This window comes from Mytilus galloprovincialis, chromosome 2, assembly GCF_965363235.1.
Source record: "Mytilus galloprovincialis chromosome 2, xbMytGall1.hap1.1, whole genome shotgun sequence".
In the NCBI taxonomy this organism is placed as follows: Eukaryota; Metazoa; Mollusca; class Bivalvia; order Mytilida; family Mytilidae; genus Mytilus; species Mytilus galloprovincialis.
The window spans coordinates 30,364,444-30,486,803 of NC_134839.1; the positions used below are offsets into that span (position 1 = coordinate 30,364,444).

The window sequence follows — 122,360 nt, forward strand, 5'->3', positions numbered from 1 at the left end:
AGTGTAGCAGATTTACCAGGTTTTGGAATCCATGAACTCTTCTTTTTAAAATGCGGAATTATGATTTCTTCCTCCGAGTCAGACGTGTCTGAGTCTTCCTCATTACCCACCTCTTTATCCTTGTTACCAAAATATTCTTTGATTCTCAGGGTTCTGGCAAAGTTATCAAGGTCATCTCCCAGTTTCATATTATCTATGTTATTGGGAGTAGGGCAAAAATTCAAACCCTTAGACAAGACTTTAGTTTCGTCCTCAGATAAAGAGACTGAGGATAAATTGACAACCGTGTTGTTGGGATTGGTCGGAACTCGAATTTTTCTTTTAAATCTACGATTTCGAGGCTTTTTATTAGATTTTTTAGAGGGTCTGATTAAAGGGTGGTTAATTTGCACACCACCACGTTTAAATTTGTTAATCTGTTTGACGTGGAGCTTATGTGATTCCATATAGTTGATATCACCAAGACGTACTTGAATTTCGTCTAGTTCAGGATCAGACAATTGTTCACGAGATCGGCAGTGCAAATTATCACGTAGTTTATATAAATAATGATGAATTGCTTCTTGGCGTAAAAGATACATCAGACTAAAAGAACTGTGGTATAGAATGTTGTTCCATCTGTGAAAAAATCTGTTTGACTTTTCTTCTGTTGTAAGTGGGGAGGCTTTTAAAACGAATCCTTTCGGAATAATTCCTTGATCAATTTAGGTTTCTAAATTTGAAATGTGATGTTCTGTTTTGATAATTTTGATAGTAGAAGATCTTAATTTCTTAAAATAAAATTGAAAATGCATGATGGAATATATATATAAAGAATTACTACCAGTAGCATAACTAATTGTCTATACGTGTATATACTACCAACTCTTGTGAATATCTGCCTTATTAACAATCGTGCTACATCTCCTCTTTCTTTTGTAAAATACAACCACCTTACAGTCAACTATGAGAGGCTACTATGAGAGTTCTTTTTGTACATGACGACGGGTGCCACATGTAGAGCAGGATCTGCTTACCCTTCCGGAGCACCCGAGATCACCCCTAGTCTTTGGTGGGTTTCGTAATGCTTATTTTTGTAGTTTTCTATGTTGTGTCATGTGTACTATTCTTTGTCTGTTTGTCTTTTTCATATTTTTGCAATGGCGTTGTCAGTTTAGTTTCGATTTATGAGTTTGACAGTCCCTCTGGTATCTTTCGCCCCTCTTTTATGCTACTGTAATACAAGTTTACTCTGAATTCAGTAATTCTGTTGAGGTTAAAAAAATAACAATATCTTCAATAGTCAGCCGTAAACAATGGTCGTGAATTAAAAACAACTGGAGCAGTCGAATTTTTAAGACAATCATGCATTCGTTCAGTATTAAATATTTGCTTCTATATGTGAACTGATAATTCCTAATGATATGGTTCACCCGCTATTAAGCCTGCAGATAGACTGTTTATTTCTATGAATATCCAACATCCACCATTAACTTGATGTTTTTGCATGTAGGTCGCTTATGTACATGGGTATCATTAACCCAGTATTGGGTGGATGCTTAAATTGTTGGACTGCTTATTCCTAAGGGTATAATTATTCACCCAGCATTAAGATAAATCAACTATATATTGACTACTAATTGCATTAATTGGTCCTATGCAAACTTTAATATCAATATTTAGATTTAAAAATATCAGAAATCATATATAACTTGTAATTACTGGTAGCTTCTTGTCATTAATAAATACATTATGACGTCATATTTTACGTATTTATATAGTAGTCATATGTACGTGTGTTTATTTATAGTGCTGGTCGATATGTTGCCTGGACGATATTAAAAGAATGTCAATGACATCAAATTTTACAATAAAGAAAACAAAATCTGTAACTAAGAAGAAATAACAAATAATTAACTGCCAGGTTACTTAGAAATACCGATAAAATCAGTTATAATTGATAATACAAAACTTAGACGCAAAATATAAAATACAACTAATAAAACAACAGAGACATGCAAACAAACAACATTAAAAACTAAAGGTATACAAACGGAATTTCCATCTTATGCTCCTAAGAGTTTTAACAAATCACATTATGGAGAAATAAATGTATCTTGGTTTAACACATAAGCATGTAGTATTCAGCAACGCATTGTACGGTGAGCTATTATATATGCAAAATGGAAGTTTATGTTCAACACAAATTTCTATAAGCATCTAGTGAAAAATAATCAGAATAACTCACATAATCAGTTATTTTGAAGAATTAAAAAGATTGATTTTTTTTTAATTTTCAGTTTTAGTTCATCGAGCCAAAATTTTACAAAAATAAGTGATATAGCACATTTGCTGTAACTTGATGGATCTAAAACATTATAAGTATAAACGACAAACGTGAGTAGCAAGACAGTTTCTAAAAATTATTGGCAAAATAGTACACATATTCTTTTGCTTTTTAAATTAGATCCTTGTCTTCTGCAACCATTTAAACACAAAAAGAAGCAATACAAGAACCGATCACCATAGTTGGTAATCATAATTTATCAAAACACTAGGTCAAGAGCTGAAAGTTAATCGTGTTCCTAACTGGATAAAACGGGTTTTTACCACGACTATGCAACACCTGTAACTGTCCGTACACTGAGTATATACCTATCTGCATATCTGTAATTAAAAAGATTGGTTGAGTCCATATAAACATACAGATGTCTTTACAACTATATAGAACTTGTAATGCGATTGTATAATTATTTTCATTGAAAAATTGAACCATAAAAGAGTCAATCAATAACACATGAAATACATGAAAACAAGAATACAAGAATACAACAAATGTACAAGTCTATCAGACTGATGGCAAAACTGAAATACTAGTTTTTTTATGTTGTTATATCATAGTAAAATACATAACTATTAACATTTACAATTAAGTATAAAGTAAAAAGTAAAATCACAAAAATACTGAACTTAGAGGGAAATCAAGTCGGAAATTCCTTTATCCCATGACAAAAGCAAATGACAAAATACATCATAAACGAATGGACACTAACTGTCATATTTCTGACTTGGTACAGGCATTTTCAAATGTAGAAAATTGTGGGTTAAACCTGGTTTTAAAGCGCTTATCCTCTATTTTTGTACGACAGTCTCATCAAATTCCGTTATATTTACAATGATGCGTGAACTAAACAGACATAATAAATAAAATGTTCAACTGGTAGATATTATTCCTGATGGACTGTTAATCACATGACAAAATCAAATGACAAAATACATCAAAAACGAATGGACAACAACTGTCATATTTCTGACTTGGTACAGGCATTTTCAAATGTAGAAAATGGTGGGTCAAACCTGATTTTAAAGCACTTACCCTCTATTTTTGTACGACAGTCTCATCAAATTCCGTTATATTTACAATGATGCATGAACTAAACAGACATAATAAATAAAATGTTCAACTGGTAGATATTATTCCTGCTGGACTGTTAATCACCAATGATATCATTCCTACTGGATTGTTAATCACCAATGATATCATTCTTGCTGGACTGTTAATCACCTTTGATATCATTGCTGCTGGCCTGTTAATCCCCAATGATATCATTCCTGCTGGACTGTTAATCGCCAATGATATCATTCCTGCTGGACTGTTAATCACCAATGATATCATTCCTGCTGGACTGTTAATCACCAATGATATCATTCCTGCTGGACTGTTAATCGCCAATGATATTATTCCTGCTTTACTGTTAATCACCAATGATACAAATCATGCTGAACTGTTAATCACCATTGACATCATGCCTGCTGGACTGTTAATCCCCAATGATATCATTCCTGCTGGACTGTTAATCGCCATTGATATCATTCCTGCTGGACTGTTAATCGCCAATGATATCATTCCTGCTGGACTGTTAATCGCCAATGATATTATTCCTACTGGACTGTTAATCGCCAATGATATTATTCCTGCTAGACTGTTAATCACCAATGGTATCATTTCTGCTGGACTGTTAATCACCATTGATATCATTCCTGCTGGACTTAATCGCCGATGATATCATTCCTGCTGGACTGTTAATCCCCAATGATATCATTCCTGTTGAACTATAAATCACCATAGGTATCATTCCTGCTGGACTGTTAATCACCGATGCTTGCATTCCTGCTGGACTGTTAATCGCCAATGATATCATTCCTGCTGGACTGTTAATCACCAATGATACCATTCCTGCTGGACTGTTAATCACTATTGATATCATTCCTGCTGGACTGTTAATCGCCAATGATATCATTCCTGCTGGACTGTTAATCCCCAATGATATCATTCCTGTTGAACTATAAATCACCATTGGTATCATTCCTGCTGGACTGTTAATCACTGATGCTTGCATTCCTGCTGGACTGTTAATCGTTAATGATATCATTCCTGCTGGACTGTTAATCATTAATGATATCATTCCTGCTGGACTGTTAATCACCATTGATATCATTCCTGCTGGACTATTCATCACCGATGCTTGCATTCCTGCTGGACTGTTAATCACCAATGATACCATTCCTGCTGGACTGTTAATCGCCAATGATATCATTAATGTTGAACTATAAATCACCATTGGTATCATTCCTGCTGGACTGTTAATCACCGATGCTTGCATTCCTGCTGGACTGTTAATCGCCAATGATATCATTCCTGCTGGACTGTTAATCGCCAATGATATCATTCCTGCTGGACTGTTAATCACCAATGATACCATTCCTGCTGGACTGTTAATCACCATTGATATCATTCCTGCTGGACTTAATCACCATTGACATCATTCCTGCTGGACTTAATCGCCGATGATATCATTCCTGCTGGACTGTTAATCCCCAATGATATCATTGCTGCTGGACTGTTAATCGTTAATGATATCATTCCTGCTGGACTGTTAATCATCATTGATATCATTCCTGCTGGACTTAACCGCCGATGATATCATTCCTGCTAGACTGTTAATCGCCAATGACATCATTCCTGCTGGACTGTTAATCGCCAATGATATCATTCCTGCTGGACTGTTAATCGTTAATGATATCATTCCTGCTGGACTGTTAATCACCATTGATATCATTCATGTTGGACTGTTAATCAGCGATGCTTGCATTCCTGCTGGACTGTTAATCACCAATGATACCATTCCTGCTGGACTGTTAATCGCCAATGATATCATTCCTGCTGGACTGTTAATCGCCAATGATATCATTCCTGCTGGACTGTTAATCGCCAATGATATCATTCCTGCTGGACTGTCAATCGCCAATGATATTATTCCTGCTGGACTGTTAATCACCAATGGTATCATTTCTGCTGGACTGTTAATCACCATTGATATCATTCCTGCTGGACTTAACCGCCGATGATATCATTCCTGCTGGACTGTTAATCCCCAATGATATCAATCCTAATGAACTATAAATCACCATTGGTATCATTCCTGCTGGACTGTTAATCACCGATGCTTGCATTCCTGCTGGACTGTTAATCCCCAATGATATCATTCCTGCTGGACTGTTAATCACCAATGATACCATTCCTGCTGGACTGTTAATCACTATTGATATCATTCCTGCTGGACTTAATCGCCGATGATATCATTCCTGCTGGACTGTTAATCCCCAATGATATCATTCCTGTTGAACTATAAATGACCATTGTATCATTCCTGCTGGACTGTTAATCACCGATGCTTGCATTCCTGCTGGACTGTTATTCGCCAATGATATCATTCCTGCTGGACTGTTAATCACCATTGATATCATTCCTGCTGGACTTAATCGCCGATGATATCATTCCTGCTGGACTGTTAATCCCCAATGATATCATTCCTGCTAGACTGTTAATCACCGATGCTTGCATTCCTGCTAGACTGTTAATCACCGATGCTTGCATTCCTGCTGGACTGTTTATCGCCAATGATATCATTCCTGCTGGACTGTTAATCGCCAATGATATCATTCCTGCTGGACTGTTAATCGCCAATGATATCATTCCTGCTGGACTGTTAATCACCATTGATATCATTCCTGCTGGACTGTTTATCACCGATGCTTGCATTCCTGCTGGACTGTTAATCACCAATGATATCATTCCTGCTGGACTGTTAATCGCCAATGATATCATTCCTGCTGGACTGTTAATCGCCAATGATATCATTCCTGCTGGACTGTTAATCGCCAATGATATAATATATCCTGCTGGACTGTTAATCGCCAATGATATCATTCGATCGTAGTAAATGTCGTTGTATATGTCGTATATGGTAAAAAGTGAAATCACAAAAAATACTGAACTCCGAAGAAAATTCATAAAAAATGTGGTGCACGGAAAGTCTCTAATCAAATGGCAAAATCAAATGATATAACACATCAAACGAATGGACAACAACTGTCTATTCCTGCCTTGGTACAGACATTTTCAAATGTAGAAAATGGTGGATTCAATCATTTTACAATGATGCGTGAACAAAACAGACATAATAGGTAAAACTGTCAAAATAAGGATACAGCAATCATCATCGTGTCAAAATCTCAGTTATCGGCTCTGTTCTATGCATAGGCTTTGTTCTGTGCATAGAACAAAGGTAGCAAATCGCGTAGACAAAGCCGATATCGGAAATTTCTACTATTATTTTGGCCCATGTTGTTGTAATAATATTACTTCAGATGTATGCATGGTAATCAACTAAGACGACCACGAGTCACTCCGAGATATGTGTTCTCTCTATGTAGGTCATACAGACCAATTAAGCACAAAGGGAGATAACTTTTATATTTTATATAGATCTGTATTATCTAAGCTGTTGCAAAAGTATTTTGTAATCTAGCCTACATAACAAACAGTGGCGGATCCAGAGGGGGGGTTCCGGGGGTCCGCACCCCCCCCCCCCCCTTTATTTTGGCCGATCAATGCATTTGAATCGGGACATATGTTTGCACCCCCCTGCACCCCCCCTTTGCCCTGGGCTAGCACCCCCCCTTTCGAAAATTCCTGCATCCGCCACTGACAAATATCCAACTTTTCGGAACACTAAACATACATTATGTATACAATCATAGATAATGACTTATTAGTAATACGTATCACAAGATGTCTCCATATTACATAGACTTACTGAACTTTATCGTCGATATTAATATCGGGTTTCACTCAATACCACATGGCTGCCATCATAATCATCATATCCCTTAACTAAATCTCAATAGATACATTTCAGGGGCGGATCCAAAAGGAGGCGATAAATGCTAATGAATGGGAACGTATGGTTGGAAACCTTCTTTTAAAATTGACTGGATCCGCCCCAGCATTTTACTGTATTGCCATACAAAACTTTCAAGTGAATAACTTTGTTGGAAGTTTTAAGAATCAAAACTGTGGAAAGACAAAAAAAGGGGGGCAACAAACTTTAAGAGGTGATATAGTTGATATGTGGGGTGAGGGGCGGGAGGGGATCGAATGTGTTGAAAAATACAAAACAAACAACTTAACAAATAATCTTCCCCAGAGCCTGCTTGAAATAATATGCTGATCCATAAAATGATGGAAATAGTTGTGCAGGAAAAAAGGAAAATAAAAAAAAATGTTCGTGCATTATTGTCTCAATTAGGCAATAGTTCCTCGAAATGATTGAAAATTAATAAAACGATAATATGACATGGTCCTCCCTTATGTCAGTTTTCCTTTTACATTGTATTATGACAAAAGGAAAGTAAACATAACTGTGATATCAATATGTCATCTGATGATACGGTTTAAAAAGGGTCACAAGATACGTTCCAAACCCTCAGTCCAAACCCTAACGATTTCCATCACAATATATACGTTATAACCCCCAATGATTTCCGTCAAGATGTTGCATATTCTCAACTCAACCACTGAACATTGACATTTCGAAATGATTGATTTAAATAACGTGTGGTTGGTAAATAATATCAAGTCATACAACAAACAATTCTAATCTCTGTTTTCAAATTACCTGAATGGAAAAACAATTTCTAATAATTAGCATATGTATGTGTTTTTAGCTGAAGGGAATTCCCCAGATTACTAGAACAAAGAAATATAGTACTTCCTTGTATCCATAACGACAAACGAGCGGTTTAATTACAAGAAAAAATATATCTTAGTTAGTAAAGCCAAGATCAATATAGGTTAAATGTTGACATATATCGGCTAACTCCTCGATGTTTTATCCATGTTTATATGTATATCTTATTATTTACCAAACACTGAAGAACATTTGAATTGATTTAATTTCTTTGTAATAATTTATTATGATAGAGAGGCAGAAGTAACAAAAGGAGGTATTCTAATTCATGAGAGAGGTTATAGAGAGGCAGAAGTTACAAAAGGAGGTATTCTAACTCATGAGAGAGGTCATAAGAGGTCATAGGAGAGGTCATGAGAGAGGTCATAAGACGAAACGAACTGACGATGTCATGGCAAAATACGAAAAACAACCAAAAGATTATCAAGTTTACAAAACAACATTTACAACAAAAACTAAAAGATTATCAAGTTTACAAAACACAACATTTACAACAAAAACCAAAAGATTATCAAGTTTACAAAACACAACATTTACAACAAAAAAACTAACGATTATCAAGTTTACAAAACACAACATTTACAACAAAAACCAAAAGATTATCAAGTTTACAAATCACAACATTTACAACAAAAACCAAAAGATTATCAAGTTTACAAAACACAACATTTACAACAAAAAAACAAAAGATTATCAAGTTTACAAAACACAACATTTACAACAAAAAACTAAAGATTATCAAGTTAACAAAACACAACATTTACAACAAAAACCAAAAGATTAACAAGTTTACAAAACACAACATTTACAACAAAAATAAAAAAATTATCAAGTTTACAAAACACAACATTTACAACAAAAAACCAAAAGATTATCAAGTTTACAAAACACAACATTTACAACAAAAAACTAAAGATTATCAAGTTAACAAAACACAACATTTACAACAAAAACCAAAAGATTATCAAGTTTACAAAACACAACATTTACAACAAAAACCAAAAGATTATCAAGTTTACAAAACACAACATTTACAACAAAAAACCAAAAGATTATCAAGTTTACAAAACACAACATTTACAACAAAAAACTAAAGATTATCAAGTTAACAAAACACAACATTTACAACAAAAACCAAAAGATTAACAAGTTTACAAAACACAACATTTACAACAAAAATAAAAAAATTATCAAGTTTACAAAACACAACATTTACAACAAAAACCTAAATAAAATTGAGAATGGAAATGGGGAATGTGCCAAAGAGACTAAAGATTATCAAGTTTACAAAACACAACATTTACAACAAAAAACTAAAGATTATCAAGTTTACAAAACACAACATTTACAACAAAAAACTAAAGATTATCTAGTTTACAAAACACAACATTTACAACAAAAAACTAAAGATTATCTAATTTACAAAACACAACATTTACAACATAAACCAAAAGATTATCAAGTTTACAAAACACATTTACAAAAAAAAACAAAAGATTATCAAGTTTACAAAACACAACATTTACAACAAAAACCAAAAGATTATCAAGTTTACAAAACACAACATTTACAACAAAAAACTAAAGATTATCTAATTTACAAAACACAACATTTACAACAAAAAACTAAAGATTATCAAGTTTACAAAACACAACATTTACAAAAAAAACCAAAAGATTATCAAGTTTACAAAACACAACATTTACAACAAAAACCAAAAGATTATCAAGTTTACAAAACACAACATTTACAACAGAAACCTAAAGACAAAGCATCATAAAACCCAATTATAATTAAAACTTTGGTTGATCTCCGGTCCTCTGGTAGCATTTATTATTTCATTTTATGAAATTTAATTTACTTCAAAAAGTGTCTGTCAGAAGCAATTGAGGTTATATGTTAAATAAAGAAAAAGATCAAAACAATAAAAACAGAAATGCGGAGGCAAACCAGTGACAATAAGAAAAGAACAATGGCAAACAAAGGACAAATAAATCCTTTAATACAACCAAGTTATAAGACTTAGTCCTAACATCCTATATATGGGGTAAATGATATCATGTATACACATTTTCTTATTTTCATATGTGTACGACTTTATCATATACTTAGCATTACTATGATAGTTTTTGCATACGAGTAACGAGCGGAGGAAAAGTAGCCATAAATTCACACCTATCATTGAGTACCTCTTGCAAAAAGAAACTTCTACAAAAAGGTGGAAGTGTGGGTAAGGGGGAGAAGCCAATTGATTTGGAGGTCTGGATGTCAAAGTTCATGATCACTGCTTCTTTAAATAGATTGCTAATTGGAGAAATGGTTTCTGGATAGTAACTGCATGAGTTTCCATTATCTCATTGTAATGAAATTCAAACATAAGAATTGGTTTTGGGGAACCACATATCAAATTTCAAGGTCACTGTAACTAGAATAGATTTTTTTTTACAAAAATGGTAACAAATGCGGATAGTACTTGAGTTTCTCTATACTTGATTGTAATGAAAAAAAAGTGTTCCTTGCTTCGTCGGAATACAATTGATTACGATCTATTACATGATCTTACATACTACGATATTGGGAAGGCGAAAGCCTAATGAGCTTGTGGTCAACAGGTTAAATGTCTAGGTCACTACTATTCTGTAAAATAAGTTTTTTTAAAAGTTTTTTTTGTGAAGGTTTATCTCTATGAATTATGTTTTCTCCTAATAGATGTGCAGGTTCCATTATAGTCCATTAGAAGGTACAACATGACACGGTAAAGTATTGATGACTGCTATAGGTGGATTGTATCTGGCTTAGAAAACTATAGCCCATAAGCGGTACAAACCAGGTTATAATAGTGACATGACACGGTAAAGTATTACTGACTGCTTTAGGTGGATAGTATCTGGCTTAGAAAACTATAGCCCATAAGCGGTACAAACCAGGTTATAGTGAAAAAAGACGTGACATACTTATTTCTGTGAGCATGATGGCACGTTTTCAAGTTCTAAAGAAAGATGGGGAACATAATTTCTCACTACAATTTTTCTACACCTCATATTTTATGTCGGGTCTGTATCGTTTTATGCAAAATGTCTCAGAAGGGAATTTTAAACCCCTTTATTATTAGGAAGTCGGCCGGGTCCATACGACAATTATTTAACCAACAATACGCAAGCACGGCCTAAACTTTTTTTTATCTTGGATATTGATATTTCATTTTGTACCTGCTTACCAATTATTGTACAATAAGTATCAAATACTTCAACGCTTGAACAAATGGAAAGTCTAATTTGTCCAAGCTGTTGCTACCGTTACAAACCCACCTGCTATAACGAAAGATAAATATATATTTATCAAGGAGAAAGTAGAATTGTAACCTTTTCAGACAGGTATAGCTTTCATTTATTTGTATTTAAACTTGTTACAGTTTTTTATCATTTTTATTTCAGAAATATTTATTCGGACATTAAAACAAACTGTGTGGTCTTTTTAATGGTAAAAGTGGTTTGTTTTTGGTGTTTTTTCTTTCTTTTCTCATGTGAAAGTTTGGCCACGTTTATATATAGCAAGCATCGAAGTGCATGAATCGTCTAGAATAACAAATATCTGGAAAATGTATATTTGTTTAATTTCTGCATCATCTTCGTTTAAAAATATGTATTTTATATTCTTGTTCACCATATTAAAAGAGTGAAGTTGTAACGGCAAATTCAAATAACCAAAATATTAGGCTCAGTAAAATCTTATATACAAAATCTTTTAAGCAAAGTTATAAATCAATTAAACTTAGGAAACGAACCATGATTACACTTCAAAAAGGGGTCCTAAAATATATTCTGATCCCCATTTTAGATGAGAAAAACAATCATGAGTGTGTGTAACATAAAATATTGTCCCCCATGAAATATTGTCTGTCGGACAAAATTTGTATATAGAATATTGTCCACTGACAGTATTTCATAATAAAATATTGTCCCTGACAATATTTCATTATGAAATAGTGTCCTTGTCCATGAAATTTTGTCACTTCCTTCTGGACAATATTTCACAATGAAATTCTGTTCATGACAATATTTCCCTATGAAATACTGGCTTTGAAAATACTTTTTAATCGAATTATTACACAATAAGAAATAGTACACAAGCATGCAGCATGCACATTTTTAGATTTATAACTGAAAATGTTTTGAATAGTAAGGAATTTATATTATTACTAATAGTGAGTTTCAAATTTTTATATAGATACATTACAAATGGTTTATTATAGATTAAAGAATTGTCTAACGTATGTTTCATTTTATTACAGTATACGTATACTGTACAAATATAACTGACAATCACTTATTTTGTAAATATATACACAGGCACTTGTCGCAGGAAAAACATCCTATATACCTTCTCTAACATGAATATATGTTGATAACCTCCCCTTCATGAGACAAAGTTCCACATCAATCTGTCTATGAAATATTGTCTCAATACTCACGAAATATAACCAAAGACATAAGACATAAGACATAAAGCTTTATTTAGAGTCGGTATAAGCAAGCAATTACAAACATAAGCTCTGAAGAGCTTTTAAAAACGACATAACAACAAGTAAAACAAAACATACATATCGAGTCATGCACACAACATTAAACATATAAAGCAAGAGTTCATATCAGTATATAACCATGCAGCACAAAAGTTCTTTAAACATCGTATAAGTTAAACACATACTGATACATGCAATTATGAGATAAAAACAAAAGCACAAATAAAATGGTTTGCACATAGAAAGCACATTAAAAGCACATAAAGTTTCTAAAATTAGCACAAAGCAGCAGAAGCACTATAGTAAAGATAATAAAATAAATTTGCCATGCTGAAAATAAAGCAACAAACCATAAAATAATGAACATAGATTAAGTGGTTTTGCAGGCAAAGCATTGGCATGAGCTGCCAGACCAAGAATTTATTAAGTTCTTGAATTGGTTTAAAGATGATTGCTTTCGAGGCTCATCTGGCAGCTCATTCCAAAGCCTAGCACCCGCATACCTGAAGGATTGTAGGCCATATGCAGTTGTTCTTACATGTGGTAGATCTGCTGTATTCTGGTATCTGAAACAGTAAGTGTTTTCCTTTAAGTGAATCAAATCATGGAGATATACAGGACAATCTTTATTTATAATTTTGAAAACTTCAATCGCCAAAGATCGCATTCTTCTTATTTTTAAAGATGGTAATTTTGATTTGCAGAGTAGGTCTTCATAACTTGCTGAATGGTCTTCATAGATGAACCTTAGTGCTCTCTCTTGAATTTTCTCTATCTTTTTTTGCATTTACCTCCCCACAAAAGTGCCAAACTAGTGGGCAGTAGTTAAAGTTGGACATTACGAAAGAATAATAAATTGTTAATTTTCCGAGTTTAGCCAGGTGTTTACCTATTCTTTTTAATACATTTAATTGTTTGGATGCTTTTTTACGTTTATATAGAGACATGTTCATTGAAATTTAGTTTAAAACTATTGTTACACCTAGAAGTTTAACGTTATCTTCACACTCTATTTCATTACCTTCTAATTTAAATTTCAGGTTTTTGTCTTTAGTTTTTTTACCTACAGCTATTGCTTGAAATTTTTCTGGATTTGCTTTCATTTTATTTATTGAGAACCAGTTTATCAAAATTTTACTTTCATCTTCTAAAGTTTTAATTATTTATCTAAATCGTTATCTGCATACCAAAATATAACCTCCCTTTAATAGGACATAATTTCATAGTATTTATCTGTGAAATATTGCCTCAATTCACATAAAATATAATCTCCCTTTAACAAGACAAAATTCCATCACATTCATCTGTGAAATATTGTCTTTATACAGACAAAATTTTGCTATGAAAATTTGTCCTTCTCTGGACATTTTTCCATAGACGAGGACAATATTTCATGCTACATAGCCATGAAATATTGTCTTGTGGTACAATATTTCATAGGACAATATTTTGCTTTACATGTGGTCAAGCAGATAAAGAAAAGAAAATTGAGAATCCAAATTTTCAACATACTTTATAGTGTTGAATTTTGAAAAACAATAATTTGATCAAAAGTAAGTAAGTAATGACTTTATTTAAAGAGGGTGACTCAATTAGCTTTCGCTAATCTACCTTGAGTAAAATGATTTTTATTGCGGTTAGCGTCAAAAAACTAAGACGTGCGATTTTTTTTTTCAAAAGCAAGAATTGGTATAGTGGATCAAAAGTAATACTTATTGCTTCTGAACCAATATAGCTGCCACTGGTCTTTAAGCATGCAAAAATCAATTAAACAATTTCACGAATAACAAAATCTCCGATCGGATAAAAGTAACAGGTTTTAGTAAATTTCTAAATAAAGGGACAAAGAGGGCGCTGTTTATACCGGAAGTTTTTAATTAGAGCAGGAAGACGACGTGTGTTTTTGTAAATAAATGAATAATTTAAGAATTGAAGACCAAATAAGTCCATGAAGACATATGTAGGTCACTTCACAGATGATTAAAAGAAAGTTTATGTCTATATTCAAAATCATTAAAAATGTATCTCTTATAGGCAGGAAACCATTAACTTTCCTTTATATCTTCCTTAAGGGGAAACTGGTTCAACTTCAATTAGGTTAATTCAAATACTTAACAACATCATCAAGCAGACATATCACCAAGGACTATTCACATACATATATACATTCCGCAAGCAGACATTTCACTAAGGAATATTCACCTACATGCACATTAGAGTCATTTTTTTAAAAAGAATAAAGGTCATTATCTGTGTCATTTGGTCTTTTGTGGATAGTTGTCTCATTGGCAATCATACCACATCTTCTTTTTTAGAGTATTTACACTATAATACACCTTATCGCAATGCATGACGCTATTTGGAAATTTTGACATTTTGGCGTCTTACAACAATCACTTTCCATCGTGGCATCATATATTTTCTATTATGACGTCAAAGTTGTGATGATCAGTAATGGCAGACAAATAGCTATAAGGTGTATTATGTGGAAGCTTGATTAGTATACTGCCACCTTTAAGGCTTAAATGCGGCGAATTCTGCGAGGGCTGTCACAGGTGGTTGTAGTTGGTTCCATAAGATGGAGGTTTGTGGAAAGAATGAGCATTTATATACATTGACATTTATCCAAATTGTGTGAAGTTTCCATGCATGACTGTGGTTGAGTTGATTTTATTTCTGCCAAGCAGGGTGATGTTGAATAGGCACAGCAATAAGGTGGTGGGCTACTGTATACAAAAGGATGAAGAGAGATGTTTTTGCCTCTGGTCTAATGACATGAATAATAATTCACAGATTACCTGTCATGCCTGTAAAAGAATTTCTTAGTTTCTATATTCATCTGAATCTAGTGCTCAATTTAGGAGTTTGGTGAAACTATTTGCTAGGTCTTCTGTAGATTACCACCCTATATACAGGGTCACCACATTAAAAATTAAATTTGTGTTTATTATTAAAATAAATGATCATGTTAAAATATAGTTACCTTCAACATGTTCAATGATCTACAATGTACATGTATGTTCAACTAAAATACAAGTAAAAAAAGAATGGGATGTTTTCCATAATGAACGGTTTCATGTTTCTTTATAAGATGAAGAAAATAACAATATAACCATGTGTTTGCTTCTTTTTTTTTGGGGGGGGGGGGGGGGAGCAAATTCATGTACAGGGGATTTGGATTGAAAATGTTAGTGTCATGATATGATTAAAGTAATTAATATCATAAGTATAAAGATGAAAATATTTTGCTGTAGTGATTATAATTTTTCTCCTAAACCATGTTAAACAAGTAGTGGGTAATTGATGATTACACTTAAAATAATAATTTAGGACATATACAAATGTACCTTATATATTAATGTTTGCATTGCAATGCATGGTTACTGCTAGTTGCTTTGATTTTTTTAGAAGAATATTTTTTTCTCTTTTCAGATATCTGTACTACAAGATGAAGAATTTAATACTGGTTTGGTATCTATCATGTCTATTGCATACAGTGAAATCAACCCTTGTAGATCCTAAAGGATACATCATGTATTGTCCCTGTATGGGTTAGTTGTAAGCTCAATCAATTATTTCAATATTTATCTTTTTCATGAATAAGTAAATATTTATCTTGTGCAAAACCAAAAATAATATCAGTAATGTATGCATCATTTACAATCTGTTCTAAGTATTTTTTTAAGATAAGATCTACAATGTATCATTATACTAATTTCTGTAATATTTTTAGTCATCATCTGTTTCAAGGGGAAAACATAATTGTATTGTTTTGTCATTATTATGCACACCCCGGTATACATGTAGATCATGTATATAATATACCATTATCAACTGGAAATTATGTAAATATATGAATATAAAGGATAAATGAATATACATGAATCTTATTCATATTTAAGCTTCTCTTAGCTTCTCATGAAAGTTGTAAAACTAGTTGCAATGATAATTTCAAAGTAAACCAACCACCATTATCATTCAATGTGAAAATATTCCACTGAGACACACTGTACATGTTGTATATGTGTTCCTTTTAAAAACAAACATTAGACCGTTGGTTTTCCCGTTTGAATGGTTTTACACTAGTAATTTTGTGGCCCTTTATAGCTTGTTGTTCGGTGTGAGCCAAGGCTCTGTGTTGAAGACCGTACATTGACCTATAATGGTTTACTTTTTTAAAATTGTTATTTGGATGGAGAGTTGTCTCATTGGCACTCACACCACATCTTCCTATATCTATATGTGAATTTTGTGGTGATGTACTTTTTATTTTTTAGGAAGATTTGGAAATCAGGCAGACCAGTTTCTTGGTGCCTTAGCTTTTGCCAAATCCTTGGACAGAACACTTATACTACCACCATGGGTTGAATACCACTGGCCAAATCCTAAATCAGTATGTATTTGTTTACAGAATATCAAACACACCTCATTTCTTAAAAAATAATTGAAAAAAATCACACCTCATTTCTTAAAAATAATTGAAAAAAAATCACACCTCATTCATATTATTGAGTATAAATAAGAGATAACTGTATTGTATTTGAAGCTTTAAGGACGTCCATCGGTAGTTCTACTGTCACAAATTTAGTTTACCTGGCGACACGTAGCGGAGACAGGTAAAAGGGTATTTGCGACAGTAAAACTACTGATGGACGTCCGCAACGCTTCAAATACAATACAGTTATCTCTATTTGAATGCAAAACAATTTCATAATTAAATTTCAATCATTATTTGAGTGTAAAATCTTTTTTAAAGAAAATTCCGTGAAAAGATGTTATCTTCTTTGGTCCCTACACTAGGTGACATTATGCATGTACATGTAGGTTAGGTATGCTTCCGGCGTCAAACATAAACACTGGGCGTTTTCTGGCTTCTGTGCCGCTTCAGAATGTAATAAAATTTGATAATTGGCACATACTGAAATGTATAGGGTCAAGAATTATAAATGATAAACATAAAGATTTTTATCTGCTGACATCACAATTACGTCATGATATGTACTGTTTTCACAAAATTTTATAAAATATGCAAATTAAGTCATGATTTGTTGCAATGGTAACTTGTCCAATGTCAAATTTGTTTTGTTTTTCTGAATACCTTGTCAAGTTTTCAGTAATTTAAAAATATGTATGATAATTTTTAAATTTGCAGTAATTTTTAGGCCAAGTATGGGCCTTATTGCCCCTACTTTGTTGCTAAGGGGAAATAATTAAACAGAAATAGGGCACTGTTTCAACTGGAAGATATATATTAAAAACACACATTATTTTCTTTATATAAGACTTCAATAGCTCACTTAAGGTCAATTATCAAATTTAAGCAGATCCTAGAGTTCTTTTCTTTTTATTTGAGTCCCATGCAAATGATAAAATGATTTATTTTTTATTTCACCTAATTACATTCTTATATACATTTGTGTCATAGTTATTACTATATTTTATGATAGGTGTAAAAAAAAAAAAGAACTGCATTTCTATCACATGTTTATTACACTAGGAAATTATTTTTTAAGTCCCTTACATTTCATTACAAATACAAACAGTGTGTGTTCCTGCTCATTGTTGAAGGTACTAATAAATTATTGACCTCTTGGTTGCCTTATATTTTTATTTTGCTGTTTTTATGAAAATAAGAAGGTATTAAATAACACCCGCTTTTCTTTACACTTCTTGATAAACATATTTATTAAAAATGTTTGTTTTTTCTTATCAACAGATTGTAATATTGTATTATTCTATCACAAATAATGTATATAATTCCATTGAAGGTCCAAGTGCCGTTTGACAAATACTTTAAAGTTCATTCTCTAGCAGAGTTTCACAAGGTGATGACGATGGAATTATTTATGGAGCACTTAGCACCAACTGTGTGGCCTCCAGGAGAAAGAATAGGTAGGTTCCCATGTTCCCCCACTAAATCTGAATGGAAAGACTGTGAAAATGTCATCCAGAGACTTGGGAGAGTTTCAAGGGGTTAAAATAGAGAGAATTTCGTATTTTCATGATCATTAATTTCCATGTTTTTGTTTTTCTTGAAAGCTGTGAAAATAACAGTTCACTTTAGTATTTATTGTTAGAACATCCTTATCTTGTCACATGGATATATATATTCTTCTATTGTGAATACCCTACTTGGTTAACGTTAAACAATATTCAAAACATTGTTGTCCAAGTGTAGAACTATAGAAACTTATTCCTGGTATTTCAATCCTCCTTTTCAGAATCAACAGGACTACTGGGTAATCTCATTGTTCCTACACCAAAATAAAAATAACATAACGTCATTGGCTCAATTTCCATTCTTTAGAACATTTAAACCAATCACCATGTTTTGGTGTACGCTTTTGAAAATATTACCCAGAATGCATTAGATTCCAAAACAGCATATTATGAAGTATAATGAAAACTTTCATTGCAGCTTCATCTTAATTTATTTTCAAATGACAAAAATAAAAATCCTCCTCAAATCATCTATTGATTGTATAATTTGTTATGCTGAAGAGCTGACTGTGTTTGTTATAAAACACTTTTAAGAAATCATGAAAAAACTCAATTTCACATTTTTATATAACCTATATATATTTATATATCATATCTCTCAAGAAGGCTGTTAGGAATGAGTAGTTTGTGGTATTCACATTCATTATATTCAAATGTCATGTATTATTATTAGCTCACCTGGCCTAAAAGGCCAAGTGAGCTTTTCTCATCACTTGGCGTCCGTCATCGTCCGTCGTCGGTGTCGTTAACTTTTACAAAAATCTTCTCCTCTGAAACTACTGGGCCAAATTAAACCAAACTTGGCCACAATCATCATTGGGGTATCTTATTTAAAAAATGTGTCCGGTGACCCGGCCAACCATCCCAGATGGCCGCCATGGCTAAAAATAGAACATAGGGGTAAAATGCAGTTTTTGGCTTATAACTCAAAAACAAAAGCATTTAGAGCAAATCTGACAGTGATAGAATTGTTAAACAGGTGAAGATCTATCTGCCCTGAAATTTTCAGATGAATCGGATAACCCGTTGTTGGGTTGCTGCCCCTGAATTAGTAATTTTAAGGAAATTTTGCTGTTTTTGGTTATTATCTTGAATTTTATTATAGATGGAGATAAACAGTAAGCAGCAATAATGTTCAGCAAAGTAAGATCTACAAATAAGTCAACATGACTGAAATGGTCAGTTGACCCCTTTAGGAGTTATTGCCCTTTATAGTCAATTTTTAACCATTTTTCGTAAATCTTAGTAATATTTTACAAAAATCTTCTCCTCTGAAACTACTAGGCCAAATTAATCCAAACTTGGCCACAATCATCTTTTGGGTTAGTAGTTTGAAAAATGTGTACCGTGACCCGGCCATCAAACCAAGATGGCCGCCATGGCTAAAAATAGAACATGGGGTAAAATGCAGTTTTTGGCTTATAACTCAAAACCCAAAGCATTTAGAGCAAATCTGACATGTGGTAAAATTGTTTATCAGTTCAAGATCTATCTGCCCTGAAATTTTCAGATGAATCGGACAACCCGTTGTTGGTTGCTGGCCCTGAATTAGTAATTTTTAGGAAATTTTGCTCTTTTTTGGTTATTATCTTGAATATTATTATAGATATAGATAAACTATAAACAGCAATAATGTTCAGCAAAGTAAGATTTACAAATAAGTCAACGTGACTGAAATGGTCAGTTGACCCCTTTAGGAGTTATTGCCCTTTATAGTCAATTTTTAACCATTTTTCATAAATCTTAGAAATCTTTTACAAAAATCTTCTCCTCTGAAACTACTTGGCCAAATTAATCCAAACTTGGCCACAATCATCTTTTGGTTTAGTAGTTTGAAAAATGTGTCCGGTGACCCAGCCATCCAACCAAGATGGCCGCCATGGCTAAAAATAGAACATGGGGTAAAATGCAGTTTTTGGCTTATAACTCAAATCCCAAAGCATTTAGAGCAAATCTGACATGTGGTAAAATTGTTTATCAGGTCAACATTTATCTGCTCTGAAATTTTTAGATGAATTGGACAACCCGTTGTTGGGTTGCTGACCTTGAATTGTTAGTTTTAAGGAAATTTTGCTGTTTTTGGTCATTATCTTGAATATTATTATTGATAGAGATAAACTATAAACAACAATAATGTTCAGCAAAGTAAGATTTACAAATAAGTCAACATGACCGAAATGGTCAATTGACCCCCTTAGGAGTTATTGTTCTTTATAGTCAATTTTTAACAATTTTCATAAAATTTTTAAATTTTTACTAACATTTTCCACTGAAACTAATGGGCCAAGTTCATTATAGATAGAGATAATTTTAAGCAGCAAGAATGTTCAGTAAAGTAAGATGTACAAACACATCACCATCACCAAAACACAATTTTGTCATGAATCCATCTGCTTCCTTTAATATTCACATAGACCAAGGTGAGCGACACAGGCTCTTTAGAGCCTCTAGTTGTTATTATTATGAAATATAAAAGTTTTGAGTAAAACAAAAAAGGCAGGATGAGCAACTTTGCCAAAAAAAGGAGGTTGACAATTGATGTAAAAAAGTCAGGATGAACAAATAACAAAAAGGCAGCACAGAAAATAGGGAAAAATAAAAAGGAAGGACAAGAGATTACAAAAAAAAAGGCAAGACAATATTTTTCACCATTTTTTTCAAAATAAAAAGCTTTTTGTAAGATTTTTATTAATTGATAGCATTTGAATAAAGGAACTAAAATATTAAAAAAATGAAGGGTCCATGAGCATGTTTTACAGATATAAGCTCTAGAAAATTTGGCAGGAAATGATTCTCTAGATTTTTCTTACATTAATCATTGGCATATTTTTTTCTTTTAAAAAAAGTATTAAAAATAACAAGAATTTTATAAGATTTTTAACCTTAGCTTTTTAAACTATTTGCAATAAAGTTATGAGAAGAAAAGTAGAAGTTAGCAGGCAATATTTTTTATGGCACTTTAATGGATAAAACCAGAGGATTCTGAATATGTGAAAAAAATTAAGAAACAAGAGAATACCCTTAAATCTGATTAGCACGAAAAAGCAAATCATTTGTTCAATAGAAATGATATGCGACCAGTATATAAGTATACTTTCATTTGGTATAATAAGAAATTTATTGTCTACAAGTGAGAAATATGAAAGAAAAACAGAAATGTGAAATACATTTTTAACACCTAATTATATTATCAAGTAGCATAAAAGAGAAAAATGATAGAAACAAGTGCATAAAGACCCAGCCTCTTCTAAAAAGGTTAAAATTGCAAACTGCTGCTGGCCAAACTATTAAGGACATTTACCTGCACATACATTTACAATGATATTGACATTATAATATAAGTAGGTTGAAAAAACAACATCTGACTGATAAACAGCTGCCTACATGGGAACTTTAGGTATATTGTTGACATCACAATACCTATAGCGCTAAAAACAAAATTGTAATTAGTGATCAACCTTTTTAATGATTTCCACATGTGTTTCTGACATTACTGTAGGTGTACATTGCTGACATCATTGTAGATGTCGAGTGTATACAACACAACAATCTGTCAAATGAACTTTAAATGTTTACAATATAGGTCATGTAGATCAAACCAAATTAAGGATTAATCTCTCTCTATAAAGGGATCTGTGTTGTGGATGACTCAAACTTGTTGTCAAACTCAAGTTTATTTGAATCACTGAGATAATGTTTGCCCCAAAAAAAATGAAATTCAATTTTGAAGTATAGTTCAACCTTAAAAATTGAAATAATGTTTGCCAAAAAAAAATAAATGAAATTCAATTTTGAAGTATAGTTCAACCTTAAAACTAAGACAATGTTTGCCAAAAAAACTGAAATCTGATTTTGAAGTCTAGTTCAACCTTAAAACTGAGACAATATTTGCCAAAAAAAGTGAAATCCGATTTTGAAGTATAGTTCAACCATAAAAACTGAGATTATGTTTGCCAAAAAAACTGAAATCCAATTTTGAAGTATAGTTCAACCTTAAAACTGAGACAATGTAACCCCAAAAAAACTGAAATCCAATTCTTGGGTATAGTTCAACCTTAAAAACTGAGATAAAGTTTGCCAAAAAAACTGAAATCCAATTCTTCAGTAAAGTTCAACCTTAAAAACTGAGATAATATTTTCCAAAAAAAACTGATATCCAATTTTGTTTTAGCATTGTTCAACCTTAAAATCTCTCAAAATATCAGGTGAGGAACTGATCTCAAAATCAATAGCACAAAAAATGCTAAAATGAAATAACCAAAATTCTCCCTCTAGATAAAATGAGCTCACATATATGGCAATATATAAAAATTAAAGTGCTGGTATTATAAAATACAATACGGTTGTACATCTCTGTAAACTGTCCATGGCTATCTGTGATGAACATCCTCACCATCATGTTGCTCTCTGTGATGAATTGTGTATACAGAAAAAGTTGTTAATCATTTGCACGTTATTTATTTACCTCAACATGACAAGATTTAATTACCATGTTTAGGGAATTAAAAATCTCCGATGAGGTAGTGACATGTTAATGTGGGTAGATGATGATATTGATTTGACTTCTGTAAGTCATGACATTTTGCCCTATTATTATATGATAAATTTGAATACCACCTCAGTGTCACCAACCCTAATTTTTATGACAAAGGAAAGTTGTTTGTTAGCATTATTAGTAATTGACGTGATATAGGTCTGAAAAATAAGTGGGATAAGATTTTTGTATTTCCAACAATTCTCTGGAATTTTTTAATCAGGAATATTTTATTCTGAAAAAAATACAGGTCCCATGTATATGCTTAGAATCTGGATACACTCTGTACCTTCTTTAAGGTATTGTTATTATTAAATCAGCCAATGAAAGTTTATGTGTCAAAAAATGTTTAAGATATGCATTATTGTGTCTGACAGTTAAAACAAAACCCATGCCATACAGTCAGCTACAATGTACATATTATCAAACAATTCAAAACAACAAAAAACAGCAGCCTGATAGAGTGATATTGGTATTTAATTTAGTTAGGCCAAATAAAAAAAGTATGTGTGGTTCCAGTTACATCTGAAAAAAAGTTAGGGTAGGTAGGTAGGGATTTTTTTTTATTTTATGGGTTTTTTTTACATTGAGTCTATGGGAGCAACATTCTGACTTTAACAGTGCTTAATGAAAAATGACAATAAAATCTTTAGGGTAGGCTATTTTTAAGCCGAAAAAGTAGGGACAGTAAGGTTACTGGAACCACACATACATTTTTATTTGGCCTTATATAGTGATGCTTATAACTAACAAGCAAGTTTTTGAAATATCTACCATTTAAAATCAAAACTTTGGCATGTCTTCCAGAATCTAATAAAAAAAATTGGAAACATTTGAAGGTTGTTATGATATAAACTAGGTATGAACAAAGCTAAAACCATTATTTGGAATTAACTTGAAAACTTATTTAGATTTTGTCTATTATTTCAGTGTTTTGTTATTCTGCCAGAACCCACTATGTTGACAAAAAGACTTCAGACGAGCCAACCTGTGCAGCAAAAGATGGCAATCCATTTGGTCCATTCTGGGATACGTTTGAAGTAGAATTCGATAAAAATGTCTTTTATGGACCTCTTACTTATGATTCTTATAATCCTCATGAAATTCAAAGATGGCTGAAAAGGTATATTCAACTTACTAGTAATATTAGTTTTAATATGAATTCTGAATTTGATAGAGACGTCCAGAGATGCCAGTAACTTATACATTGATTGCATTTACTAACCTTATTAAGTTGAGGTCAACATGGAAAGAAGTAACGAGGAAAATTTCTACAAAATATGGTTTTGAAAAATAAAAACTTCATTAAATCTATTATAAGGTGTTTTAAATATGCAACACATTGGAAATTTGTTATATTTGTTCTTACCTATAGCTGTTATAAAGTGTTAATGAACTTATGTTAATTGTAATAAACTGTTATTGATCTTATGTTAATTGTAATAAACTGTTATTGATCTTATGTTAATTGTAATAAACTGTTATTGATCTTATGTTAATTGTAATAAACTGTTATTGATCTTATGTTAAACTCATTCATTTTTGATGCGTTTTGTTATTTGATTTTGCCATGTGATTATGGACTTTCCGAATTGATTTTCCTCTGAGTTCAGTATTTTTGTGATTTTACTTTTCACTTATTTGACAATATGTGTCAAACAAAATTTGTTGTGGATATTATATGTTAACCAGCTCTTATAATATGTCCTTGCTTGCTAAAAAACATTGTCACTCATGTATCCTTATCATTTATAAATCTGCTAATAAACTGGAAAAGACAGTCCCAGAAAAAAAAAACAGTTTAGCCTGAAAACAAACCCAAATAGAGAAATGATTAACAACTTTTCTTTATGTAAAGCTGTTTGATTAACACTATAAGACAACTTTAATTGTATCAACACTAAAACTGTGAACAAGTTAAATGTAACTTCCTATGTGACAGATCAGTCTGTACTATTGAATCAACCAATAGTTCAAGGCTGTAACAACATAAACACATTTTAATTTATGATAATAATATGTTAATTTTAAAATACTGATATATTTTCAAATGGAATTTCTGTAGTTTTGCAGAGGAAACAAAAGATATTTCCAAATTAAAATCTGTCAATAAAGGGGAGATAACTCTGGGAAAAAAATATCCAGTGAGTTGATGAAATACAATCAATGATTTTTGGTATATTTCAGATGGGTTGTTAAATATAAACCATTCCAATACATATTTTATACCATTTGATTGTCAGGCAGCCATGCTTAGAAATTCCTTGTATATGATTGACTGTGGTGTACATGTGTTACATCTAAACAGTATATAGTGTAAACAGTCATCTTTGGCTGTATCAATCTGATTTTGCTGCAGTTTTCCTTTGAACTGCATTTTAAACATTCAAATTATTGATTGATGTTGGTGTGTATGTGAATAGAATACAGTGATTTATAATATTGAAGCTGAAATTAAAATACAGGAGTTGTAGTTTGGATCTTAAGACACAAACTACAGTTTCTTTCTCTTATTTATGGTGATGTATAATTATTTTAGGTACCCAGCAGACAAGTATCCAGTCCTAGCATTTACTGGTGCCCCAGGGGCATTCCCTGTTTCAGAGGGAAATGTTCGTCTCCATAAACACCTACAGTGGTCTGATGGTATCAACAAAAAAGCAGAAAGATTTATAAAAAAGAATCTGCCTGATGGACCATTCGTATCAATACATTTAAGACTTGGATCAGATTTTGTAAGTTAACTAACATAAAAATTGTAAGTGACACACATTTCTATTTATGATGTGAAAATTATTGATACAAGAATACTAACATTGCAGGTGGTTCGTTTTTTAGTTTTTTTGTAGAGAGATGAAAAAAAGATTGCCTTGTAGTATTTTCCATGTGTACTTACTCAAAACAGAAAATGACAGTGTTATAAAAAAATATATAAAAAGTTCTAAACTCCAAAACACTATTCAAAACAGGAAGTCCATAAAAAGTGACAAAATCAAATGCTATATATGAATTGAACAGTATACCATTACTCAGTATTGTGTTTGAAGGTTTGCTGGTAAATAAATTGTCAATCTGATAGTAGCAAATCAAGTTTCTTTATCATAAGTTAGCTGAGGCAGTGAACACATATTGTACAATGAAATATATTTTTTAGCAAAATGCTTGTGACCATTTATCGAGCTCACCAATGATGTTTGCAGCTCCCCAGTGTTTTGGGTACAGACAAGAGCATGGAACACCCGATAAAGAGATGTGTTACCCCTCAGATGATGCTATCATCAAACAAGTAAAGAAAGCTGTTAAAAAAGTCGGAGCTAAATCTGTCTTTATTGGAACAGACAGTAGAGACTTAATAGATAAAATGTCTAAAGTCATCAAAGATGTAAGTCGGATACTAGTTTACATGTCATAGCGTTTACTTAATTCTTCATTTACTGTAGATTAATTCATTTATATGTTTTTCATTGAAATCAGGCTGTTGGTTTTCTCTTTTGAATTGATTTACATTATTTTGTCATTATTTTGGTCTTACTATATGGAATAGATTTGGCAGATTGTTGAGTGCTTTATGTTTTCTCCTGTTTAAAAAAGGAATAGAAAATGTGTTGGATCAAATTTATTACATATTTGTTTGCCATATTGAATGATTATGAATAGATGACCAACAAACATTGATATCAAATGGTCATGACCACTTGTTTAATTTTTTGTATTTGATGTTCAAGATTTAACAAAATTTTATGATTTTCTTTCCTCCTTTTTTAGGTGAAGTTTATAAAGTCAAAGAAAGATAACCCACATCTAGATCTAGCTTTAATGGCTAGAGGTGACATCTTTATAGGAAATTGTTTCTCAACATTTACAGCTTTTGTTAAAAGAGAAAGAGACGTTAAAAAATTACCATCAGAGTTTTGGGCATTTAAACAGAAAACTATTCATGATGAATTGTAGTAAAAATAGATCAGAAAAAAACAGAAAGGTCACACCATTTTTGTTTTCATTTCTTTGGATATAAAAAGGTTGGTCCAATGGAGATTTACTTTATTGTTCATTTTGCTATAAATTCAATAGCCTACTAAAAAATCTTTTTTCAATCAATATAGAAATATATCATCAAGCTTTTTTGTCAAGTACATGTACTAAATAAAATTTGAAAATGAAAAATTAGATTTAGTCGAGAAATTTTTGTAAACATTGAATGTTAAGATCTAGAATTAAGATGGTGTGACCAATGTTTATACATGTAGTGCAATAATTAATAAAGGAAGGTTGCATAAGTATTGAGGAAAATTGTTCCCACCATACATGGATTTGATTCTGTATGGTGTATTACCTTCAATACATGTGCAAGTATCCTTAATTAAAATAGAACCAAATATTTATTTCCTTTCAAAACTTGTGAAATAGTATTTTGATATTCCAAAATTTATAGCTACGTTAGGGCAAATGTATGAATGCATGTATGTATATGATGAAAAAAATTCTGTCAGATTGCCTATCTATGTTGTTATAACCTTAAAGCAAACAGATTATTTGAGATTTATTTCACTTCATTGTTTAATGGATATATTAACTGTGGATAGAGGATTAGCCATTTAGAATTGTTTCATTCATGCTTGTTTGATCAGTGTAGGTTTTGGATATTGGTTATTCACTCTTTTTTATAAATAGGTTAAGGGTGAAAATTATTTTTTTATTTCCTAGATAAGTAATATGTCCACTTTTTGATACCATTTGACTCTTTGTTTCGGAATATGGAATATTTTTCTGTTTATTCTCTATTTTTAAGGTGTTTTTTTTAAGTTTAAGTGTAGTGATATGGGACATCCTGAACATGGTTCAGTTATAAAATTCATTCAAAATATCTTATTTTAAAATGGATTTAAATGATTTTTAATATGCTTGCAAAATAAAAATCTGAAACTTCAGTAATGATATTAAACACATGATTTTCAATTTTGAAATATTATTAGTTATCAATATGATGTATAATCTAGTATGAGACTCAAAATACCACTGTGATTTGAAATGTTGGACAGGAAATGTTAAAGCTAGTGACATATGGTCATCCCAATAGAACTTTTATTGATGTCAATAGAAATAAATACTCTGTTTTGTCATGTGATACATATATACCGGTATATATAATAATATATATGATACAATTTTTATATTGATATTTTTTAATATAATAGTGACTTAGGGTTGTTAAGGTGGTATGATAGTCTAAAATAAAAATGATAGAATTTGTTCATACTTTGCCAAAACGTAGTATCTATTGCTATATGTTCAAAAATATAATAAAAAAGATAGGTCACCGCACATTTTCTCAAGCTACAGGTTGTGACAAAATGACACATTTTGTATGGATTATTCAGGAAAAAACACCATTTTGTGATTAGAATCTAAACAAAATGATAGAATTGTAAAATGAATTAGGAAAAGATAGCTTTCAGACAATTCTTTGAGAATATCAAAAGAAAAGATAGGGTCCCCATACGTTTTTTCGAGCTAAAATACAAAATAGGAAAATTCCATGTAGATTCCTTCAGAAAATGCACTGTTTAAGAGTTGCCTCCCCTTAAAAATGCCAATTAAAAATATATATAAGAACAACCAAAAATAATGTACACTTGTAAAAATATTATTATTTTTAATTTAGTAAAAATATTAATATTTTTAAGTTATATTCTTATGTTTTTTTTAAATGAAAATTCACATTAAATATCTGCATTCCTGCATCAAATTTTGCTAACTTGATAGAAAATCTGGACCTTAGGTTCTCTGTTTTTTACAATCCAAGATGGTGTAAGACACCCATACCACCTTAATTTTTTTTTTTTTAAATCTGCATGATTACTCATAAATTTCTTAGTATATAAAAAGAAGCTAGAAAGTTAGATACAAGTTTCTTAACTAAAAGCCTAGTACAATTCATATTTTCTTTTTCATTTATGTTTATCAACTATAATGTTTCATTTTGCAAGAATTATGTCACAGCAGTTCTCCCTATGAAAAAAATGTTGATAACGAAATTTGGCCAAACATGGGAGACAACTCTTGATCAACCTATGAGGTGATGGCATTATTAAAAATTTTATATATTCAAATGTAAAATAAAGTGATGGTTTTGTTGTAATTATTAATGTGTTTTATAAAATTGATAATATAGCATTTATAGTATTGTTTGTGCCCTACTCTTGAAAACAGGTGCCTTCTTTGTAAAATAAATTTTAAACTGTGGTTTAACTTAAAAATTTATTAGCTGTAACTGTTAATAAAACAACAGTGTTAAAGTATAAAAGTCTGCATAGCTTTTTTACACTTCTGATGCATGACATTTCTTGGATTATTTCATAAAATACTGTTTTAATTTTTGTTTAAACTTTATTTTGGTAGCAAATTTCCATTTTAATCAAAATCGAAACAAATACTATACTGCACTTAGATATGTGATACTGTGTACCCTACTACTCAGATTTCTTTTGGTCAAAAGTAAGAAAAAACACTATATATAAATTATTATATAAAGAAAACATTTTGTAGTAGTGTGTTTTTAACAGGATCCCTCCCTATATATACAAAGAATAAACATAAGAGAATGATGATAAAAATAAAGAATGAAATTAAATGGCCTGAAAAATTAAAAGTATTTAATATTATTTGTAGAAAAGCAGAATTACATAAAGGAAAACTTATATTTGCTAAACTTATATGTTCATATCAGATACTGTGCTCAAATTGGGACCAAATTGTGCTATTTTCTTTGTTAAATTTTTTGTATAATGATAGAATTTTGTATATGTTTTGATGTTTTAAACATAAATGGTAAATGGTGCTTTAAGCCTAATTATTTGTTGTATTGTTCATTATTATTTTTTACTTGAATGTCTTGATATATCTGGTATATGTTGTATTTGTGACATGTCCAATCAACAAGCAGGTTGTTTCCCTTGGTTGAAATCAGAAGGAATGACAACTATCAAATTAAATTTTTATCTAGAGTTGAGACATATGTTACTTTTTATATAGTATATAGATGTTAGAAAATATTGACACAGTTGAATAACATTACTGGTTTCACTTGTAATATTTATCAAATTTATTCAGCTTTTTCCTCCAGAGTTGCTTCCCTTTCAAACATGCTGTAAATTTAGAAATTTTAGTTAAGTTTCCATTTATGTAAATAATGGGACTATGTGAGTATCCCAATGATAAGAATTTGCATTCTAATATCTATTACTTTAATCTGTATGCAAATTTTCTTGAAATGAATAATTAATTACAAATTTTTGTCTATTCTTAAAGAATAGCAATAATTATGTACGAAACAATTTCTGAATTTACGGTAAATGAATTGCAGACATATTTATAATGAATTCAAAAATTTATGATACAAAAGGTCATATGTAATTAGTTATACGCCATGTGATGCAGTATATAAAAGTCATTCAGTAAAGTATGATATTTAATTTCACTTTCAGATATATTGATGATGTTCTTTCCATTAACAATCCTAACTTTTCTGATTGGGTTCCATTAATATATCCACCAGAACTAGAAATTAAAGAGACAACAGACACGGCTTCATCCGCCTCATTTTTAGACTTATACCTCGAATTTGACATACACAGTCATCTTAGTACCAGAATTTATGACAAACGAGACGATTTTGATTTTGAAATTATCAATTTCCCCCACCTTAGTAGCAACATACCAACTTCACCTGCATATGGAATATACATTTCCCAACTTATTCGGTATTCAAGAGCTTGCAGCTCCTACTCAGACTTTGTAAAACGTCACCAGTGTCTGAGCAGAAAGTTGATGAACCAGGGGTATGTCAAAGAACGTCTCGTCCTTTTTCTAAAAAAGTTCATCGGAAGGTACCCAGAACTTGTTGATAAATATTCCGTATCAACTTCACAAATAATACACGATGGTCTTGAAGTATAGATTTTGCGTACTGACGTTGTTTATCATCTTAATTACGTGTTATATTATTTATTATTCCCTTTTTTTTTTTTTTTTTTTTTTTTTTTTTTTGTCTTTATTAATATTACTTTTACTGTTGTCTGTTTTTTTGAGATATCCTTTTGACGTAACTCTGTGCTTATGCATCCCATCATACTTTGAACGACAAAATTATTTTATGATGTGACTCTGTACCTATGTATCTTGTCATACTTTGAATGACAAAATTATTTTATGATGTGAATCTGTACCTATGTATCTTGTCATACTTTGAATGACAAAATTATTTTATTCATTAATATTACTTTTACTGTTAACCAACTTTTTTTGTGATATACATTTTACGTGACTCTGTACTTATGTATCAAGTCATACTTTGAACCACACTATTATTTTATATTTATTATTATTACTTTAACTGCTAAGTCAGTGTTTGTTATATCTATTTTGCGTGACTGTATTTGTGCATCCCGTCATACTTTGAACGACAAAATTATTTCATGTCTACCTGTGCGAATTTCAAACGCGCAATTTTACACCAGTACCCATACCCTCCTTCCTTGATGGGTGCATTTTACATAGACAAATATAATCATATAATATAATCAAAATGAGGATGTTAATTTGATGTATGCCTTTTTGTGCTTCTTCGTTACATTTGTTGTTTTTATAGTGATTAAGATGATAACACAATGTTGACTGCTGTACCCCTATTTTTGACATTTTTACCTATTATGTCTGTTTGTTTTGTTCACGCATCGGTGACTATATAATGGAATTTGATGCGACTGTCATACAAGTGAGAGGTTTAGCTAGCTATAAAACCAGGTTCAATCCACCATTTTCTACATTTGAAAATGCCTGTACCAAGTCAGGAATATGACAGTTCTTGTCCATTCGTTTTTGATGCGTTTTGTTATTTGATTTTGCCATGTGATTATGGACTTTCCGAATTGATTTTCCTCTGAGTTCAGTATTTTTGTGATTTTACTTTTTATTATACACAACTCCCTTAAAGCCTAATGTGTATATAGGACAAAGTTTGAAGATCAGGGCAGTAGTAAAGTTAAATGGAGTTGAATAGTTTGACAATATCAGCATGACAAAAGATTAACTCAGCAAAGTCTGAATCTTTGACCCATATTACAGTCAGCTTTAAAAATAAGAACATTTTAGTTCAGATCAAGAAAATCTCAAATTAAATTAGTAGACAAAAACCAATTTTCTATATAATATGGATATCATAAAATGTGTGTTTCAAGTCACATTTTGAAGCTTTGATTTTATCTGTATTTTGCAAGTCTGGTAATTTGTACATGTATTACATAACATTTTATTGCAAATATTGCTAAGAAGTACTATTATTTTATGACATTCCATTGAAAATAACTGGACAATTATTAAATAATTGTGAATTTGTCTTTTTGGCAGCAAGGTTTTATTTAATAAAAGATTTACCATATTTAACTTTGTTGTCAGTGCTTTTATTAGTCGTATTTTACAGAACATGCCAAGAGAATATATTCAAATGTTCCTGGAAAAGTTATTGTCATCATTAAATGCTGTTTCTTTATATTCCTTTATATTAAACAGAAAATAACAAGCGCATGCCAGGACTCGTGACAAAATGTTAAACAGTTATAATAATAAACAACAGCCTGATTTATGTAAAAAAACAACAAATGTTCTAATTTTAGCCAGTCGGCCATTTTGTTTGGTAGGCGGGCCAAGTGATGAGAAAAGCTCACCTGACCTGACCTAAAAAGAGCAAAACTCAAAAACTTAACTTTGACCACTGAACTATGAAAATAAGGTCAAGGTCAGATGACACCTGCCAGTTGGACACCTTGTACACCTTTCAATCATTTCATACACAAAATATAGTAGACCTATTGCATACAGTACAAGAAAAACAGACCAAATTACAATAAACTGCTTCACTGAGCGCAGCTTGATACACCCGTAGAGGTCCAACCCTGATTATGGTTTGGGCAAAAATGGACACAATATTCAAGCTTGATATAGGTCTGAATTTGGATTGTAATTAAATATTTGACATATAGGTTTCTGAATAATTGTAGTCAAAGAACTTGATATTGATTATATGAATTGAATTTATATTCAGTTCAAGATTTCTTGCTGTTGAGCAATACACTGTGATGTTGAGCAATACACTGTGATGTTGTGCAATACACTGTGATGTTGTGCAATACACTGTGATGTTGTGCAATACACTGTGCTGTTGTGCAATACTAAGTAAATCTGTTGTCAGACTATAAACAAATAAAATTTATAAAATTCTAGAGAAGCTTACATCAGAATATAAACATAAACCATTCACCAAAGTTCACCATAAGCATTTGCTAAAAGAATTTTTATACGCCCGTCAAAATTTTGACGGGACGTATTATGGTATACAAATGTCCGGTGTCCGTCCGTCTGTCCGTCTGTCCGTCTGTCCGTCTGTCCGTCTGTCCGGCGTAAACATGTCGCACCGTAACTTGAGAACGACTTATCCAAATTTCATGAAACTTAATATAGTTGTTTCTTATGATGGTCAAATGATCTGTATACTTTTTGGTGAAAATAAGATTTAAACTTTTTGAGTTACGGCACTTTGTAACTAAAACAGGGGTGTGTTTTTTTTCACATGTCGCACCGTATCTCAAAAACGTTTCTTGATTATTGCTTAAAACTTTACACACTTCTTAGTTATATTAATCTTAATATCTGTATACTTTTTGGTGATGATTCAAAATTTCATTTTTGAGTTTTTGAGTATTTTGTAAAAAAGGGGGAGGGTTTTTTTACATGTCGCACCGTATCTCAAAAACGATTCTTGATTATTGCTTAAAACTTTACACACTTCTTAGTTATATTAATCTAAAGATCTGTATACTTTTTGGTGATGATTCAAAATTTCATTTTTGAGTTGTTGAGTATTTTGTAAAAAAGGGGGAGGGTTTTTTTACATGTCGTGCCGTATCTCAAAAACGATTTATGATTATTGCTTAAAACTTTACACACTTCTTTGTTATCTTAATCTAAAGATCTGTATTCTTTTTGGTGATGACTCAAAATTTTATTTTTGAGTTATTGAGTATTTTGTAAAAAAGGGGAGTTTTTTTTTTACATGTCGCGCCGTATCTCAAAAACAATTTATGATTATTGCTTGAAACTGTACACACTTCTTTGTTATACTAATTTAAAGATCTGTATACTTTTTGGTTTGATTCAAAATTTTATTTTAGTGATATTTGTAAAAAAAAAAAAACCAGGGTGGGGGGTTTCACATGTCCCGCCGTGTCTCAAAAACAATAAATGCTTATTGCTTAAAACTTCCTCAGAAACTATTTATGATTATTGCATAAAACTTCCACACAAGACGTCGGGCGTATCATGCGCTCATGGCGCAGCTGTTTATTAAGTTTATGTCTGATATGTTGACGACGGACAGACATTCAGATGGACAATGGTATACCATAACACAGGCATATAAAAACCGTGGCATGACACGGGTTATGTTCTTCTCATATATGTTATGATGGTATGATACTAAACCCCTTACGGGAAGGATTGTGCCTGATGTTCATATGATGAAATCATAATCTTTCAGTCAGTTTAATTGAAGTCTGGAGCTGGCATGTTAGTTAACTGCTAGTAGTCTGTTGTTATTTATGTATTATTGTCATTTTGTTTATTTTCTTTGGTTACATCTTCTGACATCAGACTCGGACTTCTCTTGAACTGAATTTTAATGTGCGTATTGTTATGCTTTTACTTTTCTACACTGGTTAGAGGTATAGGGGGAGGGTTGAGATCTCACAAACATGTTTAACCCCGCCGCATTTTTGCACCTGTCCCAAGTCAGTAGCCTCTGGCCTTTGTTAGTCTTGTATTATTTAAATTTTAGTTTCTTGTGTACAATTTGGAAATTAGTATGGCGTTCATTATCACTGAACTAGTATATATTTGTTTAGGGGCCAGCTGAAGGACGCCTCCGGGTGCGGGAATTTCTCGCTACATTGAAGACCTGTTGGTGACCTTCTGCTGTTGTTTTTTTATTTTGGTCGGGTTGTTGTCTCTTTGACACATTCCCCATTTCCATTCTCAATTTTATTAACTATAACCACTGAACCATGAAAATGAAGTCAACTATAACCACTGAACCATGAAAATGAAGTCAAGATCAAAAGACACCTGCCAGTTGAACATGTACACTTTACAATCCAGGGTCAAGTGAAAATTGTTTGACAGCCATGCACCTTGGAAGGTACCCACATACCAAATAAAATTATCCTGTTACTCATAAGAGAGAAATAAACATTACAAAAAAACTTAACTTATGTTGCCTGATCTCTTGTTTTCTATACATTAGTTTGTGGACTTGGTTGTCTTTTTGTTAATTTTTGTTTGGTCAAATCTACCTCTCATTAGAATATTAAAACATTGAATGTTTATGCAATTTTGATAACTATTTAATTTATCAATTTGTAATTGCAAAATCTTAAAATTTCATTTGTTGTTAGATTTTCACTTTCAATCAGTCTTTTGCTTTCTATAATTTTGATAGATACTCATAGATAGGCAGTGCATTAACAAATACTGATGCAGGATACAAATTAAATCAGTTTGTTACTTCAAGGTTCCACAGGGTCACTGTAATATTTGCCACTGGATGTTTAACATCCCTGAATTAACAATCATGACTTAGTATATGTACAACTTGCTAAATGTAGTTTAGTGTGGTATCTGTATCATATGTTACAGGTTCATTGCTTTTTTTGCTAAATTTGTCAAGACAAATGAAACTGTTGAGAAAAATAGAGATCAAAAATTTTATTAGACATACAATATATGTAAAATTGAAAATATGCAGTGAACAAAAGACTATGCTAAGATTCAGATAAAATATTTTATGCAATTTTAAGTGAAATAATATATAGAAATCCATCTAGGTTTATATCAGAAACTTGAGGGTGAGATATGATTCATATATTGAAAGCATACATAAAATATACACAAACTCAAAGTTTTTCAACTTTCTATCTTATTGTTATCCTCATTGACAGATATGTACTAAATAAAAAAATTCTGAAAGATTTTTAAGTTTAATTAAAAAATATCTGAACTTAACTACTTTTTTTATGAATTGTTCTTGAAAAAAATTCTTACCCATAAATGTCAAAGGAAAAATTATTCTTTGGTGAGAAAAACAACAAAAACTTATTGAAAATATTTTTGAGGTGTTAATTTTGATGACCTTCAGAAAAAATCAGAAAAATTGGGCCATTCATTTTTTTTTATATTTCACAAAAAGCTTTTAATTTGTATTAACTTTTCTTTTCCCCTGAATGGCCCAACTGTGTAAAATATATCCTCTCTGGTCAATTATACTATACTTTATAATAATGAATCTTATACAAAATCTACAAAAGTTATCTACAATGTCAAGTTTCCAAGAAAACAATAAATTCTCAGATCTTCCTCCTTGCCAATATTTAAACTAATAAATTAAGCATTTGACCTATAATGATTTACTTTTACAAATTGTGACTTGGATGGAGAGTTGTCTCATTGGCACTCTTCTAAATCTTCTTATATTTATGATCATTTATATATGCTATCAAAGATGGCAATTTTGATATATTTCAGCAGTGAACATCTATCTGAAGATTGGATAACTTTTTTTTATTTATAAAACAGTTAAATGTACTAAAGTATGAATTTTGCATATTTCACACTTCACACAAGACCAGTGAACTTATATTAATAACAGATCTAATTTATTTCCATATTTTATACAATCTATGCAAATTAAAGAACCAGACATGGTACAATCAATCTTAGATGATAATGAGTCTTCAATACAGAGAGAAAATCCTGCACTCAGAAGTGGACTTAAGCTGGCTCTAAACAAAAATGTGTACTAGGTCAGTAAATTTTTTAATTATAAAGCACACAAGACTAACCCATAAGAATCAAATAAGCAGATGTGCTAGAGTCATATGTTTATTAGATGTGCATGAGTCAGGTGTTCAATAGATGTGCACGAGCTAGGTGTTCTATAGATGTGCATGAGTTAGGTGTTTGTTAAATAGATGTGCATGAGTTAGGTGTACAATAGATGTGCATGAGTTAGGTGTTTAATAGGTGTGCATGAGTTAGGTGTTCAATAGATGTTAGGAGTCAGGTGTTCAATAGATGTACATGAGCTAGGTGTTCTATAGATGTGCATGAGTTAGGTGTTTGTTAAATAGATGTGCATGAGTTAGGTAATCAATAGTTGTGTATGAATCAAGTGTTAAGATGTTTATGTGTTAGGTGTAAATAGATATACATGAGTTGTGTTTGGTAGAGGTGCATGAGTCAGGTGTTCAATAGATAAGCATTAGTCAAATAGATATAAAAATATATGTGTTTAATAGACATGCATGAGTTACATGTCCAATAGATGTGCATGCATCATGTGTTCAATAGATGTACACTAGTCAGGTGTTCAATAGATGTGCATAAGTTAGGTCTTCATTAGGTGTGCAAGAGTTAGGTGTTTTATAGACGTAAAAGAGTTAGGTGTTTTTTATAGATGTGCACGAGTTAGGTGTTTAATAGGTGTGCATGAGTTAGGTGTTCAATAGGTGTGCATGAGTTACGTGTTTTTTATAGATGTGCATGAGTTAGGTGTTCAATAGGTGTGCATGAGTTGGGTGTTTTTATAGATGTGCATGAGTTAGGTGTTCAATAGGTGTGCATGAGTTAGGTGTTCAATAGGTATGCATGAGTTAGGTGTTTTTTACAGATGTGCATGAGTTAGGTGTTCTCTAGATGGACATGAGTTAGGTGTTCAATAGGTGTGCATGAGTTAGGTGTTTTTTTATAGATGTGCATGAGTTAGGCGTTCAATAGGTGTGCAACAGTTAGGTGTTTTATAGATGTGCATGAGTTAGGTGTTTTTTATAGATGTGCATGCGTTAGGTGTTTAATAGGTGTGCATGAGATAGGTATTCAATAGGTGTGCATGAGTTAGGTGTTTTTTATAGATGTGCATGAGTTAGGTGTTCAATAGGTGTGCATGAGTTAGGTGTTTTATAGATGTGCATGAGTTAGGTGTTCAATAGGTTTGCATGAGTTAGGTGTTCTATAGATGGACATGAGTTAGGTGTTCAATAGATGTGAATGATTTTAATAGGTGTTAACCAGGTGCTCTGTAGGGCGCAGCTTTATACGACCACAGAGGTCGAACCCTGAACAGTTGGGGCAAGTATGGACAAAACATTCAAGCGTGATACAGCTCTGAATTTGGATTGTGATCAAATTTTTGACATTACATGTTTTTTTTTTACACAAAACAAATGTCAAGATTTTACAAATCAATTAAAGATTTCTTCTTCAAACTTTTTAAATCTAAAATTAAATAGTTGACACAGCATAGGTTTCTGACACAGAATGAATGTGGTCTAATGGACTTAAAAAATTTTTTTTTTGCCTTTGAGCATTTCACTATGCTGTTGAATATTAATCCTCTCAAAAAAATGTTTGAAGAAATTTTCTTTTTATTTATGAAATCTGAAATGAGAAAAATTTAAACACCCCCCTTTTTTTCACATCCCTGTTTCCCTTTTTCCAAAACTGATATCAATTTAAATTTCTAATGGAGTTTGCAACAATAACTACTCTTTTAAATACATCATAAAATATTACAATGTAAAATAAAGTGCTTGTTATCACTGAATGGTAAAGATTGGTTGGTAGTAAAAGTGAATATACATTGTTTATTGTATAAAACAATAAAAAAAACTTCATCAGCAACATTTTATATTGGCAAATTTCCAATGAAGTTATTTACATAAAGTTATTGGGAAATAAAAATAGAAAATGACATCATAGTCATGTCTGGCAAATGTCCAACATACATTATCTAAAAACATTTTAGATAAGATAAGGAAAAAAAGCTTCATCAGCAACATTTTATATTGGCAAATTTCCAAGTTATTTACATAAAGTTATTGGCAAATAAAAAGAGAAAATGACATCATATTCTATACAAAGAAAGATAACTCCAATTGAAAATTAATTGCTATTGCACAATATTGTGCAATTAGATATTTCTTGCTATTGTGCAATACTGTGTAATTGAAAATTTCTTGCTATTGCACAATACTTGATATGGAATCCTGATTTGGACCAACTTGAAAACTGGGCCCATAATCAAAAATCAAAGTACATATTTAGATAAAGCATATCAAATAAGCCCAAGAATTTAATTTTTGTTAAAATCAAACTTAGTTTAATTTTGGACCCTTTGGACCTTAATGTAGACCAATTTGAAAACTGGACCAAAAATTAAGAATCTACATACACAGTTAGATTTGGAATATCAAAGAACCCATTTATTCAATTTTTGATGAAATCAAACAAAGTTTAATTTTGGACCCCCATTTGGACCAACTTGAAAACTACGCCAATAATTAAAAATCTAAGTACATTTTAAAATTCAGCATATCAAAGAACCCCAAGGATTCAATTTTTGTTAAAATCAAACTAAGTTTAATTTTGGACCCTTTGGACCTTAATGTAGACCAATTTGAAAACAGGACCAAAAATTAAGAATCTACATACATAGTTAGATTCGGCATATCAAAGAACCCCAATTATTCAATTTTTGATGAAATCACACAAAGTTCAATTTTGGACCCTTTGGGCCCTTTATTCCTAAACTGTTAGGACCAAAACTCCCAAAATCAAACCCAACCTTCCTTTTATGGTCATAAACCTTGTGTTTAAATTTCATAGATTTCTATTTACTTATACCAAAGTTATGGTGCAAAAACCAAAAATAATGCTTATTTGGGCCCCTTTTTGACCCCTAATTCATAAACTGTTGTGACCTCAATTCCAAAAATCAATCCCAACCTTCCTTTTGTGGTCATAAACCTTGTGTTAAAATTTCATTGATTTCTATTTGTTTATACTAAAGTTATTGTGCGAAAACCAAGAATAATGCTTATTTGGGCCCTTTTTTGGCCCTTAATTCCTAAACTGTTGGAACCAATACTCCCAAAATCATTCCCAACCTTCCTTTTCTGGTCATAAACCTTGTGTCAAAATTTCATAGATTTCTATTCACTTAAACTAAAGTTATAGTGCGAAAACCAAGAAAATGCTTATTTGGGCCCTTTTTGGCCCCTAATTCCTAAAATGTTGGGACCAAAACTCCCAAAATCAATCCCAACCTTCCTTTTGTGGTCATAAACCTTGTGTTAAAATTTCATTGATTTCCATTCACTTTTACTAAAGTTAGAGTGCGAAAACTAAAAGTATTCGGACGACGACGACGACGACGCCAACGTGATAGCAATATATGACCAAAAAATTAAAATTTATGCGGTCGTATAAAAAGTTGTGAATGAGTCACATGTTTAATAGATATGTATGTGTCAGGTGTTTAAGAGAAGTGAAAGAGTATGAGCATAAACAGGTGGACAGTACTAAATGAAGACAAGACCAAAGAAATTTGATGTAACCATATTTTTATCATATAACATAGCTGTACTATTTACTAGACTGGAAGCCATTTTACAATAGTAAAATGATGAAGCAAACTTTACCATGACAACACAAAACTTTCTCCATTTTACATCCCTGGTGAAACAGCAGTTTTATAGCATAAAAAATAATCAACAATACATTTCTGTTTATCTTAATAAAACCTCATGTCTTTGACAGCAAGCTTCCAAAAAGATCAACATCAATTCTCTATGTGCTGCATTTAATGTCTGCAAAAATATCTTATGTCTGAAGAAAATTCAAGCTGATGCTCTGAAGAGTGAGCATAATAACTCTAATGGCAACTCTTTGTTATCTGTGAGGAGCTGATAAAGCTTCAACTATCCAAGGATCAGATTTAGAACCTTCTCTAAACTCATCTTTAGTTAATCTACCATCTTTATTCTGAAAGGCAAAACAAACAAGTTTGGTTATATATCTTCTTGTAGTTGTCCCTCTTTATTCTGAAAGGCAAAACAAACAAGTTTGGTTATATATCTTCTTGTAGTTGTCCCCCCTTGCATATACTTAAATTCTCCAATTAATTCATACTTAAACAAGAATCTGTCCCCAGTACAAGGTTGCCCCCTCTAAACTATCATTTTCTATGTTCAGTGGAACGTGAAAATGGGGTAAAAACTCTAATTTGACATTAAAATTAAAAAGATCATATCATAAGGAACATGTGTACTAAGTTTCAAGTTGATTGGACTCTAACTTCATCAAAAACTACCTTGACCACAAACTTTAACCTGAAGCGGGGCGAACGGTATGACGGACGAACAGACAGACGAACAGACACACAGACCAGATAACATAATGCCCATAAATGGGGCATAAAAATGGGGCTTAATGAAAAAACAATGAAAAATAAAATACAGGAAAACAATAACCTTAAAGTTCTGGCATGCATTTTCAAATTTTAAAAGTGATAAATTGTGATTAAATTAAAAAATTTCAGTGTGAATTCACATGATCATATAACCAGTGTATGTAATATTAATCTTTGCTTTTTGAGAGCTATTTTTTTATTAACATGATAGAAGTCCTCAAACAGACATTATAATAATTCCTTTCCTGAACAAAAGTGGTTTTTGTATGGACCACATCATATGATTTAAACTTAAGGGCATACCATACAGTTTTGATCCCGTATTTACATGTTGATAAAAATTTCCATATAGACTATTTTTTACCTGATAAAATCAAATATGTAATAAAAAAAATACCTTCATGTGCTTCTTTTTGAGTAAAGCAAGGTCAAAATTTTGCATATTTGCTCAAAATTCAGATTTGTGGCCTTCTTTTCCCTTTCGAAACTTTTTTGCTTTAAAAGATAAACAAATTGTTTTTTGTTAAATAATTTGTAATTTCTGTATTCTATAAGCATATCCTAAAAATTCTTATATTTTCTATTCACAAATAACTCATATTTATCAAATGTTCATGAATGTAGAAAAAAACAGCATTTTTTGCTGTATATTTATCAAATTTTAAAAAATTGCCCTATTTACGTTTTCATGAAAATTGGTACAAATAATCTCTCGCGTAATCAAACCAAATAGCATTTTAAAAAAGTGGGGTCCATAAACTTGTTTTCAAGTTAAATAAGTTTGAATGATAAAAATCTGAAAACTGAATCTCATCCAGATAAGTCATAGTTTGAAATTGCGAAAATAACAATTTATGTTAGCAACGTCATTACCTCCCCTGTAACTGTATCGTATGCCCTTATTTAGTTAGAGGGCCACAGACCACAATTAATTCCTCTATCAGTTCTTTAAAACATTTTGTATCATTAAAAAAATTGCACCATGCACCTTTGTCAAAATTTTTATGTGTGTAATGTATAGTACTAGTCCAAATATATATAAAAAATTCAGAAAGATTGAAGCAATCACTTTTACAAATTTAGCCAATACACATCCATACCCCTATTGACAAGTCAAGAGATGTTCCAAAATCTGTAAATATTACCTTTTTGTACTTGGCCTAATCACTCATTCCATATCAAAATCAGTTTAAATACGACATCCAAAAATTTATTTCACCTCCCTTCTTTCATTTCCACCCAAAACAATCTAAGAAATGAGTGAGGAAGGGAATGAAAAAAAAAAGGAAAAATACACTCTAATTAAAGGAACTATATTGGCGGACAACGAAAAGTGGGGTCATTAATTGGGGTCTTGGGCCAGAGAAAGGTAACAACAAATTGAGCATTGTTTTCCATTTGTAAAGGAGCATAACCACCGTGTAGAACGCCACATGCGGGGTGTCGGCTATGTTTGACATGGGGTGGCAATTTTGAAGCGACAAAAAAGTAACAAGGTAAGTTCAAGCATCAAAATTTCTTATTTCTAGAACTCTCAGTACCATATAATGTATTGCACGGAAGGAACCGCAACATAATTTATTTCCTGAAAGCAGAAGCAGTCGTTTTCAGTGCTCAGTTTTCTCAAACACCTCGCCCTAGTTTTCCGTGTTGCAGATTCTGAGGCTTTATATGCAAATTTCGGTATAAAAAACTACTTTACACAGCCATCCCCCGTATCATTTATATAGAATTGTATTCCTCTCATTGACTTATACCAAATACCAGTTTCTTAGTTAAAATTAATTGGTTTTAAAACTGTTATTCGTCAAAATATAAAGTGTCGCTCAGGGTCTCAGATTTTGCGTCGCAAGGGGTAGAGGCTTGTCATAAAAAATAATATTAGTCTTCATATGATACATTTTATTTCAAACACATCTACTTTACCATGACAAAACAAGGATTTTTCATTTTGCCTGTTTTTGGTCTTATAAAATCTATGCTTTTGATTTCATTCACATCTACTTTACCATGACAAAATAAGGGTTTTTCATTTTGCCTGTTTTTGGTCTTATAATAGTTATCAAAGGTACCAGGATTATAATTTAGTACGCCAGACGCGCGTTTCGTCTACATAAGACTCATCAGTGACGCTCATATCAAAATATTTATAAAGCCAAACAAGTACAAAGTTGAAGAGCATTGAGGATCCAAAATTCCAAAAAGTTGTGCCAAATATATCTAAGGTAATCTATGCCTGGGTTAAGAAAATCCTTAGTTTTTCGAAAACATGTGCTTTTGATTTCATTCATAGTAAAACAATGGCTTAAAATATTTAGTTTTCAAGCTGGTAAACGATTTCTTTTCCTTTTCAGTCACTATCATGGTAAAAAAGTCAAGGCTATGGCTCAATAAACCAAAACATCACAAAATAGTCCTCAATATAAGATATGCCCGAAGCCTCCACCAGCCAAAATGCATCATAGTTCATCACCAGGTTCATCTAAAAAGCACTCGTGCACGCCGCAAAAATCAATTACTCTTAAAAGAATTAGAACACTCTCTTCAATGAAACACTCACCGGCATCTTTTTCAGCGAATGACAACACAACTTCAAGTAATCCTGAAGACGATGATACTACAATTGTCAATGAGAAAACAACGACTTGTACACAAATATACAAGGGAACAGGTTTACAAGAAAAAATGATTTAAGACAGTTATTTCGTTCGTAATCGCCAAGCTAGAACTATCCGTTTTCTGTTACACATCTATCATCTCATATCTACTTTGAAGGTCTACTCTGACTATATACATATCTCTAAATGAACCGGAAATGAATAAAATTTGAAGAATTTGATGTAACCTGTGTTTTTCTAGGTTAAATTTCTGTTACATTTATGTTCATATTTGTGTAGGTGTGTTTGAATTTAAAAAGTATCAGATAGAGATCGATTTATAAGAAAATGTATTCTTTTTTTATGACAAGCCTCTACCCCTTGCGACGCAAAATCTGACACCCAGAGCGACACTTTATATTTTGATGAATAACAGTTTTAAAACCAATTAATTTTAACTAAGAAACTGGTATTTGGTATAAGTCAATGACAGGAATACAATTCTATATAAACGATACGGGGGATGGCTGTGTAAAGTAGTTTTTTATACCGAAATTTGCATATAAAGCCTCAAAATCTGCAACACGGAAAACTAGGGCGAGGTGTTTGAGAAAACTGAGCACTGAAAACGACTGCTTCTGCTTTCAGGAAATATATTATGTTGCGGTTCCTTCCGTGCAATACATTATATGGTACTGAGAGTTCTAGAAATAAGAAATTTTGATGCTTGAACTTACCTTGTTACTTTTTCGTCGCTTCAAAATTGCCACCCCATGTCAAACATAGCCGACACCCCGCAAGTGGCGTTCTACACGGTGATAACTCCAATCAGTAAAAAATGACTTCTCCAAAATTCAAATTCGATCTGAGTTTAAGGTGGATCCCTACAGATATAGCAATATTTTTTACCAATGAATTTTTCTTAAAATTTGCATACATATACTATGCAATGGCCTCTATAAAAATTTGAGTTAAAAATAGTATGTCACCAGACTTGTTTCCATGGTAACGGTCACCAAAGTTGGTACATCACGTGTAGGCATAAATACATACCTGATGTATTAACTCTGGATTTTTTTCAAGGCTTTGAAAGTATTTTGAAAGGTTTAATTGTTCTTCATTTATTACAAAATTATTATTAAAAATATAAATAAAACCCAAATAATGGCAGTTTTATTCATATTTATTAAATTTTGTCAACACTGCTCCACACAAAAAACACAGATTTCTATTTTTAAATTTCCCCAAAAATGGTCCAATGAATATTTTTTTTAATTTGACATAAGATGGTCAAAACAATGAGCTTTGAAACAAAAATAAAAAAAATATGGGTCACCAGACTATTTTTTGATGGAAAAACGTTTTTATGACTCCTAACACCACAGTGACCAACAGCAGTTCTTTGTATATCTTTAAAAAATCAGTGTACAGAGTGAGACACATATTGTCATATTCTTTGTTAAATTTTCACAGAATAATAAAGTTTCACAAGACAATCAAATGAAAGCATTTTTTTGTTTCTATGAACAATGGTTACCATGGCAACAGGACATGAAATTGGAAAATTCAAGTTTTTGCATTGTTCTGATGTGCAAGAGTATCAAACTTGATCTGTGTTGAGTGGTAATTAGCACTGAGTACAAGTTTAAAAGCGTTTGGTTGAGTCAAACTAATAAAGTTATGATGGCTCTGGTGTCTTCTTCCATCTTGGATTTTGAAGAAGCAAATAATTTTGGTCACGATATTTGATGAAATGTGCAAATTTTGAGAGTTGTATATAATTTATGTAAAAGACTTTTGATATAAATATAGAAAATTGTGTGTTTTATCATAGTTACAGCTGTAACTTCTCAAAAACACCTTGTTTGTGTTTAATTAGATTTTTTTCAACTTTGCCAAATAAGGGGAGATAACTCAGATATAGTAATTTTTATAACAGAAAGTGTTATGAATTTACTTATTTTGATATGTAGCAAGAAAACAAGTTGGGTGACCCTATTTTTTCTTTTTCTAATCTGAAAGCATATTATAAGAGCAATCTTCTCACATTTTATCTTAAAGTTCTGATAGTATGTTTTCTTTTTATCACACAAAATTTGATTTTCCATGGATATATATAATTTATACAAAATCTGACAATTTTGCATAACCTGTAGCGTGAAAAAAAGTCCGGTAACTCATACTTTTTAATATATATTTTTGAAAAAAGCCTGACAAAAACTTCATTTTCACAAGTTATCAAAAAATTCTATCAACTTTAATTAAGACGCCCTAGCCATCTTAAAGAATTGGGGAAAAATTGGGAAGTACGTGTGAACAGAAAGTATGACTTAATGCCTCACCCAAGGGGATGAGGGCATAACATTTTTTTAGCAAAAAAGTAAAAGAAATGCATGTGCAATCATAGTGCATAGATATTTAAAGCTTGTCAAAAAATAACCATTTTCCATTTTGTTGCAAGTACAGACATTAATAAAAAGAAAAAAAAACTTGAAAGATGACCTTAATTGTTTACATCTTTGTCCCTTGGTTGATCGGTCTCTAGTCTAAGGATAGTTGTCTCAGAGGCAATCATACAATATCTCTTTATTTTGATATCTTAGGAGAATAAGTGAAACACAACACGTTAAAAAAATATTGTGAAATTGCAACTGTCTATAATTGATAACTGGAACTAGTTTATGATAAATATATAATACAGAACTTATAGATGTCCCCTTACGGTAATAACATCGATTACACAGAGGACGTTATTGGTGACAACGATAATTCTAACTGTATAGAAATCATCTAATGGTCTGTACATCATTAGACAACTTAATGTAATGGATCATTAGTAATTTAACCTTGTCAGGGATATACCATAATCAATCAAAGACCAGACTTGAGAATGGAATTATGTCAGATTTATTGAAAATTTGGCAACATTATTGATATAGGCTTTTAGAGCTACACTTATTTTGCCATCACATTACTATTTATAAATAATAAACTTTCAATGGAGAGATACATCTCCTCTGTGTAACATGCAACACCAAACTTAACATAAGACAGCGCCACCAAAGCAGGGAAATAATTCAGATAAGTCTTGCTTCCGCATCTCTTATCTTGAAGTAGACTAAAAACAATGTTTACTATATTTAACATAGTATTTTGTCACTAAATGTGGTTTTCAAAACAAAAAAAAAGATATCAAAAAGTTCTAGATATATAAATTTATTGCACCGCAGGTAAATTATCATGTTGTGATTGGTTCAACGCCGTCATGTGGTGACTCTATGAGACCGTAGGTGGTTAGTAAATTTCATAGGAGGTTCATGACATCACATCTATTGTTAATGGTGACGTTAATTGTAAATGGTGTTGTGTTTCATGGTTTATTTTTTTATACAAAACGCAGCAGGAAAAGTCCTGTGTGTGATAAATTCTTTATACGGTTCGCTACTGACCACCTATGGATCAATAGAGGGTGAATAAAATCCATAGCCGATTTGGCCTTCCGCCTCACCCCTATGGATTTTACTTACCCTCTATGGATCCATAGGGGGTCAGTAGCGAACCATATAACTTATATTATTGCATAGCAATATATCTTCAAAATTCATGAAGTCATCAACGACAAAATCTTAGCTAAAACCAGTTTTTCTTTCAAATATTATATTGCTATACAATAAAAGGGTTATTGCATGAATATTGGGGACTATTGTCCCTCATAGAACATATATTGCAATCGCAAGCTCGTGCAATATAAAATTCTACTCGTGACAATATTCCCCAATATTTATGCAATAACCCTATAGTGTTGTCTTTTTAAAAACTTATTGGAAGTCTAAAATAAAATTTAATTTGATAAATCAATTCTTTGACCGAAAAATATCATGATAAAATAAAAACAAGTTTAACTTTGATGAAAGTTGTCTATATTTGGTACAGCATCTTTTTTGAATGACACAAGGGGTATGCCCTTCCCATTTCCTCCACTTTCATACATTGCCCAAGTTGGCGTCTTGATTTTCATAAAATGACCAAAGCAGGTTTTATTTCTATTCTATACATACCACATCCATCTGAGCAAAAATCTTCTCCACACGTTTTAGTGGTGTGTCCTCCTCTTCTGGAAGATCTATCAAATTACCAACCATACTATATATAGCATCAACAATGTTCACCATCTCGTCCTTCGTAATATAACCATCATTGTCAAGGTCATACAAACTGAAAGCCCCTGCAAAATACACAATTTCTTTCTCAACTTTTATAGACATAACTGTCATAAAACATCTTAAATGTTGAAGGCTGTATTGTTGCCCCTTAGATCTTTTTGAGTTATTTTGTTGTTGGCTGTCTCATATACATATACTCCACATCTTTTTGATTCATAACCATCTCAGGTCTCATGGTAGCATGTTTGCCTCAGTTTAAGTCAAACCAAAGACTATAAAATTGGTATTTGCTGCTTCTCTCAGCAAGCAGAATATTGAGATAAGGACAAAAACTGGTCAGTTCAGAGTCACAATAATGTGTCTGGGTAGAATGACATGTCTTCTTTAACAGACTGTTATCTTGTGGACTTAATAAATTAAAAATTAAGCTCCCTGTGTCAGTCTAGTACAAAGCAGAGTTCATACCAAACTAACTTGTTCTTGTCCTAGTGAAAATGCATTTTTTTTTGGCACTGGTCTTTAAGACAGCCATCCATAATGTATTATTTCTTTTTTTGTAATTAAATCTATGTCACTCTATTATATGTTTGCATTTTGTTCTTTTTACTTTGCTTAAGAATAGAAACACTTAAAACCATGTTAAACATATTTCATAGAAAAATACGCCCAAATTCATCTCACTGAAAAATAATGATGTCTATTTTCTTGAGAAAAAAACCCTGAGAAATCTGTAGAACAAAGCATACAGAGTATTAGGCTGAAAATCTCTGTTGCAGTCCTGAGGCGGTCAATTACATTTTCTGTTTGAATTGGAAGAAAAATCTATTATGAAATGTCTGTACTTATTTGTATTTTAAGATGTACATAATTTTACCAGTGGCTAAATATCTGTTATAATGACATAGTCAATATAAACATATTAATAGAATCTTTTGAGATTTCAAACATAGTGCAATTGGTAATATAAAAAACAAGACCGAAGTATAGTGCTGTGTAATTCATTGGATACAAACAACATTGGTTTTGTTTTATATTTATTTTTGAATTCATATTTGAAAAGAGAGAAATTGCAAACTAATTGTTTGTGTCAAAGTTTTTGTTTTGAATTCATGTCTCTGATTTTTTTTATGCAATAAAGAAAATTAAATGAAGTGAAAACTGAAAATTCCTTATGATCAAATTTATAGTGATTTTCTAGAAATTTTGCCTTAAATTTTGTGATTTTTTTCTCCCAGAGTGAATCTGATGATAACGTGACATAAGCCAACATTATTGAAACTGCTCAAGGAAAATAGCCATTAAAACAAAAAGAGAACAGAAACAAAAAAAAAAGCAAATTTTCCATTTGTAAAGGGGCATAACTCTAAAACAGTTATAGTGACACCACCAATATGCACACTTGATATGTTTTTTGTGGAAATAAGCACTTTGAATAAGTTTCATAGCATTTGGATGAGGCAAACGTAAAGTTACAGAAAGGAAAAACACTTGGGATATACATATGTACGCACAAGGGTAAAACTTTATCCCCCCTCTACTACGGCGATAAAAATATCACTGATAAAAATTTAATAGGAGTCAGACAACACTTAAAACAAAAAGTTTGGTCCATTCCATCTGCCATTAAAAGTGAATAAAGGGCTGCGATTTAGCGCATGAAACGCCCGTTGCTCTTTTAACTCGTCTTTTATGCTTTAAAAGAATTTATATGATCAACAAGAAATATATATACAAATGAAAAGGGATGTTACATTAATATATTCACCAAAGTTTCATAAAATCCCCCTTTTTTAAGTATAAAAATTCATTACTTAAGAAAACGTAAAATCTAAAATTTATAAAAATGGAAAGGGAGCTTATGTCAATAGATATAAACAATTTATCAAAGTTGCATAAAATTTTGTGAAAGTGTTAGTTATTGTCCCAAAATTGGAAAATCCCCCCTTTTTCAAGCATAAAATTTCATAACACGGAAATGTAAAATCTGAAATTTATAAAAATTGAAAGGGAGCTTACATCAATAGATATAAACAATTCACCAAAGTTTCATGGACATTGGTGAAAGCCTTTTTGAGTTATTGTCCGAAGTGTTGAAAATCCCCCTTTTTTTATGAATAAAGCCCCATAAATCCAAAACTTAAAATCTGAAATTTATAAAAATTGAAAGGGAGCTTACATCAATAGATGTAAACAATTCACCAAAGTTTCATGGACATTGGTGAAAGCCTTTTTGAGTTATTGTCCGAAGTGTTGAAAATCCCCCCTTTTTTATGAATAAAGCCCCATAAATCCAAAACTTAAAATCTGAAATTAAAAAAAAACGAAAGGGAGCTTACGTCAATAGACATAAACAATTCACTTAAGCTTCATGGAAATTGGTAAAAGTGTTTTTGAGTTATTGTCCGAAGTGTGGACAATGGACAGACAGACGGACGGACGGACAGACGGACGACGGGTGTATAAAAATTGAAGGCTCTTTAAAGACAATCCTGCTGAAAACTTCTAATGATGCACATTATAAAGCAATAGAACAAAGTCTTCATGCTGAAACAACATCATATACAAGACACTCAAACATTTAAACTAAGATGTCACCATTAGGATTGACAAGAAATGAATGGTGATCATTCTGTAAGATAATATCACTATCAGGGTTATATATCAAACCTTCTTGATTTTAGTATATTCCTTAAATTTTAACTTCATAAATTCGTAAAAGCTTTGTCCACAAATTTCAATTTACAAACTATAAAATGAGAAGTTTAATGCATGCAAAAAAAGCACAACCTTCTGTTGTTTGTATAATTCTTTGTATACCAATCATTAAAATACAGCAAATAAGTGTAATACATCTTATAAGAATTTAATCCTTTGGCAACAAATATTTATTATCTGTAAGCTGACGTAGAAAATATCAAGATAAAAACAAATTCCTTCAAGAAATCAACTAGTTTTACAAAGTTATTGATTGACTTTTAATTTTTTCTGATTAAAGCTGGAATTATCTTCCACGCTATGCAAGGATTATGGGGAGAAACATTGGTGATAATGATGTTTTATTATATTGATGAGGTTGCTGAAACGAACAAGGACAACGTTATCAGGTGTAAATAGAAGATTTTATGACACTTCGTCATCACGATCTCGTCAATACTCATCTTCGCAACAAATTAAATGGTTAAAAGCAAGATTATATTTTTATGTAAGTTTTTATGATGATCAAAAACAACAAAAACAAAATGTTTTGATTTCTTCTGGGAATGTTAATTTTTCATTATTATATTTTCGTTATGTTCTTCTATACTTAAATTTTATTTCTTCCTGTTAATGCCACAGAAAAAAAAATCACTTTTTTCTCATTTTTCTCTCCCAAAGATGTAAAAAAATTCTTTTAACCATACATTTACTTGACTTTGTAAAAGTTTATTTCATCATATTTATATATACATTTTTTTTAAAAGCATAAGTTCTAAATATGCTAAAGGTGTCTTATTGATATAAAGAGCCACCTCTATAAAATGTCTAAAACCATCAACACTTAAATCTATTACCGTGAGTATACAGACAGTTTTTGCCTGGGCTTGGAAGTTATATTAGTGTCCTAATCTAATTTTCTGACCAATAATGGATCCAGGAAATGAAATTTCCACACTCCATTCTATGAAATATGTAGTAATGGGAACAGTTGTTAGTTTCTATAGAGTCGGCAATCAGATCGTGTTAGACAACTAATTTTGTGGTCATATACAAAATGGTCGGCTACGATTTTTACTTGTATAATCACAGTATAATAACTAATCTAAAAGAGCAAGCTGCAAATAAATGAAGTTTTAACATGGAAAATGATTCATGTCGATTATCTAATGAAAATGATGTAATATTTCATTGTATATGCCCTTTTTTAATTCATTCTTGTGCTAGCATGTGTTTTGCCTCTTTTATATTGTACTGTTTTCAGTTATAATTATAACTTAAAACTATAGATTTTATTCTATAAGGTTTTTCTTGGCAAATGTTATAAATGAAGGTAATTATTTGTTTTTTTGCAAATGAACCATTTTCACCTCCATTCATTAAAACATTGATCTTTTGGCATTATAAGTTTAGTTGATTAAATCAAGTCCTTTTTTTGAAAGTTTAATAAAAATATAATTTCCTCCAATTTACAATTTATGATGTCAAGAGTTGTCTACAAGGGGAAAAGGTGAAGGGTTAAGATCTCAAAAACATGTTTAACCCCAGTGTCACATATTTTAGCCTGTCCCAAGTCAGGAGCCTCTGTTAGTCTTGTATGATTTTGTATTATAGTTTCTTTTACATATTTCAGAGTTTAGTATGACATCCATTATCACTGAACTTTAAACATTTTTGTTTTAGGGGCCAGCTGAAGAAAGCCTTGGAGTGTGGGATTTTCTCGCTGCATTGAAGACCCATTTGTGGCCTTTGGCTGTTATCTGCTCTATGGTCGGGTTGATGTCTCTTTGACATGTTCCCCATTTCTGTTCTCAATTTTACAAAACTGATAGATCACATAAGTCTATAACAAGGGCAATTCCAGGTCTGGTCTACCCCTGGCCATTTAATTGTACTCCCATCTTTATCCTGATTTTTACAGTGGTGGAAAGTAATACTAAAAGAATTAAGGTGCTAGTAATTTACTTCAGATCAACTTATCAACCATCAAGATTATAATTGTTTATATGTCTCACAAATAACAAAGGAGGACGTAAGACGAGACTGCTATAGATACAGAACATAAAAAGATTTTAAAAGGCTATTTAGTGGATTGCTTCCTAAAGCGATGACTTTCCTATATTTATGTTTTGTTTCATTAACATATGCCTCAGACATCTCCTTTAAAGTATAATATACAAGTATTCATTTTGCATCTATTATTTAAATTTTAAAAAACTTATTGTATTTAATCCCATTGTATATTATACAATTAGGTTCTTTAGATTCTAAAAGTCTGATGAAATCCTGTGGCTGTTTTAGGAATAGTTATTCAGAGTCAGTCCAGATGGACAAAAGAACCAATGAATGTGATGGCGTCGACTAATGGACGGATGGACAAATGAATGAGATTACACAATAAATTGTGACTCATGAAGCAGAATTATTTTGCATTAAATCCACAATGGCATGGTGTAAATCAAATATAGCCCATCTGACTAGTGCCATGATTTCCTCTAACAAACCTGTGGCAAATGACCTCAAGAGTATATCTAACCCTTATAGTCTGTTTTTCCTCTAATGAACCTCTGACTAACACCCTCAGGGGTATATCTAATACTTAGTCAAGTTTCTCCTCTAATGAACCTCTGACTAATACCCTCAGAAGTATATCTAATACTTACAGTCAAGTTTCTCCTCTAATGAACCTCTGACTAATGCCCTCAGAAGTATCTCTTATACTTAGTCAAGTTTCTCCTCTAATGGACCTCTGACTAACGCCCTCAGGAGTATATCTGATACTTACAGTCAAGTTTCTCCTCTAATGAACCCCTGACTAACACCCTCAGGAGTATATCTAATACTTACAGTCAAGTTTCTCCTCTAAAGAACCCCTGGATGTGATGGACAAAGCAGTAATAAATTCTCTGAATGATATATAACCATCCTGAAAAGTAAATAAATAAGGAGTATATTCTGTTTTTGTTTAATCAGTTTATACCCGTCAATGATGAATGAGTATAATTGGTTATGCTATACTAATGTCCGAATAATCAGTTGTTTTTTTACCATGGGAAAAATTAGATTCTTTTTTACTTCAAATTTGCCGAAAAATTATACAATCATGATAATTCAAGAAAAATGTAGTCAAAGACTAAAAGACACTTTTACTTAAGCCATTTTTTTTTAAGAAAAAGGAAAGTTCTAGATCTGTTGAAAAGAGAAAAATTAGGTAAGGGAACAGGTGCTTGGTTGAATTTAAAAATATGAATAGAATCAACAAATGAAATGAAATACTTTTAAGGCTGTACTGAATATAAATTCTACTTTAACTGTTAATGACATCTTTTATTACACTAAATTCATTGGAAGTTGGATGTGAAATGATTGATATTTGATCTTTCGCACAGTGGTAATTGGCCTTGAACTTTTTGTTATTTATGTAAACCAATATGGAGTTATTTTCTATCAGAACAATAGGTAATTCTTTTGAAGAAACAAACCAGACAATACCAAGTTTCAACCCACTAGTCCAATCATTTTCCTCTGATTTTTATTATTTTTTCTCAAGTTTGCCCAAGGTGACATACCCAAACACATTTAACTGTGCCACATTATGTTATGCCGAAGCCAGGAGCCTGTAATTCAGTGGTTGTCCTTTACTGTTGTTGATCATATTTGTTTTTTGTTTATTATTTTGCAAGTATCAGGCTGTTAGTTTTTTTGTTTGAATTGTTTTACATTTATCATTTTTGGGAGCATGCTATTTGGTATGGATTTTGTTGGTTGTAGAAGGCTGTGTAGTTGCTTCCCATCTAATTATATGATATCAAGACATACCTTGTTTGCATCAAAAACATTGAATACAAAGTTTGCAAATTTGCTTGGGTCACCATTTGGAAAGAACTGTTTGTAAATTGTCTGAAACTCCTGTAATAAAAAATTAGGTAATCTATTAAACAAAGAATTACTCTTCCGCTTCTTCCACCACTTTTTTTTTACAGGATTCTGCAGTTTTTTTATCAGAATCCTGAATTTTGCTATTTGAAAAAAATATCAAGGGACATAACTGTTGTCAAGAACAAGTTTTAAATTTAAATTTACCTAGTGTTTCAAGGTTTCTAGTGTTGTGTAATAGTGTCAAAAGATTTTGTTGGAGCAAACACTATCAAAAACAATAAAAATTAATTTTCAACTTTTAAAAATTGGTAATAAAAATACTCATTTCCTTCAAAATATCTGGGTCAAAAGCTTTTTAAACCCTTTTTTGGCATAAACTTCATCAATTCTCCTTATTATCTATATCTAAGTCAAAAACGACCACAATTCCAATTTATTTAATAGAATATTTTGAATGAGATTGATTTGCATGGTTATAGGTAGGTAATTGGCACACATTCAACATTTGAATTTAAATCTATATTGCTGGGACCTTGTTTAAAAAATGCTGTTAGTTCTGGTAAATCAAAAGCCAATAATCCTGCAGTTTACAAACGCAAGTCTAATTTACCTTTTGACAAATGAAAATATGAAAATTGATTAAGCCAACCTTTTTTGAAATATCTGTATACCTTCTTATATGTTCAAGGCCGTAACTACCCTTGAGGCAAGTGAGGCAATTGCCTCACTAAAATTTCGACACTGATCTTTTTTTTTTATACATATATATAAATATAATAGTCATTTGTTGTTCTGTCTCAACCTTAAATTTCTATAACTTGTCATCATTCCTTTTAAACTATTCTTCCTTGATATAACTCAGCATCTCAACCGGTGATGTTTCTCGATTACATTAACGTAGTAACAATAATCATCATGGATCTTTAGTTATAACAGGCTCTTGCAGAAAAAGGAAAAGCGACACTGAAGGTAAAGAAGGAATAATTCTAGTAAACTAGTTTTTTAAAGCAATTGCTTTTATGCCGTCGCGTATGGCCATCTTTGTGACCCAGATCAGAGACTCCGCCCAGATCAAGCCATAGTATTTTGTTAAACAGGCTCCTGGTCAGTCATTCTTTAACACCTATGTATGTTTTCTAATGCAATACATAGCTTGAAACTTTAAGAAAACGTTAGTGGATTTAAGAAGTTTCAGAATATGTTCTTGTAGATGTATTTTTGTATTTAAAGGGTCAACCGTTTGACTATCAAATAACATAGAAGTCCGAGTGAAAAAAAGTACATTTTTATAAATGCGATTCCGTTTTCCGCCGTTCGTACGATGTTTCAACAAAATATGGATTCATTTCAGTTGTTGATTTAGTATTGAAAATTTAACTGAATTATCTCCTAATAAATACGGTTTTTTTATGTTTAATTTGTGTTTCTTTAAGAGGTCAGGTGCTCTTGTTCATTCATAAAATTATCGTTCATTCATACATTTATCGTAAAATCAAAATCACTACACAGGTTAATGCGTAGTGTCAAATTATTACCTGTAATCTAAAAATAGACAAACTTTATTTGCGCAAATAATTTAGCGGAACGAAACCCTTGTTGAAAACACATAACAATAAGTTCGTTTTCCTTTTCTGTCAAAACTCCGTAATATTTATCGATCACCTTACTAATGAAATGGACCCGTCCAAACGTAGTAGATGCCAAGTCGGTCCAGATGAAGAGATATTTACAATTTGGAATTTTCTAGTTTATTAATACATAGATTGAAAAAAAGTACGTCTTTTTAAATATCATGATCAAAACTGGGTTTGCATAAGAAATGTGACTTGTCAGATGAAACCATTATCCTCGTCTTTTCAGTGAACAAGTCTACTACGTTTGTTGACACTCGACGGTCCACCGTGTTAGCAATTTTATTTCACATGTTTTCGAAATATTGAAGATCATTTTTCGCAATGTTTCCTAAAAATTGATAAATATCAAAGCAACGTAGAGCTGTTTGTTCTTGTTCGTATAATAAAATTGAGAATGGAAATGGGGAATTTGTCAAAGAGACAACAACCCGACCATAGAAAAACATAAAACAGCAGAATTAAGGTCACCAACAGGTCTTCAATGCAGCGAAAAATTCCCGCAGCCGGAGGCGTCCTTCAGCTGGCCCCTATACAATATATATACTAGTTCAGTGATAACGATTTAATGTCATGTTTGTCTGTGATGACCCCCTTTTCGGGATTGCATGAGAATTGTAGTTATCTCGTACCCACATGCACTTGTTTCTATCCATAGGAAGGTCGACTATCCATATAAAACTATTTATATGGATAATCGACCTTCCTATGGATAGAAACAAGTGCCTGTGCTTGTACCGCATCAGAAGGACACATATCAACTGAGCAATAATGTTTGGAACTTAGTTTTAAAAATGATGACAAAGTAACATTATGAAAATATTTTTATTAAGCTGAAATATACATTTATTCTTTACATGTTTATGTCTTGTAAGATATTTTATTTCTTTCCAGTTTTTTAACATTTGCGTCTGGAAAGTTGAAATGTTTTAACTTAATCATTTGTGTTAATGGTTAAATATAAATTAATAAAGAAAATTGTTAAAATTAAATCAATAAAGGAAATTACTGCCAAGGAAGTTACAAACACTACCAGGGGATAATCCATGATGATTTCTTTTTGAGTTATATGTTTCAGCACATGTATATTTGACCCCAACTTTAGCCTGGTAAACGTGTTGTCTCCTTGTGAAATATAAAACATATTAAAAATGACTTTCTGCTAAAGTCTTTTATTTATATAAAGTTAAAACCTTCTTACTTTTAACTAGACAACACTCATGTCAGGTTTAATTCTTGTATATATGTGGATGAAAAATAAAAGTCCCCAAACATTAACATGGCAGCAATTGCTTTTACAGCCTTTAAGGCTTTGATTTGTGAACAGAGTCTGAGTATTGCATATAACTTCATTAGAACAATAAAAAAAACGATAAGTAGACTGACAAATAAAGTACTGGTCTTCGGAAGGGGGCAGTCCTGTCTGCGAATTCATTTCTCCGTTTCACCAACTTTTGACAAATCAAGTACTGGGCATCGCAAGGGGGCAGTCCTGTCTGCGTATTCATTTCACGAACTTTAAACTTTCTCTTTACAGATAAATGAAATATAAATAATGTGAAACATGAATGCATGGATTAGTTTTTATCCATGTTTCTTTAACCTTAAAAATTGAAAGAATATCCCATATTCCAATTTGATATTATTGAGGAATGGTAGAACCTTAAACACAGGATTTTGTCTTTACTTATTCGGGACTACGGAATTTCGTTTCTTTATATTCGGGGTTTCGGAATCGGAAACTCCCAAACCCTAACCCCTAAATTTATAGATTCTGGAACTAAAATACCACCAGAAATAATTTGAAATTACGGAACTACATGTACAAACGTCAAAAACTTCATTCCAATTCTCCTGTAACCATATATACTTACTCTATAGATAGAATCATATACATGTATCTTATCTCAATATATCCCTAGTTTGTCTACTCTTTGTCAGCATAAAAGCGAGTTTAATATTTTGTAACTGCGACTGTATGATGGTGCTTACAGGAAAGCTTAATTCCCTTTTGCAAACAAAACTGTTACTACCGATGCTGCTACCGAATTGCTGATGGAGAAGGAATTGGAAGAAGACATTGATCATTGTGTTGATGATGATGATGTGCTACCTTTAGAAACACAGACTGCCCTGAAACAACTGAAAACTTGGAAAAGAGCATGCCTGAGAGGCGAGAGATTGCGCAATCTTGCCATGCTCCATCTTCATCGCGATAAGGATATCAGCAGACCAAATTATGATTCTGAAACGATTTGACTGAACCGGCCATAGAAAAATTTGGAAAACTCTACTGAATCGATGTTTGTTCTATGTTCTGGCAGCAGACTCAAATCAGTGATATTTGAATGATTATCTTACACGTGTTACATATATTTAAATAAAGTTGTTAAAAATTTGGTGTTAGTAAAAGTCTTAAAATATGAAAAAATTATATAAAAAGTGTCCAAATTCAAAACATTATCAAACTCTCTAAAAATGCCTAGAATGCAGGATTTTGCACCATTCATTTCAAACCCCAAAAAAAAAAATTTCGCCTCGCTACGCTCGGCTCAATTATTTTGCCTCACTTAAATAAGATGCCTAGTTACGGCCTTGATGTTAAAGTAAGTATATACAGCAGCACTTTAAACAAAATAGTTTATGACTAGAATTGATTGTATGTTTTTTTTTATGAAAAAGAGTCGCAGTTCATATCCACAATTTAATTGGTACAGTACACATCTTTTATCTATAAATTCATCATTTAAACGATTATAGATAATTTAGACATGTATTTACCAGATAAATTAAAACCTTGCCCCTTTTATCTGATTTCAAGGTACATTTTAAAGATTATGTCGCATGTCTTTTCTTAATTAACCATACAAGTTCAAATTAAATTCTACAAATACTTGTCAATAACAAGATTAAATAATGGAACGATAACAAATCAAACGCACCTCTAATATCACTGCCAAAAGAGTGTTTATGACCGAATTATAGATATGAAAATTTCAATATTAATAATTTAAAGTTCATGATCTTTGCATGAAAAATATTTGATCTAGTAATTGATTGTGAAAAATACTATAGATTATATGATATTATATGACTGAGCAATATCCTCATTACAAACATTAGTCAATTGCCTCACCCAGTATCTTCATCAAATTTTATTATAAACCTTAAAAATAAATGTACATAAAAGCTATACTCAAGAACATCAACTGATGGTAAAATTAATAGTTTTAAATAAACATGAAAAAGCTGACAGCTAGAAAAAAAAAGCTTTCAATGGCATTACATTTTCATGACAAAGTCATATGACTATAGGGGATATTAGGATAAGAATTTTGTCTATATAAAGACTGCTGACAGAATGAATAAGACCAGTACTGTGTATTGACCTCTCATTGTGTCTTGTCGTGCTGGTTTAACACAGTCTATATAAATATATAAGCATATAAATTGTACATTTTTCTAGTAAGAATTTTGTCAATTATTTTATTGTGTTAGATTTAAATTCTGTTAATTAGTATTCTTGCAACCAATCAAAATGCATAAATCTTGTGGTACCCCTAGTAGGTTGAGAACATTCTCATTTTACTACTTTAACTATAATGTTATTGACCTCATCTACAGAAATTAATGACAACATTACTATTGCATAAATCCTTGACCACTAGCAAAATCTAACTAATGTGATTACAAAACTTGAATGAAGGAATTAAGTCACTACCGAATTTATGAATGCTAGTTAATTATTGTGCACCTGAAAGTCTCATTTTGTGCATTGATAAATAATTTTGTCTTGAAGCGTTATAGATTTTTTTTCTTTTTTACCATATATTCCATTTAAGTTAAATAAGCAATTTTGATCTAACGGTTGAATGCAAAAACATAGAGATGGTAAATGAGCAAATAACAGACCAGAAAAATTACAGTGGACCTCCATGTCTGTATAAAAGTGCATTTTCATGTAAAATTAATTAAGGATTCTAACCATAAAGCCAATATCTTCTATGATAAGAAATTTCCCTTAATTGAATAGATTAACACCACTATTTCTGCTAATTGCAAACAGAAAGGCTAACCAAAAATGATAGAACACCTACTATTAATCTTACAAAAGATGCAAAGAACTTTTATACAATACATTTACTGACTAGTCTTTGTAGTACAGTATAATTATATATACTATTTGTAAACAGCATGTAGTATAAATTGTTTATTTGGAATCCAAGTAGTATAATTCTTATGTAAATACAGTACCATTTGGTTCAGAGAATGAGAAAACTGCAAATAACTAAAATAAAAGGAAACACAGTGTAGAAGAGAGGAGAAAGGTACCAATGGGGTATTCAAACTTGTAAGACGAATAGAGACTGACAACGCTTTAGCAAAAATATAAATAGAGAAAAAGACTAACAACAGTAAACAAAAGTCATCCTAGCCAACTAAACACTGAGCAGCATGAACCACACCAAAAATCTCAGGTGCTCCTGAAGGGTTAGCAGATCCTGCTCAACGTGTGGCACCTGTTGTGTTGCCTCTCTGTGAGTACAATCTTGGTGACAAGTCTTATTCTGTCCACTCATTTAGGGAACAGAAGACAGCATTGTGGTTACAACAATAGGAACAAGTCAGTCATCATCTGTGAATCAGATATTTCATATTGGTCAACAAGTCAGTCATCATCTGTGAATCAGATATTTCATATTGGTCAACAAGTCAGTCATCATCTGTGAATCAGATATTTCATCTTGGTCAACAAGTCAGTCATCATCTGTGAATCAGATATTTCATATTGGTCAACAAGTCAGTCGTCATCTGTGAATCAGATATTTCATATTGGTCAACAAGTCAGTCATCATCTGTGAATCAGATATTTCATATTGGTCAACAAGTCAGTCATCATCTGTGAATCAGATTTTCATCTTGGTCAACAAGTCAGTCATCATCTGTGAATCAGATATTTCATATTGATCAACAAGTCAGTCGTCATCTGTGAATCAGATATTTCATATTGGTCAACAAGTCAGTCATCATCTGTGAATCAGATATATTTCATATTGGTCAACAAGTCAGTCGTCATCTGTGAATCAGATATTTCATCTTGGTCAACAAGTCAGTCATCATCTGTGAATCAGATATATTTCATCTTGGTCAACAAGTCAGTCATCATCTGTGAATCAGATATTTCATATTGGTCAACAAGTCAGTTGTCATCTGTGAATCAGATATATATCATCTTGGTCAACAAGTCAGTCATCATCTGTGAATCAGATATTTCATATTGGTCAACATGTCAGTCGTCATCTGTGAATCAGATATTTCATATTGGTCAACAAGTCAGTCATCATCTGTGAATCAGATATATATCATCTTGGTCAACAAGTCAGTCATCATCTGTGAATCAGATATTTCATCTTGGTCAACAAGTCAGTCATCATCTGTGAATCAGATATTTCATATTGGTCAACAAGTCAGTCGTCATCTGTGAATCAGATATATATCATCTTGGTCAACAAGTCAGTCATCATCTGTGAATCAGATATTTCATCTTGGTCAACAAGTCAGTCATCATCTGTGAATCAGATATATATCATCTTGGTCAACAAGTCAGTCATCATCTGTGAATCAGATATATTTCATATTGGTCAACAAGTCAGTCGTCATCTGTGAATCAGATATTTCATATTGGTCAACAAGTCAGTCATCATCTGTGAATCAGATATTTCATATTGGTCAACAAGTCAGTCATCATCTGTGAATCAGATATATATCATCTGGGTCAACAAGTCAGTCATCATCTGTGAATCAGATATATTTCATCTTGGTCAACAAGTCAGTCATCATCTGTGAATCAGATATATTTCATATTGGTCAACAAGTCAGTCGTCATCTGTGAATCAGATATTTCATATTGGTCAACAAGTCAGTTGTCATCTGTGAATCAGATATTTCATATTGGTCAACAAGTCAGTCGTCATCTGTGAATCAGATATATTTCATATTGGTCAACAAGTCAGTCGTCATCTGTGAATCAGATATATTTCATCTTGGTCAACAAGTCAGTCATCATCTGTGAATCAGATATATATCATCTTGGTCAACAAGTCAGTCGTCATCTGTGAATCAGATATTTCATATTGGTCAACAAGTCAGTCATCATCTGTGAATCAGATATTTCATATTGGTCAACAAGTCAGTCATCATCTGTGAATCAGATATTTCATATTGGTCAACAAGTCAGTCATCATCTGTGAATCAGATATTTCATATTGGTCAACAAGTCAGTCATCATCTGTGAATCAGATATTTCATATTGGTCAACAAGTCAGTCGTCATCTGTGAATCAGATATTTCATCTTGGTCAACAAGTCAGTCGTCATCTGTGAATCAGATATATATCATCTTGGTCAACAAGTCAGTCATCATCTGTGAATCAGATATATATCATCTTGGTCAACAAGTCAGTCATCATCTGTGAATCAGATATATTTCATATTGGTCAACAAGTCAGTCATCATCTGTGAATCAGATATTTCATATTGGTCAACAAGTCAGTCATCATCTGTGAATCAGATATTTCATATTGGTCAACAAGTCAGTCGTCATCTGTGAATCAGATATTTCATATTGGTCAACAAGTCAGTCGTCATCTGTGAATCAGATATATTTCATCTTGGTCAACCAACTGATAATGACTTCCATAGAATTTACAATTAAAGAACCTTAGTGAGCACGCTCACATACCCCACGTCCCCACATTGTCATTGGAGAAATTAAATAAGTATAAGAAAAAAAAATTGTATAAGAAAAAATATTGAATAATAATTTCCTGTCAATATACATAGTATGTCCTTATTATCTACAAAATTTCATGAAATTCTGTTGTGTGTTTTCAGAGGAGTTGAGATGACAAACTGTTGCAGTAGTACATTAAAGGGAAAATTCGCGATTTTTTTCTTATGGTTTAAATATGTTCATAATGACATAATATGTATATTCACAAAGTTTTATCGCTAAATGTGCAGTAATAAAGGAGAAATTCAATAATTAATGAAAAAATATTAACTACTTCCTGTAGGTCGTGATGTTTTCTCCTGGTTTTTGCATGCCGGGATTTAAAATATAATCATTAAAAGTCTTGGTTTTTAATCATATTTTAACGTAATCATAAGCGCGCCGATGACTTATGCTTTATCTAATAACCAGCCGATAATAAGAAGATAAAACGCACAGACGTGCAATTGTACACATTCATGAGATAAATTTTCTATGTTAAACGTATATATTCGAATTATTTTTTTTAGACAACACAAAAAGTTATAAAATTATTTCTAATTAATGCATTTTCGGACTGATAAGGTGAACAAATTAAAGTACAATAATCTGTAAAGACAATATGTTGGTGTACTGTTATTGACCTTTTACTATCTCTGCTATGACTAGATTTATACGATGTGTGTATTCACGGTTCTTAGGCAATACTCGTAGATGGCTTGTTTAAAGGTAAATTGTTATTTGCACTTCGGTATTTAACCACGCCTCTAGGGCACACCTTGCCAGGTGTGACTGTCTATTCGGATCAGTGGATTATAAAACAAGCGAGCATTTAATACACACATTAAAAATACAGGTGACAAATAAAAATAGATCGCCGTGGAATTATTTAATTATATTTGGTGCTATTATTTATTTGAATTCAAATAAATTAATTTACTAAGAAATGAACAGTTTTCGGTTAAAGACGGGAAACTTAATTCATGTGTCAGAATAAAATGATATACACCTCTTGTCCTTGATTTAAGTCTGATAAAAAAGGGGAACTTAGAAATTAGAAATAGCTTTACCAAATCATTTTGATTGTCTTTATTAGGCAAAAAAAGGTACGAGAACACTTACATTTAGACTTTTGAAACCCATGTATTAATTAATATCTGAAACTATCTGAAGATAACTCTACCGAAGCGGAATATAATTGTACGAATAAAGAAAAAAAAATGTTTTTAAATCTTTGAACATTTATGATTAATTATTGTTATCTATTGTTCATTTAATTATACTTAATTAGTACCTTAAATATGTGTACAGCTCGGCATTAAATCTTGGTGTGGTAGGAAGGGATTATTACATATAGATTATATTATTTGGATGAGGATTTGAGCTAGCCTATAAAAACACATTAATTAGTTAACATACATTCGAGACCAAAGGATATTAACTTTGCTAATTCAATTAACTTTTACTCACATATATTTCTCTCATGATTTGTGCGTGCTTGTTTCTATAGGACAGTGTATATATTGTTATACTGTCCCAAAATTAATCATTAAATCGTAACTAAAAATGTCTTGTTCGGAGGTTGATAGTAAAAAAAAAAGAGGTTGATAGTACTAACAGTGGTTCCAGTCCGGTCAAGAGAAGCAGATTTTGACGAGTATGGTCAATTTGGGTACGCACTAGAGCCAGAGTATACCGAAGAAGAGCTCCATAAAATGGAAGCTGCAGAAAGTTCCCGAAATCAAGATATCCTTAGCAACCCTCGCCAGTTTAACACAGCCGGATTGGTGTTCGTGTACTAAATGCATAGTTATGCCGTTATTGACGGAATGTCTTTGTTGCCCCGAATTTACTCTCTTTCATGGTAATTTTGAATTGGGTGAATGCATTAGTGACAATATCGATTTCAGAACAGTTTGTCTGAACCCGGTTGTTCTTGAAACAAGCTGTATAAGTTTTCCGAGGTACAAGTGCCATAGAGGGAGAGCTCCGTCCCCTCCAGACGTACTAACTCACAGCCATGTTCACATTTAGTTGAATTATATATACAATATACTTTTAATTTTGTTCACTGTTGAAGGCCATACCGTGACTTATATAGCTGCTTAAGTCCACTTCATTTGGGTAAGTGTCTCCCAAGTAAACAAACCACAACTTCTTATTTAATCAAATGACTTATCTTTTTGCGAAAGTTTGGTATGCAAAAGTGCAAAGTTATAAATGGGTGTCTTGCAATATCGAAGTGATAATCTATTTGTCAGATCTCTTATATCTTTTGACGAAATCAAACCATCATGGTATATTCTGCATTTGTATAGACCGAAGTGTACTAAATGATATTCATATTATACATGTTAAATGAATGAACAAATATTAAACCTATCTTTTTATTGTTTTCCGCCCATGTCTGCTCATCGCCAGAAATAAAGTTTGTCGCACGAAAAAATGGTATTAATTCCAGAGTCAAAATTTAAAGAACTTATTTTCCATGTTTTCTGGTATTGTACGAAAGAGAATTGACCTAACAAAAGAATTGATATCTTAGGCTGTTAGTAACACATGTAGAGCAGTAGGTCGTTGTTGGACATATAAATTTTAGAAAGTATCATCTGTTAAATTTGCAGGTCACTGAAAGGGGAAGTCCCATACGGAAGTAGGTGTTGAGGATGATTTTTTTTTATCCAGTGACACATATTACATGCGTATTCTTGAACGTTTGATACATCATTTACTCTCAAATTGCAAAAACGAAAACTTCCAATTGTATTTATAGTATTTGTATTTTTATCCATCTGATGAGTTAACTAAAGCCTTTTTCAACTGATTTGTATAGTTCGTTCTTCTTCTTCTTCTTCTTTTGGTATACAATAGTCTATCGAATTCGTTGATTACATACTGTTGGCATACGTGGACTAGTCTATTTACAAAACTTTTACCCTAATTTACACAAAATGTATGTTTCTTTCTTATGTTCAATGTATACATGTATATAATTTAAATTGCGCTATAGTTCCGTAACTTTCTATCCAGGCGTATAAATAAATCGTCGGCAAATGCGTATCTTTTTAAAATCAATATTTCTGGTATGTTCCAATCTGTCCTTTACTATTGACAACGAGTTTATATTACATTTTCCTAAATTAACCCTTGGAAAAAATATGTAAATAGATTTTTATTTCTTCAAATCTTTTTTTGATGTATTATTTATATTTTTATAAATAATATTCTTTACACCAGAAATGTTATTTATAAACAAGCGTATGAGTTAAGTAATGACTAGTATATTATATCACTTTCGGACACCCAAGACAGAGATGTATATTATAAACCTGATAGTTCAAAATGGAAAGTTATAAGTTATAAGTTATCGGCCGTGTACACCGATCAATACCTACATAAGTGAAACGATGCATGAACTTGCAAGCCCGACAGGAAATCGCTTGAATACCTGGACGTGTCACCTCACACCCCTCACAATACCTTTGGGAGTATCACCTTAAGCCATGCTGGTGATCAGATGAGGGAAGATCCGAATTTATTTGAATAAAGTTTATTACTTTAAAGAATTATGAACGAATTACATTTTCGAAAACAATTTTCACGGAACACTTATTTATGATTTGAACTTTGACTTTTTAATTAATTCCAATATTAACAGTTTAAAAATAACAGACTATGGTTATTTAAAAAAAAAATAAGAACATTTTCCGTATCAAGTTAGTTAGTCAGATTAAACAACTGTGCGATTGACAAGATATCGACACGCAATTACGACTACATCGGTTACTGTAGTTTTGGTCCTTTGTGGTTTATAGACATATCGTGATTTTTGATCGTAGAAGATGACAAAATGGCGGAACGCAGAGAATTGATACTCAAAATTTAAAATCGATGGTGATCTCTTATCTAGCGGAATAAAACTTTAATATCTATAAATTTGAGAATTTTTATACAGAATGGACATAATATCAATTTTTGATTTTTTTGCGAAGTTTCCCTTTAAAGTAAATAAGTTCAAAGGGGCGTAACTCCTAGAAAAAAAATTGAATCGCAATTTCCCGTCGATATGCACAACTACATAGTATGTCCTTATTATCTGAAAAGGTTTCGTGAAATTCTGTTGTGTGGTTTGAGAGGAGTTGCGATGACAAACTGTTGCAGTAGTACATTAAAGTAAATAAGTTCAAAGGGGCGTAACTCCTAGAAAAAAAATTGAATCGCAATTTCCCGTCGATATGCACAACTACATAGTATGTCCTTATTATCTGAAAAGGTTTCGTGAAATTCTGCTGTGTGGTTTGAGAGGAGTTGTGATGACAAACTGTTGCAGTAGTACATTAAAGTAAATAAGTTCAAAGGGGCGTAACTCCTGGAAAAAAAATTGAATCGCAATTTCCCGTCGATATGCACAACTACATAGTATGTCCTTATTATCTGAAAAGGTTTCGTGAAATTCTGTTGTGTGGTTTGAGAGGAGTTGCGTTGACAAGAAACAGGAGACGGACGGACGGGTCAAAAACATTATACCCTCCGCGCGTGGGGTATAATAAGATGTATAGAATTTGTGACATGAAGGTTAATATATATATATGACTTAATTATCAAAAGAAACCTAATCTTCTTTTTTGTTTTCCATTTATTGACAAGACACAATTTGTTTTAGTTATTCATTAACTGCTGGCCATCAAGACACAATCTGCTCTTTTATATAGGCTGGTCAAATATCTTTTGCCTGAATAGATGTGAAAATAAAGATGAAAGTAAACACACAAATTAAATGGCATTTGAGTTGCAAATAAAACATCAAACAATCTTCATTGATTTAGATATTTACAATATGTGTTCTGTGAAGCCCATGGATCAATAATATTGATTTAGATATTTACAATATGTGTTCTGTGAAGCCCATTGATCAATAATATTGGAACATTATCTCAGGATAATATTTAAACAATTCTAAATTCACCTCAATTAAATAAAAGAATAATTTACACTGCAATTTCATCTCATGTTTCATCAACAGAACAGTAACCTTGCTGAACATAGTAGTACAATTCACCATAAAATCTATCTAAAATGCCATGTTTAACAGTCAGCAGGAAATATTAAAATCCCATGTTTAACAGTCAGCAGGAAATATTACATGCATATTCAGGAAGATAAAATTCTAAATTAATATGTCTGATTTTTACTAGACAAGCACCGAGGTAGACTTCAAACCAGCATTTGTTATAACTGACATGTCATGCATTGTGCATTGGCACATTATAATGCAACAAATACCTGGTACCTAATTTGAAGTCTTTCATACATGGGATAGAATGTGCATTGTGCATTAACACATGATATAATGCTGCAAATACCCAAGCTTTAAAAGTCTTTAATATATTGGTTACCAAGAATGGGCTTCAAAATCCCCCCTTAGACGAGAATGCTTCCATATAACCACCTTTCAGGAATTTACCCAAATAAGAGCTTTAAATAAAGTTTAATCATTTCTAATAATCATAAATATGACATTTAATTGTTTGTATATATAGTTATCTATTTGTATAAGTATATCTGGGTCTTGTTGTGAAGCTTGAAAACTTCAAGATTTTACATTAAAAGAATGATTTATTCTGTAAATTTCTACCATTAATTCAGATTAGACCATGTTATCAATTAACAACGCAAGGTAATAATGGTCTTACACTCACAATTGATGAACTCTGGTAGATAAATTTCTCATTGGCAATCATACCACATCTTCTTATTTTTTTATATAAAAGTGATCCATTCTGAATGTTCAGTCGTACTTATAATAAACTTATCCATCATTTTAAGTCCGCTAAATAGAGGTGTCTTAAAATGATGCATCAAAGTAAAATGATTATGAGTTTGAGTGATTGATTCAAGTACGATACCTAATTACATGTTATGATGTATGCATTAGATGGGTTCTTTTTTGTTTTAGTAACCAAACCTATACTGTAATCAATGGAATTTTATTCTTAATGAGAACGACTGAGTCGATTGTTGTTGATTTACCAATTAAGGCATTAAATGAGAATAGAGGAATCAATTAATATAGATCATTATATATTCATCATAATGTGAACAACAACTTGTTTTTAAAAAGATTCACATTAATCTTCCATTTTAAAGTATAAAATAAAAATTTTCTCTCCTAAAACAGTGGCTTAATAGAAGGGTCATTCCATTTTAAAGTATAAAATAAAAATTTTCTCTCCTAAACCAGTGGCTTAGAAGGGTCATTCCATTTTAAAGTATAAAATAAAAGTTTTCTCTCCTAAACCAGTGGCTTAGAAGGGTCATTCCATTTTAAAGTATAAAATAAAAGTTTTCTCTCCTAAACCAGTGGCTTAGAAGGGTCATTCCATTTTAAAGTATAAAATAAAAATGTTCTCTCCTAAACCAGTGGCTTAGAAGGGTCATTCCATTTTAAAGTATAAAATAAAAATGTTCTCTCCTAAACCAGTGGCTTAGAAGGGTCATTCCATTTTAAAGTATAAAATAAAAATGTTCTCTCCTAAACCAGTGGCTTAGAAGGGTCATTCCATTTTAAAGTATAAAATAAAAGTTTTCTCTCTTAAACCAGTGGCTTAGAAGGGTCATTCCATTTTAAAGTATAAAATAAAAATGTTCTCTCCTAAACCAGTGGCTTAGATGGGTCATTCCATTTTAAAGTATAAAATAAAAATGTTCTCTCTTAAACCAGTGGCTTAGAAGGGTCATTCCATTTTAAAGTATAAAATAAAAATGTTCTCTCCTAAACCAGTGGCTTAGATGGGTCATTCCATTTTAAAGTATAAAATAAAAATGTTCTCTCCTAAACCAGTGGCTTAGATGGGTCATTCCATTTTAAAGTATAAAATAAAAATGTTCTCTCTTAAACCAGTGGCTTAGAAGGGTCATTCCATTTTAAAGTATAAAATAAAAATGTTCTCTCCTAAACCAGTGGCTTAGATGGGTCATTCCATTTTTAAGTATAAAATAAAAGTTTTCTCTCTTAAACCAGTGGCTTAGAAGGGTCATTCCATTTTAAAGTATAAAATAAAAATGTTCTCTCCTAAACCAGTGGCTTAGATGGGTCATTCCATTTTTAAGTATAAAATAAAAGTTTTCTCTCCTAAACCAGTGGCTTAGAAGGGTCATTCCATTTTAAAGTATAAAATAAAAATTTTCTCTCCTAAACCAATGGCTTAGAAGGGTCATTCCATTTTTAAGTATAAAATAAAAGTTTTCTCTCCTAAACCAGTGGCTTAGAAAGGGTCAATGCTTACTTCCATTCTCCAATATATAAATTCAACATATATTCTCTAAAGTCAAGAACTGATTTATCTAAATTAAAAGGTTTAACAAGACCTTGCGGTCATAAAACTTTCGAGTCAGTTTTTTGTACTCATACTCCAAAATCAACCAATCAAATTGCTGGATTTCATGTTTCGAGCATGATTTTTGTGCTCCGAGCACTGAGAAAAGTTTTATGACTTCAACCCCAGACAAACAGTAATAAATGCAAGTCAATTTCATGTAACCATTCCACATACAGAATAACTGTCAAATGTGAAAAGTAGGCAGAAATAATTGACATCGGCAGCATTTAAAATCCATTATTCGCTATTACGAGTGCATTACATGGAGACAATAAAATATCATTGTGAATAATTCCTAACCAACAGAAGACAAAGCAGCAATTAATGTGGTATAGAAACTGACAGTTTCAACTGAGAATTGCTGGATTATGTACCTGTATTAACTACTCATTAATCACTGGCTATGGACAGAGTTAAATGCTCATACTCTGTATTAGTAATATCCCATGGAATTTCATCTCCTGTGTTACACAGCTAATACAAATCCCTTACACTGAGTCAATTAATGAATGAATATGTTACAAAAGATCTTTTAAGTCATGGATGGTATGTTCAATAGTTTGCAAGAAAATTGGCAGTTCTTGCAAAAAAAAAAAGTGAATGGGGGAGGCTTTTTCATGGGTATTTCATTTTCAGATGGTATATTTTGTGAACTCAGCTTTCAAAAGTATAAATGTTAATGTAAATGTTTTATAGAAATAAGATGTGTTATGATTCCCAGTGAGACAAATCTCCGCCAGATACAAAATTATATTGAAGTAAGCATTGTAGATCAGTGTACATCCTTCAACAATGAGAAAAACAGTCCAATTTACCACATAGTAAGCTATAAAAGCTCCAAAATGACAAATGGTGAAGAATTCATTTATGAGAAAACTTTTTCTGTTTGTACATACAGAAGATTCTGGGACTCAATGTTATAGGTTTGCAATATAAGCTACTCCATTGGTTTTGGAGGGCTGTTTTCAGTGTTCTATGGCATTTTGTTTTCAAAAGCCCTGAGTAATCAACAGAAATTATTTTGTTGTTATTGCTTGTGGGATTCATTGGAAAACTGATCTGAAAATGTATCTAGGAAATGATGGCATTTTGTTTTCAAAAGCCCTGAGTAATCAACAGAAATTATTTTGTTGTTATTGCTTGTGGGATTCATTGGAAAACTGATCTGAAAATGTATCTAGGAAATGATAACATATTGGCCCCCCCTTATGAAAAGTTCTGAATCCGCCACTGACTAGAAGTTTTTTGTTGTTTTCTGTTGTTGTTTGGGTCTAATTGACCCTTTACCCTTTATAGCCTTCTATTTCAGGAATATTTTTTTGCAAGCTGTATCAAGGTCTTAAGAGCAGTGAAATTTAAAAGCTGCCTGAAAGTTCAACCAAATACCTGATAATATAAGTATACTTTAATGTTAAAAAATACTGCCCTACACACCAATGGTGTACAAGGGTAGTACATATAATTAAGAAGATGGGGTATGATTGCCAATGAGACAACTCTCCACAAGAGACCAAATGATACAGAAATTAACAAATATAGGTCAACTTATGACCTTCAACAATGAGCAAAGCCAATACCGCATAGTTAGCTGTAAACAGGCCAGAAATGGCAAATTTTAGTAAGTAAAGTGTGTATAATGTTCAAAATAACAAGCTATTGTGTTTGAATTGGAAAGTCCATAATATAAACCACATTCTGAATTCATATACCATATTGGAACAACAAGACACCAAGGAACATCATAGACCTTTCTTCAAGAAGAAATCTAAGTTTTTGTCCCTCATGTTTTGTCCTTGTGTGTGTATTTATGAAATGAAAGCGATAGAAATGCTGTTTTCTGTCCTGAGTATAGTAACAGCCCTGGTCGAGACCCGTGGTAGCCCGCTAAAGGTCGACCACGTACCTTACCCGCGGTTGAGACCCGCGGTAGCCCTATGTATGTCTCGACAGCAGCATTATTGGTATTGTTCTGGAACTTGACTAGGGCATGGTTCAAACCAAAGTTTGTTCCAACTGGCCCAGCTAGTAGACACTGACATGATGAACATTTAGAAACAGTTTTAGGAAAGATGAAGACAGGTGTTTATCATTCACAAGATCTAATAAGTGTTGCCAAAAATTAAAAGGTGTCTTTTAAACAAAATTATATATATTCTTTGTCCTTCCACTATGGTACAGTTCTTTTGCAATTTATAAACAATACTGGACTGCACGCGACCAAAAAATGCTTAAATTTTTTAAATGACTGCTTTGTAATGTTATATAATTCTTACATCATTCAATAATCATAACTACAACTGGGCTCAGTTTAAATTGTTTGTTTATTTCAAAATTGTTTCAGTAAAGGAATTAGGGCTTGTTTTTACCTTTATTTTCAAATATGTTTACATTTAAAAGAATTTTATTGTTCTTATTGTACAAATTTAAATCTATCTGATTATTAATCTGTCAGAACGATAAAAATCATTTAGATTTAAAACTTTATCAATCTTAATTGTCACCTTTCAATATAAAAACATTATACAATCCTTAAACATTGTCTACGTAAAAAATGCATGTATCCTGTTTAGTCCGTCAATCCTAAAGTTACTCAGACTTAAAATAGGAGCATGCAGTTCTTTCATTTAGGAATTTTATCTAACATAATTTGACAACCAAAATGTAAATTTATATAAGTAATCTGATTTAAGCAATGAAACAATTATATAGTAACAAATGCTTCATAAAACTTCCATCTTTAGAATATATCATGAATGAATTAACAGTGATGTAATTTATCTAACAAAATAACTTTCAATCAAAATCTCTAAAAATACCTAGATCGAATAAATTAATTAATTTCTCTCAATTTTAAAATAAATGGAAAATAGTTTTTCTTCTTCATTTTAACAGATGATTTATATATTTAAATTTATATTGTACCATTTAATTATATATTACACACAAAAGAGATAAAAATAGTATCCAACCCCAGTGAGTAGAACAAAGGAATTTAGATTTTTCATTCTTCTGATTTATAAGATTAATTATCGATTGTAAAATGCATAGTATTTTCAATCAGTTCAAAAGACAGAAGGAATTTAATAAAAACTTTACTTCATCCACTTCATTTTAACTTTTGAGTTAGTGGATTATAGTGTCTCATTGGCAATCATACCACATCTCATAATATAAGATAAAAATCTTGAAACCAAATATATAATTTTTCAAATCCCTTATAAACTATAATCTGAGAAATGAAGGATTAACCAAGTATAAATTTTGTATTGTATATACTATACCATGTCACAATGACAGAAATAAATCTCAAATAAATATGCCTGACCAAAACCAACTTTACTTAAATAAAATACATATAAGTTTCAAATTTGTTAAAGTGATTTTTTTAGTAGAAATGATTATACATAATAGTTCAGTTTAAAACTTCTAGTTTTGACAATGTTTATGCAGCAGCAATTTGTTGATTGAAAGCAGGTCCATAGCACGCATCATCCACCCATACATGGGGATTTTTAGAATATTTTGCCTTGTATGCAGGAGTCAATCTATTTAATCGTTCAACAATCTCTTGCATCTCACTTGCAGACACCTTCCGTGTTTTCATTAAACGTTGCTGTTTCTTTTCTAAGTTTGGAATTTTTGGATTAGTCTTAGTAATTGGAGGAGTTTTGTAAATGAACGGATTCTTTGCAATTGGTGCCCCTCCTTCACTTGCAACTGTTGGCTTGGTTAAACGACTGATTATGTTTGAAAATTCTGTTTTTGAAACAGCTTTATCCCCATAAACAAAGTCTGTATATTTCCTCTGAACTCCAGCGCCCCCTGTGCTGGCCACTGTTGGTTTTGTCACACGCGACACAATTTTGTCTAAATCGGTAGACTTTACTTGTAACGATCCATAAACATAATCCTTATTTTCAAATCTCTCTGCTATATCAACCCCTCCTCTACTTGATACTGTAGGTCGTGTCATACGCTTAACTATACCATCTACATCAAAAGATTTCAAACTTTGACCTGGATCGGTTGGTGTTGTGCTCCAGCTATCATATCCATAATCCCCGCCATTTTTAACCAACTTTCTTGGAACAGCACCAGAACTCCTTCCTGACAATGCTGTAGATCTGCCGTAGTTTTCACCATTAGTCGTTGAACTACTATATCCTGTATCCGGTCGGCTCATTGCGTAAGAATAATACTGGTTGTCCTCAGAATATTTAGCCCCAACACTATGACCTCGACTGCATGGTCTAAGTGTAGGAGTAGCCAGTCTATTTGCTTGTTTGTTTAAATACTTCCCATCCACATGGTGCCAAGGACCAACTGTGCGAAAATTGTCTAATTTGGCACCAAAAATATACAACTTTTCTGTCACTTGTAAATTGTCTTCTAGTTTAGATGAAGTTCTACTATCTTCTGTTCTGTTACTTCTTGCTGTTAGTTGCTTTGGCCTTCCATGCAGATCATTTAAAGGAACTGTCTCAATCTCAGAAGACGGAGCACTACTACTAAGTTCAATCAGATCGGAATCCACGTAACGGCCCTGTTTCGGCCCAGAATGTGACGGGTGTGGGTATGGCATTATAAATCTTTATATAATTTCCTCCAAAACTATTCTATAATCTTAATCCACAGTCACAAACAGTTTTAATTTCCTTTCTATATTTCCCTGTGAGAATTATTAACTTATAAATATCTTTTTATCCTTATTATCCTTTTGTGGTTTAAGAATGTAATCCAATTTTTTTACAAAAGCACTTATATTTGCAATTGTACAAGTTTATCAATAATAAATGTTTTAAGTCAATTAGGATATAACTAATTTCAACATAATTCCAGTTTATATTACATAACAGCGTGTCTTAAGGTTTTCCATACTATATTGACTAAGAAAGAATTATGGTCCAAAACCACTTTTAAAAATCTTATATAAACAACCCAATAAAGGTATGGTTGTCACGTCCAATGAAAATTTACGAATGGTCCAAACTGTTAAATTTGTATAAACAAATTTAATTCAGTTAGTTTCTGACCATTAATGGTCGCAGGTAAACTTTTAAAATCAAACAATAAATTAAAATTATTTAAATCTGTCAAACTGTTAGTATTTGAAAGATATCCATTTGTCAGTTTGTTAAAGTTGTTTAAATGCTAAACACAAAACCATGAATATAAATTTGCTTAATTAAAAGTTTCAAAGCTTTGATGTCCAACACCTGTTCACAGTTATATTGATTGATTGATTGTCACTTGTTTAATGTTCAGTGGCATTCACAGTTCTCTGTTAATCCTTAATCATCTATCAATCATGCTTAATTAACTAGATTTTTTTCCAAATATTTTTTCCATTCTTCAAAATCACAGTTTACATTCCTGCACATTCTTTAAAATCACATTTTTTTGAAATTTGTGAAAATATTACAATGTACTTTGAAGTTAAAATATTTCAAACGTTTATTAACCACAAAGTTCTTAGGGCTAATCCTTAGGAACAGAAATGACTTTAGGAACAGTCCACCTTGTCAATCAGGAATGAAACCCTGTATAAAGATTCTATTTATGCATAACTGATCTCTTAATCCATTACAGAAAGATTTAACAAAGTTGATTAAAATAGTCTCGTCATTAACTTTGAACATCTGACCCAGGTCAACTAAATCTTGAATACATCGCCCCGTGCCTATAAGATCAGATTTCTCTGATATTAAAATATTTAATTGTTAAAATTAAATCAAATAAGATCAATTTACCAATGGAACAGATTTAAAGCTTAAAACTAATTTACAATTTTTTGCCTTTTCAGCATTATTTAAATTTTTGAATATGGCTGTAGTTTTAATAAGTCCAATCAAAAACTCCTATATCATCAAAATCAAATGAAACAGGTTGAATATATTGAAAACAAGGATTACATTCACCAAACAAAAATTTCCCTTCTTAAACAAATTCTCTAAAAATCTATTTTGGTGTTAATTTGGTTTCCTATTTTAAAGCTCTCAATTTAATGGAAGTGAAATCCTAAGGATTAGACATAAAGTGTTTCAAACAAAATAAATCATTTCTACTGACAAAATAAAATTTATTGATGTCTTTCTACCAAAAATAAACAGTAGGTTCAATAGAAAATTGAAGCCTTCAAATAAACCTATACAAGTGTTTTTAAGTGTTCATGTAAGACGTCAAAATTTTCCTTCTCTAAAATTACTAGATCAAATTGTCAGAAAAATTTTGCTCAAAAGAAACAATCCATTAAAAAGAAATGTTCCATTATGATGGAGTGACATGTTAAACTAGAGGCTCTAAAGAGCCTGTGTCGCTCACCTTGGTCTATGTGCATATTAAACAAAGGACACAAATGGATTCATGACAAAATTGTATTTTGGTGATGGTGATGTGTTTGAAGTTCTTACTTTACTGAACGATTTTGTTTCTTACAATTATATCTATAATGAACTTTGCCCATTAGTAACAGAGAACTATATTTGGTAAAAATTTACATATATTTACCAAATTAATGAAAATTGTTAAAAGTTGACTATAAAGGGCAATAACTCCTTAAGGGGTCAATTGACCATTTAGGTCATGTTGACTTATTTGTAGATCTTACTTTGCTGAACATTATTGCTGTTTACAGTTTATAGCTATCTATAATAGTATTCAAGATAACCAAAAACGGCAAAATTTCTTTAAAAATTACCAATTGGAGGGCAGCAACCCAACAACCAGTTGTCCAATTCATCTGAAAAATTCAGGGCAGTTAGATATTACTTGATTAACAATTTAACTTCTTGTCAGATTTGCTCTAGATGCTTTGAATTCATAGTTATAAGCCAAAAACTGCATTTTACCCCTATGTTCTATTTTCAGCCGTGTTGGCCATCTTGGTTGAATGGCCAGGTCATCGGACACATTTTTCAACCTAGATACCCCAAAGATGATTGTGGCCTAGTAGTTTCAGTGGAGATTTTGTAAAAGATTACTTAGATTTATGAAAAATGGTTAAAGATTGACTATAAAGGGCAATAACTCCTAAAGGGGTCAACTGACCATTTTGGTCATGTTGACTTATTTGTAGATCTTAATTTGCTGAACATTATTGCTGGTTACAGTTTATCTCTATCTATAATAATATTCAAGATAATAACCAAAAACAGCAAAATTTCCTCAAAATTACCAATTCAGGGGCAGCAACCCAACAACCGATTGACAGATTCATCTGAAAATTTCAGGGCAGATAGATCTTGACCTGATAAACATTTTTATCCCATCAGATTTCCTCAAAATGCTTTGGTTTTTGAGTTATAAGCCAAAAACTGCATTTTACCCCTTTGTTCTATTTTTAGCCGTGGCGGCCATCTTGGTTGGTTGACCAGGTCACGCCACACATTTTTTAAATTAGATACCCCAAAGATGATTGTGGCCAAGTTTTGATTAATTTGGCCCAGTAGTTTCAGAGGAGAAGATTTTTGTAAAAGATTACTTTAATTAACGAAAAATGGTTAAAAATTGACTATAAAGGGCAATAACTCCTAAACGGGTCAACTGACCATTTTGGTCATGTTGACTTATTTGTAGATCTTACTTTGCTGAACATTATTGCTTTTACAGTTTATCTCTATCTATAATAATATTCAAGATAATAACCAAAAACAGCAAAATTTCCTCAAAATTACCAATTCAGGGGCAGCAACCCAACAACCGATTGACCGATTCATCTGAAAATTTCAGGGCAGATAGATCTTGACCTGATAAACATTTTTACCCCATGTCAGATTTGCTCTAAATGCTTTGGTTTTTGAGTTATAAGCCAAAAACTGCATTTTACCCCTATGTTCTATTTTTAGCCGTGGCGGCCATCTTGGTTGGTTGACCGGGTCACGCCACACATTTTTTAAACTAGATACCCCAATGATGATTGTGGCCAAGTTTGGTTTGATTTGGCCCAGTAGTTTCAGAGGAGAAGATTTTTGTAAAAGTTAACGACGACGGACGCAGGACGACGACGGACGCAGGACGACGGACGCCGGACGCAAAGTGATGGGAAAAGCTCACTTGGCCCTTGGTACTTACATCCACCAAAGTTCAAAAAGATGGAATTGAAAGCAATTAGAGGCAATTGCACGGCAATAAGCCATTTTTGTGGGTTTGTTATGTAGTTTTATTTCATTTCGTTTATAAAATCCTAGGTTCTCAATATATTATTTCTGCAGTACTTATATTAAAAACCTATCAACAAGCCTCTTATACCAACATTGTATATTAAAGACAGACGATATATGCTAACCTTAGCAGTTATTTAACTTACAACAGAATAAATTTGATTTTATTAGCCTATTCAGTCACATAGTTGTATTTATTAGATCCTTGAAATCAGATAATAAACCTTATATCAGACATTAAAACAGGTTAAGGACCAGCTACAATCAGTATAAAGTCAACATTGAAAAAAAAAGAATTTACAGGATTTTTTAATTTGTGACTGGATAATAAATAACACAGCAACCCAAGGACATAAAAAAAAAAAAAAACACAACTAGAGGTTAATATATGACCTTCAACATTAGAATCATGGTTTCTCAGTCACAGAGAACATATCATGCATGTGAAACAATCAAAGGCAACAGAATTTCATTCTTTATTTATAACAACTGTTTCAAAGTACATTAAATCTTAATTCCTATGACGAGATTTCAATGTTATATAATACTTCTTGTATTTGAGTTTTAATAACGATGTTACTCGATGGAATATTAATACTGCTTTTACTTGTGTTATATTTTGAACAGAAAATCAAAATACAAGATATTTCTGGAGTGAATTACTTTTAGGTTCTTTAAAAATGCCATAATTTTACACTGTTTACAATGTTAGTATGAATGACAAAATAAACTATGGTTCATTATCCTATATGAATATTTTCTTTTTGTTCTAAACACAGAATGTTACATCATATTTCAACAATAGATCCAATTCAGAGATATTGCAATTTAATATGAAAACAATTTATGCATTTTTACTAACATGGCAGCATTCTATACATTTATGGATTTGTTTCACAAAAGTTTAATTGATTGTAACTCTGGAAGTCCAAACGCTGCATTTTCCATTCTATATTGAGATGCAGCTTAACAATTTCTAAATGCTTACTCTGGTTTTCATACCAGCCAGATATCAATCCATTCACCAAATAGAGTTGACCTTTTGCTTCTAGTTTATGAGAAAGGGACCAGACTATCGAAAATTAACATTAAAGAATAAAGAATGAACAATGAAAATGAGGTCATGGTCAATAATAATACCTTGTCCTTTAAGCAGGATTTTTTAAGATCTATTACAAATCCAAAATGTATAATCAATAAAAATATGGAAAAAAAATCAATTATCGATGTCTTCCAAGTGTGTTTACCAATTCTTTCATCATTGTTTTAATATCCTCACACTTGAGCTGTGAGGTAACCAAAGTTATATTATGCATGAGATTTCTCTTGGTTAATAATTGTAATCACTATCAAGCTGCTGACCAAATATGATGTCATTCTGTTCTGTTATATACCTGAACAAGAGTGTAGGACTGAAACAATTGTCGGACAAACCAACAGACAGATGGACAAAGTGCAATCAATATAGCCCTGCAGTCCTATAGTGGCCGTAATAATTTTGACCAAATCTGTGTGTTGAAGACCTATAATGCCAATGGTTTACTTTTTACACATTGTGAGTTAGATGGAGTTGTCTCATTGTTATTTATACCCCATCTTCTTATATCTATCTACTCATATGGAAATGGAATTACTTTTCATAATTTGCATGTTACTTAATATAAATGGAAAAGTCCAAGAGCACCAAAAGCTATGTAGTTTAATTAACCCCTAGTTCTATTTTCTCTATCAAATAATATAAAGATGAAACAACTCAATAATATGTAAATAAGGTAGCTCTTTATTTATCCTGTCGTCACCATGAATCTGTCATCAAACATCTAAATAATGGATTAACTTAAGTCACCATTGTCACTTTACTGTTTCATAAATCAATTTATTGCAATATTTATGGAAAAGACACAATCTGTCCTTGCACATCTCAGCAATCAGGCTGATTTAAAATTCATAAATCAATTCTAATGTTTCTAACACATTTGTGTTTTTTTTTTCATTAAGGTTCAATATCTGTGGTTTTATAAGTTTAACAATATTTATCTTGATAAAGTAATAAGATTTTTCACCAATAAACCAAATTGTAGTAAACTTTTTCTTCCAAATATTATTTTAAACAAGAGGCTGTCACAACGACAGCAAACCGGATTTATTAATATTTATTTGTGTCCTGGCAATATCACAAGAACCATTACTGATGAATGGTGAAAGTGAAAATCGTCAATATCAAATTTGACCTCCATTTTGTCATCAGTATCAACATCTTAAAATTTGAAAAGCTTAGATTGAATGGTTCATGAGTAAATGCAACAACGTGAATGGAAACGCCATTTCACAATCTTTCAAGAACCATAACTCCTGAACGGTAAAAGTCAAAATCGTCATTATTGAACTTGACCTCTAATTTGCCATCAGTAACAACATATAAAAATTTCAAAAGCTTTGGTTGAATGGTTCATGAGAAAATGCACGGACACGACTGGAAACACCATTTTTCAATCTTTCAAGAACCAGAACTCCTGAACGGTAAAAGTCGCAATCGTCATTATTGAACTTGACCTTTATTTTGTCATCAGTAACAACATATTAAAATTTGGGAAGCTTTGGTAAAACAGTTCATGCGTAAATGCACGGACACGACTGGAAAAACCATTTTTCAATCTTTCAAGAACCATAACTCCTGAACGGTAAAAGTCAAAATCGTCATTATTAAACTTGACCTCCATTTTGTCATCAGTAACAACATATGAAAATTTGGGAAGCTTAGGTAGAACAGTTCATGTGTAAATGCACGGACACGACTGGAAACTCCATTTTTCAATCTTTCAAGAACCATAACTCCTGAACGGTAAAAGTCAAAATCGTCATTATTGAACTTGACCTTCATTTAGTTGTCAGTAACAACATATTAAAATTTGGGAAGCTTAGGTAGAACAGTTCATGGATAAATGCACGGACACGACTGGAAACTCCATTTTTCAATCTTTCAAGAACCATAACTCCTGAACGGTAAAAGTCAAAATTGCCATTATTGGACTTGATCTCCATTTTGTCATCAGTAACAACATATTAAAATTTGGAAAGCTTAGGTAGAACAGTTCATGCGTAAATGCAGGGACACGACTGGAAACTCCATTTTTCAATCTTTCAAGAACCATAACTCCTGAACGGTAAAAGTCAAAATCGCCAATATTGAACTTGACCTTCATTTAGTTGTCAGTAACAACATATTAAAATTTTAAAAGCTTTGGTTGAATGGTTCATGAGTTAATGCACGGACAACATTTGATTGCCGCCCGCCCGACCGCCCGCCCGACCGCCCGCCCGCCCGCCGTACATCCCCAAATCAATAACCGACATTTTTGTCACAAAAATCCGGTTAATAAAATTTAAGAAAGATAAAATCGAGAATGGAAATGGGGAATATGTCAAAGAGACAACAACCCAACCAAAATCATGTTAAGCTAATGTACCATAAAATTTCTGCTTCTTTAGTAGAAACAAGCTTTTGGATAGATATGTTTCAAATATTGCTACCAGTGGAGAGCATGTGCAATACTGAATGGATGTTGACTTTTGTTACTTTTAATGGAAATGAAATCTAGTTGGGGTTTGATGCCTCTAAAAACTTAAAAATTACTGTTGCAGTACATGTATATCATTTTATCAACTACTTTAACTTTCCCTTTACCTGAATAAGCCCAAATATAAACATTGCAAAGATTTATTTGTAACAAAGAGAATTTCTTATGTAATTTTTCTACAATGTACCCATATAAATATAAGAATAACATCATTATAACTAATGTATTGTTAAATGTTTAAGAAATAAATTAAAAGAACATTTACATTTAGGCATTACAACAAAACTGAGCAACAATTGTAACCTAATAAAAGAGATCGAAATTTAACAATAAAAAGATAAAATAAATTTGTTTACACTACAAAGCAGTTATAGATGTCTTTGCAAATGTAATAATTGGTTAATTGGTTTATTATTTGGACATACTCTATACTTGACAAATAAATCTAAGTTTCTGTGGCTTATAACTAAATGTTGTTAAAATCAATACACGAGTTACTAGTAACATTAATAAGTTAATGCTATATAAATTCCTTACAGCCACCAAACACATGTTGCTTAGCAGTTGCGATATTGATTAGATGTTTTTTTAATCGGCTGTCCATTAAAACATAATCTTTCTTACATTAGGAATGTCTTATATTGCAATCTCAGGTTATCAACTTTGGAACCTGACGTAGATTTATTAGACAAGATGAATTATTCAGGTCTGTGAATAACAACGAAGAAAGTGCAAGTCTTTAAAGGAAGACATGTATATACTGATGTCCATATAATATACGCCAAATTATAAAATCTTTGTTTTGGTATGAATTCATTTTTAAAAATCACTAATAATATGAAAAAAAAATTATAAAAATTGCGGGTGCACAATTTCATGTCTTGGTGAAGAATCTGAAGTTCTTGGTGGATTTTTTTCATATAAATACTTTAAAGGGTCATGAAAAATTAGAAAAAAAATATGAACATATTGGTAAGGACAAAAATGGCATCTATAACAGCATTGTAAGCATAGTAAAATGTTGGCATTGAAATTTTCTCATATATAGCAAAATCCTGATGCTAGCTTAGCAATCCCAATGCAATGTTACATCAGAAAGAGATATTTAAGTTGCATCTAAATCTTTTGAGAATACACATGGGCCTTTTCAGAGATTTTCAACATTTTTAAAACACAAAACTTGTTCAAAATCTTTTTTTCAGAAATTTGAAAACTGTACAGATAAGAAAAGTTAATGAGTACTGTCAAGATTTTCTGAATAAGAGATTGGAAACTTTCCATATTTCATAATTCCACTATTTACAAGTCTTGCAGGATTGGTCCATTCCCAATAATATGTTTGTTAAATCTCATTTGTTTGGCGTTTAACATGTAACAAAAATAACAAAACAATACTGCCATCACAGTTTAAAATCAAAATCAAATAAATTGCATTTCATATTTCTGATATCTCAAAGATATATACAGGTAACATAGTTAAATTCAAGCATGTCAACCATCTAATTGATTTTTCCTCCTCATTGACAAGTTTATGCTTTTAACTTGCATTGTAAGACAAGAAATGAAAATTTCATTTCATATTTTTTGCAAATTATTTTTCCATTAAAAATAAATTGATTGAGATAAGTGATGAGAAAATGAAGTAAATTATACAGATGATTAAGCAACAGAAAATTAAGAACAAGTGAAACTGCGAGCTACTGCTCACTGATGATACCCCCGCCGCAAGTGGATAATATTAATAGTGTAAAAATATGCAAGTGTTCGGAAAACAGGAAGTTGACGAGTGATGAATCTGAAAACGCATCACACGGTATAGCTGACTTATATAAATCCTGAAACAAAATTTCAGAAATCCTTGTATTGTAGTTCCTGAGAAAAATGTGACGAAAATTTTCAACTTGGCTATCATGTGTAAAATCAGACAAGTGTTCGGTAAACAGGAAGTTGTCAAGTGATGAATCTGAAAACGCATCACACGGTATGGCTGACATATATAAATGTTGATACCAAAGTACAGAAAGGGTGGATGTGTAGTTCCTGAGAAAAATGTGACGAAAGTTTCATGGGACGGACGGACTGACTGACGGACGGACGGACAGACAGAGGTAAAACAGTATACCCCCCCTTTTTTAAAGCGGGGGTATAATAAAATCTGTAAATAGTGGGTCTATTTGATAGACAAAAAAACATATTGAGTATGCATGGTATATCAAAGTACAAAAGAAGTGTTAGGATTGCCAATGAGACAACTCTCCACAAGAGAGCAAAAAACATATTGAGTATGCATGGTATATCAAAGTACAAAAAAAGTGTTAGGATTGCCAATGAGACAACTCTCCACAAGAGAGCAAAAAACATATTGAATATGCAAAAAACTCAATAACTCTAAAATAAATTTTGAATCATCACAAAAAAGTATACAGATCTTTAGATTAATATAACAAAGTGAGTAAAGTTTTAAGCATTAATCATAAATCCCCCCTTTTTTTTAAACTCAATATAACATAAAATTTTCAATCATCACCAAAAAGTATACAGATCTTTAGATTAATATAACAAAGAAGTGAGTAAAGTTTTAAGCAATATCATAAACGGTTTTTGCGATACGGTGTGACGTGAAAAAAAACACCTATGTTTTAGTTACAAAGTCCTGTAACTCAAGAAGATTTAACCTTATTTTCACCAAAAAGTATACTGATCGTTTGACCATTATAAGAAACAACTATATTAGGTTTCATGGAATTTGGATAAGTGGTTCTCAAGTTACGGTGCAACATGTTTACGCAAGACAGACAGACGGATGCCGGACATTTGTATACCATAATACGTCCCGTCAAAATTTTGACGCGGTGTCAAAATTTCAACGGGTGTATAAAAACTACCTCGACTAAAAACTTAAAACTGAAACTGGACAGATAGACAAACTGACGGACAGACAAAGCAATCTCACAGCAAGACAAGAACTAATTTAAAACTTATTTCAATCTCAGTTTCTCATGTTTCTAGTAAATATCTTTACATAAGATCAGACTGAATATTTCCTTCTTTAGAAATATCAGTTCAGAAATCATTTATCATTAACAGAAAGTTGAATTAGTTATATAATTTTGCACTTGAAATCAATAATTGTTGACTGTTTTATTTGTTTCACATGAATTTCTCGTTTTTAATCATGAAATGTCATTTATTTGACTTAATGAGTTATGAATCATGAAATACAAGGGATTAGCTTAGAAAAATTTATCATTTATTTCAATGTGCATTTTTGGCAAGATTTACATAAGAATAACTCCAACATTAGGAAAATAGTTTTAAGTTAGAAAAACTTCTAGGCTCAATAGATATAACCATGAATATACTAAAATTATATCATAGCTTATGATGCAGGACACAACTTGATACAACAGCAGAGGTCGATCCCTGAACAGTTCACTACAATCAAGCTTGATACAGGCTCAAAATTTAAATATTTTACACACCATAGGTTTCTGACACATAATGAATATTGTCAAAGAATGGTAAAATTTTAAATTTTACTGTTACCTATTACGGTCCAATATCCAAAATCTAAATGCACAGTAAGATTAAGCATTTCCAAGTACATCCAGATTCTTATTCATTTATTTATTTAAGGACAATTCATTTAGCTAAGTTCTTCAAGTTCCTTCATAAAAATAATATATACAGCACTCTGAAAATTAATTCATACAGAATAATTATTTTTCAAAAAGCACAAACAGATTAGACACATGTAAGTTTTTCAAACCATCTATATAAATACTCTAAAGATAAAGAGGAATCCAAAAGTTGATCAACATGTTTAGGTATGTAGAACCTATATTAACCTGTATAATTTTAATGCTATTAATGCTTAAGTTTGAATGAATATTTATCTACTTTGAGTGTTTTCAGAAATTTCCAGAAAAAATGTCAAATTACCTTGAAAACACACCCTTTGACCCAAGCAGCAAATGAATAATAATTACATTCTATCTGAAAGCTTTAACCATCGCATAAAAAAAATCAAACCAAATTCAATATTTTGCCCCAGTTATTTTAACAATAGAAAGCAAAGGCAATTTAACCAATGTATAAATCAAATTTCAACATTTTCTATCTCAAGTATTATTAATCTTTAATATTTTCCTTCATAACTGTGTGAAATAAAATCATTAGAAATCATCTTGTCCTAAATGATTAGATCATGAAAACTAAACGTTTCTGAAATTTCTTAATCTCATTATGCTCTTTAAAATTGCAAGATTTTGTTTTAGTAAATATTGATTATGACATTTTTACTATAAGTCCCACTATAATGATATAATATACAACAAGACTCCAACATAAGCTCAAGGCATTAGCTTCTGACTAAAGTTGGAGGTTGAGAAACAAGAGTGCACACACTGAAATGTCTCCCCTTCTTTACTAATCATTGATATTATGTTGATACTCCTAAATATAAAGCTTTATTAAGACTGTCACATAAACTTAACATGAACCATGAAAATGAGGTCAAGGTCAGTTGAACCATATGCCAGGCAGACATGTACAGCTAACAATGCTTCCATACAACAAATATAGTTGACCTATTGCTTATAGTTTAAGAAAATAGACCAAAACACAAAAATTTAACACTGAGCAATGAACCGTGAAAACCAGGTCAAGGTCAAATAAAACCTGCACGACTGACATATAGATCATAAAATATTTCCATACACCAAATATAGTTGACCTATGACATATGGTATTAGATAAGAAGACCAAAACTCAAAATTTAACTTTGACCACTGAACCATGAAAATGAGGTCAAGGTCAGATGACATCTACCCGCTAGACATGTACACCTTACAATCATTCCATACAACAAATATAGTAAACCTATTGCATAAAGTATGAGAAAAACATACCAAAACACAAAAACTTAACTATAACCACTGAACCATGAAAATGAGGTCAAGGTCAGATGACATCTGCCCGCTAGACATGTACACCTTACAATCATTTCATACAACAAATATAGTAAACCTATTGCATAAAGTATGAGAAAAACAGACCAAAACACAAAATTTTAACTATAACCACTGAACCATGAAAATGAGGTCAAGGTCAGATGACACCTGCCAGTTGGACATGTACACCTTACAGACCTTCCATACACCGAATATACTAGACCTATTGCTTATAGTATCTGAGATATGGACTTGACCACCAAAACTTAACCCTGTTCACTGATCCATGAAATGAGGTCGAGGTCAAGTGAAAACTGTCTGACGGCCATGAGGACCTTGCAAGGTACGCACATACTAAATATAGTTATCCTATTACTTACGGTAAGAGAGAATTTAACATTACAAAAAATCTGAACTTTTTTTTCAAGTGGTCACTGAACCATGAAAATGAGGTCAAGGACAATGGACATATGACTGACGGAAACTTCGTAACATGAGGCATCTATATACAAAATATGAAGCATCCAGGTCATCCACCTTCTAAAATATATAGCTTTTAAGAAGTGAGCTAACACCGCCGCCGCCGGATCACTATCCCTATGTCAAGCTTTCTGCAACAAAAGTTGCAGGCTCGACAATAAACAAAATGATGTCAGAAATTTGAGATTCTGTTGGTCATCATAATGATCTTTGACATTACACATTCACTACATGTATACTTTTCTTTAATTTTTCTTGAAGTATTTTTCTCTATTCTTTAATTTTTCTTGAAGTATTTTTCTCTTTTCTTTAATTTTTCTTGTTGTATTTTTCTCTTTTCTTTAATTTTTCTTGAAGTATTTTTCTCTATTCTTTAATTTTTGTTAGCTCTTAAATCTGTACTCTTTGCCCCATTATTTTATCTTCTGTTTAAAAACCCCATGATCAAAATCCTCATGCATCTACTTTTTGTACAGCAACAACATATTTCATTCAAATAAGTGTAACCAAAATTTACTGTCGGCCTAGCCAAGATCAGATGTGCATTTCATATTGGGTCTATGTTATAGGCTTGTAAAGACAAGAAGATAAACTGTACATAAGTAATACATCTTTGAACTGAAGAAGAGAATGTAGGGCTTCACAATGAATATCAAATATCATGTATAGGTGTTACCGTTTTGAAAAAAAACACTAAAATACACGCTGAAAATGGGCAAAATTTCACGTTATGTTGTTTCATTTAAAATTTCGCTGTTTTTATCAATTAATAGTTAATAAGTGAACTTAATTTGAACTACATTATTGGTTCATTGCTATAGACAATTTATTCATCTTTCTTTTACTGTTTGTTGCAACTAAAAATCTTCAGTGGTTACAAAGTTATGATAAAAAGTTGAATACTATGCGCTTGTTATGCAATTTTGTACTTTTGTTTTTAGCTTGCTTGAGTGTAATGATAAAAGAGAAAAATAAATCAAATTTATGCTATTATGTGTTTTGTTTTCTCTTCTAGTATATACATTATCAAAAACTACCTCATTTATCAAAATTGAAGTACCCTAGCTGGAGAAATATGCCATCAAAGTTGGATATACAAATAAAGTGAAAAAATGTCTTGTCCGTAGACATGCATTCCCTAGTAAACTGGAAGCATAATTACATTAATGTTGCATTGCTAAGTTCCTGTTCTTTTGTAGATATGAAAACACTACTAACATTTTTTTCTACCATCTATTAATAGAGGAAAAAATTCAAAAATATGTCAGAATGTCTTGTCCGTAGACATGTCTTTTTATCAATATTGCTTGGCTTTATGGGTCTTAATTAGTCCTATGTGTTGTTTAAATTTAGAAATATCTTATTTTAAAGAAATAAATGGTAATTTAAGTGTTCTCAATTTTTGTAAAATTACTTTACAGGAGTGGATTTTAAAAAGTGTCATATTATCAGTCATAAAAAGCATACCTTATTTTACTTCAATATTGTTTATTCCAGTTGCTGCATACCTTAAAAGATTAACTAAATCAAATGAAGAAAAAGTATTTCTCTCTCTCTAATTTTATCTTTTGCATTTCAGTATTAACAGCAGATGAGGAAGTGTCTACGGACAAGACACTTGTACATAACAAGTATTAAATTCAATTATTTGTCTGCTATGGAACTTAAATCTTATTTATAAGTGATGAAAGTTATCTATTCAAATTAAAACTCAGTATTTTCAACATAAATATAGTCACAATTAATTCTAACAGATTTTTTTTTTAACTAAAATTGTCTTGTCCGTAGACATTACCACAGTATATTCGTATCCAATTTCCTTGAGTTCAGCCTAATTTGATAGGTAAAATGTATGTTATTTTTTCAAGAGAACACATTCAACTATGTCAAAATTGAGTTTTAGTAATAGTTTGATTGTTTTAAACAATCAGATATATGGATTTCAGTTAAAAGAATGTGTCTTCATTTTGGCTTAATCAATAAATTATTGAGATATGTAAAGAATTATGGGTACATTTTTATATTTTCCAAAATTAAAAAACACCGCTTAAAACTTAATTAGTAGCTTTTAATCTTAACTTTAACAATCATCTTTGAAAGCATTTAATTGAATATCAATAAAATGTCTTGTCCGTAGACATTATCAAAATGTATTTGTTTCCATTTTCCTCGAAGTTAAGCATCATTTGATAGATAAACCTGATAAAATGTATGTTTTTTCTTTCAAGATAACACTTTCAGCTATATCAAAATTAGGTTTTAATAATGCATTCATTAAATATGAATACAATGTCTTGTCCGTAGACAAAACATATAAATTGTATTGCTAAGTTTGATTGTTTATTGTAAGAATATGCATCAAGTTATTTTAATGTTCTATACACCAAAAGAAAGGGTTCTTTTAGAAGTTTTTTTATTTATAGATAATTTTAGATACAGTTTTATCAGATAAGATTAATGATCAAAGAAAGCTACTGTTGTTTGAAATAACTGTGAGTCAAACATGTTCTTGTTAATTTTTTTTCAATTAAAATGTTTGATATTCAATAGTTCTAAACATATTTTGTTGTCTTTGTCATTGACCAAAAATCTGTCACTGGTGACCATGTCTTGAAGGCAACCATTAAAGAAAATTATACAGTTTTTAAACACCATTTATTTAATAAAAATATTAAATATTTCCTTCAAAAACTGCATGGAATAATATAAATGCTTCCAGTGTTAGCCTAACGATGGCAATTTTTCATAATTTAAACCATTTTTGAACCAAAATATCAAAAGAGTTTTTTCCTGAGGTGATACTCATTTTTGACTTCATGTGAAACACAAAATGCACATCTGATTGTGGCTAGGCCGTGTGCAAAAATTTATCATATTGCACTAGCGCAAATAAATAAGCTTCAAATTAACAACATCATCTGACAGTGATGAAAATATGTTTGTATATAATTATAAGGAGATGTGGAATGATAATGCCAACCATTCACCACTGTGACCAGAGTAAACATTTTGTCAAGCCTTGGTCTACATGTACAATTATAAGGTTATATAATTAGCATGAATATTATTGATATCCCTCATATATATATTGCACTAGTATCTTCGAAAACATTATAAGAATCAATGCACAATGTATCCGTCTTGTGTATTTGTTCCGTACCATATGAGTATTTGGACCATACGTGTATGGTCATGACCATACGGGTATATACTCATATGGTCCGACCATACGCGTATGGTCAGGGTAATTAACACTATGTAACACTCTGTTACAGTTTACTTTTAAACTTATAAACTATTCATATGGTATGAGTAGATAGCCGTGGTGTATTGGTTAGTGCATCGGACTACTAACATAAAGGTTCCTGGTTTGATTCCCGTTTGGGATGAAAATTTCAGGAACTCAATTTTCGGCTCTTCCTTGACACCATCTGTGAGTATGGTCTTACGAAAACGATGATAGTCCGTCGGATCCACTATAAATAAGTATGTTTAAACTATGACAGTTCATTAAATTTTATTATTATATAATAATAAAAATTAGCTAAATAAGAATTAGAAGTTTCACATAGTTAATTTTATTTTATTTTACTATAATTGCGAAAACTAGGATAAACGCATTTTATACTGATGGTCATTACCGATTTTTTTTTATTACGATTGACTCATAAAAAATTTCTTGAACTGTTACAAAAGATTTGAAGGCACTAGAAAGTAACATAGTTTATTTAATTTGTCTTGTGAATATGGTATACTGCAGTCTTGTTACGGTATTTGAGATCTAAAGCATTTTATCGGAATGGCCCAAGACCTAGGTATCACTGTACGCAGCTGCAAAAAGGCTGGCTTTTCACTCGCAAACAAAAGGTTAAATGAAAAGGATCGTGCACAACCAAGACTTGAAAATGAAAAAAAAGCTATGATACCGTGTGGAAGTAAATGTCACCCCAAGCCTACATACAAGAATGTAATTAGAGATGAAAACTAACTATGGCATCAATGTTTAATTTTTACGTAGTATTTGAATTATAAAAAGAAAACACTGTCATGTAAGTAACCATCATTGTTTTTTTAGATAAAGTTTTTGTATTATTGAAACTTTTAAATGTAATTAAAAAAAATACCTATATGGTCAAAATACTCATATGGTCCGGCCAATTAATAACCAAACGAGTACTATACTCATATGGCCGACCATACGCGTACGGTCGGACCATATGAGTATACGCATATGGTCCAAATACTCATATGGTCCGGAACATATTCATTTGTTATTACAATAAAGTAATACAAAGTGTATTCTAAATACATACAAAGTGTATTCCGTATACCTGAGCCTTGTTTCTATTTTTAACTATATTGACGCTATTTCTATTTATATACATGTTTATATATTGACATTATCCTTCTAAATGTAAAACAAGTTATGTAATAAATAAACTAAGTACTTTCATCAAGTCAATATGTTACATATGGAACTGTTAAGATTATATGGACACTTGGACTTTGTCCATGGTCAATATGTTCTGAAGAGGTCCATTTATAACAAAAGTCCATAATGGATATCCATGTAATAACCTTATATCATCATTGTGACATCATAATGGATATCAGTCACATGACAACATTACCTTTTTACTATGAGAGTGATAACTCTGCCTCTCATATGAAGAATTTGATATCAGTGACCCTAAGTATAATATGGCATGTCTACTTCAAATCCTTTCAACCTAATGGTAAAAAAAAGTACATCAACACTATATTGTCTTATTAAAATCATGAACAAGTCTCATATTGCACAAGCTTGCAAACACGTTTGTAGGAACATTTTTTTGTATTGACAAATATAATGTTCTAAATGACAATATTACCATGTCAGACCTTGTTTTACTCAAAATGTTAACATTAAATGTGCATGCAAAGAAATATTGTAAGAAAACTACGGGAAATATTATAATACTATTCAATAAATTACAATATCTAGATTCTGCCTGATTAACATTATTCGTTTATCACATCTTTATTGAAAGATTCAAGAAATATTGACTTTTCTATTTCCATTTATATGTGTATAATCCCTAGAGATTATCAATGGATTATCTATTGTGATTCTTCTGTGTTAATAAGAGATTTTGGTACCTTTAATGTATTTTGTAAAATATTGCCTTTAAAATTAAGTAAATTGCAATTTCTGATCATAAAGATTAAAGTAAGATATCAATAAATTTTCATGCCTAAGGTATTTTACAAAAACAAAGTTATGAGAATGTATAAGCTGTTTATAAGTGTATTTGTTCAAATCTTTCTTCTGTAGTTTGAGACCAAAGAAAAACAAAATATTATTTTTTTCAAATCATTTAATTTGAAGTTTTCTTGTTAAAATATTGATTTATAAAGAGCTTAATTGCAATTTACCTAACTTACATTTAAGACTTTTTTGTAAAAATAAACATATAATTCATTACAATAATAATACCCCACATGAATTCTCCTCACAATGAAGCTGGACAATTTAATTAAAAAAGGAGAAGACATATTAAATAAAGTCACAAAATCTTAACATGCGTTTAAATTTTATGCAACTGTCATACAAGGAGAGATTAGATAGCTATAAAACCAGGTTTAATCCACAATTTTCTACATAAGAAAATGCCTGTACAATGTGACAGTTGTTTTATAGCTTTTGATTTTGCCATTTGATTAGAAACTTTCAGTTTTGATTTTTCCTAAAAAGGTCATTATTTTTGTGATTTTACTTTTTGATAAGTAAAATGAACTAAGAGTCATATGAAATGAGTGACTGATGAAAAATAATGTTAATCCAATTATTGACCCAATGCATACATATATGATAAATTTAGTCTTCTTTGCACAATTTTATCATTTTTTTCCCCGCATAAATTTCATAAAATCGTCAAAAAAATAATTCAATTGGTCAGTGTTGTTGTGAAAATATGGCAGCTAATGAATGGTCCTGTTTTAAAGCCAAAGTTTAATGATTATCACCCATTTGTAAACATTCAACAAAGAAGCATGGATATTCATGTAAGCACGTGTATAACAGGTACAATAAGATAGAGTTTATCTTTCTTTCTTTTTTTTAACAATAACAAATATTTTTATTCAATTACTTCCTGATATATAAATACCTAAGTAGCCCAGGTAGCATACTTAGGGACCCCTGTATTTTAGAGTTTATCTTGATGCCAGAGCCATCTTTACGTTTGGTTTTCCATACGCTATTGCGTATTACAATCACCGTTTTTTTACAAGAAAGGTCACACTGCATATATGGAAAACATGTTGGTGAATTGTTTGCAGGAAGCAAGCAATTAAAATAAAGTAAGCTTCTTCTAAATATGGACATATTAAAGAATTTTCTTAAGAAAAAAAGTATAATTTTCTTGAGAAAAAAGTTTATGTACATAAGTTTTATAACAAAAACTAGCCATTTAGTTATAAAAAACATATGCATATTTTTTTCAATTTGAAGTTTCATATGACTAACTTTAACAGCTGTATTTCATGTCAAACGTCACAGTCAACCCTTCGACACCAGTAGTTAGAGCATAATTATTGTATTGCAGATAAAGCTTCATTTGTGCACTGAAGAACACAGATTCAAGTCACATCTAACAAACGCACCTTATAATTTCCCCATCAGTCAAAAATAAAATAAAGGATTAGACTACAATTTGGATAAAGTTAAACAAAGACAATAAAGTTACATTTACACTTGACATTTATCTACTGATTTTATAGATGTGATGTCATTTGATTACAAAAATATCATGTGGACATAAATATTTAATGTCTTTTAGTTATAAATAGAGGTACATCCTATTTTTATCCAACAATTAAAAAGTGTATCATGTTTTCGTATAAACAGAGAAACAACACACTGCTTTGACTATTATCATTCTGATTACTGTGTCTTTTTCTCTTTAACCTATTTGAGCAGTTAAATCTATGTACATTCACAAATTACCAAACTACATGACATAAATTTGCTTTCAAGCTTCAAAGTTAAAGCTTGAGTGTTACAAAGTGTTGTATGATTACCAATGAGCCAACTAACCACCAGAGAATGATATGGATGACTTGAAACTTATCACCTATATAACTTCAAGTCCTTACTTTTTTTTTTATCAAACTAAAGATTCACAATTAACTTGCATTTATTTTAGTATATATATATACAAAAGAATTGTAGGCATTCATTATTTGTGACACACACTTGGTTGTTGGGCATCAGGCATTCATTATTTGTGACACACACTTGGTTGTTGGGCATCAGGCATTCATTATTTGTGACACACACTTGGTTGTTGGGCATCAGGCATTCATTATTTGCGACACACACTTGGTTGTTGGGCATCAGGCATTCATTATTTGTGACACACACTTGGTTGTTGGGCATCAATAATGCAAACTTTTTTAAGTATCATTAACAGACAGACAGCCAGCACCTCTGCTTGCCTATGACAAGTAGATTATAGAGGAGAGGGAGGACAGGGGTAAGGGAGACAGGGAGAAAGGAGAAAAGGGGTAGGAGAAAGGAGAGGAAGGCTGGGAGAAAGGAGAAAAAGTTGGAGAAAGGAGAAAAAATAAAATATCTCTCCTTTTAAAATTTTTTCTAATATTTCAAGAAAAAATATCTGAAAAGGAGATGTTTTGTTCTAATGGGAAAAAGGAGAATGGGGGTAGGAAAAAGAAGAGGAGTGGGAGAAGGGAGAAGGTACCCCCTTGTCCTCCCCCCTCATAGAGGGGTTCTTTATACTATTGAATAGCTAGCCAGAAAAGCCTGATCATTTTAAATAGGAACAAACCTTATTCTGCATATGGTGTAGTAAATTAAATATAGTATCAAGAAGGTATTCATAAGCTTCACTGACCTCTTTTTGAAGCACACCACTTGGACAATCTTTCATAAAATCTCTATACCTGAAATAAACAGATACATATAAACATTGGTTTAAATGGTCTTAAACTAGCAATTTTTGGGGCCCTTTATAGCTTGCAGTTTGGTGTGAGCCTAGGCTCCATGTTGAAGACCGTACCTTGACCTATAATGGTTTACTTTCATAAATTGTGACTTGGATGGAGAGTTGTCTCATTGGCACTCACACCACATCTTCCTATATCTATTGATTTATTTGATGAACATCTTTTTGTTTTTCAACTCTTTTACACTACAGTATTAATACAAAGATTGATAATAATATGATGTAAATATGGTATTTTCAAATGAAAATTACTCTTCAGCAATGAAAACTCTTTTTTTTTTTTCTTACAAGTCTTTTCTTACTTTCTAGTTATTTCTTTTAATATAAATTATAAAATGTTTGTATACATAAAAATTATGTGCAATTTACAGGTAATGGATTAGGTCAAAAGTGTGATGAACACAAACTGTAGATTAAACCTTGTGGTCAAGTGAGGGCCAATTAACAAAGGTTGCAAATTATAATTGCTCAGTTGGTGAAATCATCCATATATGAGGATGGTGCTGCCATCTTTTGCCTCGTTCCTTTAGAAAAGATGATTTTTATCATAAGTGTGAGGAAATAAATGCGTTCTTAATCCTTTTCCTAATCAAGTCACAGAATGATTTGTATTCTTAATCCTGAATATGCTGAATTATATACACTGAATTTTTAATCAAATTCTACAATACAATTAGTGATGTTGAGGTTTTGAGTTGATTCGTTTTTTTAGCATGCAAACTGCTACAGATGTATTGAACCCTTCACAGAATGAAGGACATAATTAAGATTGATTTTTTTTAAGCAAGTGAGAATAAAAGGATGCCTTGAACAATTTAAGCAATAAATGTTTTACTACCCTGCAACATAGGTACTTGGGAACAGGACAACTTTTCTAACCCTAACCCTTTTTTCCAAAATCCGTATTTTTTTTGGTGTTCTATTAATTTCAATTATTTTCACGTTTTTCTGTATTTTACGAAAATAAATAAACTACAAATAAACTGTATTAGCAATTTACTGCATGGGTGAATCTAGCCACTTTAAAAAGATAAGGGGGAGGGTAACCGTTTTTTATAAACACATACTTTATCCTGCACATAATCTTGAAAACTTCATGATGAATCATGAGTCTTAAATAAGACAGGTGAATTCAGTCTATTTGGCCCAAGACCACAATTAATGACCCCGCTTTTCGTTGTCCACGAATATAGTTCCTTTTAATTAGAGTGTATTTTTCCTTAATTTTTTTTCTTTCCTTTCCTCACTCATTCCTTAAATCTTTTTGGGTGGAAATGAAAGAAGAGAGGTCAAATAAATTTTTGGAGGTTGTATTTTAACTGATTTTGATATGGAATGAGTGATTAGGTCAAGTGCAAAAAGGTGATATTTACAGTTTTCGGAACATCTCTTGACTTGTCAATAGGGGTATGGATGTGTATTGGCTAAATTTGTAAAAGTGATTGCTTCAATCTTTCTGAATTTTGGATATATATTTGGACTAGGACAATACATTACACACACAAAAAATTGGACAAAAGTGCATGGTGCAATTTTTTTAATGATGCAAAAGGTTATAAAGAACTGATAGAGGAATTAATTGTGGTCTGTGGCCTAAGAGGTGCATTTCAGCAAATTTAGAATTTTTACTTTGGCATCTTTTCTGAATGATCTATTGGTATTGATTTGTCAAACTATATGAGAAGAAATGATTTTCACTTTCATTTGATAGAAATTTTGTGAAAAAGTCACTTTTCAGGTTAAATGCCTAAAATGTAGCTTTTTCACTTTTTTCACTATTTTTTCAAAAACAGCATGCTTAATTTCTCTCTGACAGTTTTTTTCTGATATCTATTTGTGTTTGTGGTATTTATTTCAGTTGTTTAACTTATTTGTGAACTCTGAACACAAAAAACAGTAGATAAAAACATAAAAAGAGTGCAAAATGTGCTGTTTTAATAGTCTAAGTCTAACGGTCAGTATACGCAGCAGGTGAAATGTGAAGTTCTATGCACTTAAAAGTTGTATTCCAAAACAGATTGCACTGAACCTACATCAAAAACACTTATTACTGGTTGCTTAACCATTTCTGTTTCACAGACTACCTTTACTTTCTTCTGTTGGATAGCTAGTGGTTTAAATATTGGCCTTTTGAGGCTGACATTTCATTCAGTTTTTAAACAGTAAAGTTAATAAACTTTGCATCAGACCATACTGTCTGCATATATAGTTGAAAGTGACAGTCTTGTTACATCCAGGCTCCATGTTTTATCATATCTGAGCACAGATTTTAGCAAAAAGAAGTATATCTCCATCTCCCATATCATTTATATGCTTTTAAATATGCAAATGTGGGGAACGGCCTAAACTGGCAATCTGTTTTTTTAAGCATAACATTGCTAAAGACCATTTTATCCACATGCGTTATGCTATTTGAAACTTATATTTCCATCAAAAGTACATTTATAACCTGTTAAAGTTTGTTTGATAACTTAACAACTTCAGAAAATTGTGGTAAGTGAAAAATATTACATTTGATATAAGGCCTCACCCTAATTGAAAACCTCTATTTTTTGGCACAGGCTCATATAAAATTAACTTCTGGCCATTTTGCATAAGTCTGATACATGAAATATGCTTTCTGTTGCTTTAAATAGATGTTAACTTATACATAGAGACATTAAAAAGTGTTAGTTTTGGTATCTTTTGGTTTTTAGAAGCTCAAATTTGATAGTTTTAATTGTTCTAATTCAACGCCACAATTCAGCACCCAAAATTCAGATATAAAAAATGCCACATTTTTTTTATTTGGTATCATATGGCTTTGAAACTTTGTAACCTGTTTTATAATATACTAAGCTTGAATCATGCCAAGTTTTATTAGAATTGGTCAAGTTTTAGGCCCCTAATAGGCCCAAGACCACAATTAATGACCCCGCTTTTCGTTGTCCACGAATATAGTTCCTTTTAATTAGAGTGTATTTTTCCTTAATTTTTTTTCTTTCCTTTCCTCACTCATTCCTTAAATCTTTTTGGGTGGAAATGAAAGAAGAGAGGTCAAATAAATTTTTGGAGGTTGTATTTTAACTGATTTTGATATGGAATGAGTGATTAGGTCAAGTGCAAAAAGGTGATATTTACAGTTTTCGGAACATCTCTTGACTTGTCAATAGGGGTATGGATGTGTATTGGCTAAATTTGTAAAAGTGATTGCTTCAATCTTTCTGAATTTTGGATATATATTTGGACTAGGACAATACATTACACACACAAAAAATTGGACAAAAGTGCATGGTGCAATTTTTTTAATGATGCAAAAGGTTATAAAGAACTGATAGAGGAATTAATTGTGGTCTGTGGCCATTTGTTGCTAAAAGGAGATAATTCTAATTTTTGACCTTATCTATATATTGGCTTAATTACAAATGAGACTATATAGTAGTCTCAGATTACACAGATTACAGCAAATACGACAGTAATCATGGTAATCAGAACACGTGATGGGTCAGCTCGCCTTTCTAAACAGTGCTTATATTGCGTTAACAAGACACAATCTTCTCTATCAACCTGTCAGCTATTTCGTATTTGTGATTTTTGTATCCAGACCAAAATTCGCGGGAAAGTTATTAAAGACTAAAAGTATGACCCGGAACCGGGCTGTTCCTTATTACAGTTCTTCGCAAGCCTTCTACAGTTTTCAACCAACCAGATTGCTTATAAACATAACAAAAACATTGCACTATTACTGAAGTGGTGCAAATACTAAAAACATATTGTGAAATTATCCCATTTTGTCAGATTAAATTCTGGAAATAACAGAAGAATTTTCGGAAACCCGTTAAAACGGTACCAATTTTGTGTAAAAATTATCTCACGTCTACAAAGTTCAGCCAGAGTCATATCTCTGTTCCAACTTAGATCATTGAAATTTCGTTGGAATATTGAATACACGCTAAGGTTGTAAATATGCTAAATGTATGTATATCTTAGTGCCGGGAATTGTTGATAGACTGTTTCCCATCTTTCCATGTCAGGGAATATACAACTTTCGAGTTAATCCGTTCCGGCTCATCCAATGTTTTCAGCAAATTATTTATACGGCGGAACCAGTTTCGTGTTATTGACTCCGTCTGCAGTTTTCAAACCAAGACCCTTTTAACTTGTCTTCCCACTCTATGTACCTCCAATAATGAAGTAATCAGTTTACAGATTTCCCCACATATTTCACATTATATTTTCATACATTCGAAAGGGCATTGGCTGCAGTTGCAGATAATTCTAAAATAGTAAAAAAAATCTATGCGCATTTTTTGAGGCGAAAAAGAAGGGACCCCATCCCCCCAAAATCCTGGATCCATCACTCACTGACATGCCACACTGAAGCTTTTAATTTGTTTCTCCGGTTTGTTGAGACAAAATACTAAACGTATAAAAGATTTACCGCATTGTGTGCTGCAGGATATTCATTTACATCCTATCTTTGCCCATGATTATTATTTTTAGGGCCGGATATTTATTTCTCAAAAAATGGTCATCCTGTTAACCATACAAAATAACCACATTTTTAAAATAAGTAAAGAATGTAAAGCTGTGTCAAAAAGACACTTCTTTATAAGAAACTAATTAGGTTGGGATAGGGTAAAAGTCCTGAAATCTATACATAAACACTTCCTGTGTCCACTATATGGTTCAAGGCATTCTACGTACTCACCATTGCTGCAACTCTTTCTTGTCAACTGAAACAAGATACAATGTGTTTATTAAAGAAAGGTATTATGTACATCACTGTCTATATATAGAGAGCATTCAGTAATTAACATGTATAAGTTGCAGTCTTCTCATTTCTAAAGGGAAGTCAGCCCTGAAGATATGAGATGACTACATTGGATTCACATAGAAGCCATAAATATTTATTTTTTTATTTTTTTCTTGTTCTTGAAAGAGCAATTAGTTTTCATAAAACAGAAATAGTGTCTTTATCTCGAATTTTCCAGATGCAGTAACACTTTCAAAAGATGTTTCATAGTCATGGATTTGGAATGAAATTTTAATTGCGTCTATTTCTCTCTCACCAAATTGATACCTTATCATTTCTTTTGTAAGACAATGCGAATCGCTGAACAATCTTGTCTGTTTCTGGTTTAATTGTCAAAATCCAACTTGCAGATAAATGATAAAACTTCTAAGTATAAATTCAGGTACAGAAAAAAAAACATCCACCAAAGAACTAGGACTAGTAGATTCGGATACTAGTACAGAAAAAAACACCCACCAAAGAGCTAGGACTAGTAGATTCGGATACAGAAAAAACATCCAGCAAAGAACTAGGACTTAAACGTAGATATATAGGTCGTAGCATCATCTAACAACAACGAGAAAAGACCCACACTGAATGTCATTTTCATTCATGTCAGTCTATGATACTAGACTAATGACTATCTTAAGCTTAAATATAAAAAAAAGAAAATGTGGTATGATTGCAAATGATACAACTCTGAGACCAAAATGACACAGAAATTAACTATAGGTCACCATACGGTCTTCAACAATGGGCAAAGCCCATACCGCATAGTCACCTATAAAGGCCCCGAAATGACAATGTAAAACATTTCAAACGAGAAAACTAACGGCTTTATTATGTAAAAACGAAAATCAAATACATAACACATAAACAAACGTCAATCACTCAATTACAGGCTCCTGACTTGGGACAGGCACATACATATATTTCACTGAATACTAGTTTTTTACAGCTTTTACTCCGTAGAAAGATGGTCTTTTGAAGATAAATACAAAACAACATGAAAGTGACTGTGGAATTTTAAAGGTTGACAATTTTAAAGCTATTTGAAAATTATAACCTTACATTCAATTGTACCTTTTACAAACCCTTAATTAAGGGCTACACAAATAGTTTCAAGTGTATCTCTTACACTGAAGCTTAGTACTAAAGACTTTATCTTTGTCTTTCCTAGCGTATGTGTGACCTATCGACCCTGACTCTAGCCTGGACAGAGCCGCTGTACTACTTAAATAATGGAACAGACGAGTCGTAAAAATTATAACCAGACTGTATATAGATCACGCTTCCCTATCCTCAATTAGTTAGAATGGAATAAGTGTTAAAACCGTCATTAACTGTGTAAGAAAAGCATTACCAAGTGAAGTACAAAGTTTATAATTGGTCAGATATATAGCACCAGAGGTGTAAATGAAAAAATCTATACAACTACAAGAACGAGCCAAATTTTTAGCAAAACAAAATCACATGGCTCAAACTGAAAGAGGTGTGCTTTATTAATGATACATGTTTTCTCGATTTGCACGGGAAAGGCACGCTAATAATATAGAACGGTTAGACATGTTTGAGAGTGCTCGATTCTGAAAAAACGGTGTAAAGTGAGTGATCAAATAGAACAATCTGTAAATAATTTATCATCTGAAATGTGCGTTAAGTCCATTACTGGTTGGTTCCTCTGTTGTGTATCATTTTCCTGATAGTCCTTGACAAAAATCTGGTGGTTTTCACAATCATATTTTTTTTCAAGATATCAAAATTATGTCAGTCCTTGACAAATTTTGGTGGCCAAAATCTTCGAACCAACACTTTTCGAGGACTGATGAATTTAATAATTTATATAGTTTTGATTCAAATTAACAGACCACCTGTTTTCTGAGACCTTTTGTTTTGGGCGCTCCCTCAAGAGGTCTCTTAAAATAGGCTTCATCGTATTAAAATTTGGAAAATAAAATCAATGTTAATACCGACAGAGACATTGTATTATATGTCTCTGGTATCGATACAGGCTGAAAGATTCAAAGATCGTTATACAATTGTAAACTCCATGATTTGTAAGAATAACTGTATTCAAAAGACCAATATGTTAGCATGGATTGTATGTATCTTAAGTTTACGCGTATTGTGTTTTCAGTTATGTATTGAGAAGTATATAAAAAAAAGCAATATTTGAACTAAAGAATTTAAAGAATGTATAACAAAGTTCGTATAGATTTCCTTTTTAAACAAGATTCCAGGTCATTGAAGGACCGAATACTATTGATATTTTCCTAACTCAGAGCTCGCATGTGTTCAAGTACTTATACATCCATGGCTTTTAAATTTTGGAGTTTGAGCTTTCATGATGAAGGTAAAAAAAGCGCAGCAAATTATTTAACTGTTATTTTCACCGAAAACAATCTTGGAAAAAAGGAACTTAGTCATGAAATCAGTTAGAAATTAATCGTTATGTTTGTCTTTCACGAACTACTGCACAATTTTTATATGTCAATGAAATCATACAACCCTAGCTTTATTCGGTCGTATACATATAGTAGAAGAGGGACGAGAGATACCAAAGGGACAGTGAAACTCACAAATCGAAAATAAACTGACAATGCCATGGCTAAAAATGAAAAAGACACACAGACAAACAATAGTACACATGACACAACGTAGAAAACTAAAGAATAAGCCACACAAACATTTAGATAGACGGAATGAACCAATTGTCGATTCAAAAGAATTCTTTTCTGTCTCAAATATTATAATTTTTAAGCTCTCAAATATTATAATTTTTAAGCTTTAAAATAATTTAGTGGCAGTAGATCTTATAGATGGATTAGTTTGCTTTTATTATAAAGCTACTTCTGGTCCTTAGCTGTAGTTTATTTAAAGTCATTTAAGCTCAAATACGATTGCTTCAAAACAGTAAATCCGAAAATTTTAATTTGCTATACGGTATAGAATTTTCAAGTCATCATCTAAACTAGAATTTTCAATTTGCCAATTTATTTAAACTTCGTTCAAAAATATCTTGTGATAAAAACTTTTGATACTTCTTTGAGTCATAAATACATCAACTCTTCCTGACCTTTTAAACAAAATGAAAAAAAAGAATAATTTTGAATATCGAATATCAATATTAACAACTGGTGTTTCTAGATGTCAATTGTTCTTCAAAGTTTAACGGAAAAACTCAAGTTTTGTTTTTTAGTTAATGTTCTATACGCTATGAAAAATATATCAATAAAATCGTTAAGAAATAAAAGAAACCCTAAGTTTAGTAACTTACAATATGTGCAATCTAATAATTCCTTTAATTCATCAGCTGCCAGTTTACTCCCTTTCTTTCCCATCCCCGTGCATCATTTAGAATCTCAGGTGTGTCACACTTATCTCTTAATCCTAATTCGAAAGTTATATTTTACTATGGAACTCCGCCATGTTTACAAATTTTCAACTTGTCACATGTCGCTCAGAAACATCACGTGTGTGAAATCAGCATCATATACAGTTAATACAATTAATTGAATTAATTAAGAGTTGTGAGACATCATGTTCTAGACTTAAGCTGTTCAGATTGATTGGAAATCAACTGTGATTTTTAATGGAAATTTAACCATATTTTGCCTTTCTGAAGAATATCAGAAGCGCTATAAAAGCTGATAGCGTAATCAACTAGAAACAATTATCGAACTTCTACATATACAGGCTAGCAGATTAGAAAGACATTCCATAAACGACACCTGAAAGTCGTGCTGAAGGAAGTAGCGGTATAACCTACAATTAGAAACATGTATAACTTCTGTTTTAACTATGAACAGTGGGCGTGGTTGCATTTGTATCCGCTACAACTGAAACTAAGGTGCTTTGAAGTAGTCTAGGGCTACAAGGGATAAAAGGAAACGAATTCAGCCAAACATAATCAGCCAACATTTCATTCAATGCCAATACATATATATAACCATATATACTAAGTATCAAGCTGAGTTTGCTTCCAAATAAAGAACTGAAAAACGGAGCCAACTCTTTGAAATTTACTGAAGTAGCAAAATAATAAGATTACAGTAGAAAGTATAGAGAACCATTGACAGAAAACACTTTTGTTTCAGTTGTACGTGATTATAATTGTGTTTTGTAGAGCAATTTATGGTATATACCAAAACATTTTCAAAGAAATGTTACCAATAGATTTTCTAAATTGCCGATTGCTCACTAACGTATAAGTTTTTTTTCAAAACAAAGGGGCACACACCGAAATGTCTCGCCGTCTTTACTAACAATTTGATATTATGTGATAGTCCTAAATAGAAAGCTTTACTGAAATTATCACATTATCAAAACTGAACATGATCTAAAAAAATGAGGTCAATGTCATATAAACCAAACGAGAAATACATGTACACCTTACCATCATTCAATACACTAGATATAGTTGACCTATTGCTAATGGTTAGTAAGACACAGACTTAAGTGTTGACATGAATATCAATTATATGGTCATTTTTATAAATTTTCTGTTTACAAAAATGTGAATTTTTCGAAAAACTAAGGATTTTCTTACCCCAGGAGTAGATTACCTTAGCCGTATTTGGCACAACTTTTTGGAATTTTGGGTCTTCAATGCTCTTCAACTTTGTATTTGTTTGGCTTTTTAACTATTTTGATCTGAGCGTCACTGATGAGTCTTATGTAGACGAAACGCGCGTCTGGCGTATAAAATTATAATCCTGGTACTTTTGATAACTATTAACCAAGAAAATTAAACATTAAACAATGGACCATGGATATGAGGTCAAGGTCAGATTAGACCTGCCAGTTGGACATATACGCTTACAATCATTCCTTACACCATATAAGTAGACCTATTGCATACAGTATAAGACAAGAGTGCACACGCTGAAATGTCTCGCTTTCTTTACTAGTCATTGATATTATGTTAATAGTCCTAAATATAAAGCTGTATTACAACTGTCACATAAACTTAACATTAACCAAGAAAACTAAACATTGACCAATAAACCGTCATGAAAATGAGGTCATGCAAGGCGAGATGAACCACGCCAGGCAGACATGTACAGCTAACAATTCTTCCATACAACAAATAGATCATAAAATATTTCCATACACCAAATATAGTTGACCTATTGCATATAGTATTAGAAAAAAAAGACCAAAACTTAACAAGCTTAACTTCGTCCATTAAACAATGAAAATGAGGTCAAGGTCAGATGCACCTGCCAGCTAGACATATACACCTTACAATCATTCCATACACCAAAATAGTAGACCTATTGCATACAGTATAAGAAAAAAGGACCAAAACACAAAAACTTAACTATAACCACTGAACCATGGACATAAGGTCAGATGACACCTGTCAGTTGGACATGTATACATTACAGTCCTTCCATACACCGAATATACTGCACATATTGCGTATAGTATCTAAGATATGGACTTGACCACCAAAACTGAACCTTATTCACTGATCCATGAAACTGTCTGACCTTGCAAGGTACTCACATGTATACCGTATATAGATTATTGATTTTGTTATCAGTAGATTAAAATCAAACTAAATATTACTAGTATGTTATATACATACACACATTCATGGATCTACAATCTGTCGATACCTGTAACTTGGCATTGCACAAGGTCATGTTTTTCTTTGACTGTTTATGACGTCTTTATACTAAATTGGATGTGTACGGATTGATAGTTTAGTCTTAGATGCATGATATTTTATTAGTTGTTAGTGGCTTTGAAGTAGCTGTCAGATAACTGCGAGTACTCTCAGATCTGTTCCTAGTGTCTTTTTGTTTTAAGGATGTAAAAGTACCCGGTCACGTTCAATTGTATTTTTGTCCATATGATGAGTTAAGCCTTTTTCAACTGATTTTTATAGTTCGTTCTTATGTTGTACTGTTATACCATTGTCTCAGGTTAGGGGGGGGGGGTCCCGCTAACACGTTTAACCCCGCCACATTATTTGTGAATGTCCCTGTCCCAAGTCAGGAGCCTGTAATTCAGTGGTTGTCGTTTGTTTATGTATTACATATTTGTTGTTCGTTCATTTTTTTATATAAATATGGCCGTTAGTTTTCTCGTTTGAATTGTTTTACATTGTCATATCAGGGCCTTTTATAGCTGACTATGATGTATGGGCTTTACTCATTGTTGAAGGCTGTACGGTGACCTATAGTTGTTAATGTCTGTGTCATTTTGGTTTCTTGTGGACAGTTGTCTCATTGCCAATCATACCACATCTTCTTTTTTATATTAACTTTATTTTCAAGTAGTCACTAAACCATGAAATTGAGGTCAAGGACATTGGACATGTGACTGACGGAAACTTTGCAACATGAGGCATCTATAAACAAAGTATGAAGCATCCAGGTCTTCCATGCACATTCTATTAAATATAAAGCTTTTAAGCTGTTAGCTAACATCGCCGCCGATGTATCACTGTCCCTAGCCTATGCCGAGCGTTCTGCGACAAAAGTCACAGGCTCGACAAAAAACATGCACTAAATTGCTATAGGTACCTTGTTACTCTAGCGGTAAGGTGTTCACACTTTAATTACTTCTCTCTTTAATATCTCATTAAAAATACAGCACCGTCAGAATCGTACTAGTAACTGTCGAGATGAAGAACAGCAAAAAAAAAAACAAACTAAAGGCACTAAAGACTTTGAGCATATATATGTCGCCTACATGAACCTAGATCTTTGTGCATCTTTAACAATAAACACTCTCTCAAACATTGCAGACTAGCATATAGTTCATGACCGATCTTATACTGCTGTTTTCTGTTTTCTCCCATAAAAAGACATCTGACGAGTTCATTTTTGCTGAATCAGATTTATTTGCAGATCTTGTCTTGCTGATCATGGTTTTTGTTTTAATGTTCTATGTTTTAAAGTTTTCAACATAAAAGCCAAAACGCTAAACAAAATGGTAAAAATAATCGTTAGAAACAGACAGATAAAAACACTCTATCATATGGATATAGTTTCAGCCCATACGATTGGTGGGAACAAAGCAATATGTCATCAACATATGTGGCTAAAACACTATAAAGCTATCATACAATACACCGAATAAACATTACCGATTGCTTATAGCGTCTGATAAATGGACAAAACTCAACATTGACCAATGAACCATGAAAATAATGTCAAGGTCAGATGTAACCTGCTGGACAAACATATGCACTTTAAAATCATTTCATACATTACAAAAATTCCATACACCAAATATAATCAACATATTGCTTCATATTTATCTGAGATACGTACTTAATCACTGATCAATAAAACAAGGTCGATGTCAGCTGAACATTGTCAAAAGGACACGTAGACCTTGCCAGGATCCCACATACCTAATATAGTTATCATATTACTCATAATAACGGATAAAATAAACATAAATACAAAACTCCGAGGACCTTTTAACCTATTTTTTGAGCGTCACTGATGAATCTTTTAGAGCCAAAAAAAAGCGCGTCTGTCGTACAAAATTTTAATCCTGGTATTTTTTATGAGTTATAAATTTATCTACTCTATATACTACCCTACTACAGGTCTATTAAAACAGAAATAGTGTTCTTTCTACATTTATAGTTGTAATGTTATCTCCTGCAGTCGTAACAATTCCCTTTTAGAAATAAATTGAATTTGTATGAAAACACAAGAAAACAAGGACCAGAAAACAAACACGTAACATCAAAAAGAAATGATTCAAAGCCATTCGTGATTTACTGATAATTTTTATGTTCGTTTTGTAGATAAAATATGTCGAGTTAATTGTATTCCAATAGGAAATAAATGTGCACTTCTTATCGCAGAGTTGTTTTTATTCTCTCTTCAATGAATCACAGCTTTTTTTTTATGAATTTCTAAGAGACACAACGAAGCATGTTCAACAAGACAAAGTATTTTCTCCATATAATCCAAATCTTTGAAGAAAGGCACCTGAACTTGATAGCCCTCGCCATCTTCAACAGTAAAAGTTATTGTTTTCTTCACAGGCACTAAATATTCAGGGCCGTAGCGTAATGGAGGCAAATGAGGCAAATGCCTCACTTTTGAAACGACGACCAAACTTTTAAAGTGTCATTTTTTTTTAATTATAGATTTTACATTATCAATATGCAAGTTTCGCGTTTCAAATTATCTACCAGCACACTACTACATCCAATATGTTCAATCTGCAGCAGCGATTGCAGCTTTTCCATAGCGAATCGATGACGGTAAAAAAATAAGTGTTCCGAATACAAATCAAAATAAAAAAAATTGAAACAAATCTTAATGTCGTTACAAAACTGGTTGAAGATGGGTATTTTAAAGAGAAAAAATATGAAAAAGGTAACTCATGAGTATACAAACACCCCTATAAATATGCTGGCTTAATAATTTCCTTGGTTTATTTTTAAATCGATTATAGTTATTAATCTTTACAATAAAATAATTCATTGGCCAAAAATATAATAATTATTCATAATTAATTTAAACAAAATCATGAAGCGCCTTTTCTATGGAAGTCTTAAAAATGTATAAGGCAATTCTTGATTTTTATTTATCTTTAGTAAAAGTAGGAATGATATATTTTTGGTATTGTTTGAAAATAATTTTTTTCGTGTTTCTTTTTCTGTTTATGATCAGCATTGTCTGGTTGTATGCAAGCGTGTTTCATTGATTCTAGTGCGGTAGGTCGTGGGTTCGAACCGCGGTAGGTCAAACCAATGACTTAAAAAATGATAGAATAATGTGTCCAAGTAAAGGTCTTCCATCAGAATAATGTGTTCAGATAGGTCTTCCAGCGGAATGTTTACAGATAACTTGTGATCACTTGTGACATTAGAACGTCAAAAATCCGGTTAAGTAACAATGTTGGTCTATTTTTCTCTGTACCTATTCTTATGGTTAATGATTATGTATAATAAATATATTCTTATTGATGCTCGTCTTATAGAAGCTTATAACTTGATGTTGGACATACATATATATATATATATACATAAGTCAAGAACGTGTGTTGAAGCAGTACAGGTCACAGGAGAAAAGGAAAGTTTTAGTTGACCAACAGAGATTAACTTTAATATTGAAACTTGATTTGTTACTTACACGGCTAGTTAATAAAAAAAAAATCGCATTTCTGTTATATTTTTTTATTTTTTATTATAGATGGTAATGCTGGAAAAAGCTTCTGCCGTACATGTCAGGCACCCGAACCACCCTAAAAAAAAAGCCCAAAAATTTTTCGACTCGCTCTGCTCGGCGAATTGCCTCACTTTAAACAGACCTGCCTTACGGCCTTGTAAATATACGTTGATAGTTGGGTCTTCCAATGGATAGAAATAAGTGCCTGTGGTTTTCTTTGATATCAAAATATCTAAAGCCACGTCATGTCTGTATTTTTGTTTGATGTTATTCTTTGTATCGATCTGATGAGTTAGATTTTGTATGCTGTGTTGTTACACCACAAGCCCACAAACATGTTTAACAACGCCACATTATTTTCATGCTTTTCCCCGAGTCAGGCGCCTCTAGTTCAATGGTTGTCGTTGGTTCATGTCTTGTCATATTTGTTTTTCGTGAACTGCTATGTTATAAATTAGGCCGTTAGTTTTCTCAACTGCAGTGTTTCATATTGTTCATGTCGGGGTACTATAAAGCCGACTATACGGCATAGGCGGATCCAGAGGAAAGGGGGAGGGCTAAAAGGGGGGGGTCTGGTTGGTTATATGGGGAAACACTGAAGCATGACAGGAGCGGCACACCCAGCGGTTTTTCACATTGCTTATTGCTGAAAGCTATACAGTTGCCCGTAATTGCTTACATCCATTTCATTTGAACTTTGGTGGATAGTTGCCTCAATGTGCAATCATACCACACCTTATTTTTATAATAAGCAGTCATACCACAACACCTTATTTTTATAATAAGCAGGCAATTGGCAATTTTAGTCGTGTTGACATATTTTAAAAAACTAATTTTACTGAACACTTTTAAAATTTTACACTTTCTTTCTATTATAGATTATATTATACGTACGTGTACCTGTCAGACAGTTGTTGTCTGTTTATATAGTGCATGTACGCGTTTCTAGTTTTTGTCGAAAAAGCGAGACAGCGTTCCTACATTCCATCGGCGTCGGCGGCGTCCACAAATATTCACTCTGTGGTTTAAGTTTTTGAAATTTTTTAAATAACTTTCTTAAACTGTTCTTGATTTCTACCAAACTGGGACAGAAGCTTGTTTATGATCATAACTTATAGTATCCAGAAGTAAATTTTGTAATAAAATCTATTTTTTCCGTATTTTACTTCTAAATGGAGTTCGTTTTTCTGCCAGGAAACATTACATTCACTCTGTGGTTAAAAGTTTTTAAAATTTTAATAACTTGCTTAAACTATGCTGGATTTGTAACCAAACTTGAACAGAAGCTTGTTTATGATAAAAAGCTAGTATCTAGAAGGAAATTTTGTTAAAATTTTGTTCTTGTTTTTTAGTATTTTACTTATAAATGGACTTTCTTCCAGTTAACATTACATACAGTCTGCAGTTGCAGTTTTTAAAACATTTATTAGATTCATAAACGAAAGTACTTAACAATCAAAAGATAGTATAGAGAGGAATATTTTTTTCCTCATTTTTTATGAGCCTGCGATTAACAGCAAAAGTTATAGTCCGTATAGTTGTATTGTAAAGTTATCAATATAAAGAAAAACATCTCCAGATTCATGATTTTTTCCGGATTCACGGTGTGTATTTATAGATTATTGTTGGTTATCTCAACGAGATTGATTTTCTTGCTTGAGCCGGTCACGACGAAAGCAAGAAAAGCAATTGAGTTGAGATGACCAATGATAATCTGTTTATCGCTATTTTACCTATGACGATGTTGTCAATTTCATGTCAATTTCATTAGCAAAGCCACGTGGCTCCCAAGTTTCTAGTGATAATTTTCCATTTCAAGCGAGTAGCATGATATGAAAATTATCACAAAAAAATATCGAAGGAAAAATGCACAAAATAGCGATAATTATAGATTATCGTTGGTTATCTCAACGAGATTGATTTCCTCGCTTGAGCCGGTCACGACGAAAGTGAGAAAAGCACTTGAGTTGAGATGACCAATGATAATCTGTTTATCGCTATTTTACCGATGACAATGTTGTCAATTTCATGTCAATTTCATTAGCAATGCCAAGTGGCTCCTTAGTTTCTAGCGATAATTTTCCATCTCAAGCGAGTAGCATGATATGAAAAATTATCACAAAAAAATATCAAAGGAAAAATGCACAAAATAGCGATAAATAGTATTTATAATAAAATTCAAATCCATTTATTATATATTAATTTAATAGTAATCAGTTCAAGTATCCTTGGTCTATTTCATCGGTTAGATTTTGATATTTTATTTTATAGAAGACATAATAAGTCATAGAAGGAATAAAAATGGAAAACAAATTATATATTTGTGGTCTGCTGAGTCAGTCAAAAAGTCTGGTGTTATACACTCTCCTTTTCTGTTCTATGTAGATATTTGATCTCTTAACCTTATAATTTGTTTAATAAATATCTAAAATATTATTTTGAGGTCATATGCTAGTTATTATTTTGGGGCCCTTTATAGCTTGCTGTGCAGTGTCAGCCGAGGCTCCATGTTGAAGGCCGTTACGTACGTTGACCTATAATGGTTTTTTTTTTATAAATTGTTACTTGGATGGAGAGTTGTCTCGTTGGCACTCATAACACATCTGTGTTTGCTGTTCGGGTAAGCTCCGTGTTGGAGACCATACCTTGACCTTTAATGGTTTACTTTTATATAAATTGTGACTTGGATTGAGAGTTGTCTCATTGGCACTCATACCACATCTTCCTATATCTATGCAGTTCTTACACTTTGTTAAGTATGAATTTCATTTTCTGGGATTATTAAGTTTTCAATAAAAAAAAAATCCCATCTAGGGTTAAAAAATAGCCGTTTGTAAAATGATCAAAAATAATTGCACTATTACAACTATCAAGTATATATGCAAAACAAAATAGCACAAAGGGAAATAACTCTCAAGTTATAATAATTTATTTTGAGCATAAACATTCAAAACTTTAGTTAGTCACTCTAACAATGCACTTTTTGATAGTGAATACAATATTGGTAAAGTGATGATTTGTCATACAAATAGTGAATAATGAACAGCCATTAATCTTCTATCAGTAAACATATAAATCCAGTTTTATAAACTATAGCATGCTCTTAATCTTACAAGCCACTCAACAACTCAACAATCACACAATAATATATAAACAGCACCGTTTCTACATGTTTAACAAATAACACCAAACTTACAAAAAGTACATATACATCGCTCTTAATAGTACAGTACTACTGTATACAGCATAAATCTTTCATACATTATCACCAAAGCAACAGAATAATTTACTCAAAAGTATATATATAAACCTATTTACAATCATCCTATTTAAATGCATAAACATGATAGAACCATTACAAATACACAATGAAATCCAACCACAAGAAGTCATTGTTGAAGAACTACTGTAAAATTTATAAAAAAGATAATGTGGTATAACTGCCATTGAGACAATCAGTTCTCTCTAGTTTATTTACCAGTATATATATATGCATTTAAGAATTAGTGGATTTTCACGAAAGAAAGTGTTTAAGAAGTAAGTTTTTTTTTAAATACTTCAGCATTTAAAAAAAGGTCTGTTCAAATCTATATGATGTGCAATTACATGTATAGTGTATTGTTCTTATACAACAAATGATGAAACTGTCACATCAAATTCCAGTACCACCAGTAGTTAAGATATTATAGAAGATAATATTGTCACCCTTGCACAGGAACCAAATGCAAGTTAAAGGCAATTGAAAGCCTAGAAAATTGTATTACAAATATACACCATCCCATAAAACCCTAATCCCTTTAAAATAAAATATATATTTGAAGTATTTTAAAACCGTTTCCCTTATCATGCTTATGGTATAATGTTAACATACATGTACATGTATTCAAGTATACAATATATATAATATCAAAAATATTAAGATTAGATATCCATGAAGCAAAAAGCTATATTCATGATAATATTACATATAGCATGTATATAAAGCTATCCAAATATCATTAACTGATGGGGCGGGGCTATATTTTCCAGATGAAATTATGGCATTATTACAGGGTTGGCAAAAACCCGGGTTTTATGAGTATTGCCCAGCCCAGTGGGAAATACTGGGAAAACCCGGGTTTTACTGGGTAATACTGGGCAATACTGGGTAATATAAAATACTGGCCTGAATTTTAAAGAGGATTCAGTGATCAAACTCAATTGCAATACATTTAAGATACTAGTATATATATTTATAAACACATTTTGATTTATAAATTAGTTTACTTGTTTGAGAGTGATAATACAAGTGTATATATACATTTGAAAAAGTACTATTCTTGTAACTACAACAATGTATGAGACAAGTAAACATGTAGGCACACATTACACAAATATTAATGGAAAAGGCCTTTATCAATAATTCTCTTCTGAAAGTCTATTAAATCACCCTCTCGTCTAGATTGGTCAAACTGTTAACATAAATTCAAAGAATTCATTTTTCAAATGTATATATCTTACATGTACATTAAGAATTAACTTGAAAATGTAAGAAAAATTACTTTTGCATAATTTATATGTACATCACTAATTAATAAGTAATTATTCAGATTAGGACATTGATATGTTTATATAACAATATTCAGCCTTTTCATTTCTATAAGGGTTAATGACTTGACCCTGTAGGGTGTTTATTTAGCAATATGATTGCATAGACATTTAAATTTATAATTCACATAAACACTGCTATAAAATGCATTGTTTTTCAATTTTGGATAGTTGAAACAATACATGGTAATGAACAAGGTATTAATAATCCTAAAATATTCAAATTTTGTATTCTGCCTACATAGAAGTAGTGGAGAAAAGAATGAAATTGAATTTTCAATCTTCTAGAAACATGACTCTCAATGGTTATCTTTATCTGTATAAAATGTATATATTTAGCTATAATACTATGCAACTACAACAAGACTTTACTATACTATTTTGTGTTAAAATAAGCTTTAAAAGTCTTATTGCCCAGTATTGCCCAGTATTACCCATTTCTGGGAGTATTGCCCAGCCCAGGAAAACCCGGGAATTCCCGCCCGGGTTTTCCCAGGCGGGTAATACTTTGCCAACCCTGCATTATTATGCTGCTGCATACCAAATATCATTGACCTACCAGTATTGATTATTGTAAACTGACTCTGGTGGATAGATCATAGTTGTCTTATTGGTGTCATTAGATCATACCACAACTTCTCATTGTTTTTTTTTAACTAATCACAAACTATTAACATGTAAACTATGCATTCTAGTGGTTCCACTTACACTGACCCCAACACAAACTAATACATTGTCGATGCTGCCACCAGAAACAGCACGCATTAGTTTACTCTCACCAACATCATTCAGTAGTCAGGGGACTTACTTAAATGAGTGATTTTCTAAATCACTGATTCAAGTAACATAATTTCCATAAAGGTTGGGAGTAAGAGTTGTCTCTCTTTAATAATCACCTATTTAAGTAGTACAAATTAATCACTAGAAGAAGTGTTTAATTTTATTTTACCTTTAAGTATAGAATACTAATGATCCAGGGACTAATTATGTTTCTAAAATTATCAGAACCAACATCTATGTTGATAGGATGACCAGGTCATTTCAGGTGATGACCTTGTACTGAATCTAGGATAATGACATAAAAATCACTTGTTTAGTACATGTATCATTATTTTAATAACCCCCACTAATTTCAACACCCCTGAACAGTGAAATTTTTATCACGAACAGTAGAATTTTATTACATAATCTGAAAGATAAAACCTTGAACTTTACAGGAAAAATACTCCCACTGCTGTGATTCTGTAAGTGATTTAAAAATCACTTATTTCAATAGTCAAAAAAGGCATTTCACCTGAGAACTAACCAATATAATATCATTTTATTTCATAATAGCTAAGCTGCTATGACTATGTTATTTGAAGGATGTATGAACCACCAATATGATAAAAGACAAAAGTTAAAGTCAATGAAATGAAAAGAGTTATGCATGGACATCACTCCTTTCATGCCTTTTGAGTAGCAGTATTTATATTTCATAAACTTTGTAAATATATGTAACATTATGGCATATAAAATAAAACATGTATAAAGCACAGGTAAACACCACCTACACTAAAAGTAAAGTAATGTAAGTTTATACTAAACAAGGACATATAACATTAACAATATATACGTCCTTGTAGAAAGTTATGAACTTTGATTATATGAATTACTAACATCCATCAATTTTATTCATGCAAGATCAGTGGGTTAAAAAGCACTTAATTTTGCTACATGTATATTCAAAACAGTTCTTTCATTCACAGCTTTTAATAAACTGACCTAAGTAATATTTACTTAGTCTTATTTACTAGTAGTGAAATTTCACACAAAAAGTATACCTGCCAGAACATGTCATGTGCATATACACAGATACATACAAGTTTTGAACATTAAACGTAGATTGCAATATTGAAAGGCTACTTTATTAGTTAAATCTATCTTGATCATATTGTGTGTATAAATGAATGTGAATATTGACAAATGCATCTGCATACAAAATAAAACCACACATAATGAACTATGTATAGACATTCATAATTGTTTCAATTCTCACTCTACAAAGAGGACATACTCTACGATCAACATTTCTTAATCTTGCAATTGTATTTCCACAACTGAGACACAAACACAAATGTCTACACGGTAAAATTAAAACAGATTTATCATTATCCTGACAAACAACACACTTCAATTTCTCCTTCTCCTTTTCAATTTCTTTTTGGAAATCTTCTGACGTATGTACGCCTCCATTACACGGAGTGGTTGATCTACGTAAATTATAACTAGCACTATTTACAGGAGGCAATTGAATATCAATTGAGGAATCACTATCTGACAACTCTTCATCGTCTGTTGTCAGGTCATCAACCTCATACTCTTCCACCTCTTCATCGTCAGCCTCAGATGATGCCACTGTGATATCACTATCATCTTCATTTTGTCCTTCAGAATCATCTTCATTGTCTGAGAAATCAAATCCAAAAGTAGGTCTAACTCTTGCATATTGAGCGTCAAAGTTTTCCTGAATTCCAGGGAAGGTCATACCACGTTGCTTTAAAGATCTGAACACATTGGCAAGTATCCAAATCACAAGAAGGCAAAATATAAGGCCTATGTATGTTTCTCTCTTCAGGTATATCAAGTCAATCATACTGTAATATATCGTATCAGTGACATATCTTACACCCTCAGCGAACCCCATCATTCCACTGTCAATGTTCAACCAAAATGATGATAAACACCATTTCAATGTTTTAAATAAGGTAACCATTCCTTCAGAGCCACTTGTTCCAATCGTAGATATTCCATCAGTTATTTGATTGAAGGTTATAACTGCATAATATGACGTTAAGTTATATATCTTTATAAGGATTTCTTTGAAACTAAATGCACCATTGGTACATAAGCGGAAGAGCCATACTGCATTAATTGCAATAAAATGCAGCAAAATCTCAATGCATTGATATAACGAATACAGAACAGACCCAAGAAAAACCATGAATTTCCATAGTACTAAAACTAGTGCATGCAGGAGTCCAAATATTTCTACCAAAAAGTCGAATGCAGAGGATATGACGTTTGAGAGGATGCTGTTTATAACTTTAAAAATGTTCACTGTCGTTGTAATAATATCTTGGAAAGTTTCAACAGTAACTGTCACAGCCTTGAAGTTAAATTCCACTAAATTAATGATAAATGTATAAACATACAATGCAAAGCTTCCCAAGGAATCATAAATAGTTTGAATGTATGCCAATATACTCATCTTCAAACCTGAGGTCTCGGATTTGGATTTTAAATATGTTTACTTCATTTTCCTGTACTCATATGAAAGTGTCTTCATTTATTGTCAGTTTGTCATCGTGATCGGATTGGTTTACGCATTCTTTTTAGTATCATGAGCAGCTTTCTGTTGTTTACACTTGCAAAGTTTTTTCTGATTTTTAACCGGAAACGTAAAGTAGAATGACGAGTCTAAATAATGTCTGACTAAACCCGGACAACGACTAGACTGCGTTTCGAACTTTTCAGACTATATATATGTTGAATGTCAATTTGAAGTAACATTTGATTCATGGCTTGGTGATTTGTTTATCCATTAAAAGACCCACTTAACGCTATTTCATTTAAAGATAAAACAGATATAGACTGATGCATTTAAGACCGTGGTTTTGAAACAAACGATAAACCGAATAATTGTTCGGCTTTCCTTTGAGGACATAAATTAAACTGTGACAAACTCAAGATATATTTGTTCCTTTTTATACTACCACAGCAATTATTTTCTTGATATGTCAAGATTAGATGAAGTGGGCTTATTCTAAGATACATGTATAAACAATACACCCGAGAAATGAGGCCCCTCATGGGGGGGTCCTAGTAATCACATAATCACCATTTTTTTGCCAATATAATCACATAATCATTAAATATTTGCTTATCTTTAGTAATCAAATAATCATAAACTAAAAATACAGTCCTAGGTAATCAAATAATCATGAAATATTTGGCTTAATAATCAAATAATCATTAAAAAAACGGCCAAGTAATCACATAATCAAAAACCCCATGAGGGCCCTCAGAAATAAAAATAGCGCTATGCGTGTCCCCCGTTAAAGTGCTATAAATACACCCAATCAACATGTTTAACGTATAGCCAATACACACGCCCTAATATACATACACACACGCGGCAGAATAGACATATACACGCGCCATAATATACTAATACACGCTGCCTGACTATATATACATATACACGCCCCAAAATATACTCATCCAAGCGCCGGATTCATGAATGAATGAATAAATTATTCAATATTTTATTTTCAAAAGCATAAATAACATGCTATAGCAATAAACAGACAGTATAAAAGGTACAATAATTAATTCACAATATTCACAGAGAATATCTCAGCTTCGCCTTACAAGACTTAGTTAGTTTAGTTGACAAATTCTTTAAATTGATTTCTCTCTGAATTTGACATTTCAAGTTGACAATCTTTTATAATTTCTTTTTTATTAAGCTCAAATTTGCTTAGAAATAATAACCAGTCTTTTCAAAAAATGATGTCTGGCATAGGCGGATCCAGGGGTTAGGGGGGGGGGGGGGGGGCTGGAGACCCGGCCCCCCCCTTTGTGGGAAAAATTTGGTTGATTATATAGGGAATCATTGAAGCATGACTGGAGCGGGCCCGCCTTAGGTCAGTCAGCGCCCCCCCCCCCCCCCCCCCTTAGCAAAAGTTCTGGATCCTGAGTCTGGATCGGCCACTGAGTCTGTACGTTTTGACTGAGATAATTATCATAATTTGAGTTTAGTTTGGAAAAATTTCAGTTCAAAGCCAGTTGAAAAATTGACTTTAATATTTCTACCTAGTGATGATGAGAATACGATTTTTCCTTTTTCATGTAATTTCTTTTAAAATCAGTTATAATTATTATTATTGTAACTAACAAGTTGTTTTTAACGTCTCATTAATTAGTGTTTTTTACCATGCATATCACTTTTCAAAAGAAAATTTGGTTCAGAGTGTAATATGATAAACTGCAGGTGTGCGTCTACTAAGACCGACATCACTTTTTGTGTTTAAACATTGATAAATAATTACAATTTTAAATTTTATATATATCTTAAAGACTTTTACCAAGACGTTTTAACATTCTTAAAATAGTGCTGTCTTTGAACAGTCGGACAGTGAATACTTAATTTATACATTTTTATGTTTTGTTGACAAACTTCGAATGCTGCATGTTGATGTATAAATCTAAGCTATTCGTAAAACTAATCAACTGCAAAGAATAATAACTGAGCATTTGAATACTGAGCGAGAAAGTTCGAAAAGAAACAAATGGAGTAGACTGCTATGACACGTATGTCAGAGACGTGTTGGACTGTACTGAGCCTGTATCCGTGTAGGACAATCAGAAGTCTAAGAAGATGCTGACTTTATGTTTTCTTTATTGTGTTTTTTCACTAGTTTCAATATTTGGATTTTTATTTTTTACACTAGAGATACATGAACTGATTTTCTGGTGTTATCAGCTTATTCCAGCTGGCATTGCACTGGTTCCAATTTTTAAACAGGTCATCAAATTCTTTTTATCATGGATGCATTTTATGTTCCACATATGTGAAATATGTGTTTACTTAGCAATTCATATTTTTTCCTTTCTGGTGACACTGATTTCTATTTGCATGCCATATTTGAGCAAACCAATTTACATCATGTGTTCTTTTTTTAAATGGATGTATTCAGAGATATGGAGAGGAATTTATTTGCGAGGAAACCCATTTTTAACACTTTTGAGCTGGATTATGATTATGTGTACTTTTTTGTTGTGTGTTGTCAATATTTTTCTACAAAGGACAGTTCCTAGAAATGTTCAGAACAGACAGAGACATGGTCATAATAGAAATGACCATAGAAATGTTCAGAACAGACAGAGAAATGGTCAGAATATAAATGACCATAGAAATGTTCAGAACAGACAGAGAAATGGTCAGAATATAAATGACCATAGAAACGAAGAAGATCAAAATGATCAGGAAAATGAAAACATTGAAAATAGACTCATCGAAGTTCAACAACTAAACAGACAACTTCATTTATCAGTAATTAGGGCCAATCAAAATGAACCAACACACGATGAAGATAATCCTGAGAATATAAACCTAGATGACAATCAACAACTTTGTATTATATGCATAGAAAATGTACGAAACTTTGCAGTGTTCCCATGTGGACATTTACACTTTTGTAGGCTTTGTGTTGAAAATCTGTTCAGATCAAGGACCAATGTGAAATGCCCAGTGTGTAACATTCATATTGAAGAGTACAGACGAATTTATGTTTGAATTTGTTATAAACCTGAGATTCTCAAAGTTAAATACATGCATGAAGTCAAAATGTAAGGTTTTTAAAATCTATTTATCATCATGTATTAAAAATTATAAAAACATGTACAGATGTAAATTGTACATTTATTTGTATTACTAAGTACCAATCATTTACATGATTTAAAACAACATTTGCAACAAAAATAAAAATATTTTTGTCTTGTTACATAGTTGTATACCGCCATGTTAAAAATATATATACCAGCTTGAAATGTAGTAAAAGGTTTCTAGGTTTTATTTATGAGGCAACCATGGCATTGTGAAAAGTCCCAAACAATACATTTTATATATACATATATGTCATGTATATACAGTCTTCACGCTGAGTGGCAATCATATCTACAGGCCAACAGAATCTAACTAAAAATTTTCAAAAATTGAGCTCCGAGTCTGTAGATTTAACAGTTCATTGTGAAGACTGTATATATATAGATAATACTACTGCATAGAATTGGATACATTATTTCTCCACTTGAGACTGTTAAAAATTTCATATTTATATATAAGATGTACATTAACATGGGGATTGTTGCTATACAATCATTGACAATGTTATTTATACAGGTTGATAGCAACTTGGCACATCTCGTTTGTGAATATTGTGGTGTGGAATATAGAATTTAGTGAGCTTTTTCTACATAAGATTCACAAACAATTATTTTTTTCTAATTACTGTAAATTTAGAAATTATTGCGATGTTTTATTATTGCGAAAAATGTGACGGTTATAATCGCAATAATTTAAACTCACATTTTGAAATTTTTTATATGAATTAAATAGGATTTTTCTCAATATTACAAAAATTAAAATCGCATTATAGTCTAACAAAATATATTACAAAATCCCAATAATAAATGCACGCAATAATTTCTGAATTTACAGTAGTTAGTCTAAATTCACTTTCTTAAAACCAGAATGAGAGAATACAGTATTTATTAGATATGTTGTCTTCTAGTACACATCATGTTATGCTATGCATATGACCTCTGTTTTGATCCATTCAAAATAAAGACAGATTTAGGGAGGGGGAGTGTGGCAACCCCCTCTCCCTAATGAAGCTATATTTATGGTTAATCCAAAATTCCAGACTTTTAACCGGTTCTACTACAAACATTGTGTAGGTTGGTGGCCTGTGGGGCCCCCCATTTTCAAAAACCAGGATCTGCATCTGCAAAACACAAACGTGTAAATAAGGAAATGTGGTATGCTTGTCAATGAGATGATTAACCTCAAATATAAAAAAGAAGATGTGGTATGATTGCTGATGAGACAACTGTCCACAAGAGACCAAAAATAACACAGACATTTTAAAACAACTATAGGTCACATATGATGTAAATGTATGAAAGCAACTGTAGGTCATGGTACAGCCTTCAACAATGAGCAAAACTAATACTTTATTGTTGCTTATAATATGCCCTGATTATGATATGACAAAATGTTTATCAATTTAAAAGACAAGACCAAGTCTCTGATTTATAGAACAACAGGAAACAAATAAAACAGATAGAAACCAACGACAAATAGAATTTTCCTCAGAGTTTCAGTATTTTTGTGATTTTGCTTTTTTCAGACTCATGACTTGGGACAGGCACATACAGAATGAGGTAGTGTTAAACATATTTGTGGGTGTTAATTCTCACCATATTTAACGTAGGACAGTGGTGTGACAACATAACATACAAGTAAAATAAGA

General features: G+C 31.8%; 3 protein-coding genes across 4 annotated transcripts; 1 reads left to right on the forward strand and 2 right to left on the reverse strand.

Annotated features, from left to right (window-relative positions):
- The first annotated feature begins 14,471 nt into the window (after positions 1–14,471).
- LOC143063341 (GDP-fucose protein O-fucosyltransferase 1-like) lies at positions 14,472–28,257 on the forward strand. The gene is made up of 8 exons (XM_076235442.1): positions 14,472–14,554; positions 16,027–16,145; positions 16,872–16,987; positions 18,363–18,486; positions 24,059–24,251; positions 25,668–25,863; positions 26,283–26,510; positions 26,894–28,257. Exons 2-8 carry the CDS (start codon positions 16,043–16,045, stop codon positions 27,077–27,079), a joined length of 1,146 nt encoding a protein of 381 aa, XP_076091557.1. The 5' UTR covers positions 14,472–14,554; positions 16,027–16,042; the 3' UTR covers positions 27,080–28,257.
- Positions 28,258–39,143: 10,886 nt separating this feature from the next.
- Positions 39,144–104,096, reverse strand: LOC143063342 (neuronal calcium sensor 1-like). 2 transcript variants are annotated; one of them, XM_076235443.1, is made up of 8 exons: positions 103,821–104,095; positions 100,460–100,484; positions 95,659–95,707; positions 54,754–54,843; positions 53,806–53,860; positions 53,598–53,621; positions 48,136–48,302; positions 39,144–41,053 (listed from the first exon to the last, which is right to left on the reverse strand). In XM_076235443.1, the coding sequence occupies exons 1-8, from the start codon at positions 103,882–103,884 to the stop codon at positions 40,961–40,963; spliced, it is 567 nt and encodes a 188-aa protein (XP_076091558.1). In that variant the 5' UTR covers positions 103,885–104,095; the 3' UTR covers positions 39,144–40,960. The 2 variants fall into 2 exon arrangements, with proteins under 2 accessions (XP_076091558.1, XP_076091559.1); XM_076235444.1 differs by lacking the exon at positions 53,598–53,621 and having other exon boundaries at positions 53,782–53,860; positions 103,821–104,096.
- Positions 104,097–112,608: 8,512 nt separating this feature from the next.
- Positions 112,609–117,720, reverse strand: LOC143063343 (uncharacterized). The gene has a single exon (XM_076235445.1). It carries the CDS (start codon positions 117,530–117,532, stop codon positions 116,285–116,287), a length of 1,248 nt encoding a protein of 415 aa, XP_076091560.1. The 5' UTR covers positions 117,533–117,720; the 3' UTR covers positions 112,609–116,284.
- Between the last annotated feature and the right edge of the window lie 4,640 nt (positions 117,721–122,360).

Coding starts and splice junctions, on each gene's coding strand:
- LOC143063343 (XM_076235445.1), bottom strand. CDS start 117,532: ATGAGTATATTGGCATACATTCAAACTATTTATGATTCCTTGGGAAGC.
- LOC143063342 (XM_076235444.1), bottom strand. CDS start 103,884: ATGGGAAAGAAAGGGAGTAAACTGGCAGCTGATGAATTAAAGGAATTA. Junction 53,861..54,753: donor ATGTTTTTGATGCAAACAAG/GTATGTCTTGAT, acceptor TTTACTTTTCAG/GATGGTTATATATCATTCAG. Junction 41,054..48,135: donor TTTTTGCTCAGATGGATGTG/GTATGTATAGAA, acceptor TTTGCCTTTCAG/AATAAAGATGGTAGATTAAC.
- LOC143063341 (XM_076235442.1), top strand. CDS start 16,043: ATGAAGAATTTAATACTGGTTTGGTATCTATCATGTCTATTGCATACA. Junction 16,146..16,871: donor CATGTATTGTCCCTGTATGG/GTTAGTTGTAAG, acceptor TTTATTTTTTAG/GAAGATTTGGAAATCAGGCA. Junction 18,487..24,058: donor GCCTCCAGGAGAAAGAATAG/GTAGGTTCCCAT, acceptor CTATTATTTCAG/TGTTTTGTTATTCTGCCAGA.